Source organism: Globicephala melas, chromosome 4 (assembly GCF_963455315.2).
Source record: "Globicephala melas chromosome 4, mGloMel1.2, whole genome shotgun sequence".
NCBI classification, from domain to species: Eukaryota; Metazoa; Chordata; class Mammalia; order Artiodactyla; family Delphinidae; genus Globicephala; species Globicephala melas.
In genome coordinates, this window is record NC_083317.1 from 105579463 (window position 1) to 105692225 (window position 112763).

General features: G+C 41.5%; 3 protein-coding genes across 5 annotated transcripts; 2 read left to right on the forward strand and 1 right to left on the reverse strand.

The window, feature by feature from the left end:
* Nucleotides 1–23041: 23041 nt before the first annotated feature.
* RARRES1 (retinoic acid receptor responder 1) lies at nt 23042–64720 on the forward strand. Its single transcript, XM_030842352.3, has 6 exons — nt 23042–23403; nt 49951–50013; nt 52425–52608; nt 56152–56288; nt 63731–63793; nt 63873–64720. Exons 1-6 carry the CDS (start codon nt 23125–23127, stop codon nt 64020–64022), a joined length of 876 nt encoding a protein of 291 aa, XP_030698212.1. The 5' UTR covers nt 23042–23124; the 3' UTR covers nt 64023–64720.
* GFM1 (G elongation factor mitochondrial 1) lies at nt 35046–110819 on the reverse strand. Of its 3 annotated transcripts, XM_060298479.1 has the most exons (20): nt 110612–110819; nt 109155–109307; nt 108157–108289; nt 107504–107708; nt 105420–105536; nt 101684–101834; nt 98055–98209; nt 97401–97485; nt 94941–95078; nt 93055–93156; nt 91335–91391; nt 88221–88358; nt 87248–87330; nt 76767–76929; nt 75008–75152; nt 70236–70396; nt 69404–69457; nt 66493–69245; nt 63131–65043; nt 53280–54165 (listed from the first exon to the last, which is right to left on the reverse strand). In XM_060298479.1, the coding sequence occupies exons 1-18, from the start codon at nt 110708–110710 to the stop codon at nt 69114–69116; spliced, it is 2271 nt and encodes a 756-aa protein (XP_060154462.1). In that variant the 5' UTR covers nt 110711–110819; the 3' UTR covers nt 53280–54165; nt 63131–65043; nt 66493–69113. The 3 variants fall into 3 exon arrangements, with proteins under 3 accessions (XP_060154464.1, XP_060154462.1, XP_030698203.1); XM_060298481.2 differs by lacking the exon at nt 53280–54165 and adding an exon at nt 35046–35112 and having other exon boundaries at nt 63131–69245; XM_030842343.2 differs by having other exon boundaries at nt 63131–69245.
* LXN (latexin) lies at nt 81145–87216 on the forward strand. Its single transcript, XM_030842354.3, has 6 exons — nt 81145–81473; nt 82800–82862; nt 83976–84153; nt 84470–84606; nt 86549–86611; nt 86879–87216. The coding sequence occupies exons 1-6, from the start codon at nt 81345–81347 to the stop codon at nt 86975–86977; spliced, it is 669 nt and encodes a 222-aa protein (XP_030698214.1). The 5' UTR covers nt 81145–81344; the 3' UTR covers nt 86978–87216.
* Nucleotides 110820–112763: the final 1944 nt, after the last annotated feature.

Sequence of the window (112763 nt, forward strand, 5' to 3'; positions counted from 1 at the left end):
GTTATTGGTGGCTTGAAAGATTGGTGTCAGAAATTTGCATCAGCAGGTTAACATCCTTCACTGCTTTCAAGCTTCTTACATGGTTTATCTGGAGATGTGTGGTATTTGGGAGAGGTCTTCGAAAAGACTTTAAATACCCATATTGTGGGCTTTTAAAGTAAGCTTGAGATTTTGGAGTGCACTTAAGATGGTGAGATGTACTCTTATGGGTTTGCAACATTTTTTTCCACTGAGGTTTTGCAGTTGAAAACTTGAGCAAAGTGAAAATGCAATGATTTCTAAAGGAATTTTGTGTTACTTCCTGCCTTATAAGCACATCTCTTCTTTGTGATGAGTATTAGAAACAGCAAGAGTTTTTACTTTTCGTCGTCATTGTAACAAGGAGAACCTAATGACTTTTTGTGATCACTGTAAAATTACTGTAATATTTGGGAGCAAACAATCCACGTAGGCTTGCTAAGGTTCCAGTCAGTAATCCACTGTATCTTTAGTTTGAATGTTTGTGTTTTTTTAAGTGATAACCGTATTAGAGAGGAAGCTATCAGCCAAAATCAGTTTGGGAAATAAGCAAAACTGGGGATGGGGAGGTGCTTTATTACTAGATTACGGTGTGTTTGTGAAAATTCAGGGAAAGATCTGAATCCTTTGTGATAAAGTAATACCAGTGGCTTTTTTATCATGTCCCTCTTCCCATTGAACTTCATTTTGAAAATTTTAAATCCCCAATATTTATACACTTGGGATCTTTCTAGGTGCTCTTTTTAATGTTTAAAAATATGTTGACATGATAGTTCAGTTCTTAACCCATGATTTGGGCATGATGCAGTAACTGTCATTGGTATTTAAAGAATACTAGTCATGCATGTATGGGGAAATGGTAAGCTGTTGTGAAATTGAAACTGTAAAAATAGGAGGAAAAAGTACTTTTATGTTGCTCTGTATGGGAAGAATCAGTCTTGTTACACCATGTATGTGACTGCTAATCATTTTTCTTCCCCTTTCCAGCATGAATAAAAGTTTGAGTTCTAAACTCAAAAAAAAAGAAAAGAAAAAAAAGCAACAATCCTTGATAGTTTTCCAAATATTTGAAGAAAGATAACAAAAATCTTAAATAAGATTTTAGCAAACTAAATCCAGCAATGTATTAAAACCTAAAAAATAAAGTGAGGTTCATTGCCAGAATGAAACAGTGGTTTAGTTTCAGAAAATCTATCAATGTAGGGGCCAGTTAGCATGTTAAAAAAGGAAAAATACATAATTATTTCCATAGATCTAGAAAACTCATTTAACAACTTAAAACCCATTTATAATTAGAAAATAAACTCTTAGCAAAGTAGGAATAGAAGGGAAAGCTCATGACCTCATAAAAGATGTCCTCCAAGAAACCACAGCAAACATTATACCAAATGATGAAACATTGGAAGTGTTTCCTCACAATCAAGAAAAATTCAAGGATTTTCAATATCAGCTCTTCTATTTAACCCAAGGTTTCAGCACCCACAGTAAGACCAGAGGTGAATATAAAATGTTTAATGGTTGGAAAGGAAGAAAAAAATCTTACCATTAATTGCAGACAATATAATTGTTTATGTATGTATTTGTTTTCTGTTTCAGGGTAATAAATTATCACAAGTATAGCAGCTTCAAACAGTACACACTTATTACCTCATAGTTCAGTAGAATTTTGTTCTCTGCTCAAGGTCTCAGAAGGCAGAAATCAAAGTGGCTCCCTGTTTCTATTCTCAGTTGGAGCTCAGGGTCCTTGTCCAAGCTCATGCAGTTGTTGGCAGAATTAAACTCCTGTGGTTGTAGGACTGAGGTGTCCATCTCTTTGATCGTCTGGGAGCTGCCCTCAGCTCCCAGAAGCCGCCTGCAGTCCCTTGCCACATGCCCCGCCCTATGACAGTGTACTTACTCAAAGCCTCCAGGAGAGTCTTTCCTTTCCATGTGCTAAGACTGAGTCTTGTATGATATAACAGTAATGGGAGTGACTATCCCATCATCTTTACCATGTAAAATAACCTATTCAAGGGAGTGACTATTCCACCATATTCACAGATCTTGCCACACTCAGTGGAGGAGATTACATGGGGGTGTATATCAGAAGGTGAAAATCTTGAGGACTTTCTTAGACTTTTGCCTACCACAACACAGAAAATCTAAGAGATCCTTTAAAACTATTATACCTAATATGACATTTTAACAGGTTGCTAAATATAAAAGATCAACAGATGAAAAAACAAAAGTATTTAGACAAGAGTCAACTAATAAAAATTGTAATAAAAAAGAAGTTTCCAATCTTAATACAAAACAAAACAAAACCACCAGGTATTAAACTAGGAAAAAAATTCTAACAAAAATAGTACATGATCCAGGGGAAATTATCAAATTATAATGAAGGACATGAAAATGAAGTACACCTAAACAAGTAGACATATGTACCACAGTCACAAATGGCAAAACTTAATATTTTTGTTTGTTTGTTCTGTTGGGTTATTTTTGGCCGAGCCACACGGCTTGTGGGACCTTAGTTCCCCGACCAGGGATGGAAACCAGGCCCACAGCAGTGAAAGCGCCAAGTCTTAACCACTGGACCACCAGGGAATTCCCCAAAACTTCTTATTTTAAATAAGTCATTTCTCTCCAAATTAATCAATAAATGCCATGCAATTCCAGACAAAACCCCAACAAATTTTTTTCATGGAACTTGTCAAGTTCATTCTCAGATTAATAGCAAGTAACAAAAGGAAAAGTACAGCTAAGAAAAAAATTGAAGAAGGAGGAGGAAGAGAAGGAGATGGGGACTCACACTTCTGGATAATATAACTCACTAAGAAGGAGACACTAAAATAACGAGTGCCAGGTGTCTGTAAAATAACAAGCCCAGATAGACAAATCAGCCAAGGAACACATTTACATGCAGGTCCCCACACGTGTGAAAACCCCATTCATGGCAAGGGTGGCATTACAGTTTAGACCAGTGAATGATGCTGGGACAACTGGCTGTTTATTGGGGGGAAAAGTCACTTTTTCACCCGCACATACAAAATTATGGATACTAGGGACCAATGCGGAAAACAACATCTTAACACAGGTAGAAGAAAATAAGAGCCTATTCTTACGACATCTGAGTAGGAAAGGAATTTCTTCAATGGGATAAAAGCACGAACCATGAAAGAAAATCTAACTCTGATTACATTAAAGTGTAAAACATATGTAGAACAAAAGTCAGCATACATGAAGTGAAAAAAGCAATCCATAGACTGAAAGAAGTTTTCAATACCCATACTCGACTACGTCAACGGGGCTCCACCGCTTGCTTCCACTGGCTTTATCAACGGAGAGCCCAGTGGAGTGGAGGCAGGCAAGTGCTCTGAGGTCAGAGCATCTATCCTCCCCGTATCCGTGGATGTCCCCATGACTGACTGTGACTCTCAGCCAAAGACCGCAGCTCCTGAAAGAGCCCTCTCCACACAGCCTCACTGTCCCCAGCTTTCTCCTCTGCTCCACTGGCTTAGGGGTCCAAGGGCCCCACTGTTAATAGCCCTTATGGTTTCCTTAAACCCTGCCCACACCTTAGGTATACTCACTTCTGATCGCCTAATTTACGTCGGCCATCTGTTCTCCCCTGGGACACTGACTAGTAAACCTGGTACAAATGCTGCTGCTCATGTGGTGTAGCCCTGTTAGGCAAGTTACTTAACCTGTCTGACTCCAATTACTTCATCTATAAATGGTGCAGCCGTGGGAATTAGTTAATATGACTTACATAAGCTCCGCAGCACAGCATCCAGCACATGAGCAGACAGTAACGGTTGCTATTGCTGTCATAATGGTGGTGGTTATTACTGATGTTACTGCTAATAGTTCTTCATTGCTACCCAGTGGTGTAAGTAGGACCTAACCATAGCTGGGCAAAAACACCAAAGCTGAACCTGAGACAGGATTCCTAAAACATAATTTGCTATCCGACTTAAAGAACTTCCCAGAGTTTTCCTAACGTCACCATCATAATAAATGTTTCACGATTTACTATTTCCACACTCTTTACGAGGTAGTATTACAGAGAGTTATCTTCTGTCCACTTATGATGAATGGGCCAGTCCAGTTCCTCTCTGGCAACAAAAGAAGTCTTCACTATTTGCAAAGCCAGGCCCCACCAATCACTCACATTCACCAGACACCTGCAGGTGTGTCAGCCACAGCAGTCAGCGATGCACTTGCAAATGCAGGGCTCCTTAAATAGCAGCCAACACAAACCAGTGATGGAGGCCAGCCGGCACCCACTCCTGCACCTCTGCCGACTGCAGGCTTCATGGGTCAATTCTGCCAACCAATGACCATGACATTGGTCCTTACATACCTAATGACACTCGTGTCCAGACAGATTCAATTTTATATACATATTTGTTAAATACTACAAGTTACAGCACAGAATAAACACTTTAATTGTTATGACATGTTGAGGTATTTGAAAAAAATTATGCAATGGGAATTGTGGGGAAACAATGTAGTAAACACTTGGTTACCTTGCCCCGTGGAGAGGGAGGAACATTCTAAACTGGAGGGACAGTTGAATGTAGGAGGGACATTCAAATCATGTATATCTCTTAATTTTATTCTTAGAGCTTATTTACTCCACCCTAATTATATCTGCATGGTGTCTAAGATCTGTTGCCATGTTAGAGCCTTAGACCGTGTGAAGGGTAAAGGAGGGGACCTTCCTAGGGTGATGGACATGCTCTGTACCTTGATTGGGGTGCTCATTATATGGACGCATACTTTTGTCAAAACTCTTGGAACTGCACATGGAAGACCTTGGCGTTTCTCCGTAGGCCATAGTTCAGCTGTAATCGAGGTTATAGGAACAGGTAGAGGAATAGAAAAGTTAAAACACAAGTTCTAAGAGGATACATTTGAAAGTATAATATATCCCACGGTACCAATTTCTTTATGTGACAGAATAAAATCTTGGAATACTAAGCAAATCCATCTGAACTCCCCACGGGTTTACTAACTAATTTCTGGTGAGAGGAGGAGACTCAGAGACCTGTGAGTGACCAAAGGGAGTCAATTGACCATTAGGGCTTTGCAGGGAGTAAACCGCCCACGTAATTATAGGGTCAGTGCCTCAACTATCTGTGCTCATTCAGGTGGAGTTGACCTGGTGACACCCTCACCTCTTTGGGAAAGGCTTCAGCCCCTAAAGTATCTTTATTTTTCAGGAGCATATGCTCAAAGTCATTGTGGTTTACCCCCAAGGGCCAAAACACAGTGAGATGGATTCCTAGGTGGCTGAACAAGAAAACTACAGATTATTGACTGACAGCTTGTTGTTACTCTAAAAGGATGTCTCGGTGGTGTGCCCCAGGGCTCTTTGTCAAACATAATCAACAATTTGGATGAGGGCATAGAAGAAGTGTTTACCAAATATTCAGAAGTCACACGCAGGCGTGAGACCACCAGTAAGAGATGCTACATGCTCACCATTCACATCACCTGGACAAGAATGATGCCTGGGCCCAAGCCAAAATGTTAAACTAGAATAAATTAAAAAACAAACTGCCATTAGTTTGAAAAAGCCAATTGCCAAATCCAGGGTGAGAGCGGGGAAACCAGACTTGAGGGAAATAAGCCCTATGGTTTTAATTGACCACGTGTACACTGATGAGCCAATGGTTGTACAGTTGGTTACAGATTGACTGCATTGACAGGTCTGCTGAACTCAACACTATTGTCTCTGGTTCCAGGAGCTGCATTTTACGAGTGACGTTGACAAGCTGGAGTGTGCCAGAGAGGAGGGACAGGGTGGGAGGAGACACCTCATTCTACTACCAACATTTTAGGAAACATACTGCTTAGCCTGAAAAAGGGTAGACAGGTACGGGTTAGGCCCTTAACCATCCTCATTTGCCCAGGACTGAGAAGGTTTCCAGACACAGAGCTTTCAGGGTTTTGTTTTGTTCTGTTTAAAAGTTTTTTTTTGATGTGGACCATTTTTAAAGTCTTCATTGAATTTGTTACAGTATTGCTTCTGTTTTATGTTTTGGTTTTTGACCACAAGGCGTGTAGGATCTTGGCTCCCCGACCAGGGTTCGAACCCACATCCCCTGCATTGGAAGCTGAAGTCTTAACCACTGGCCCACCAGGGAAGTCCCAGAGCTTTCAGTTTTAAAGCTGGGATAATCCTAGGCAAACCAGGACAAGCTGTCACCCTAGGTCGAGGTGACAATGGGGTAAGAGGTACCAGGACATACGACTGCTGATTTCCAAATATTTGGAGGGGCTTATTCTCAACGGCCCTTATGTGGACCAGATCAGTGGTAGAACTTACCCAGAGGCAGAGCTGAACTCCAGGTAAGAAAGACTCTGAGATTCCCAGGGAACTTTCTCAGGAGAAGGAACAGCACAGGGCAGGTCTGCATGAGGAGGTGGTCATGACTCCTGGGGTATGAAAACCCTTTAAATACACACGCACCAGAAAATTCATCATGGTCACAACCTCTGCATTCAGTGATGCTTTTATTATATTAATATATATTATATTTCATTCTACATAGTAATATATATTATTCTATTATATATATTATTATATTACATTAATCACAACAGTGTCTTGATACATTTGGAAACTGGGAGACATGATTTAACCTTTCTATACAGAATGCTCTGCTCCCAGCTCCCATGCAAGTCCTCCAACCCCCTCGCCAGTTCCGAGTTTGCCATCCACAGGGGATAGGGTGAGGCTGGATGTTGCCTGAGATTCCTTTCAACTCCAGGGTTCTTTGTGTCCTGGGCTTGGCATCGTGCTTGAGCTACAGTAAGTGCTTATCATCAGCATCATCAGTGGCAGGGAGCATGCTCATGTCCTTTCGCAATCACTTCTTTTCCTTCCCAGACACCACGCTGCCTGAGGCAGAGCCCGCACGGGTAACTGAGTAACCAAAAACCTGACAGAGGCCTCGCTGAGTAAGGGGTTTGTTTTCTCACATAAGAGGAAGTTTGGAGATCAGCAGCTGCAGGGAGGTCATTCAAGAGACAGGCTCCTTCTTTCTTCCTGCTCCAACTTCCTCAGTGTGCAGCTCTTGTAGCAAAGTGGCTGCTGCAACTCCAAGCCTTGCACCTGAATTCCAGGAAGGAAAAAAAGGGAAAGGGGGGCTTCCCTGGTGGCGCAGTGGTTGAGAGTCCGTCTGCCGATGCAGGGGACACGGGTTCGTGCCCCGGTCCGGGAAGATCCCACATGCCGCGGAGGGGCTGGGCCCGTGAGCCATGGCTGCTGAGCCTGCACGTCTGGAGCCTGTGCTCTGCAACGGGAGAGGCCACAACAGTGAGAGGCCCACGTACCGCAAAAAAAAAAAAAAAAGGGAAAGGGAAGGCCATAAGAGCACCCCAGCTGAGCCAGACCCCTTTTAAAAGCCATTCCTGGCAGCCCCATGCAGAAATTCCTTGGATGTCATTGGTCAGTACTGGGTCACACAGCTACTGCTGGCTGCAAGGGCATTGCCACGGCATTTAGGGGACACATTGCCACCCTGAACGACACTGGGATCTGCTTAGTAAGGAAGAAAAGGAGAACGGATATTGGGTAGGCAGAGAACAATGTCTGCCTCAGTCACCTCTGGGCATATACACTTGTCACCTCCCTGGCTGTCCCTGCTCCTTGGGGAACTAAAAAACCACCAGTCCTAATGGCAGGGCTGGAGTCTGCAGCCCCAATAGGAGGGCGAGGATGTCAAGAAGAGAGTGAGTACAGGCTGCCATGCTGTGTCTCGGCAGGGAGCTCCGTGACACCCAAAGCAGAACTGGTCGAAGTTAACCCTGGGCCCAGGGAATTTTTGTTTGTGACAACAGCACGGTTGGAAATGGTAAAAGGATTTGGGTTAGTCTTTTTTTTTCTCAAGACTGGTGGAATTGGCATAACTGTTCAAAAGAATGTTCTACCAGGACCCTCCGTTCTAAAAACAAAACCAGAATGACTGAAAAGTGAGCCGAGAGGAGGCAGGCCTTGTGCAGAGTGAGGAAGGTTAGTTACATGGTTTGTGCAGTGATGAAAAACACAGAAGAGCTAGTCCTGGTTAGATGATTCTCCCTGGCTTGCTGTCTGCCAGTGCCTGGAAGGTGCCAGTGTGCATACCTACATTAACCTGGTAGCTCCCAGCACCCCCACACACAGGCACCCAGATGAGAAGGCACGTGAAGCTGGTTTTGCATCACCCCAGCCACAGCTTCCTAATCCAGCCCTGCTTGAAGCCTGGTCCCTGGACCCGAAGCAGCATCGCCAGCAGCACCTGGGAACTCAGTAGAAATGCAAAACCTCAGGCCCATCCCAGACCTACTGGGATTCTGATATATAGGCAAGTTTGAGAATCCCTAGCCTAGGTCAGTGTCTAATAGCAGGGAAGTATTCAATAAGAGTTAACTGGTCTGTGGTTTTCTACCATATAGCTATCACAAGAGAATTACTAAGCCAGTAAAAAGTGAAATCAGTACTATCTAATAAGTTCAGAAAGAGTTTAGGGTGTTCAATGAATTAGGGAAACTTTCTCTATAGGCCTGCCATTGAATTTACATTTCTTAAAAAAAATTTTTTTTTTAATTCTAATCACAGCATCTGTCTTAAAGGTCATAGCAAGAAATGATTTGTTTGCAGAAGTTTATTTCATTAGAGTTTTGGCACCAAGTATAGGGATAAGATGTATCCAAAAGTTCTGCATACTCCTAGCATTGTCATAGCCCCAATTAACGAGACAGGCCCCAATTTTAACATGATATCTGTTATGGGATAAATTGTGCTCCACCCACCCCTCACCCCAAATTCAGTCCTAACCCCCAGACTTTAAAGAGGTGACAAGGTACAATGAAGTCATTAAGGTGGGCCCTAGTCCAATATGACTGGCGTCCTTATAAGAGGAGGAGATTAGGACACAGACAGGCACAGAGGGAAGGCCATGTGAGGACACAGGGAGAAAACGGCCATCCACAAACCAAGAAGAGAGGCTTCAGCAGAAACCAGTACTGCCAAGCCTTGATCTCAGACTTCTAGCCTTCAGAATTGCGAGAAAAATTTTTCTATTTGATCTACCCAGTCTGTGGCATTTTGTTAGGGCAGGCCTAGCAGACGAATAACGTTATACAAAAGACTCATGATGAAGTTGGGCCTCTCCTGGCACTTATGTGGTGGTAGGCATTTGTGCTGTTCCAAATACTTTCAGCTCCCTACCTCCTGGGGAACGTCATGATACTGTACCTTCCCACCCTCTGAAGAAGTTAGGCATGGCCATGTGATGTGCTTTGGCCTATAAAAGGTGAGCAGAAGTGACATCACTTCCGGCAGGAACTTCACGAGCCTGCGGACGGTTGTGTCTGCTCTCTTTCCCCTCAGCCACAGCAGGGAACAGTCTCCTGAGGAAGCTATTCCATCACCTTGGCCCTGGTTGGCCCCCAGCCAACCCAGTAATGGACTCACAGTGAGAACGGCAAGTAAACTTTTGCTATTTTAAGCCCTTAGATTTTGGCATATTCATTATTGCAGGGAACCCAGACTCTCCTGACCGCTACATCAGTTTACTCACCATTTCAGATCTGAGTCATCTCATTTACCCAATCTCAAACATTCAATTGTTTTGTTGAATTCAGATGATAGGCCTATCCATTAAACCATTGATGGGGGGGCAATGGATTTTTTTAAATCTAAAATACGTGATACTTGCATGCTAGTAAGAGGGCACAGGGCTTCTTACAGAAGGTGGGAAGATGTCACTGAGGTTAGTCCCAAGAAAAGACAATTTCGCAAGTCTCCCTGCACTGGGTAGGCACAGCTAAAGGAGGGTACAACCAACGTGCTCCAAACTGGCAGTTCCCTCTGATTATCATCGCATTCATCCCACACCTGGCGTTTTACACAGAAGAGACTGAAGCCAGTTTGGGTGGTTGAGCTGGGACTAGACCTCATTCCTCCTGCCTCTCAAACAAGAGCCCTTTGCACTAGACTGTACTTGTTTGTCCTTTAAGAATCAAAAGACAGGGCCTCCCTGGTGGTGCAGTGGTTGAGAATCCGCCTGCCAATGCAGGGGACACGGGTTCGAGCCCTGGTCTGGGGAGATCCCACATGCCGCGGAGCAACTAGGCCCGTGAGCCACAATTACTGAGCCTGCGCATCTGGAGCCTGTGCTCCACGACAAGAGAGGCCACAACAGTGAGAGGCCGGCGCACCGCGATGAAGAGTGGCCCCCACTTGCCACTAGAGAAAGCCCTCGTACAGAAACGAAGACCCAACACAGCCAAAAATTTAAAAAAAAATAAATTAATTAAAAGAAGACTCAACATTAAAAAAAAAAAGAATAAAAAGACAAGAATCTCACTCTAGCCAGCAGTAGCAGCTCCTTATCCTAAAACCTGGTCATAATTCTATTACCAATGAAAACTGTTTTGCACGAACATTTGTTTCCAAAAATGAATATTCCTATGATCCAACTTGTATGCTTTTTTCAGCCTAGGTGTGTAGAACTTCTGAGGACCCTCTAAGAACAAATCCCATTTCTGGGCTACCAGGTCTTCCACCTTTTGGCTTTACCCCAGGTAGCCCCTGGCGCCACTCCAGCCAGCCTCACTGCAGCCCCATGTTTGCTTGCTCAGTAACCCCTTCTGCCTGAAACAGCCTGCCCCTTGATATTCTCCCAACTTGCTGTCTCTTCTAAACCCACCACAAATCCAGCCTGTCTTGAATAGTTTCCTGCCTTGAAGATCCACCCACTGCATCATTACATTCTAAGAAACACAACCAACCTCTGTATGTATATAAATTGTCTAGGCAATTGTGTTATCTATGTATTACTCAGATGATTTACTTATCAGCACTTTATTCTCACTATTAGATGCATGCCCTGTAATGTACCTGTGGAAAGAATGGTAAGGAGGGAAAGAAAAGCAGAATGGAATGTGGGTTTTCTGACATATTGTTGTGTTATCTAGGCTGCCATATGTGGGCAGATGCCTTCCTCTGTGGTGTGTGAAGTTGGTTTTGGTTTCCCTGATAACATACTCTATGCAAGTTTGATTGGTGAACAGTAGTGTCATTAACAGTTTCATAAGTCAGTTGCTCCAGGAAGTTTATGGTATACAAATATTAACAACTACTGGAGATTTTTCTTAGAAGACTGTAAAATTCTACGATTATTGCCAGGAAAAAAACACTTTAAATTCCTTTATTTCACTCTGTAATGCATATTCTCAAATAGGAAGGAGTAAACTTTATAATTTCAAGTTTAAATATTTTTTGCTTGGGAAATTAAAACGGTCCCAATTTATAATTTATTTCACATCACAGTTTACAGATCGCCGAATAGAATGTTAATTCATTCTCAGAATGGCAAACATCCTGTCTTAAGGGAGTGATGGAAAAACAAAAGGCCACGCCAAGTTAACCATAATATGTATAACTGGTCTACAGTGATGTTGTGTTCTTAACTAGCGTGACATGCCAAAAATGAGGGCTTACTTTGGAAAATTGCAAAATCCTATACATGCAATACTGACTGTGTTCATTTCATTACATTTTATAAAACTATCTGTTGGCAATTGTGTGTCAAAATGGGCTTGTCAAATCTTTGCAAGAGAAGGAGTTTTTTTTTTCTTCCTCAAAGCTACACAATCTAAATTACTTTGTTTCAAATGTGAAACATGGTGGATTTTTAAAGAATTGTTTCATGCCCACAGGTAAGTGGAGCAGAGAATTGCATAACAGTTCTATTCATCTGCTCAAGCTTGGCAATAACTCCGCATCAAGAGTGGCCCAGCAGAGAGGCTGTCCACACTGTGTGCTTTTGCTAACACCAGTGTTGAGATCTACGTGTAATCTGAGTACAGGCTTCTGCTTTTAGAAGCCACCAGTTTCTGGTTAGCCTAAATGCTACTCACAGTGTCCTAAGGCTGTCGAGTTCCTCCTGCACCAGAGTTGGCCCACGGGGACCTAAGTCCACTCAGGCTCATTGAGATGTGGAGAGAGTGCCCCCCACAATACAACTAAGACTTTATTACATTCTCCCATGGCCCCCATGTTAACCAGAATTAAGTGCCGCTTTCACTAGGTGCCAGAGGCAGCCTGCCACTCTCTTGCAAAAATTAAATCTTTCAATTTAGTACTAAAGATTGAGTGCTTCCTTCAGTATTCTTCTCTTGAAATAAGATAATCCCAACTTCCCTAACCACAAAGTCATATTTTCCGGCCTTAATTAGCTTTGTTGCTGTAACCTAAACCCCTCCAGTCCATCCTGAGTCTCTCTGGTTGTGGCACATACAAAATGGTGCTTGGAGAAAGAAGGGGCCAGACCTAAGCGTGAACCCCTTCCCTGACCCCTCTAGGGATGCAACCGTCGGCAAGTCACTTACCTCTCTCTGTTCCCCAGTTGACCCCTCTTAATTGTGGGGGTTAGATGAGATAATTCCGTTACGGAAAGTATCCAGCGTTGTGTCTGAAACGCAGCTCCCCAAAATACTACTTTCTTTCTTTCCCCAAATCATTATTGTAGTGAAAGTCAGTTGTCTATAACTGCGTGTCTAACGTGATCATCACCACCCACAAGTGGCTGTGTATATTTAAATCAATTAAGATTAAATATGGTTTAAGATTCAGTTCTTTGCACTAACCAGATCTCAAGCATTAAGTAGTCACTTGTAGCTAGTGGCTACCATGTTGGACTGTGTGGATGTAGAACATTTTCATCAGAAAGTTCTATTGGATTGTGCTGGTCACCGTATTCACTTGGATTTCAAGGCTTCAAAACACATCCATGTCAGTCTCTACCTAAACTGTGTCATGTGAAATCTGTAAGGTCGGATCTTAACAAACGGCACCGCGAAACAGAGGAAAGCGTCAAGTGAGCTTTATTAGGGAGCGCTCCCGGGCGAGGTTCACTTGTCCGAGAGAAAGGGGCCAGAGAAGTCACATTCGGGCGAGGGTTGGGCAGGATTTTATAGGGGAAGAAGGGAAAGGGGTGTGGTGAATCTGGGAGGGCGCAGAGTATTCCTTATTTGGTGGTCTCTTCGGGTATCCTGGGGGACCGTTAGTCCCGCCCCTCGAAAGGCGGGAAGGCTGGGCTGGGTTCAAAGTCCCCAGGTCAGTTCCTGGAACTGGGTGGTCCGGAATGTCTCCAGGGCAGTTTCTGGAACTGGGTTGTCCGGAATGTCTCCAGGGCAGTTTCTGGAACTGGGTGGTCCGGAGAATTTCGGTCTGATGCAACCTGTGAATCTGATTGTGTTCCCCTGCCTCGGGCCAGTTGGCCTTACAAAATCTTCCCTCGGTTAACAGGAATAAATGCAACCACTTTGTTTCCTATCACATCTCTTTTTTTTAAAATTTATTTTGATGTGGGAAATGTTTAAAGTCTTTATTGAATTTGTTACAATACTGCTTCTGTTTTTTTGTTTGTTTTTTTATTTATTTTGGCTGCGTTGGGTCTTTGTTGCTGTGCACGGGCTTTCTCTAGTTGCGGCGAGCGGGGGCTACTCTTCGTTGAGCTGCGCGGGCTTCTCATTGGGGTGGCTTCTCTTTGTTGCGGAGCACGGGCTCTAGGTGCGCGGGCGCAGTAGTTGTGGCATGCGGGCTTAGTTGCTCCGCGGCATGTGGGATCTTCCCGGACCAGGTCTCGAACCCATGTCCCCTCCATTGGCAGGCGGATCCTTAACCACTGCGCCACCAGGGAAGTCCCCTGCTTCTGTTTTGGTTTTTTGGCTGTGAGGCATGTGGAATCTTAACTCCCTGACCAGGAATCAAACCCACACCCCCTGCATTGGAAGTGAGGTCTTAACCACTGGACTGCTAAGGAAGTCCCTCAGATCTCTTTTAGAAAGAACCTTGTCTCCAGTTGTGTGAGTCTCACTAGATTCAGCTAGAAATGCTCTCTCCTTGGCCCTCACAGATTCAGAAAACAATTGTCAGCTGTCGCACCGCAACCTAGACCTACATCTAGTGCCCTTGGCACTGAAGCCTCTGCCTTGCCCTTGAGGATCTGGTGGGGTGTGGGCATGACACTGAAAGCTCCACTGGTGGTCTTCCCAAAGCAAAAGGCCATCTTTGGGGACTTGCTGCAGCCAGTGTGAGCCTCAGGGAGCTTATGGACCCTGCGTTGAGGACACGGGGAATTCCCCCACGAGTTCCAAGCACCCTCAAAGGAGAGATAAAGAAGCCAAATGTCTAGGACAGCAGATGGAGTGAGCAGGGCTTCTGTTCTTTCCATCACCAGTAAAGTGTCTCCCTCCAGGGGTTTCAGGAGAGACGTTGTGGGCCATGGATACAGCATGGAAAATGTGCAGGTTTGCAGGGTGAACCAAAACAGAAGACAAGAGGTCACTTCGAGCATGCTAGATGCAAACCCAAAGAACCAGGTGAACTGCACAACGCTTTTCTCCACAAGCGTTTCTAGTTCCGCGGCTTGGAGATAAAGATCATCTCCGTCACACCTGAGCTACAGTTAAGCAGCTTTCAATAGTCAAGGATTGATTATCCATATTCTCCCAATTCCACCGACCTTCACCTAGGTCGGTAAAGAATAAAAAAACAATAGTCACATTTTCTGACTTGCCAATAGCTCCCATAAAAGATGAGATTAAGAAGGCTAAAAGTAATAGCTAAGATTTTATATAATGACCCAGCAGTTTTTAGTCCCTACTATCTCTTCTCATCATTTGTGAAAAGAAGTCCACAGCTGATTGCATTCCTTTCAGGATAACACCCAGGGACTTCCCTGGCAGTCCAGTGGTTAAGACTCTGCGCTCCCAATTCAGGGGGCCCAGGTTCGATCCCTGGTCAGGGAACTAGGTCCGCATGCAGCAACCAAGAGCCCACATGCCGCAACTGAAAATCCCGCATACTGCAACTAAGACCCGGCACAGCCAAACAAATGAATTTAAAAAAAAAGATTACACCTAAATCTTTAAAGTTAATAACAGTAATCTCAGTCATAGCCATTACTGTGAAGTGCTTTACTTATGTGTAGATATTAGGGCACGTGAGCCTCACCAACGACTCTGTGAGGGAGGATGTACCCCCAAGGCACAGGGTGGGGGTGAAGCAACTGGCCTCAGCTCACACTGGTGCAGCTGCGCTTCAAACCAGGCAGCCTGGCTCCAAGTCTGAGCTCTGAGCCGCTGCGCCATCTGCAAAGGAAAACAGAAAGGAACCGAAGAGTTACAGTTTGAGTGAGCCCCTCCTGCCCCCAGCTCCCTTCCACTGTTAGCAGCTTCTGACTGTCCTTCTTAGAGGTGTTCTGTGCCAACATCAGTATCCAGAAAGGAGAAGTTGTGGCATTACATCACGTGTAATGGCACATAAACTCACTCGCGTACAAATAGGGGACGTCTTCATTTTTTTCTAGTTACTGACATAGACTTTGCTCTCCAAGCCTCCACGGCGGGAGAAAACGTTGTCAATAAGGGTACTCGGGCCTTTGCGAGAGATCCCATCCACCCTGGTGGTGCTGCCCTGGACCCTCCTCTGAGCCATGGCCCGGGTTCCAGTCTCTATCTTAGGGATTCCTTCTCCTCTAGCAGGGTGTTTTCTCCGTCACACTCCTCCTGAGTCTGCTCTTCTTAGAGTAGAGCCTGAGCGAGTGCAGCTGACAGCTCTCCAGCCTGGGCAGGTCACTTCGCATCTGGGCTCACGGCCTGGCTTGGCCCCTGTGGCTGGAGAAGGTCCACAGCCAGGCTGGGAGTTGTTGGGGGAAGGGTGTACCTTCACCACCTGGTTCAGCCTGACGCTGGTGGAAGCTGCCAATATGGTCTCCTCAGGTTAGAGGCAGCGGAGGTGTTCCCTGTCCCTGGCACAAGCAGACCCCCAAGGGCAGCCTTATAGCTCTTTGGTTCCTGCAGTAGTACCTGCCTCAGCAATCCGTTAGGAATTTCTCAACTGGGGCAGCAAAAGCATGCTTCAGTTGGCTTAAACAATAAAGTTGGCATATTGGCTCCTATGATGGAAAGGTCTGGATAGGGCAGGCTTCAGGTAGGCCGGGAGCCAGCAGGTCAGTAATATCCCCAAGGACCTGGCTTCCTTCTGTGCCTCACCTCGGCCTTCATCCTGAGGCCTGCTCCCCCGAGAACGGCAAGATGGCATCAGCAATTGCTGGGGACTTCCTCTCAAAGTCCCAGCAAGGGAGGGAGGAACATGCTGTCTCAGAAGGGCGAGGGAGCTTCTCTCCAAGACCCCACCAACAGCTCCTCGTGACTCACTCACTGTACGGTCAGGCCATTCAAGATGGCTGTTCTCGTGCTCTCTGTACATCCCCTGCTTGACCAGTCCCTGCTTCACTCACATCACCAACCAGTCCTCTTAATTATAGGGCTTAATCAGGAACTGCCTACATGCTTGCCTCCTGTCCCAGACACTGGTCTCCCTGGTAACTGATGAGTCAACTTGATGTTAATTCCTCCTATAAACGGTAGCCTCCTTCTCCCCAGAGCAGTGAAGATTGCAGCCGGTGTCTTGCCTACTGTACACAGTGGGGTTTCACTCCAGGACCTTTTGCTTCAGACTTGTAAGTTTCCCCTATCTGATAAACTGTTGATGTCTCTGTAGCTGTATCTGGGCTCTTTCTTCCGTCTCATGGCTGGGCAACTCCAAGACTTGCTGGCCTGTTGGGTGCAGCCCAACACTTGCCCAAATAGGTCCCGAGCCTATGCCTGAGCCCCCTACAACGACCAGGGGTGTAAGGGTGGAGGAGGAGGGCCCCTGGAGTGAGGTGTATTCAAGCAGCATTGGAGAGGGGCAGGCAGTGATGAAAATCAGAGCTGCATCACCCAGAGGAAGAGGGGACACTGCTGGGAGGCCCTAGCTTTTTTTTTTTTTTTTTTGCTCTTTTGCTAGAAAAGGTGTTTTCCTCCCATTTTATTTGATAACGCATTTTCACAGAAACATGATAGTGTTTACAAATATGTCGACAAGAAACTGCTGGTAAAAAACCTTAAGCTGAAACTTTCACCAAAAATTAATTTACAAGGGCTTCCCTGGTGGCGCAGTGGTTGGGAGTCCGCCTGCTGATGCAGGGGACGCGGGTTCGTGCCCCGGTCTGGGAGGATCCCACATGCCGCGGAGCGGCTGGGCCCATGGGCCATGGCCACTGAGCCTGCACGTCCGGAGCCTGTGCTCCGCGGCGGGAGAGGCCACAGTGGTGGGAGGCCCGCGTACCGCAAAAAAAAAAAAAAAATTAATTTACAAGACCCCCCTCCCCAGTTGTCCAAAGGGGTCCCAGGGTGGAGAATCTGGACAGTGCTCTGGGCTGGATCTGTGCAGAGATAAACTTTTCAGCTCTTCCAACTTCTGTAACCTCAGATGAGCCGAATGCCCACTCGACTCCACCTGTTCTCAGGTGTATTCTCAGGGCTTGGATAAGGAACATGGGGCTGCAGGTCAGGGAACTGGCCCCTGAGTCCTCATCCACACTCTCTAAAAGCCAGCAGAGCTGGGAATAGCCATGACAGTCGTGTCACCATGCCTTTCTTTCTGTGCACATCATGACCGAGTCCCGTCAGGCCGCTGGTGAGGGTACTTCAGCAAGCCTGTGTTTAGCCACGTCCAGGGAAGATGCATCCCAGCCCCTCCTTCCTGGAGGAGGGAAGCCAACAGTCAATGCCTCTCGAAACCCTCCCATTCAGCTCTCTGGCCTGTTATTACTCAAAGGCATAGGAAGGGGCAGGTGCAGATGCTCAGGGCTGCTAAATGCCTCTACTTCGCACACTGAAGAGCTGCCAGTGCCTGCAATCTGTTCAATCAGAGCTCAGGTCTCTTGGGCTCAAGACTTTGACCCTATTAAAATGACTGGGCCTGAGGCAAAAGGGGAAACATGACTGGGCCTGAGGCAAAAGAAGGGTGTTGGAAGGGTGAGGTGCAGAGGCAGGAAGACAAGCCTGAACTGTATGTATAAGGTGAGGTCAGGCTTGCTCAGACTATGCTGAGTGATAGAATTGTAACGTCCCTGTAGAAATGGTGATGAAGAAACTGATACAAAGTGCATTCATACACAGCATTTCATTTATGTAGTTATTTAGAATGGGTAATGCACGTTAGAAAAAAAAATACTGCGAAAGGGTATATAGTAAAGTTTCTCACACCCCTGTCTCCCATCTTATAATTGCTAATTTCTTATGAACCTTTTCAGACATCTTTGCACGTTTCCACATTTATGTACTCATATGTGTATGTCATTTGTTTCTTTTTAAACAGTAGCGCACAATTTGCCCTACTCTACACCTTGCTGTCCGTTAACATTATACCTTAGAGATAGTTCAATATCTACACGCCTGGATCTCACTCCTTAATAGTTGTACAGTATCCCGCTAGATGGAAGTACCGTAATTATTCAGCCGTGGGACTTGGATTTTTTTCCAGCCTCTTACTCTTCATTCTTTCCTAAAGTTTGTACTGATGCCCAAGATGTGCCAGGCACTGTTCTAGGGATGGAGAGCAGAAAATAAGATATTTGAGGAATTTACAATCCACATACAGAGAGGAACATTCTCATACATCTGTGTACATGTGTGAATGTATCCTTTCTATAAACTATAGAGGTAGAATTGCTGAGTGAAAAGGTACATGCATTGCTAATTTTGATAGATATTGCAAATAGCCCAAGAAAATGTTGTATCAATTTCCTCTCACTCTCTGTTCTGAATATTTTCATGTGATTAAAAGTCACTATAATTTTTTATATTTCTTAAACTAAATTCTCCATATAAAAATGCTCACAATCACTTGAGCAATGGCTAAGGAACTAGGAAACATGACCTATGGGACACTCTTGGTGGGGGGGGCCAGACCCTGCTGACTAAGACTTTCCTCCCTGCCTCCTGCAATGCCAAGAAGGAAACACGGGGGTGGGAGGTGGTACATGTGACCCAAGAGGACAGGCCCTTTGGAGAACATGGTGTGCAGTTAACAGAATCGCCCATGCACACGCTATCTCACAAGGAGGAATACACACACACACACACACACACACTGTGTAGGAACTGAGAAAAAAAATATTAGTGATACCTATGACCTAGGCCTGATTTCCTTAGTATTTAAAGAACTTCTACAAATCAATTAGAACTCCAACAACCCCACAGACAAATGGACAAAGGACAAACACAGTTCTCAACGAAGGAAGTGTTCTCCTGTGTTCCAGAAAACCTGTTAATAAAATGAATGCTGTTCATTAAAAACTTTTAAAATGTGTGTTTCTGATCAACATCAATCTGCCCCACGTGTAGTCATTACCACTATTAAAAACAGCTGGCCTCAGAGGAGTCCTCTGCACTCAGCCAGCCACACTTGTTCCCCTGGCCCTTTCTGTGTCTGTCTTTCTTCCTGTGTAAGACTTGCTGTGACTCACCATCTCATAAGCACTGATGCTGCCATCAGCCATTCCCACCCTCCCCTCCCGGCCTCGGTGACAGATTCCCACTTGCCTGCTTCTATCCACTCTCCCTGCAGGGACCCCGTTGGGGCTCTGCCCAGATCCCCAGGATCCCTTTCCCTGATTCTGCCCCTACCACTAAGTATGCTTTTGCTTCCAATCTGAGGTACCCGCGACACTTCTCAGGAGGGCTGTCCTGTACGACTGCCCCTTTGTACCCAGATAGACAGCCTGAGTGCCTGGATTATGTTAACCAGGGTGGCCCCTAGCCAATAACCCACAGGCATAGATATGGAAGCCCAGATCCCCTGCGGGGGGAGGAATTCATATTCCGGAGCTCCTCTGCTGACCAGGTGAAGTTACCCTTCTTGTAACTTTGTCTGAGATCCTTGCTTGCTACCCTTTTTCTAGGTCCTTACTGGTTTCTCCTGGGAGTGTTTCCTTCATAAACCACTCTCACATAATCCTTGGGTGTCCCAGCAGCAGGCTCTAAAGGCAATGTAAAACAAAGTCTTCTTCCTTAGTAACAAAATCCTGATTTCTTTTTTTTTATTCTGGCATGCAACTTCTCCAAAAAAAGGCTACCTTTCCCAGCCTCCTTTTCAACTAAGGCTATGACTAAGTTCTTAACAATGAGATATAAGCGGAAGTGCCCTATAGGACTTCTCAGAAGCCTGTAAAAGGGCACTCCTGCTGATGGCTAGAGCTTGTCCTGTACTCTGAGGATGGGGGCCACACCCTCAGATGTGGGAGCAAAGATCTGGAAAAACCCTGGGCCCCTAACAATGTCATGGACCTGCCAAAACTAACCACAGATTGCCTACAACTTCTTTTATGTGAGATAAGTTTCTCTCCTGTTTAAGCCAATGTCATTTGTTTTCTTCGTCCTATGTGGCCAAGCCTAAATCCTAACTTATAGACCAGACCACTGTGATAGAGGCTGAAAAAAGGCAGATGCGAGCTTCCCTGGTGGCACAGTGGTTGAGGGTCCACCTGCCGATGCAGGGGACATGGGTTCGTGCCCTGGTCTGGGAAGATCCCACACGCCGTGGAGTGGCTGGGCCCGTGAGCCATGGCCGCTGAGCCTGCGCGTCCAGAGCCTGTGCTCCGCAGCGGGAGAGGCTACAACAGTGAGAGCCCCGCGTACCGCAAAAAAAAAAAAAAAAAGGCAGACGCTTGCTTTTCCAGCCTCCCTTGCAGCTAGGGTTTGCTAGTGTGACCCAGTTCTGGCCAACGAGATGTATGGGAAGGTCGGGTGGGGAGAAGGGTGGGGGCAAGAGGTTCCAGAAAAAAAAATTTTCTTCTCTGATGAAAAAACAAAACAAAAACCAAAACAGGTGCATGATGTAGAGCTCTCTTGCTACCCCGGCAACCTACTCTGTGCTACCTGCCTTTGGTTGCAGCATGTGACGATGTGGTGTCTGGAGCTGTGACAGCCATTCTGAAATTATGGAACTACTGGTCAGTCTATGGACAAAAAGCCAAACAGCTGAGGAGAGCTGTGTAGAAGGATGGAGAGAGCCTGAACCCTTCAAGCCATCCCTGAGACCTCCCACTCCACACCACTGCAGAGTCCACAACGTTAATCAGTTTTCCTGTTGTTTGCAGCTGAAAGCAGCCCAACACCCACTGGGGCTGAAGCACTGAAGTAGAGTAAGGAATACTTAGTCTTTATAAGACCTAGAGGTGATAATTCTCAAGAAACCTACTACATTACTCCTTGGAGGGGAAGAAGACTGAGTTCTGGAAGATAATTATCTGCGTTAGACTGCCTCTGAAGGCAAGAAACAGAACCTCCAGCTTCAAGGAACATAATAAATAAGCTCCAGGGTCAGCTGATCTGGGTGCTCAACAGTGTCATCAGGAACCCAGTCTCCTCCCCTCTCTCTGCTCAGCCATTCTTCAGATGGGCTTCATCCCCAGGCTGTTAGCAAGATAGGGGCATACGGAGTCCGCCTGCCGGTGCAGGGGATGTGGGTTCGTGCCCCGGTCCGGGAAGATCCCACATGCCATGGAGCGGCTGGGCCCGTGAGCCATTGCCGCTGAGCCTGCGCGTCAAGAGCCTGTGCTCCGCAACAGGAGAGGCCACAAGAGTGAGAGCCCCGTGTACCGCAAAAAAAAAAAAAAAGATAGGGGCATACTTCCACGCGGCACACCCAGACACAACAAGGGTCTACCAAGTCCTGCATGCTCTGCCCCCTCTCCATTATCCCTCAGACTTCGCATCCTGATACTTTCCTCCTTGCCCTCTCCCTCCAGCTGCATTTGCTTGCTCTTCTTCAAACATGCCGGTGGACTCCTGCCTCAGGACCTCTGCACTCGCTGTTCCCTCCACCTACAGTGCTCTTCTCATACATGTCCATCTGGCTCCTTCAGGTCCTAAGTATCACCTTCCCAGTGAGGCCTGCCTTGACCACACTATTTAAAATTACAACCAACTCCCCATCCCCTTTCAGGCTTAATTTTTCTCCAGCATGTAACTGCATCCATCATTCCTTTGCCTCTCTGATTGTCTGGGCTCCCCTTGCCCAAAAGGTGTGCTCCAGGAGTACGGAGATGCTTATCTGATTACCCTCTCTTCACTTCCCCCAGGGCCTAGCAGAGTATGTGTTCCATAAATTTCTGTAGAAGAAAAGACAGACAAGAGATGGACAACATCCAGAGGGAGAAGTGGGGGAGGGAGGATGTTTTCAGAGATGGTGACCCCATCGCATCACCCCCTCCCCAGGCTTCCCCCGGCATATCTCATCCAGAATCGCACATGTGGGGCCTCAACCAGTCACTGGCAAGAAGGGACTTCCTTTAGCTCCACAGTGGGGCTGGGGTCAGCGGGTGTTGGGGAGAGGTGGACCCCTGAACAAAATAAAGAGAGGTAGGAAAAAGGATGAGGGGAGTGCATCTACTTCCTGGTTCTCCTGGGCTTTCTCTCTGTGGCCTAAAAACAATGGCCATCTCATCCCTTCACTGCCAAGCATCTAAAAAGAGTCGTCAACCCTCACTGCTTCCACTGCCCTACAGCCCAATCCATGCCTCACTTCCCTGGAATCTGGCTTCCACGCCCATCTGTGCCGCACCAGGGTTATCAATGTTTCTAAGTCCACTGGGGCCTCTGGGGCCTTATCTGGCTCTGCCCTGCTGGCCACGGCAGCCTCCTCTCCAGCCCCAGTTCTCTGGCGACCTGTCCCACTTCCAAGGTCATTGTGCTATAAGGACCCCCAACAACGCCGGCTGCGTCCCGCCCCCTTCTCCACCTGTTTCCAATTTCATCTTCTGGGAAATGAGCTCCAAGCCTCGGAGAACTGAAGCAGGTTTGCTCTAAAACCCTAAGGGCTTCGAAATCACAGCAGCCTCCGGGGAGAGAAACGAGGTCCCCAAGCTGGGTTGGGGGCGCGGGGTGGCGCCAACCCGGCCGCTCTCCCTTGGGGGAGGAGCGTCCACTGCTCCCCTCGTCCCCTTGCCCGCGCGGCCCCAGCCAGATACCCGGGCCCCGCGCCGCGGAGGCGCCGCCGCGTCCGCCGCGTAAGGAGACGGGGCATTGGGGGCCCAAGCGTAGTGGGGCGGGGCGGAGGGGCCCAGGGGCTGCGGGAAGCGCCGAGAGGGTGCGGCCGAGCGGGACCCGGACTCCTTCCAGCCACCGCCCCGGGGGCGGAGGGGAGGGGCCCGCGCGGCCTTATTGACTCGAGCGCCGGCGCAGCCCGCTCGAAGCCCGACCCGTCGAGCGTCGCGCCAGCTCGCGCCCATGCAGCTCCGCCGGCAACCGCTTCCCGCGCCACGGCCGGGGGACCCGTACCCCGCCGCCCCGCTGCTCGCGCTGCTCCTGCTGCTCGCCCTCCAGGGGTCGGCGGCGGCGCCCGCGGGGTCCGGGGAGCCCGAGGACTCCGGGTGGCGTCAGGACGCGGAGCCCCCGCGCGGGCTCCTGTCGCAGGCGGCGCGCGCGGCGCTCCACTTCTTCAACTTCCGCGCGAGCTCGCCCAGCGCCCTTCGAGTGCTGGCTGAGGTGCAGGAGGGCCGCGCGTGGGTGAGTACCAGAGCGACACAGTGGGCGCGCGCAGGGACAGGCCGCGAGCCGCGTGGGTGGTGACGCCTGGGTACGCGCGCCTGTGCGCCCGGCGGCGGATCCGCGAGGGAGACTGTGATGCGCCAGGCCCCTGCTGGGATCCCGGCTCGCGCCTCGGCGCTGGGAATTGTTTAGGCGTGGAAAGGCCAGTCAGTGCGCGGAGTCAGTAGAAAGCTGGCTCGTTCTTTCTGGCATTTACGAGGCCATAACGATTTTTTACAGGGCAGCTCCCATACCTGGGAACGAGGTGCATGGGGAAACTGAGGAGCAGGCCCAAAAGGCAAGGCTTTATCTTTTCTGCGACTACCCAGAGTTGGTTGCTATGGGGTGGTCACGGAGCATTAGTTCAGGGCGGAATTTCCAAAATCTAAGCCAGTTTCCAGGCCGAACCGCTGACGTTCCCTGGTTAATTGCAGGCCATCCTGCAAGGGCTTCAGGATAATATTGCAATTTACGCGTTGGCCTGGGCAAGAACCTTCGTAATCCTGGCGTCTGCTTTAATCTAATGGGAGTGAGTGAACCAGGGCTGTTTTCTTTGTGAACGGCGTGAATAAGAACGTGGCAGCTCGTTCGGTTGCTGATTTCGAGGCACTGGCTGTAGGTACCATTTTGTGCCTGTGGAGCTACGTTGTTTTCTTCATCAAGTAGAAGATTACGAAAGTTACAGAACTACACTTAGCCTGTCCCAAAAGTGACGATGCTTTTTCCAGTAATCCTCCAATATTCCACGAAGCCTGTAGACTCAGCCTTAAGGAATCTAGAGTTTAGTAAATAGTGTAAATAGAATTTTAAAGAGTGGCTGTAGGATTTTTCTTTAAGACTGTTCTAGACGTGGTGTTAAGGGTGTGAGAAAGCCATTTGGAAGTTCGGCCTTGGTTCTTCAGACTTAACCCTACACCCAGCTTGTCTAGATTTATTGAATGGTGAAATAAAATTTTTCCTAAAAAAAGGCAACCTGTGCTTGTCACCTGTTGTAACAGATCTTTGCTGTGTCAGGGAGGAAAAAGTTCAGTTTACCAGCCCAACAGAGAAGTGAGGGAACAGAGCTTGAGAACTTTCTATCAAAGTAAGTGAGTCGCCACCTCCCAGAGCCCAAAGAGGGGCCCCCCTGAATATTTCCTCCCTGGTTATCAGTGGCAAGGATTCCCTACAGAACACCAAGCTCCGATTTCTAAAGTGCACCAGGAATTTTTCAGGTCCTAGGAATTTTTTTTTCTTCCTTCTAAGACCATAAAAATAATTAAATAATAAAATAATTTGCATTTTCATGCATTTAGTTAACCCCTTATTGAAAAAATAAAATACTTGGCACTTTTCATAAAATGAACTAAATCCAAGTGAGTTAAGAAAAACTTCCTGTCTTATCCACAGAGAGCTCAGTTACTGTTTTCGCCTGTAATAATATAATCGTGAATTTCAAAGGGATCTCCTTTTTTGGCCTAAAAAAGCTGGGAGGGATAATCAGTAAATTAGAGACAGGTATGCAGGAGAGGGATGAGGAGTTAAGAAGTAGAAGAATCCAGGACATTGACCCTAAGAAAAGGTACCTTCCCCGATCATCTGGTTTACCTTTACATTTCCTCCCAAAGTGATTATAAATGTTTTAACATCAAGGAGCCAAGGAAGAGAACTTAGTGATTTTCAGGGCCAAGACTCTAGAGACTAAAGTGGTTTCAGTTTCTCCCTGGAATTCAGTGAAATTGCTTGATTGATTGAAACTGCTTGAATGAGGAGAACAGGCACCACCTGCAAGGAGCCTTCAATGCAAGGAATTTCTGCTTCAATTACAAGAGCAGTCGTAGCATTGACAAGAGGTGGAAAATGATAGACCCTCAAAACTCTTTATCCAATCAGTGCATTATTAGAGTGAGCACTGCGTTGCTGGACAATATCTGTCATTCCTCTAGGACTGACCGGGGGTTAGCAGGTGGCTGGGTGGGCGAGAGAAGTGTAGCTGATAGCATCCTTCTCTATCCTCGGGGTCAGTGCATCATCCCTTTGTATTACAGATGAGAGGCTTGGGACCAAGTCAGGGTTTCTCAAACTAATGGCACACTATTGGGTTATGAAATTTATTTATTGGTTGCAGTTTTGTTTTGTTTTGTTTTAAATGAAATAGTTTGGAATACAAACTGTTTAGAGTGCATTGCAGAAGACAGGGTAAGTAGTGCCTCAAAATGTTGCAAACATATATGTATGAACTGGGTCATTATGAAGCATGCAGTTCTTGCTATGTGTTTCAGCTGAAAAAATTTTGAAAGCCAGTGAACCAAATGATTCTTAAGACCTCTTAACAGCTCTGAAATTCCTTGATTCTAAGTGATGTTTCGGTTCTGCAACAAACCCTCATTTTAGGAACACTGTTGCCCTCTAGTGGTAAAATGCAGTAATAGCTGTGGTAGTAAATGCAAGGAAGTATTGAGAAGAAATCAGAGCTAGCTAGCGAGCTTGCGAGCATTCTGTTTTGTTTAGTTTACTAATTGTAAGGAGAGATCACAGACCATGACTTGTGTTCCCTCATTGCCCTTGTCTGATGACATCTCTTTCCTGACCATACACTACCTTTCCACGACCAGGAGGCTCCTATTTTTCTGATGCCTTAGGACCCAGAGCATGGAGGGGTGGTGTTGAGAGCTCCTATGCTACCCAGGGTATCCTAGATCAGCCCTGCTCCCGACGATGTGGGGCTGTCTCTTACGCTGAGGCAACTATCCTCTGGCCAATCGTAAGTCCTACGACAACTGCCCCTGCCCCAAGCAGCTGGTGAGAGGCCAGCCCTTCCCTGGCATTTAGAGAGACTGGCGAGATCTTTATGTGCACAAACTTCAGGAGAAAGGCAACCCATTTGAAATCAGCCCTTGCTTAGGGATTGCTCACAAGGACCAGGCCAGGACCAGTAGTTGGTAACATATCAATAATTGAAACAATTGACCAAAGGTGGGGCAGGAGGGACTTACGCCCAAACCTTAACTGCTTCAATTTAAATTAAAATCAGTAAATATAAAACTATCACCTGTCTTTCAATTTAAATTAAAATCAGTAAATATAAAACTATCATCTGTCTTTTTGTGTAGGGCGAAGGCCATTAATTGGCACTCCTTGCAGTCTTTCTAGCAAGAAGACACACCCATAATGGGCATCTGTGATTTCCATTTTTGTTAACTTACAGTGGAGGGAGCACTTGCAAAGAATACAGTTCACGATCCTCTCCTTTCACTTTTTTTTTTGACTTTTCTTGCCTAACTATGACTCACCAGCAAGAGTTTTAGAGACTTGATTTCATCAATTCTTTCTACTGCATTTAACTTGGATTTTGTGGACATGACATCTTTTTTTTGTGCCCCCTCTTCACCAGAACATTTAATTATACAGTTAGGTAATGAGTACACCTGGCATAGGTAAGTTTGGGAGCAAAACAGCTGACCTCTGGTGAGAATCGGGCCGCCCCAGCGCTGGTGGGCTGGGCTGCTGCCCCCCGCCCCTCCGCGCCCCGCGCGTGTCTGAAGGCGGAACAGAGCCGGTCTGATGAGCCACAAGGCAGCTGGGTGAGCGCCTAGTCTACTAAGAAAAAGCTTCTTCTTTTATCCCTTTTCAATCTATGAAGCACTTTAATGCAACACAATTCATCTAATTACTGCTCTCCTTGAAGGCTTCTCTCCATTAATGTCAATAATTTAGAGGTGATGGTTCACAAGAATAGGAAAGCGATACATCAAGCCGACCATAGAAATGAAAACTGGAGACTGAAGAAGGCCGCAATGAATACGGAGGGGAAAGATAAGTAATAAAACCCTTAAGTGAAAGAATCTCTGCTTTCACGCTAGCAAGGCTCCTAAGTGCTTTTACAGCCCTCATGAAAGAACAGTAGGGGGTGGCTGTCGGCAGGATGCAGGTGGCGCTCCTCAGCGCCCTCTGCCGTGAGGATGAAACATAACAATCCTGAAAGCACAGAACCGAGGCTCACGCCCGCCCTCCTTTCCGGGCACTGCCACTGATGAAATGGCACAGGTGCCCCCAATGGCTCCGCTCACCTCCCACCGCGGCGCCCACCTGATCTGCAGGCTCTGATTGCAGAGTCTGGGTCCAGCATGGGGTGGGAAAGGCCACTGGCCCTGAGGGTATACTTAGGCCTTGGCCTTCCTGGCGCACGTCCCTCAGTCGCTCAAGCCAGCTGCACGTGGATGAGCGAACGCTTTTAACCAGCTTGTAAGAAGTTGTTTTTGAACAGCAAACCTTTTTTTTTTTTTTTTTTACCAGCCCACAGCATTTCCACTTGTCTTGCCACACGGGGAGTCATGGCCAAGGGTGCGTGTGATCATGGAACGTTAGTAGTGATCCCAAATAAATTAGGCCACCGTTGGTGGGTTGTGAATTTAGCCATCAGGAGTGTGGCCTGGCTGCACACTCTTCCTTGAACGGCCTCAGTGGTTCTGCTGCAGACGGAATGTCAATAGCCCTAGAATGACTAATCTTAATGAGACAAGGAATGTTAACTCCACACACGTATACACACACACATGCACACACAGTCTCCCAGATCCAACCTGACCCTTGATCTCAATTCATCAGCATGAATCACCCTAGAGATTTAGTCACGCTTTTGCAGCCGTGGTATTTATTTGCCTTTGTGACGGCCCCTCAGTTGAAGAGGTTTGCCCAGAGCTGGTCCCACAGTAGCCGTAGCAGTTCCCCACTCTTGGTTACTGCTTAGGATGGCCCGAGACGCCTCTAGCCAGTAAAGTCGAGTTATGAAAGAGTCTTGTACTGTAGCTGTGTACGAGATGTACGTGAACCCACAACGGCCCCACGAGGAGGTGCCAACACAGAACACTATGTAAAGGATCCCAGGTAGTTTTGTATCTGTATTAGTTTCACTGCTGTAACAAATGACCACAGACTTTGTAGAAAATAACAAAACAGAACAACTCCCACAAATTTATTCCCTTACAATTCTGGAGGTCAGGAGTCTGAACTAGGTCTCACTGGGCTAAGATTAAGGTGTTGAAAGGGCTGCATTCTTTCAGAAGATTCTAGGGGAGAATCCATTTCCTTGCCTTTTCCAGCTTCTAAAGGCCGCCCGCATTCCTCCATCTTCACAGCCAGCAGGTAGCACCTCCTGAGTATAACATTACTCTCCCTTATAAGGACCCATGTAAGTACACTGGGCCCACCTGGATAATCCAGGATGCTCTGTCCAACTCAAGATCCTTAACCCGATCATATTGGCCAGATCCCCTTTGCCTTGTAAACATGTTCACAGATCCCAGAGATCAGGATGTGGACATCTCTGGGGGCCATTACTCAGCCTCCCACACCCAGCTTCCGGGTGGCTGCGAGCTCATGCAAGTATTTACCACGCTGCCAAACACGTGCCTCTACCCAAGAGGTGGCAGCACTGGCTGATCTCTGCAGCCTTGGTAACCTCCTTACCCCCAAACACGCCCACCCTCCACACCCCGTGTTGGTACCTGACTGTAGGCTGCTTTGTTCTCTTGCCCTGCATGTGTGTCTGCTTCCACAGGGTGGAAGGCCTCCCTTCTCTTTATCGCCACGTCCTAGCATAGGGACCTGCTAGAGACAAATATGAAATATTAGATGAAAACAAAGGTAGCTGGAAGGGTGCTGGGACCACTGGGCATCAGGAACAGGAGGCTGGGCCAGGCCCCGACCCATTCCCAGCCCTCCTACAGGAGGAGGGAGATCGAATACCTCAAATCTCTTACAACCAGCCTTTTCTAATTTTCTGAGCCCCACCTTGAGCTAGAGGGGAAGCGGAGGGGAACACTGCCTCTGGCCCCTTCTACCCTGGCTCCTTTGGAAGAAGGGTCAAGAACTCGTACTCAGAGTTGGCCACACAGATGAACACACAGTATTCTGTCTCTCTTTCTCCACTGCTCCTTAGCCTGATGAAGTGTCCCGTGCAAAGGTCTCCTTGGACCCCACAGGATAGGGCCTGATCTGGAGGTCATTGACTTTTCCGTAAACTGCAATCGCCTTATCTGGCATTGCCCATAAGGCATTGCCCGAGAGAAGGAAAATGCAATGAGATAATTCCAGGGTCTAATGTAATACGCTGATGTTCTCTCTGTCCAGAACATAAGAGCAGCATAGCAATTTTTGTCCACAGATGAGTTGTTTACTTATCTCCAACTAAGCCTGACTCATAAAACTAACCTTATAAAATGAAGAAGTTTGCTTTTCCCGGAATGGCATGACATTTATGTTTTCTTACCAAATGTGAAGGCTGGAGGGGACATTTAGAAGCCCAGTCTGTTAGGCCAGTGAGGCCCACTGTGTGCCCGAGGGGAGATTAGCATCACCATTCGAGCTCTTGACAACTGGTCTGTCCCCACTGCCCACCCCCTCAATGTGGAAACATGAAGGTTAAGGCTGTCACCACCGGCTCTAAGGTTACATGAAGGAACCATGCCTAGGAACCAGTGGCAGAGAGAAAAAACAAAAGACAGGCTTCTCCCAAAGCACAGGGTTTTCTGTTTCCTTTTTTTTTTTTTCGCTGCGGGGCATATGGGATCTTAGTTCCCCAACCAGGGGTCAAACCCACATCCCTTGCAGTGGAAGCGCAGAGTCCTAACCACTGGACTGCCAGGGAATTCCCAAGGGTTTTCTTTCTGTAGATGAGCTTTGGGCAGAATCTTATCTTTGGAGACTCCCAGAGTCTCGGTGTTTTCGTGACCCCTGCGGCATCCGACAGCAAGGTTTCTCTGGGTACCATCCCTGCTCTTACATTTGCCCTAGGTTTTTGTTGTGTTTTTTGAGTGAGTTTAAAGGGGGTGTTAGGTTTTTAAAATGTGCTCTTAGAATAATAAATACCTATTCTCCATCCCTTATCAAGTTCCTCAGTTTTATGTCTAGTACTCACACCCAGTATTTCAATGACTTAACTTTAAACAAGCAAGCAAATGTTGTATAGTGTCTAATATAGAGATAGTTGGACACGTGTTGGAGGAGACATCTCTGATCTACTGACATGAAAACAAAAGCTTTGTGTTTTACAGAAAATAGCTTTGTACTGAAAATGAGACATGGCTTAGTAGAGTTGCTATTAGAACATGTAATTTTTAACTTCCTGGATATAAATGGCATTACACGGCCAAGTCGTTATCCATGTAGCAGGAAGGAAGGAGTGAATTTTCTTCAAAAATGATTTAAATCCAGACTGCCTTCTCCACATGTTCCTGCTTGAAAAACAGCACATGCTGTGTTGCCACGGAGTTTTACCAGCTGCACCCCCTGAAGCAGAGGGTCGATCTGTCCCACGAACTTCCTAAATCATCATGACCTGATTTGCCAAAGACTCCAGGTGGACCAAACTTTGAGATGACATTCCTCCGTTTCGTTTAGTTTCATGATACCCTCAAACCTTTGGAGAGGATTAATTGTCATGTCCTTAATCTCCTGCTTATCTGTCTTCTAGTGACAGTCACTGGAGCTACTTGTTACTTCCTGTCCCTCCCTCTGGACTTCAGTGGTTCCACTCAGTGTCTAGAGAGAAGTTCTTAAAGTGTGGTCCCTAGCAGTAGCAGCATCAGCATCCCCTAGAACTTGTGAAAATGCAGGGTCTCAGGCCCCACTCCAGGTTTACTGAATCAAAACTTGGGGTGGGGCCATCACACTGTGTCTTACTTAGCAAAGCCCTCCAGGAGATTCTGTTCCAGCTCAAGTTTGCGACCCATGGCTCTGCAAGAAAGTCCCTTAAGGGACCTTCTCTAATCTGGCCCCATCCACCATGGTAACCTCCACTCCAAGTATCCCCGCTATTAAGTTGCTAATCTCCCCAGCCTGGCTGCTCACCTGTCTTCCTGAGTGTCCTCGCCCTCTCTCTCCCCAGTTGTCTCCAGCCTAGTCGTCCTGGAGATTTCCCCCTCCTGCGCTGCACTGGCTCAAGCTCCCACTTAAACCCTGCCTGAAAGAGTGCATCCAGGGACTCCTTCCAGAGTCTCAGATCATCGTCACTTCCATACTGTTGTGGATTGTTGTGTCCTCAGAAAAGATACATTGAAGTCCTAACCCCCTGGACCTGTGATTATGACCTTACTTGGAAATAGAGCCTTTGCAAATGTAATCAAGTTAAGATAAGGCTGTACTGGGTTAGCGTGGGCCCTAAGTCCAGTGACTGATGTCCTTATAAGAAGGTCATGTGAAGATACAGAGAGAATGCCATTTAAAGACAGAGGCAGAGACTGGGGTGATCCAGCTCGAAGGCAAGGATTGACGGCTGCCGCCAGAAGCTCGGAAGAGGAAAGGAGGGCTTCTATCCAGAGCCTCAGAGGGAGGACGGCCACGACAACACCTTAATTTTGGACTTTTGGCCTTCAGAACTGTGAAAGAATCGATTTCTGTTGTGTTAAGGTACCCAGTTTATGGTACTTTGTTATGGCCACCTAGGAAATGGATACACACTCCACTCCCTGCCTGGCTCTCTCCCTTCCAGAAGGTCTGCGTGGTCTTGTCTACAGGAACTGTGGTTTTAAGCACAGTCCAACTCTCTCAATGCCTCTCTCTCCCCCCCTCCCTCTCTCACACTTCACGCCCGCACACACACTCACACTTCCCACATACACACCAGGCAGCTTTCTTTCCGCCCTCTCTTAAAGGGATTGACTGGGTCTGTTTGTATGACCTCTGTCCTGTATAAGGGGAGAGCAGGGCTCTGGAGCCAGGCTTCGCTACTTACTGGCTCTGTGACTTTGGACAATTCCTTAACTTTGGGCAAGTGCCTCAGTTTCTTCATCTTTAAAATGGGGATAAGATCAGTATTTACCTCAAAGGACTCTTGTGCTGTGTTAAGTAGTTCCTGGGCACTGTGTTAAGCTACATGAAGCATGTAGTGAGAGCTCAATATATATATATAACATATATATTATAGTTTTTATCATGATTCTACCCAGTGGCCAGCAGAATGCTTTATACACAAGTGCTGAATAAATGCTTGACATTGATTAGATAGGGATTTGAGGAACATTTTTTTTTGACCCCCCCCCCCCAAAATCTAGTGAGATGAGTTTGTCCTATGAAGGCATTCTATGGTACACTTTCTTAAACAAGACTTTAAAAGTGGCCTGTTTCCCTCCGAACTGATTGCAAGGGAAGCCCCCAAACAGTGCTGGTCACTCTCCTGAAGAGCCTGTCCTGAGGCAGGGCAGCTGCCTGGGGCTACCCTTCCTCATGGCCTTTGGGGACAAAAACCAAGGAACCTACAAAATCAAGCAAACACACACAAAAAAAACAGGTTAGAACATAAACCACATCATTGGCGGTCCGTGACTGTAAAGCATTTAGTTCTAGGCCACAGTACATAAGTCCTCTTTTACACGTAATTAAAAAGAAATGTGTACTAATTCATTCCTTCAGGTTATACAGCCATATAGTAATTTGCTTTGTTTGCCAACTTTTTCTTTACATGAAAAGCTTTATTCCGGAAAAGATTAGAGCAAGACGCTGTGCCCCTGACTGTGCTTGGACAGGGATGTGAACTTCCTAATCTGTATGGCATGTGGGCAGTTTTGGCAGCGTGGGGATGGGAGAAGCAGAGCCCCATGATCCGCTCCGTGGGAACACTCCTCACGTCAGGAAAGCCAGACCTGCCTGTCACCTTCCCTGCGACAGCCTAGGCTCTTTAAAAAATGTCTGTGTAGCTTTTCAAAAAATGTCTTTAAGTGAATGGATTAGCTTTGCACCATCTGGCCGTCACAACATGTGTTGTCAGCACAGAGGGAGGAACGCCTGACCTTGAGAGTTTGGCTTTGGCTCCGTCCCAGGTACGGAGCTTCTAGATTCAAAACCACTCTAGCGGGCAGTTTACCTCACTCAGCAAATCTGATCACACCAACAACATGAGGGACAAAAACACAAGTTTAAGATACGGGGTGGGGACATCCATACCGAGTTACTTCGGACTTAACGTTTTTAAATGACTTTCTATCTTGTTAAAAGTCCATTCATGCACTTGTTGGTTCCAGGTACAAAGCTGAGGGAATAACACCCTCATTACCTTTGCTTCGTGGAGACCCCTCTCTGATGGCTGTTTATTCTCTTTTATCCCCTTTCCCATTGTCGACTGAAAAAAAAAAAAGCACAACCTATAAGTTGAGAATTATGTTTTATTCGATGAACTTAGAACTATAGCCCAGGATACAGCCTCTCAGATAGCTCTGAGGAACTACTCCAAAGAGGTAAGGGAGGTGCCAGGATAAGTAGGAGTTTTTGCTGGAAAAAAAAACAAAAACAGGGGCTTCCCTGGTGGCGCAGTGGTTGAGAATCTGCCTCCTAATGCAGGGGACACGGGTTCGAGCCCTGGTCTGGGAAGATCCCACATGCCGCAGAGCAACTAGGCCCATGAGCCGCAACTGCTGAGCCTGCCCGTCTGGAGCGTGTGCTCCGCAACAAGAGAGGCCGCGATAGAGGCCCGCGCACCGCGATGAAGAGTGCCCCCCCGCCCCCCCCCCCCCCCCCCCCCCGCTTGCCGCAACTAGAGAAAGCCCTCGCACAGAAACGAAGACCCAACACAGCCAAAAATAAATAATTAATTTTAAAAAACCCCACAAAAACAAAACAACATGTAGTTCAACGTCAAAAGATTACTGCTAATCACAAAAACGTCTCAAGTTAGTGATTTTAGTGCTTTTCTATGTATGGGAAGATGCAAGAGTCTGGGCTTATGTAAATCATTCCTTTGATAAGCATCTTAAATATTTAGGGCCAGTATCCTGTGTTTCTCCATCCTGAATTCCCCTCAGGGCGCACTTTCGGGAAGCCTGCAACATCCTTTGTTTACTGAAATGGCAGGCGACATTCTTTGTCCACAGTGCCTCTTCTTTGTCCACAGTGCCTCTTCTTGGTCATAAATTTGACCAACATTTGGGAGGCATTTCATGACCAATTTTGTCCCGTGGTTCTAGGAAAGCTCATTCCTAGATCAGGTGAGGATTCTGTGGATAGGCCACTCAATGTGCTAAGTTTTTTGGATTAGGCCCTGTCGATAATCTAAAATTCTCTGGATTGCCTGTTCTACTAGTCCGTTATGATCCAGGAAATGTTTTCTCTTGTTGCTTCTTCCCATGTCTACAGTTGCACTCTTACAATTATTCTACGTAGAGTTATATATGTGATTGATTGCCTCAAGACATTTAGCCATCATTATTTTTGTTGGAGGCCTGGTTACACGTTGGGTAATGCAAGAGACAATAATCTCATAAAATAGACAGGATGTAAATAATACACCTGTAATGTTAATGAAGTATGGCAGAGAAAGGCACGAGCCATAAATAACTTGAAAACAACAAGAGAACAAATTAAAACAATGATTAGTATAACTAGTTGTAATCTGGTCTCAATAAGCCATCAAACCCACAGGGGAGCCAGCTGGATAAGCCAGATTCTGGAAGGATCATGTAGAGAGAAAAAGGTAAATGTTTCATCTTTGTTTACAAAGGTCCACTTCATCAGTTTGTTGTAGATCAAAATTAGCGTAAAGAGAAAGATTTTCTGGAAAAAATTAAAAGCCAGTATATTTCAGAAAAAAGTCATAAAATTATAAACCATATTTATCAATTCATTCAGTCCCATGTAATTAATTCCAGTTGATCTGGATGAAGTCATCAGGTTTTCCGTTAGGGTTTTGTAACTTCTTACTGAGTCCAGTGGTATGATCTAAAAGTTATCAGAAACAAATTTGTCAAAAGTCTTTTTTACGAATCCTCTTGAGAATCGTCATTTTATAAAAGCATCAGAGTAAAACAGTGATTGTCTATAAATGACAAAAGACTTAAAATGGCATGGTTAAAGATCCGTTTACAGTGTAACTGACGAGAAACTTGGTTATTTCTGTGTCATATGACATTTTAAGATAACAACTAGGATTATAACTGATAACATTATATCAGGACTTATCAGATTTTTAGAAATTCCATATAAGTTTTGGAATATCTATATTAATGACATTTACCCATAAAATAAGAAGGTTTTATCACACTTATTTGACAATGTTTCCCATGTAATTTAACATGGCAAATAAACCTAATTAGTTTAATATCTCTCCTTGGGATGTTTCAGGGGTCCTTTGAAGCATCCCAAAGTTAGTTGGAAAGTCAAAAGAATCTTAATTAGAATTTGATATTTGGGAAGTTTGTTATAAAAAAAAAGTCAAGTTTTTAAAACACTTGGTCAAATAGGATCATAGGTCACTGTGAAGCAATAGTTATTCACTCAACCAAAGTGACAGTAAAAGATTTTTAAGGCAAATAACAGATGATTTAGAAGGCAAAGAAACTCACAATCTGTTACCAAAAGTATTTAGTTCAACATTCCAAGAAAACTCTTTTCTCTTAACACAGAAAACCAAACTCCAGTCCTGCACCAGCCCACCCTGAACAACAAAATTCACTTACCCAATTAAATTCAATCCAAACCCAGCCTGGCCATGCATGGAACAACTTTTTCAGAGCTGTCTTTCTACAAACCTTTCACACTTTCTATATCCATTTTAGTTTGTCACTTATTTTTCCGCCCTGAGACAACCAGCTCTAGGACAAAATCTCTCTCTTCCCTTAACAAAATGTACTTCCACTCCTCATACCTTCTTTGCCAAAAACACTCATCCTACTTTCCTTGCATACTAGATCATGTGAACCTGGAATTCATTCTGGCCAGTTTCCTTTATACTTGGAAATATTTAATTTGTAAGTGCTTACTAGTTAATTAAATAGAGCTCTTTTATAAGTTTAATTTTGATAATATTTTCCAGAGGTAGAAACACCTATATGTGTAATGTACACACTGACATAAACAAACAAAAATAGAGATCTCATAGCTTCACTTTAACACTTAGTTTTGAATCAGGTATTACGGTATAAACTTACTAGTTTATAAATAAGTTGGAATAAGTCAAATTTATTTTCTCAGATGACCAAGACTTTACTATTGATATTTGGGGAAAAGACTTCTAAAATTTGTATTCTTGATAATCCCCTAAGGAAGCTGTGAATTAGATTTTGAGCGTGGGAGCCTTTCCAACGGTTTGAGTTTTAAAAGGCCATTTTTTTCCTTTTTTTTCTTGTATCAGGTTTTACCTGATTAAGCAGATTAGGCTCAGTCTCAGGTCAGTGTAGCTTATCTACATTCCTGATTTGTAGAGATTTGAAAACCAGACAGTTGCTTTTCATTCCCCAGAGAACAGATCTGCTGCCTAAATTATACTAGAAGATTGATTTGTCCAAAAACATTTTCTTTAAGTTGCTTTTTTTATATCAGTGAGAAGATTTCCAACTAAACTGAAATTCAAGAGTTCTATGTCCTAGAATTTTAAGCTTTTATTTATCATGCTTTCAAAAGTTTGCATAAGGGATTCAACAAAGGCCCTCTTTCTGAGTGCACAGGTTAAACCTAGAGCAAGGATCTCCATTATTGTTTTTATTGGCCCCTGAATGTTAGCACTCAGTTTTTATTTCATATTGTGTGGTCTCAGGTAACCCTGTTGGTTTCTTTTAGTATGTTTAACTAATATTGTCTGGGGGCGGATTTATATGCCCTGTCTTATACCAGGAAGGGGGAGACATAGTGTCTGTCTTACAGTATAATTAGGGAAAAGAGATGTAACCACCTTATAAAGCCCATTTAAACATACCAATTTATGTAAGCTTTCATTTCAATTCTATCAAGTTTTATACCTTTAGCTTTAGTTTCCTTTAGGACCCTATCAATAAGTCTTGGTCTTACAAGGAGTCTTAGATGCTTTTCCTTTTTTTAATCTCCCAACCATTTAATCTATTTTTGTATAAAAGGCTCTGGGGTCCCCAGTGAAGGGCTGAGCTGAGGGATTCAGGCCCTTTTGTCAATCTTTTAACTTGATTAATTGGCCTAACTGTCGCCCCAAGCAATTGCTGGTCAGGTATCTCAATGTAATTCCGCCCCCGCCCCCCAGCCTTTATATATATAACTGGGGTAAATAAAGCAGACTTGTTTGGGGCCTTTTATGTTGGGGGCCAATGGGGTCCCTTTAACCTACCCAACCTTAGGTAGTGTTGTATCAAAACCTTTTGTTTTAATCCCATTAACATCTGTTTTATTTATCCCATTTCTTAATAACCATCTAAAGATTTTTATCCTTTTGGAAGGAGTCCCTTTAAAATTTCCACCTTGCTGGGAAGAAGTCTCTAGACTTTCCCCTCAGTTTTTTCTCCCTCCCTCCCCATTAATCAACCTAATTTACATTAGTTAACCTAATGTTTTTATTAGGATTTGTTAGACCCACTGAGGGGAAGCAAAGGCCACAAATAAGACTTCCCAAACTGTTTTTTTGTTTGTTTTAAACTAAGGGAGTGGGACTTCCCTAGTGGCATAGTGGTTAAGAATCTGCCTGCCAATGCAGGGGAAATGGGTTTGATCCCTGGTCCAGGAAGATCCCACGTGCCGCGGAGCAGCTAAGCCCGTGTGCCACAACTACTGAGCCGGCGCTCTAGAGCCTGCGCGCCACAGCTACAGAGCCTGCAAGCCAAACTACTGAGCCCACGTGCCACAACTACTGAAGCCTGAATGCTCTAGGGCCTGCGTGCCGCAACTACTGAGCCTACATGCTGCAACTACTGAAGCCCGCGTGCCTAGAGCCCGTGCTCTGCAACAACAGAAGGCACTGCAATGAGAAGCCTGAGCACCTCAATGAAGAGGAGCCCCCGCTCACCACTAGAGAAAGCCCACGTGCAGCAATGAAGACCCAATGCAGCCAAAAATTAAAAAAAAATAAATAAGAAATTAAACTAAAGGGATTCTTTTGATTAGCCATTTTATATATACATATACCTATACATCTCCACCTTCTGATTTTTTTTATAGGTGCCAATAAACTATATAATAAGAGCTCTCTAAAAATTTACCAATTTTGAAGTTTCTCCAATTTAAATGATCCATCATCTGGCCATTAACAAGATATATCTTAATAGTGACTCAGACTAGGAAGATGAAAGAGGCATCCCCACAAGAGAGTGCAAAGCCTACACAAGATACAGAAAGTTTACTCATGGGAATCCCCTGGCAGTCCAGTGGTTGGGACTTGGCTCTTTCACTGCAGCGGCCCGGGTTCAATTCCTGGTCAGGGAACTAAGATGACGCAAGCTGTGCCGTGCAGCCTAAAAAACAAGAAAACTTTACTCCCCAAAATAGTCAAAGAAGGTAAAGACCTTTGTTGCACAGGTTAAGATGACAAAGCCCCTGAGAGTTGGTACAGCCAGACAAAATGACTTCTCAGAATCCCAGCCTATTCCACCGACTGCCAAATGTGCACCATATGTGCACTTCCCGGTCATATGGTAGTTCTATTTTTAGTTTTCTAAGGAACCTCCATACTGTTCTCCATAGTGGCTGTATCAATTTACATTCCCACCAACAGTGCAAGAGGGTTCCCTGTTCTCCACACCCTCTCCAGCATTTGTTGTTTGTAGATTTTTTGATGATGGCCATTCTGACTGGTGTGAGGTGATACCTCATTGTAGTTTTGATTTGCATTTCTCTACTGATTAGTGATGTTGAGCTCTTTTCATGTGTTTGTTGGCCATCTGTATGTCTTATTTGGAGAGATGTCTATTTAGGTCTTCCCCCCAGTTTTTGATTGGGTTGTTTGTTTTTTTTGATATTGAGCTGCAGGAGCTGTTTGTATATTTTGGAAATTAATCCCTTGTCAGTGGCTTCATTTGCAAATATTTTCTCCCATTCTGAGGGTTTTCTTTTCGTTTTGTTTATGGTTTCCTTTGGTGTGCAAAAGCTTTTAGGTTTAGTTAGGTCCCATTTATTTATTTTTGTTTTTATTTTCATTACTCTAGGAGGTGGGTCCAAAAAGATCTTGCTGTAATTTATGTCAAAGATTGTTCTGCCTATGTTTTCCTCTAAGAGTTTTAGAGTGTCTGGCCTTACATTTAGGTCTTTAATCCATTTTGAGTTTATTTTTCTGTATGGTGTTAGGGAGTGCTCTAATTTCATTCTTTTACATGTAGCTGTCCAGTTTTCCCAGCACCACTTATTGAAGAGGCTGTCTTTTCTCCATTGTATATTTTTGCCTCCTTTGTCATAGATTAGGTGACCATAGGTGTGTGGGTGTATCTCTGGGTTTTCTATCCTGTTCCATTGATCTATATTTCTCTTTTTGTGCCAGTACCATACTGTCTTGATTACTGTAGCTTTGTAGTATACTCTGAAGTCAGGGAGCCTGATTCCTCCTGCTCCATTTTTCTTTCTCAAGATTGCTTTGGCTATTTGGGGTCCTTTGTGTTTCCATATAAATTGTAAAATTTTTTGTTCTAATTCTGTGAAAAATGGCCTTGGTAATTTGATAGGGATTGCATTGAATCTGTAGATTGCTTTCGGTAGCATAGTCATTTTCTCAATATTGATTCTTCCAATCCAAGAACATGGTATATATCTCCATCCATTTGTGTCATCTTTGATTTCTTTCATCAGTATCTTAGTTTTCTGCATACAGGTGTTTTGCCTCCTTAGGTAGGTTTATTCCTAGGTATTTTATTCTTTTTGTTACAGTGGTAAATCGGATTGTTTCCTTTATTTCTTGATGATCACAAGAGATTTCTGTGTATTAGTTTTGTATCCTGCAACTTTACCAAATTCATTGATTAGCTCTAGTAGTTTCCTGGTGGCATCTTTAGGATTTTCTATGTATAGTATCATGTCATCTTCAAACAATGACAGTTTTTTTTTTGTTTTTTGTTTTTGCGGTATGCGGGCCTCTCACTGCTGTGGCCTCTCTTGTTGCGGAGCACAGGCTCCGGACGCGCAGTCTCAGCGGCCATGGCTCACGGGCCCAGCTGCTCAATGGCATGTGGGATCTTCCTGGACCGGGGGCACGAACCCGTGTCCCCTGCGTCGGTAGGCAGACTCTCAACCACTGCGCCACCAGGGAAGCCCAACAGTGACAGTTTTAATTCTTCTTTTCCAATTTGTATTCCTTTTATTTCTTTTTCTTCTCTGATTGCCATGGCTAGGACTTCCAAAACTATGTTAAATTAAAGTGGTGAGAGTGGACATCCTTGTCTTGTTCCTGATCTTAGAGGAAATGCTTTCAGTTTTTCACCATTGAGAATGATGTTTGCTGTGGGTTTGTCATATATGACCTTTATTATGTTGAGGTAGGTTCCCTCTCTGCCCACTTTCTGGAGAGTTTTTATCATAAATGGGTGTTGAATTTTGTCAGAAGCTTTTTCCTGCATTTATTGAGATGATCATATGGTTTTTATTCTTCAATTTGTTAATATGGTGTATCCCATTGATTTGTGTATACTGAAGAATCCTTGCATCCCTGGGATAAATCCCACTTGATCATGCTGTATGATCCTTTTAATGTGTTGTTGGATTCTGTTTGCTAGTATTTTGTTGAGGATTTTTGCATCTATGTTCATCAGTGATATTGGTCTGTAATTTTCTTTTTTTGTGATATCTTTGGTTTTGGTATCAGGGTGATGGTGGCCTCGTAGAAAGAGCTTGGGAGTGTTCCTCCCTCTACAGTTTTCTGAAGAGTTTGAGAAGGATAGGTGTTAGCTGTTCTCTAAATGTTTGATAGAATTCGCCTGTGAAGCCACCATCTGGTCCTGGACTTTTGTTTGTTGGAAGATTTTTTTTTTTTTTTTTTTTTTTAGTATGCGGGCCTCTCACTGCTGTGGCCTCTCCCGTTGCAGAGCACAGGCTCTGGACGCACAGGCTCAGTGGCCATGGCCCACGGGCCCAGCTGCTGTGTGGCATGTGGGATCTTCCCAGACCGGGGCGTGAACCCGTGTCCCCTGCATTGGCAGGCAGACTCTCAACCACTGCACCACCAGGGAAGCCCTGTTAGAAGATTTTTAATCACACTTTCAATTTCATTACTTGTGATTGGTCTGTTCATATTTTCTATTTCTTCCTGGTTCAGTCTTGGAAGGTTGTACTGTTCTAAGAATTTGTCAATTTCTTCCAGGTTGTCCATCTTTTGGCATATAGCTGCTTGTAGTCTCTTATGATCCTTTGTGTTTCTGCGGTGTCAGTTATAACTTCTCCTTTCTCATTTCTAATTTTATTGATTTGAGTCCTCTCCCTTTTTTTCTTGGTGAGTCTGGCTAAAGGTTTATCAATATTGTTTATCTTCTCAAAGAACCAGCTTTTAGTTTCATTGATCTTTACTGTTGTTTTCTTCATTTCTATTTCACTTACTTGTGCTGTGATATTTATGATGTCTTTCCTTCTACTAATTTTGGGTTTTGTTTGTTCTTCTTTCTCTAGTTGCTTTAGGTGTAAGGTTAGGTTGTTTATTTGAGATTTTTCTTGTTTCTTCAGGTGAGATTTTATTGCTATAAACTTCCCTCTTAGAACTGCTTTTGCTGCAGCCCATAGGTTTTGGGTCATAGGTTTTCATTGTCATTTGTTTCTAGGTTTTTTTTTTTTTTTTTTTTTTGTGGTACGCGGGCCTCTCACTGTCGTGGCCTCTCCCGTTGCGGAGCACAGGCTCAGCGGCCATGGCTTGCGGGCCCAGCCGCTCCGCGGCATGTGGGATCTTCCCAGACCGGGGCACGAACCCGTGTCCCCTGCATCGGCAGGCGGACTCTCAACCACTGCGCCACCAGGGAAGCCCCTTTCTAGGTATTTTTTGATTTCCTCTTTTATTTCTTCAGTGATCCATTGGTTATTTAGTATCATACTGTTTAGCCTCCATGTGTTTGTGTTTTTTACAGTTTTTTTTCCTGTAGTTGACTTCTAATCTCATAGCATTGCGTTCAGAAAAGATGCTTGTTATGATTTCAATTTTCTTAAATTTACCAAGGCTTGATTTGTGCCCCAACATGTGATCTATCCTGGAGAACGTTCCATGTGCACTTGAGAAGAAAGTGTATTCTGTTGTTTTTGGATGGAATGTGGCATAAATATCAATTAAGTCTGGTCTAATGTGTCATTTAAGGCTTGTGTTTCCTTATTGATTTTCTGTCTGGATGATTTGTCCATTGGTGTAAGTGGAGTGTTAAAGTCTCCCACTATTTTTGTGTTACTATCAATTTCTCCTTTTATGGCTGTTAGCATTTGCCTTATGTATTGAGGTTCTCTTATGTTGGGTGCATAAATGTTTACAATTGCTATATCTTCTTCTTGGATTGATCCCTTGATCATTATGTCCTCCCTTATCTCTTGTAATAGTCTTTATTTTAAAGTCTATTTTATCTGATGAGTATTGTTACTCCAGCTTTTATTTATTTATTTTTAACATTTTTATTGGAGTATAATTGCTTTACAATGGTGTGTTAGTTTCTGCTTTATAACAAAGTGAATCAGTTATACGTATACATATGTTCCCTATCCCACCCCTCCAGGCGGTCACAAAGCACCGAGCTGATCTCCCTGTGCTATGCAGCTGCTTCCCACTAGCTATCTATTTTACGTTTGGTAGTGTATATATGTCCATGCCACTCTCTCACTTTGTCACAGCTTACCCTTCCCCCTCCCCATATCCTCAAGTCCATTCTCTAGTAGGTCTGTGTCTTTATTCCTGTCTTACCCCTAGGTTCTTCATGACATTTTTTTTTCTCTTAGATTCCATATATATGTGTTAGCCTACGGTATTTGTCTTTCTCTTTCTGACTGACTTCACTCTGTATGACAGACTCTAGGTCCATCCACCTCACTACAAATAACTCAATTTCGTTTCTTTTTATGGCTGAGTAATATTCCATTGTATATATGTGCCACATCTTCTTTATCCACCCAGCTTTCTTTTGATTTCCATTTGTATGGAATATTTTTTTTCCATCCCCTCACTTTCAGTCTGTATTCAAGTTAATGAGTTTCGTGCTTTTCTATGTACGGGAAGATGCAAGAGTCTGGGCTCACTGAAATTATTCCTTTGATATGCATCTTAACTATCGAGGGCCAGTATCCTGTTTTTCTCCATCCTGAATTCCCCTCAGGCTTGCACTGTAGGGGCTTTATGGCTGCAGTATCCTGTGTTTACTGACATGGCAGGTGACCTTCTTTGTCCACATCTTCATTCCATTGCCCTCCCATGGCAGCCACTTTGAAAAGGGCTGTTGTATATTCTTCTGTCTGTAAGTGCTCTTATAAAAGATATTGTTGGTGTGTGTGCAAATTTTTATTTAAAACATTTTTGTAAGTGCTGTTTTGCCATGCGTTTTGTTGCTTCTGTTTGCACGCCCAGCCTTGAGGAGCTCTGTTGGTTGCTGTACGTATGGCTAGTTGGCTACCTCTCCCTGCTGCACAGCAACCCCATTTTACCTGCCCGCCCCCAAGGGACGCACACCAGATTGCCTCCCACTTCCCACCACACAGATGATGCCTCGAGGAACATGCTCCCACGAGTCCCCTGTGACAGCATCACAGTTTCTCTGGGACACATACCCAGCAGTAGGTTGTTGGATCATAAGTTGTGTGCAGTCTTGATTTGACCAAGTCAGCCAGACTGCCTTCCAGCTAGACTGCACCAAGCTACCTCCCCCCAGCAGGAAGGGGACCCCTTCCAGGGCAGTCAGCTCTTGTTCAGCACTTGGAAACGAACTGTCGAGGAGACACGTGTGCTGACGAAGCAAGAGACGTTATTGGGAAGGAGCCTGGGCAGAGAGCAGCAGGGTAAGGGAGCCCAGGAGAACTGCTCTGCCACGTGGCTCGCAGCCTCAGGTTTTACGGTGATGGGGTTAGTTTCTGGGTTGCCTCTGCCCAATTGTTCTGACTCAGGGTCCTTCCTGGTGGCAGGCGCATTGCTCAGCCATGATGGATTCCAGCGAGAAGGATTCTGGGAGGTTGGTAGGACATGTGGACTGGCATCTCCTCGCTCCTTTTGACCTTCCCCGAATTCTTCCTGTTGGTGGTGACTTGTTAGTTCTGCGTTCCTTACCAGGACCTCCTGCGGCAAGATAACTCATGCAAATGGTTTCTGTGGTGCCTGGCCAGAGTGGGCAGTTTCAGTCATTGGTTCCCCTATCAGCCATGAACCCCCCAAACCCGGCCGATGGGTTGGCCCTGTGCATTTTCTCATTTGTTGCCAATCTAACAGTTGTACAGTGGTCCCTCACTGCTTCTTTAGCTGGCACCCCCCGATTATTCACTTGTGCGCAGGCCTTCAGAGCTCTGGTAGCCCAGGTAAAACATGTGATATGCTTAGAACCACACCCAGCACAGGCCCTAGAGGGTGTCTGTTGTTGTTGTTGTTGTATAAATACAAGCGTCCTTTAAGTGATGGTGGACATAATAATGTTGTCCTAATACAAAACATGTATTCTAGTGATTATTTCTGACCTTGAGTGATGTGACTGGTCAGTTGACCTGCTAGTTAGGACTTACATCCACTTCTGTCCACCGTAAACTTCCCTCCATTTCCGCTGTCCCCACCCTGGTTCATCCACCCCCTCAACAAGCCTCCTGGTCTCTGCATTCACTCCGGACCCCTCCTCACTCCAGCACCACCAGTTCTCCATATGTGGGCTAGAGGGATCTTTAAAGATCTCTCATTCCTGTTCGTGGCTTCCCGTTTCTCTTAGGAAGAAACTCTTACTGCAGTCTGCAGGGGACGGCCCCTGAGCACCTGGCCAGGGCCAGCCTCTTCCGGATCCTGGCTCCCGTCTTTCTGCCCTCTGCCCCCCAGCTGCTCCCCAGCACCTTCAGCCCCATCTTCCCTCCATGTGGAATGTTTGCCAGCCCCCCACCTTCACCCTGACACCCCAAAGTCAATTCCTTCTTAATGATCAGAGTTCAGCTCAAGTGTCACGTCGCTGATCCCCAGACTAGATCACGTCTCCAGTTATCCTTTCATAGCTCTTAAGTCATCCATGATCATATAATCAGTTCTACAGCCATCTATTTGAAGTTCTCTTCCTGTCACCTGACTGCCCTGAGGGCGGCTGTGACAGTCTGTTCCCTGTCGTCACCTAGCCCTGCGCTCACACTCCTGGGGTAGGTGTTGAACTACAAAGACCTCTTTATCACAGGATAGTTTAATCAAAGGCAGCTGCAGGGAACTCACAGCCCTAAAATGTCCCGAGGAGCGTGAGACACTTTGTCCCAGACAAGGAGGCCCTGGCTGGTGCTGCTTTGCCCAGGGCCTGAGGCTGCCACCTTATCTCAGGAGAACCAGCAAAGCTGCCTCAGGGGAACTTGTGGCTCAGAGGAAGGGAGCGGGAGAGGCCTTTGTGGGAGAAAAAAGGGCTGTGTCTTGATAAAGGATAAAGTACAACCAAAAATATAAAAGTCTTATTTTGGACAGAATGTAGATGCCTTTAAGAGTGCCTAATTAAAACAAAAGAAGGAGATCAAATCGGGAAGGAAAAATTACTCTTCAAAAGGACAGCTCGGGGAAATTCCCTGGTGGTCCAGTGGTTAGGACTCCGTGCTTCCACTGCAGGGGGCGTGGGTTCGATCCCTGGTCAGGGGAACTGAGATCCCACAAGCCGCTGTACAGTGGGGCCAAAAAAACCAGACAGCTCCATTCAGCTCACAGCCTTGGTTTGGTTAATCCACTTGTTCCTTTCCCTGCAAAGAATAGGTACTGGTACATCACTTTGCCTCCGTGTGTTTTCAAAAAAATGTTGAGTCAAATAATATCTTAAGTACTTTATTTAAAATATGCACAGTTATATCAAGAATGAGGCAGATTTTTGTGAATCCTTGTGGGTAGCAAGTAAGTGTGCCCAGTTTATTACCGATGGGAAGATTGGTGGTCCTCAGGATTCTTCTCAGTGTACACACCTTCCCTGGGGGGATTGCAGCCAATTCTGTGGCTTCAGCCACCACCTCTACTGAATGTATTTTTATGACATGCAGCTGCCTCCTGGCCGTATGTCCCTGAGCACAAAGAATGTAGCGCCAACCCTGCTGCCCCTCCTCTTCCCATGAGTGGCCTCACCATCCACCCCACTCACCCCCAGCTAGCAGCCTGAGGGTCATCCTGACTCCTGTGTAGGAGGCTGCGCTTAGACCCCTAAGTGGACAGGAAGGGCAGACTCCTAGGTCGTGCATGCAGCAGGCCAGAGGGCCCTAGGACTGGCGCAGCAAGCAGTTTAAGCTTTAGACCTGCCGGCTGGCGGAAGTGTTGCCTCCTTTGAGTCTCAGCTGTTGGTGCCCGAGTGGCTCGGGTGAGTTGTTCCATTGTCCCTCTAACTCGGGTGGGGCGACGAGGACACTGAACTTTAGGAGACTTGGAGACGGATGTATGGAGCGCCTTGTGCAGCCACTTTCGTGCAGGCCCTGTTTACACCCTTTAATGATTCACTGCGAGCTCTAGGCAAGAGAAAACCAATGTAAAAACAAGCTAGATGGAGTCTGTATCTCAGCCTTCCCTAGCCGCATCCTTGGGCCAGACCCTGCTTTCCAGCACAGTTCTCTCCCTCCCTGATGTGTATACGTTTTGTTTTCTTTGTTTTTGCATTTTACTTTTTTTAATTTAATTTTTATTTCATATTGGGGTATAGTTGATTTACAATGTTGTGTTAGTTGCAGGTGTACAGCAAAGTGTTAGTTATACATATATCCATTCTTTTTCAGATTCTTTTCCTGTATAGGTTATTACAGAATATGGTGTAGAGTTCCCTGTGCTACAGTAGGTCCTTGTTGATATCTATTTTATATATAGTAATGTGTATATGTTAATCCCAAACTCCTAACTTATCCCTCCTCCCCACCTTTCCCCTTTGGTAACCATAAGTTTGTTTCTGAAGTCTGTGAGTCTATTTCTGTTTTGTAAATAAGTTCACTTGTATCATCTTTTTAGAGTCCACATAGAAGTGATATATAATACTTTCTCTGTCTGACTTACTTCATTAGTATGATAATCTCTAGGTCCATCCATGTTGCTGTAGATGGCATTATTTCATTCTTTTTTATGGCTTAGTAATATTCCATTGTTTTTAGGTACCACATCTTTTTTATCCATTCCTCTGCTGATGGACTTTTAGGTTGCTTCCATGTCTTGGCTATTGTAAATAGTGCTGCAGTGAACATTGGGGTGCGTGCATCTTTTTGAATTATGGTTTTCTCAGGGTATATGCCCAGGAGTGGGATTGCTGGGTCATATGGGAGTTCTATTTTTAGTTTTTTTTTTTTTTTTTTGATACGTGGGCCTCTCACTGCTGTGGCCTCTTCCGTTGCGGAGCACAGGCTCCGGACGCGCAGGCTCAGCGGCCATGGCTCATGGGCCAGCCGCTCCGTGGCATGTGGGATCTTCCTGGACCGGGGCACGAACCCGTGTCCCCTGCAGCGGCAGGCGGACCCTCAAGCACTGCGCCACCAGGGATATTTTTAGTTTTTTAAGGAACCTCCATACTGTTCTCCATGGTGGTTGTACCAATTTACATTCCCGCCAGCAGTGTAGGAGGGTTCCCTTTTCTCCACACCTTCTCCAGCAGTTATTGTTTGTAGACTTTCTGATGACGGCCATTCTGACCAGTGTAAGGTGACACCTCGTTGTAGTTTTATGTTTTGGCTGCCGCTGTGCAGCTTGTGGGATCTTAGTTCCCCGGCCAGGGATTGAACCCAGGCCCTCTTCAGTGAAAGTGCTGAGTGCTAACCACCGGACCGCCAGACAATTCCCATGTATCCTGCAACTTTACTGAATTCATTGATGAGCTCTAGTAATTTTCTGGTGGCATCTGTAGGATTCTCTATGTATAGTGTCATGTCATCTGCACACAGTGACAGTTTTACTTCTTTTCCAATTTGGATTCCATTTCTTTTTCTTCTTTGATTGCATGGCTAGGACTTCTAAAACTATGTTGAATAAAAGTGGTGAGAGTGGACATCCTTGTCTTGTTCCTGATCTTAGAGGAAATGCTTCCACCTTTTCACCATTGAGAATGGTGTTTGCTGTGGGCTTGAATAGGTTTTAATAATGCTAAAAAGAGTGAGCATATGTTGGACTTTTACCCCGACCCAGGCACAGTCGAAGCTCTATTTGTGCCATGTCTTACTCTCCACAACAGCCTAAGTACTGCATTATGTTAACTGGGGCTCCCACAGACTTTGGGATCAAGTTCCAAGTTGATCCCAAACTTTTTTACAAAAAAGAGGCTTTTGTGACCTTGCACCAGCCTCCCCAGACAGCCTTTTTTCTAGCTTCACTGCCTTCCCTGGAACGCCAGGCCCTGCACCCCATTCCCACATCTTCGCCTGGGCCCCTTGCTCTAGATAAGCCCCCCCTAAACTGAGTGCCCGGCACACGTGCAGCTCTGGCCACATAGATGAGCTGCACTGTTGATATATCTGTTTCCACACAGGAAGTAGGTTTCTGGTCAAGCTGGACTGGATGTTCTGTTTCCTTGTGTATCTCTGGTGCCTGGCATAATAGGTGGCAAAAAGTGAATGCGAAGACAGACTTGTTTGTATGAATTCTATAATTTGTATGAATTTGTCATTGAAATCAATGTTTCAGCGTATACCAGGGCTTGTTTCAAGACTGAGCATGAGCCCTAAGCAAACTGCTCTCGTACATGTGCTCTGGGTGCCCCCCGCCCCGTCTCCCAGCAATATCCATATATCTACATGTTTAAATATTCTTTACATAAATAATTGCCACAGAATCTCGCCCTCCATCCTCTGGTTTCCCAGAATTTTTTAAAAATCTGTGATGGGAATAGATGATATCTGGTCTACTTCCAATAAGTCAACCCTGTTTGGTTGTTGTGTTCTTGATTCAAGGGAAATTGTTGTTTCCAGAATCTAACTTAATCAACACTATGAAATAACTTCAGCTCCAGGCAGCGGAAGTTTCCTTTCTTCTCTAGAAAACACTCCTTTTACTGAATGGTCACTGTGGTGTTTAAAAAAAAGTTGGCCAATAACATAAAGTTCTTCTAAACAGTCTAATATGCTTCAATGATATGGGTATATATACTCTAAAACTCTGCATTGGGTGCACGTGTGGGTGCCCCCCGCCTACCCTAGGTCCGGGTGTGGCTGCTTCCATACTGTCCCTTTGGCCTCAGCTGAGGTCTCCTCCTCCCAGATGCCTTCCTTGACCACCTTAAGAAAAGTAGCCACTCTGCCCCACCGCTCTCTCTTCACCATCTGAAAACCCATTATTTATTACGGGGTGCACCTTTGTCGCTGGATCCCGTGTTCAGCTGTGAGTGGCAGGAGGGGGGCCGCTGATGGGGCCCAGCGCCCCGCACAGGGCGTGGAGGGGCACTCCACGGCTGGGGAAGGAAGGAAGGCCCCTGCCTCTCAGCCCTGTGTGCTCATGTCTGTTTCTCATCTAGCTGCTTCCACAAAGCCAACTTGTAGCTTCAGGACCACTGTTTCCCCCTCTCAGCCTCCCTCCTTGTGAGTAGCTGTCAAATCAGCCAGCAGAGTGTCATGATAAGCCCAAAATTTGGGATCTTCTCTCTTTGTGAAAAATCAGCGATTTTATTCAGGTACGAATGCTAGAGCTGCAATTTACATGTCATGTTATTCTCAGAGAGCGAGCGGTTCTTGGATATGAAGGTGTTAACAGAGCTTCCACGAGGCTAAAGTTCTACTTCTGTGTTTCAGATTAATCAAAAGAAGGAATATAAAGTTGACCTGGTGTTTACCACGGAGCTCTACAACCCAGAGGTAAGCTGCCATGGTTTGTGAAGTGTGCTATTAACAACTTGTATGAATTTTTTTTTTAAGTGAGACTCTTAATATGTAGTGACCTGGAGGTTTGCCTTTTTTTTTTCTTTCCTGCTTTGTTTTCTATTTGTTCTCAAGAATTGAAGACAGCGCTAGGCAGGACCACTTCATGGTCTCACACAGGGTTCCTTTTACCGCGTCCACACAGCCGCCGTCCCCTCCTTCCTCTGCCGCTGGGAGGGCGTTTCACACCCCCTTTGGACCCGGTGCCCCTCCCTAGCACCTCCGAATCCCCAGAATGATTCACTCTCAAATGCCAACCTTCTCTCCTGTCAGCTGGTGGCATTTCTCGTTAGCGTGCCGGCATAGCACGAGGCCACCTCCAGGAGCTTCCGTGCACAGAGGCATTCCGCAACTCAGAGCAGCCCACGTGCGCCGCAGGCATCTTCAGCCTCTCCTTCTGACCCAGCGGGCCACGGTCACCAAGTTTCCTTTCCCCACCACCTCCCCCTTCGCAAGAAGAGAGGAAACAGAGGACTCATACAGAAATTAGAGCCAGATGGACTTCCCGGGGCTGGGCCAGGCTGGGAGGCAGCACCCGGAACCGGGGTGGAAGGACCAGCCCAAACCCCTTTGTGTGGCGCGGAGTCAGAGCAGGGGATGAGCAGGCAGCATGGGCATTACGGTGTCTCAGGAAGGCGGAGCTTCGGAGAAGGCATAACCCCTCCGGCTGATGCTTCTGGAAGAAAGCTTACCAGCATTCACAAACAAGTTCTGACAAGAAAACACTATGCCAACTTTGCTAATTAACCTAAGAATTAACGTTTTCTTAAAGCATAAGGAAGGTGCTTTTGGTTTCTGTGTTGCAAACGAAGTGTTAGATTAAAGCTAAAAGGAAAACAATTACTAGATTACTTTGACCAACTGTGCTTCTCTGAAGGGCTAGCTAATTGAAATGCTTCCTTTCGGGAGGTAGGGAGAGTTCTTTCATCTTCTGGCAACTGTTTTGATTCTGTGGAGCTGTTTGGGGGGAAAGGGAAAGAAAAACAAAAGGGGACAATACCTATTGCCTTTTCTCTTCCCTGGAAACGGTTTTGACACCAAAAGAGTCCACGTACCAGCCCTGTCTTCTGCCTTTCATAAGCCTCTTCCCCATCGCTCCCTTCACCGTTTTCCTGTATTGCACCGATCATTAGGATTTTAATGTACCACTTAAATTTGCTCTCCTGTAAACCAGCACTACGGGAGAAGACGCTGCCCACTGGAACGCCTATTTCAGTTTTTTTGCATTAGTTCAAGGAGGGGGCTTATTTAGCAGATCCAATTTTAAGTATGGTTTGTTTCATTGTGGGCTTTTTCTTTTTGTTGTCTTAACTGGGACTCCACCCAGTTTAAATGACTGTAAACGTGAAAAGAACTCAGTTGCTCAACCAACCATGTTGTAACAGGAGTTACAGCCCATGGATGGGTTTTGAGTGCCGCCATGAACCCTCTCAGATTCTAGGCCCAGTGGATGGTATGAGTGAATGTGCATTTTTCTGGGAAGCGGTTCCCTGGCTTTTATTGTCGGGTTAAGGAATCAGTGACCTAAAAGAGTGGAGAAGCACCGTCCCAGAAATGAGTTGTACTCTTGATGTCTACTTAAAGCATCCAGCTACCCAGCTCCAAGTGTCTCTGGATTGGAAAGTAAGTGAGGGAGATCCCAGAACACTCAGTGTGTCTACCTTTAAATATGAGTGCAAGCAGACTTCCTTCGGTCACTCAGGTAGTTGAATCAGTCCCATTTGGGTGATCTGTCCCTCCACTTCTTCTAGATTAGACCTCGGAGTAGAGAGATGGCGTTCTCACAGAGCTGGGGCCCTGGCATCACACAGACACAGCTCAGGTCCTGGCTTACCACTTACTAGCTGTGAGACATGGAGTAGGTTCCTCTTTAAACTTGTCTTAAACTGTAAAATTGGAATAAGAGGACTGAATTCATCAGGCAGCATGAAGACACTGTCATTTGTGTTGATGGGAATCAGCTTCCTTTTGGTTCAAGTCGGCCAGCTTGAGGGCCAAGTAAGCATTATGTTGGTTGGTCCACGGTAGAGAGGAAAGTACCTCCATCCTAGCTAGAGGTTTGAGCCGAGTAGCACCCACAGATGTCAGCGGTATTTCTTTGGAAGAGGCCCAGCATTCTTTCATAAGGGCACCATCAGAAAGCAGTTTTTTAAATGACAGCAAAGACTGAAGATTGTTGTGTTTGGCTGTGAGCACAAAAATCATTTTCTACAAAGCAAAGAATACTACATATGGATGCCAGTGCATACCTGCCATGTACAAGGAACTCCCCAATCTTGTGTGTGTTTTTCATTGGAGTGAGTGGGGAGTGATAAGGAACCATTCTAATTCCGAAATCTTTCTTTCAGGAAGGTAAGGAACATCTGGGGAAATGTTCTGCTCGAGTGTTTTTCAGGAACGAGAAACCCAGACCGGCCATTAATATAACGTGTACTCGGCTCATTGAGAAGAAGACAAGACAAGAAGAAGATTATCAGCTCTACAAGTACATGAAGCAACTTAAAAACCTCTTGGATGTTGTCAGCATACCTGGTATGAACCAATATCTGGAATTTCTATATTCAGGAATGCATGTCATTACTATATCTTAAAAAGAATGATCATGGAAGCAACCTAAATGTCCATCGACAGATGAATAGATAAAGAAGATGTGGCACATATATACAATGGGATATTACTCAGCCATAAAAAGAAACGAAATTGAGTTATTTGTAGTGAGGTGGGTGGACCTAGAGTCTGTCATACAGAGTGAAGTAAGTCAGAAAGAGAAAAACAAATACTGTATGCTAACACATATATATGGAATCTAAAAAAAAAAATGGTTATGAAGAACCTAAGGGCAGGACAGGAATAAAGATGCAGACCTACTAGAGAATGGACCTGAGGACACGGGGAGAGGGAAGGGTAAGCTGGGACAAAGTGAGAGAGTGGCATGGACATATATACACTACCAAATGTAAAATTGATAGCTAGGGGGAAGCAGCCACATAGCACAGGGAGATCAGCTCGGTGCTTTGTGACCACCTAGAGGGGTGGGATAGGGAGGGTGGGAGGGAGACTCAAGAGGGAGGGATATGGGGATATATGTATGCATATGGCTGATTCACTTTGTTGGACAACAGAAACTAACACAGTATATTGTGAAGCAGTTATACTCCTATAAAGATCTATGTTTAAAAAATGATTATCTAAAAATGTATGTCCCCCAAATGGCAATTTAATTCAACTACAGAATGTGGTACACCTGATTATCTGAACAAAATTCACAAGTATCCTTTTCCTGTTTTCCCCCTCGAGTACAATATAGTGACTCCACTGAAAACTATCTGTGCCCCTTTAATCTGCCCACTTCTCATCCCAGACGCAGGGCTGGGCAAGAGCCGGACTCCAGGGAGAAGAGGTGGAGGTCGTTGCAACAGGACCCACACGTAGGGGTGCAGTTCTCAGGGTTGAGTCCAGAAGCTGAGGAGAAAAATTCTAGAGGTTTCTGGTGGTGGCTTTGGAAACTTTAGGTGACGGGACCCCATCCAGGGCCTCTGTCGTGTGCATCATGGCCTTCTGCACCAGGGCCAGGCGAGCTGTCTCGGGGCCTTGCTGGGAGACTGCAGGGAAGTCAAGCTGATCTCATTTTAGGTCCAGAGCTAATGGGCGGTGGTGCCGTCTCTTATAAGAAATGAGCCCTGCCTCTGAAGTGACTCAGCTGAAGTGAAGCAGAGCCCATTTGCGCTGGCACTCAGCAGGGTCTGTGGACAGCAGCTGACACTTGGCACTTACCGGCAAATCCAATCTCCAAAACCACAGAAGTCATCTCTGGACTTGCACTGGGGTATTAAGCTTGACATCTGACCACCACAGCGCTTCCTGCCCCACTGTCTCTCTCTCAGTTCACTCATTTGCCCGGAGACTGTGACAGGCCCGCGTCAGCATGGAGGACCTGTGGTCTCCATTTCTGGCTGCATCTGTGTCCCATCCATTACTGAGACTAAGTGTTCTGAAAAACCCGGAGGTGGGATACTGCACCTTGGCGTTTCTCGAATTCAGAAGCTTGGCCCATTCGCATTCTAGTTCTCTGACAACTTGGATTAAATCCTGTTCCAAAGAATTATGAAGAAAGTTCAGAATCTTACATTGTAGTAGCATTTGTTTATATTTAACTGCCTGAAATAAATGGGCCATGACTAATACTTAAAATCTATGGTTATTTAGGGATTGGTCCCCTCATTAGCATTAGTTGGGGAAATAGGGTTTTATATATTCTTCTTAAAACACAAATTTTAGAAATCGTATTGGACCCTTTCTTTGAAAGGGTCTCAGTCCTTTTGCCACAGGGTCTCTAGATTTTGGACAATTTTTAATAATGCAGGTTAACTGGATCCTGTTCAGTTAAGTCCTATATGCCCACAAGGATTATTCTGTAACAGTCTAACTTAACGTGGCTGCTGTGAAGCTTTGAAAAAGATTTGCTTAATATAGGGCACGTTTTCATCAACAAAATCTACAAGTTCTCTTGTCACTTTAAATTCAGCAGAGATGTTTAATGGTGCTTATAGCCTGTATATCTAAAATTATCTATTTAAAACTGAAAAGGTTTGGTTTTAGGTAAGTTGAATCAAAACCTATGTTGGAGCAGCCAGTTCAGATCTCAGCAGATCCCATTCAGTATTTAATCAATCCAGGGTATTTGACTGTTGAGCAGTTTTCTCTACAACTGCTAAGTGAGAAGATCTAATCCATTTTAGGCTATCCTTGCTCTGCACTGTTTTTCCCCTAAAAAAAGCAGTTGTCTGGTTTTTATGAAGAGTAGAAATTTCTCCTCTTCTAATGAATTCATAAACTTCCTATAGATGAGCCCAACTACATGACATACAAAAGAAAAGACTGGGGACCTGGGAATAACCAAAGTCCTAAGTGACTCTGTAGCAGTGCTACTGGCATTTATAACTTTCAGTTGTCCTCATTATTCACAGTATTTTGTATAACTAATTTTTCTTCTATGGTAATTCGTTTTGATCTCACAAGTTAAACTCCTAGTGGCACTGTAAGACGAAGGAAGTCTGTCACTCTCTCGCTTCCACACACACGACAGGAATTCAAGGCTCAGCTCAAATCTCATCTCTGTGAAGCTGTCCCCAACCTCTTCAGCACAAAGAAACCCCCCCTTCCCTGTGTCCCCTCAGCTCTCTGATGCTCCCTTTTTCTTAAGGAAGGTGTCAGCTGCATTTCCACACTGTCAAGTGGAGGGTAGGGCCTCTCTTTGCATCTCTCACAGCACCCAAGCAATCAGTGAATGCCTTCTGAATTGACTACCACTATAAACCGGCCAAGTCTAGTTCTACCAATACAGAGCAGAATTTATGCGAAAGATTATTTTACTAAGAAGGATTCATTTCCTAATAAGCTGTTCGTATTCCTCACATATTATACTATTATTGGGCTTTAATATACACTATCTCTTTCAAACTGCATAAATGATGGTCCATGAATAGCTCATAAATTACTTGCTAAAATTTGAGTTCCTAAAAGTCACAAGAGGTAATTTATTAGTCATTGTATCCCTACCTATAGCAGTATCTGATACTAAGTAGATTTTTTATAAATGTTTGCTGAATTTAAAAGATTGCAGTTCCAAAAACAATGCCACAGGAAAAACCCACTTGATTTCTTTATGTGGTCAAAAGTGACAGATGCCGCCAATACACAGATTAGCTTTAACGCCAAGGATCAGAGGAGGACAAAGACGTTTGGTAGACTGTCAAAGACCAGCACATTGACTGTAGACCCAAACCAGAAGGTAATGTGGAGAAGATGACTGATAGATGTTTCCATCTAATTAAAAGATTTTAGATTAGAGGTTTTAGATTAACTTTGAGTATCATTATAGCTCTTAGTTTGCATTTATATTGTACAGCCAATAGCCCTTAAACTGTTTTATAGTAGCTTTACTCAGCAGGGCAAGTTGAAGCATGTAAGATTCCATACAATACAGAAACAGAGAGTCACACCTCACTACTGAAACTTGTAATATTTTGTCCTGAAAACGTCTTAATATGAATGTACTTTTTTTTGTGCCCTCAGATAGTCATGGACATATTGATCCCTCTCTGAGACCCATCTGGGATTTAGCTTTTCTGGGCAGCTCTTACGTGATGTGGGAAAAGACAACACAGTTTTTACACTACTACATGGCACAGCTCAGCAGTGTGAAGCAGTGGGTAAGAAAAACTGACAATTAACTTGTACCACAAGAGATACAACCAATGCAATGTTCTTAGACTAAATTAATGTGAACTTCTAGATCTGTGGCAAGAGTTTTAATTGCATTTCCTTAACTCAATAAATATGTGAATGCCAGGTATGGTTGTGGGGACTGAGGATATAGCACTAAACAAAAAACTCAGTGTAGCTCCCCTTATTGAGACTAATTCTAGCAAGAGAAGAAAGACAGTGAAGCGATAAACAAGTAAACATGTGGTAGGTGCTATGGAGAAAAATAAAGTAGGGAAAAGGGAATGCAGGGTATTGACAGAATTAAACTTTAGTCTAAAGCAAGGCCCCTCTAATTTAAGCAGAGGTGACACTGGAGCAGAGGCCTAAGGGAAGTGAGAGTGAGCCACGCCTCCAGAAGGGAAGGCATTTCAGACAGAGGGGACGGAGGCAGCATTGTGGCTGATGGGTTGGAGAAACAGCAGTGAGGCTGGTATGGCTGCAAGAGATTGAGCACGGGGAGCGTGCCGGGAGATGAGATCGGATAGAGGCGGTCAGTTCATGGAAGGCCATTAGAAGGACCCTGTCTTTTACTCACTACAGGGTTTTTAGCAGAGAAGTGACACGATCTGACTTACAACAGGATCATTCTGGCTGCTGTGTTGAGAACAGACTGTAGATAGACAAGGGTGGAAGCAAGGAGAGCAGTAATGTATTGCAGTAGCCTAGGCAAGGCCTGGTGGGAGCTCGGACCAGGGTGGCAGCAGTGGATGTGGTGAGAAGTGTTTGCATTTTGAAGGTAGACTGACAGTATTTGTTGATGGGTTAGATATGGATATATCCAAGAATGAGAAAAGTCAAGGATGATTCTTATGATTTTGGCCTGAGTAACTGGATGGAAGGATAGAGTTTTCACTTACTGATTGGGGAAGACTACAGAGGAACAGATTTGCGTGGAAATTAGCTTGAGTTGGAGCATTCTAAATTCCATAACCAAGCAGAGAATTTGTATTGTCATCTGGACATAAGAGTCTGAAGTTCAGGGGAGATGTCTAGGCTGGAGTCATCACCACATAGATGGTTTTTAAAGCCTCAAGAGTGGATGAGATGAGAGAATGAGTGTAAACAGAGGAAGGTTATGTAGGGATTGAGTCCTGGAACACTTCCAACTTTAGCGGGTTTAGAGATATGAGAAAGAAGTGTTTCAAGGATGAGAATTGACTATCTATCAAATGCTGCTGGAAAGTCAAGAAAGATGAGGACCGAGAATTGCCATTAGGTTTAGGCAAGCTGGAAGTAGATGGAGAGCTTATCAAGAGCTGTCTCACTGGCACAGTGTGGGCAAAGTCCTGATTAGAATAGGTTCAGGAAAGAATGGGAGAGGAAGTGGACACTCCATGTCTTTCAAGGAATTTAGCTATAAAGCGGAGTAAAAGGGAGGGAGGGGGCTAGAGCTGGAAGATGCGTAAGCACAGGGTTGAAGGAGGGTTTTCCGTTGTATTTTTAGATTGGGCAATTTAACGGCGTATTTATATGTTGATGAGAAAAATCCAGTAGAGAGGGGCAAAGTAGGACTTGTAGGGAAGAGAAGGAAGACTTGTTGGATTTAACATCTTTGAGGAGATAAAGAGGATATGACCGATCCAGGAGATGACTGGACAAGGGCACAGAGTTCACCTGGAGCAAGGCTTTCAATGTGGCACAGATGCTGGTAGGAGGGTGGGTATCACGTGGCGGCCTGTGGAAGTTCTTTCCTGACTGCTTCTGTCTTCTCAGTGAAAAATGAGGCAAAGTCACCAGCTAAGCGTGAGGATGGAACAGGAGGTGAGAGGGGGTGGGAGTGCGTGGATTCGAGCATCACGCAGCACTGCAGGCCTCTGAAGGTCTGTGGTCGCGAATTTAGAGAAGGGCCAGTCACTCAACTGGTGGGGTGCAGACAAGGAGGTGGCTGAGGCACCTGTCATGTGGAGCGGGAGGGGCACTTCCAGAGTAAACAGTATCAACTACTCAGAGGCAGGCGGAGCCAACCATAAATACACATTTCTAAAAATCGTTTTCTTCACGGGTGGCTGAAGCAGTACATTCGCCATGGATGGAGAGCAGTGAGTATCTTCTGAGTACAAGGAGTTGCCTGGCGTCCAGTCAGCATTATTCATGGTGGTAACAGCTCGGTGTACCTTTCAAAGGCCACTTGTGAAGCAGACAACTGTTTGAAATGTAGTTTCATTCCTTATCGAAATGAACGTTTCTTTCCCCTATGGAGTGGCTTTGATAGAAATGGCCGTGTAATTGACTGCTGTTACACCAGGAGTTAGGGCACAGCACCGATTCTTTGGCTGCAGGTAAAAAGTTTCTCTCGTCTACCAAGACAATCGTGTCCTCCACAGAAGGCTTTTCCTTTAACTGAGAAGTTAGGGGAAATTTTTTGTTTAGTGTAGAAAATGGCGTCAAGATAATAGAACTAATTTTAATGAATGTCAGAGGAAAACTCAATAAGAATAGAGCAACAGGGACACAAAAGAAGAAATTAGGATCTTTTAATGGCATTGTTTTCCATTCTTCTGCATTTATAAATGACACATCACCTAAGTAAACACCAGGACGTACTATGGTTTGAAAACAGCAGCCCCATTTCTCACTCATTCTAGCCAGTCTGTCTTTGATGTCCATCATCTGTCCATTAATATCCCTACAAGTGGGAAAGTGGGGACAAATGTAATTGTAGAGCTAAGAAAACAAAAATGCAGGGGGAACAGGACTTTTAGATTTTTTTACCCTGTGGTGTCTGTCTGTGTTTTAGATAAATAGTAATTGAAGATGCAGCTGACTTGGTTGGGTCACCTAAGGCAAATGACTTCTTCTCTTAGGGCTATGAAATGAGGGTCAACAAGCTTATTGAGTGAAGCCCTCGAAACTAACATAAAGCTAAAATACGGAAGCAATTGGGAAATTTGGATTAAGGTTGATATGCATTTCAGATTAGAGTTTTTTTTTTTTAAAAGCCTACAGCACCCAGTATTCCCAGGCGGCCTCCCATCCAAGTTACTAATCAGGACCAACCCTGCTTAGCTTCCAAGATTAGAGTTCTCTTAAATAAAAGCAAGCACATACCCAATAGATTTTCAAATTCTGCTATTTGGTGGCTACTAAAGATTCTTGTGATCTTTCAGAAAAATAAGCAACATAACAACAAGCAAAACAAGCAACAATTTCTAAAAAAGTCACCACGATCAGAAAGTCTAGGGACTGTCCCTGGAGACCAGAAGCAGGGCTGACAAAGCAAAGACAGAAGCAGGGAGTGACTGGAGGTGCCCGTGGCCCAAGGTAGCTCAGGAATCTATAGGGATTATAGTTTTTTCCAAAAGCTTACTGGGTGGGAATTACTCTCTCTCCACTCAGGGATAATCCAATTGTGTAAGGCAGTGCAGCCTTATAAACTTCACAGCCCCAAATGAACACAGCCTGAGAGAAGAGTGGGCTAAGAAATAGCTGAAATACAAATATAAGACCCATCTTACCGGCAGTTATTGCCTTAGGACTGAAGAACAGATGTCATTCCCAAACCATGAGGACTAAGCCAAGGGCAGGGGAGATACTGATGGCTAGAAAAAAAAAAAGGATAAGGACTTTCCTGACACCCTTTAGCCTTTCTTTAATGTGAACTGAGAAAAGTAAAACTGTTACTTTTCCAGCATTGTTCCAAATCTTATCAGTACCAGATACTGTCAGCATCCCAAACTATCTAACCGGCAGCACATCACTGGCAGCCAGCCCAAGTCTTCACCCTAACTAGAGGCCTCCATCGGCCGACAGTACATTACAGAAACCATTGTATCTACCTCATTCTGCTAAGAAATCTACTTTTGACTTGACACCTTAAAACTCCTTGAAAAGAACATAGGCAAAACGTCCTCTGACATAAATTGTAGCAATGTTTTCTTAGGTCAGTCTCCCAAGGCAGTAGAAATAAAAGCAAAACTAAACAACTGGGACCTAATCAAACTTATAAGCTTTTGCAGAACAAAGGAAACCATAAACAAAACGAAAAGACAACCTACGGAATGGGAGAAAATATTTGCAAACGATGCGACCAACAAGGGCTTAATTTCCAAAATGTATAAACAGCTCCTACAATTCAATATCAAAAAAAAAAATCCAATCAAAAAATGGGCAGAAGATCTAAACAGACATTTCTCCAAGGAAGACATACAGATGGCCAACAGGAAAAAGATGCTCAACATTGCTGATTATTAGAGAGATACAAATCAAAACTACCATGAGGTACCACCTCACACTGGTCAGAATGGGCATCATTAAAACATCTACAAGTAACAAATACTGGAGAGGGTGTGGAGCAAAAGGAACCCTCCTACAACTGCTGGTGGGAATGTAAATTGATACAGCCACTATGGAGAACAGTATGGAGGTTCCTTAAAAAAACTAAAAATAGTTACCATATGATCCAGCAATCCCACTCCTGGGCATACATCCAGAGAAAACTATAGCTTGAAAAGATACATGCACCCCAACGTTCACAGCAGCACTATTCACAATAGCCAAGACTTGGACGCAACCTAAGTGTCCATCGACAGATGAATGGATAAAGAAGATGTGGTACAGGCACACAACAGAATACTACTCAGTCATAAAAAAGAATGAAATTCTGCCATTTGCAGCTTCATGGATGGACCTAGAGATTCTCATACTAAGTGAAATAAGTCAGAAAGAGAAAGACAAATACCATACGCTATTACTTATATGTGGAATCTAAAATATGAAACAAATGAACTTATTTACGAAACAGAAGTAGACTCACAGACGTGGAAAACACACGGTTACTAAAGGGGAAAGGGGGTGGGGGAGGGATAAATTAGGACTTTGGGATTAACAGATACAAACTACTATATATAAAACAGATATGGACTTCCCTGGTGGTGCAGTGGTGAAGAATCTGCCTGCCAATGTAGGGGACATGGGTTGGAGCCCTGGTCTGGGAAGATGCCACATGCCGTGGAGCAACTAAGCCCGTGCACCACAACTACAGAGCCTGCGCTCTACAGCCTGCGTGCCACAACTACTGAAGCACACGTGCCTAAAACCCGTGCTTTGTGACGAGAAGCCACCACAATGAGAAGCCCGCACACTGCAACGGAGAGTAGCCCCCACTCACCGCAAGTGGAGAAAGCCTGAGCGCAGCAACGAAGACCCAACGCAGTCAAAAATAAATAAATTTATTTAAAAAATAAAATAACCAACAAGGACCTACTGTATATCACAGGGAACTAGATTCAATATCCTGTAATAAACCATAATGGAAAAAATATTAAAAATATGTATAACTGAATCACTTAGCTGTATACCAGAAACTAACAACATTGTAAATCAACTAAACTTCAATTAAAAAAATATCAACTTTTGATAGCATATATTAATAACCTAAGCCTACTTATTCTCTACTAAAACCACACTGGTTCTGCTAGGGATCATTCCTTTTTTTTTTTTTAGTGGGGAGGGGAGCAGTAGGGGTAGGGTAGGTCACGAGTAAGTATAAGGAAACCAAATACTTCATTCTGTCTCTAGGAAGATTAAAGTGCTAGGTTATCAGAAAAATGTGACAGTAAATCATCAATTTGGACTATAAGGATTTGACACATGTGATGATTTGAACAAAACCAAGGAGATTATTTCTGAGTATTAAAAATGATGGCTTCCTGGCAGAGCCTTGCTTGGTGTGGGCAGTGCCCCCTGGGTACTTTGCCAGGCTGGGCTGCGCCGTGTCTGGGCTGCAGCTCTTTAGTAAGGCCTGGTTTGGTTTGGTCTAAGGGCGCTTCCCCCTGAAGGAGGAAGAATCTATGAACAGAAACATGAGGTGTGTCTCAGGAGCCTTACTGAGGAAGGTCTTAATTAAATGAAGAGGGTGCCCAAGCATTATAATAATCCAAATTTTTGTTTGGATTATTAAAAAATGGGTAACACTTGGTATTGAGCAGAAGTTTGTCAGATGGACTTGGAACGCCATGATTTGTTTCAAGCCTTTCTTCCTTTTTGCCTAAAATCTGGGGATTGCCATGATTTCCTTAAACGCTATTTTCAGAAACAGAAAGAGGCACTGTCCTGAAAAAACACTTTATAAGACCAATTTTTTAACTGTAGAAATACATGGTAAACAGACCTTGAGAAAAAGTCTGAGACAAAAATTACACAGCACGGCAGCCAGCTGTGTCAATATAGTCCAAGGTCAACATCGTCACCAAATAAGAGTCAGACAAGGCTAAATGGACCCCCCAAACCCAGCAATGCCCAACTGATAACTGGAGCCTCCAGAAACCGCTCCTTTAGATAAAAGATGCTAAATTTTCTCTCATGAATTCTGACTTTGCAGCCTGTGTTTTGGATATTTGCTTTCACCATTCATGGGTACACTGCAAGGCAGAAGGGAAACCTACCCAATGACGCAAAGCACCACAGAAAAGCAGTCACTTTCTGATTGATCCAGGCCCTCTCTTGTATCATATCCCTCCAGTACCCCCTCCACCTGATGGAAATTTCACGGCTTGTAAAAGTCTTCATCAATGTAAGCAAAGGGAAGATAAAACTTAATATCAGGTCCTTTTTGTTTTTGCATATTCTTAGTCTCAATGAAAGCCTGGTAGATTAAAATCATAATCCAAATTAATTTTTTTACTCCTTCTCTTCCATTTTTACTAGTAAAGGGAGAAGCACTTTTGTGCCCCAACCTTTTCCCCTCAAAACAGTTACTGTCAAAAAGAAAGCAGGAAATCAGTTTAGTCACTCTTAAAATTTATAGAAATCAAGAGAATAAAAGAGCTGAGGGAGACTGCCTGCTTACCTATAAAATGTGCTGGTTTTAGAAGCAGTGTGGTACCGCATGAAGCATGTGCGTGGTGGAGTCAGTAGATCTGGGTTTGAATCCCCACTTGTCACCTACTAGTTGTAACCTCAAGTTGCCTTCCCTGTAAAAGACAGAATTCCATAAGAACATGTATAAAGTGCCTAGCAGAGAACCTGGCCCATGGTGTCCTTCTAGAAATCCTGATTGCCCTGCCCCTTGTCTTACTGCCTGGCATATCAGGGCTATAAATCAGCTTGAGGTGCATATACAGTATCTAGATTCCTTAGCTTGTCAAAAGATTCTCCCTATTCTCATAGACCTTAATCTCCATCAAAACCCATAAACATTAGAGAGAAAAAGTGACAGAAGGACCTTACTAGATTATCATGACAGTGGCAAAACAGTAAGAATCAACAACTTCCACATCTTAATGCAGGATACCACCAAAGGAGATGAGGCTAGAATCAAAGAGGCGGCAGGTGATTCAAGGCACCCATCCACCCATTCAAGGCAGGTGATACAAGATGAGCCTTCCAAATTCTAAGCTAATATAAACCCACACTATCTATCGCACTAACTCTTTCTTTCTTCTTCTAGAAAACAAATGAAGATGCAATTGATTTTGATTATACTGTTCTACTCCATGAATTCTCAACACAGGTAAAACAAAACGGTATATAGAACTGTTTAAACCACAAGTTTTTGCAGATCATAATATTTTAGAACTCTTATTTCCCAGGAAATGATTCCCTGTCATATTCACGTGGTCTGGTACCCTGGCAAACCACTGAAGGTGAAGTACCACTGTCAAGAGCTACAGACACCAGAAGAAGCCTCTGGAACTGAAGAGGCATCAGCTGTGGCACCGACAGAGCTTAGTAATTTCTGAAAAGCAAAAAAGATCTGTTTATACCAAATTCTGAACAAAATGATTATATTAAATAGCCTAAATCATTATTCTAGTAAAATAGCCAAGGTACAAGGCATTCTAATAATTTGGGAAAGCCTGTGATTACAAGTAAATACTCAAAAATTAAAAGATACTGGGATTTTTGGTTTTCGATTGGTTTGGTTTAGTTTTCAACTGTGGGAGCACATGCAAACTGAACTCTGCTCAGTGCTAAACAGTTACTCTGCAGGTTCCTCAGGGTTTCAGCCCTAAAATGTAAAACCAAGTCAGTTAGTGTGTGCTGCAGCTGGACCAGTGAGTATTTTAAAACATAACAATAAAATTGATGGTCACATCTATAAATCTGCATTTCTCAATATTCTGAACATACTGTAGCTAACTATTCTGTGTTGTTAAGTTGCTTCTACCTAGTATGTAAAAAAGATAATATATTTCAATGAAAGCAAATTGTAGGGAAAATATTACCTGTTTAAAAGGAACTTTACTATTTTTTATGATTTTGAGCAAGTATTCCTTTTAAATTTGATATCTACTTTTAAATGTGTTTCTAAATAAAATGTGTTACATGTGTTTGTAGAGATTTGTCTATATAGGCAAAATTTGTGCTAAGCTGGAATTAAAGGATATTTATATATTAATAAAAACTTTACAAATAAAAAGAGTGTCTCAGAGATAAAGCCGAGAGTGTCTCAGAGATAAAGCCGAGTGTCTGCAAACATGTATTAAATGGAACAGTGATGTAACTGAAAGTACATAAAGTATTTACAATTTTCATTTGTAAGGACAACTTGGACCCAGTGTTGGCCTAAGTAATTTACAAAAACAAACAATATGTACCATTATCAGATTCGTGGAGTACCTCCCCAAGGCAGGAAGAATTGATCCAGGAAATGTGGCCAGCATTTGCCTCTCAAAATTAGTATTTAATGGAATGCTTATATTCATGTCTCAAAACCCCTAGCCGGGTTCCTTGATCAGTAGCTGGTTAGGAAGCATCAGCCTTTTTAAAACATACCAAAATGTTACCTTTATGTCTGTAGTAGAAAACTGAAAAAGTTTATACTAAATAGAAAAAATTTTAAGACATGGACTCTTACAAAATAAAAGTAAGATGAATTATTCTGTTACTTTTTAGCAGAGGCAGATCATGTATTATTCTGTTTAAAACCCCAACCCCTCTGCATTCATCTTCCCAACATCCTCTGGATTTAAGGACTGTAAGTTTTCCAAAGCACTGGAAACAATCATTTAAAGAAAACATCAGATCTCCCACATATATGATAATGCAGAGAAAATACTTTCCCTAAGATATCAAACAATCTAGTGATAAACAATGCCAGAACCAAGTAATAAACTCTTCTAACTGAAGTTCCCTAAATATCTTGGAAAAAAAAGTGCCAAGAGCATTATAAGAGCATATTCAATGTCCTGTGATTTTTAATCTTTCAGTGTCACGTTAAGAGCTAGAAAGGGGTTTCAGCTTTCTTGTCTCAACTTTCTAAAAGTCCTCTCATCCTTGTAAAGGCATTTTAAATTAGTGAGATTAGGCTCACAAACGTGATCATAATTCAATCAGGTAAGGAAGCTAAGGTGGTAACCCTTTAACAGATTTCGGTATAATCGATTATGAAGGTGAATTTACACATATGACATACAAAAAAATTACCTAATTTATAAATTTACAAAACCTGTAAGTTAAACCAACTAAAAATTTCTCAATTTCACCACTAGAACATCTTTTCTAGCACAAACTCTAGAACTGCTGACTTGATTTTACTAATACTGATTTTGCTAGCTAACAGAGGAGAAAAATTGCTTCATCTGCCTTGATATAAAATGAAAACCTCTAAATTCCCTAAGCCCTCTTTTATTCATTAAGAGTCTAAAGAATTCTGAATCACTCTGACCCAATGACAGTAACAGAGAGCATCACATTTATTTTCCTAATCTCTTTAGAATTTTCAAAAATTTTAAGACATACAAAATAACACCAGGATTTTGCCTGCATTCCATTTGACTCTACTTATAGTTTTCTTTTCCCTACCTGAGTTATGAATAGTTAGAAGTTAAACAAGTTCTTCTGAAAGTCAATTGGAAGTTTCTATATTGGCCCTTGAATGAATGACAGTGCTTCATGACATATGAGTTTATCACACTGATTTCTCTCAGCTTAGAAAATTCTATGACCTGTTCTGTGACCTTTCCTAACTTTCAAAGTGCTACAATCACTAGCATGCTGCCTGGCACTTATTTGAAAGGATAAATGAATCCATGCTCCCAATAAATTGCCTGTGAAAACATGAACTGTTTCAACGATGCATTACAGTTTTATTTGAAGACGCTTTAAGCAGCAATTAAAGCTCTAATTCAAAAATTGACAGTTCTAGCAATGCACGTAGATGTTTTCTACAAAGGGATATATTCCTACATGTCACAATTTACTACTTACCTGGTGGCTGCCTCACTTCACTGGCATCAATTTTAAGTCTCATCCAGATTTCAAAAGTATTAAAATCTGAAAAATCCTAAAATTTCAGTATTAAATTTTAGTGACTTTACAACGTAAATCTAAGAGTGAGCAAGGAGGCAAGGAATAACAGAAAATTGACTGTACATCTTTAAAGATAAACTTACCAAGCTAAGAACCAATAGCCCAATCACTAACGTCACACAAAAGAATACTAATAATGTGACACATCTGAACAAATCCTGCATCTCATGTTTTGGAGGTACACGTTATACTGCAATGGTCTTTAACCTTGCCTGTATACTAGAATAAGCTGGAAACCTTTTGATCTTGATGCAAAGAATCAGAGTATCTAGGGGTTGGCCTGGGTATTTCTCTTTAAAGCTCCCCAAGTAATTTTTAAAGTGCTGCCAGGGTTGCGAATCAGGGCGATACTGCAGCAGGCCTAGTGCTGCTACCATTCTCCAACACAAATAATACTGTCTTTAAATTAGCCAACAATCATCCTTTACAACAGTAGTATAAAAGAAACCCTCATTTATGAATATTCTCATTAATTTTTTCCTTATACAGACTTTGGCTGGTATGTGGTCTTTACCAACTCTAACCAAACTAATGAGTTAACAAAAGATGTGGACTCTGGTCCTGGATGGGTTCCTATGTGATCCTATTCTAGTTACTCCCACCAGCTGGGCCTGTGTCGTTGCCTGTGAAACGCTGGTGTTGTGTTAGATATCTCGACTCTTTTCTGGCACCGTATCTTCATAACCAAAATGTTTTCACAAGTAAAAAGCACTTCCAAATTTATCCATCTTAGTTCTAATATTTTTGACTGTTAGCAACAGCAAGAGGAACTGTGCTAAATTCTATGAAGGTATTTCCTCATCAGGAACAATATTCAAAGTCAGTGTGAAGAGCATGAGATGTTGATGAAATGCCAAAGCAACACAATTTTTCAGGCTTGATGCTACTGTAGCAACAGACATATTCATGGGAAAATGCACTTGGTTTGATAAGTATCATAACTGCATTATCAATTTGAAAAGTTAATGAGCTGTGTGGTCTTTAAGTTATTTACCTTACTCTGTGCTTTTGCCTCCTCTATTACAAAATGGTCATAATAATAGTACCTAGTTTCATAGGGTTGTGAAAACTAAAATGAATAATGCATTTAAAGCATTTAACAAATGCCTTGAAAACATTTGCTCAATACTTTTTAAAGGTCTTTTTTTCTAGGAACCTGAAGTTATAGAGCCAAATCTACAAATCAAGAAAAACAAAGGAATTTAAAACAGTTATTTCATGTCTATTATCCACTAAGGGAAAGGACTAGGATATGTCTTTCACATCAGATGGTTTTTGGATGAAGCAATTCTGCACAATATGGTAGAACTCCCTGGCAATGTCCAACATTCTCTAGCTTAACATTTGTTCTTTCACAATCTCAATGAATACAATATATGATACATTCCAGCAGACTCTAATTCAACTAGCATTTAATAGGTGGATGAAATAGACTAGCCACCAACCCTATAGGTTATTATTTCCAGGCTGCAGAAACAGTAAAATGAACATAGACAAGAATAGCATATGCAAGGGCCTTTTTTTTTTACCTCACAGGTCTGCAAAAAAGTAACATTTATACTCCTAAAAACAAGCAGTTCAAAATCTGCAGAAGCCACAAATTGAAGCAATCAGCTCTATATAAAACAGCTAGAAATTGAGCTAGCATTAGAAAATCTGAAAAGTGTTCTCCATTTCTTTTTAAGAAAACACTTTATCCCCGTGCCTCATTTATTTCATAATGAAGTTTGCACCTTTTCATCTCCCTCACCTATTTCTCCCCTCCTGCCCCTCCCTCCCCTCTGACCACCATCTACTGGGTTGTTCTCTGTATCTGTGAGGCTGTTTCCATTTTGTTATGTTTGTTCACTTGTTTTGCTTTTTAGACTCCACATTTAAGTAAAATCATACACTATTTGTCTTTCTCTGACTTATTTCACTTAGCATGATACCCTCTAGGGCTAGCTATCCAGGTTGTCACAAAGGAATCCACTCTGAAACAAAAAAGGTGATGCTCCAAGAAGTGTTATGATATATGCAATTCACTTTCAAGTATACAGCAAAACAACTTGAAGGATGGAAGTATGCAACACAGATGGACAACAAACAGAAAAAGCAAATATGACAAAACAAATTATTATCCGATAAACACTTGACAAAACTGTTCATTGTTGAGTCTAGATGGAAGGTATATGGCTGTTCTTTGTACTATTTTTTCAGCTTTTCTGTATGTTGAAAATTCTTATGAAAGAATGTGGACGTTTATACATGTTCTAAGCTTATTTAGTATAACAGAAATAAGTATCTTCCTCCCTCAAATAAATATTAAATATATTTCAGTAATAATATTTTATTTGAGGTATAAAACCAATCAACCATTGAGACATACACAGAATTAACTATGATATAACAGAAGCTCCTGAATATAATAGGAAGGGCTTCTAAAATTACTTCTTTTCAGGCTGAATTTATTCCATGAATCCATTAACATATCTAAACCTTGCAGATACAGTTAAAGTTAGTCAACAAAGTGAGGAAAGTTAGTTCTTGGCGTTTCCTTTTTTTACAGGAAGTTGACCTGTAGCTTCCAAATACTTATTGATAAGGTCTTCTTGTGTAGCTGGTAAACATGGCTGATATCTGCAGTACTCCATTGTATATTCTCCCTTCCCCTGGGGGTTTAACACAAAAACAGAAACAAAAAGCAGATTTTTTTTTTTTTTAAACAACTATCAAGTAAAGTCATGAAAAGACAAGATTTCACAAAAATGATGATTTTGCAGGATGGTCTCCTGAAGAACACTGAAGTAAAATTTAAACACTTGCTTACCTCTGTGCATGACCTAAGTTCAGTAGAATAACCAAACATTTCATTTAGAGGGACCTGAAAACATACACAGTAGATATTTCAGCATTGCTTATTGAAAAATATTTGAGAAAAATACAGAGAAGACTTAGTCATTTAACTCCTTCCTTTAGACTCAGGTTTCTACTAACTACTCCTGGTTTAAAAGAATTAAAAGCCAAATAGAAACCTGTTTTTGTTTTACCACAGTAGAAACCCTATTTGAAAATAATTTCATTTGGCAGACACAACTAGAAACCCAATCTTTCAGTTTCACGGAGCAGACGGACACCACTAACAGCCGTCCCTCTCATCCCCACTCCACGCAGCTGCAGCTCAAGCACTCAGAAGTGTTTCTTCTGTGAAAATGTGAATACAACTTTCCCTTGGACTCCTCAGTGATAGGCCATATGCCAAGGGTAGTGTCTTCTAAGAGGCCTTAGGTAACGTGATAAACCCTTTCTCCCATGAGATTTAAGTAAGGGACAGGCAAGGGAATTAAATATTATCCCAATAAATTAGAACATCATAAAACGGCTATGCAAACAAAGCTATAATGAGAAAGGTAATTATGCATCTAAGAAAATGACATACTCACAAAAGGCCTACCTGAAATGAATCTTATTTTTAGATTTTGCACTTAAAGAGATACTCTAACAGCAAAGTACAGAAATTGCCACATACATATAAGCCACAAATTCAACACTCAGCCATGGAAATGTGCCAATCTGCTCTACAATTTCCAAAAACAAAAGCTAACTCTGATTTCCTCTTGTGGATAATAAAAGCAAGGTTGTCAGTGACTAACAGTACTTACATCTGCATATAGTGTAAAATAGTCCTCAATTCCATCTTGTCCCGTGATTATTCCATGGCGCCGGTTAATCCCTGCAATCACTGGTCCCTGAAATTCATTTGGAGCTACAACTTCCACAGACATAATAGGTTCAAGAATACATAATGTGGCATTTGCCAGGGCTAGGGTTTGAAAAAAAAATAAATTGGTTTATTAATCTTTAAACAAACTGGAACTCTTTCCTATCCACATATACAAAAGGGAAATAGAAAGTGCTCTCCCAAAGGTACACACATAAATGATAAGGTTAAAATATGTGATCTGGACTCATTTTTCTAGTAGCAGCAGCAGTCACTCTTCTAAATGGAACTTACAGTAAGACATACTTAATTCTAATATTAGTATGTCCATTACCATATTTTTATCCTAAAAATCATTAGGTTGCAGAAATAATATAAAAGGGTCTTAAAACAACATTCGATCAAGTCCCTTCCCATTTAAATTATGCAGTTGAGGGTTACTAATTCTTTCTGAAATCCTTCGGGAATAAAGACACTATCTGTTAAGCCTCTGACCAAGGTAAATCAATTCTTTCTTGCTGGTCCCTGGCAGACAGTTACTTATACTTGGAGACAATAATCAAGTCATGCCTGAGATATGTCTAGGCTAAACAATTTCAATACCCGATTGAGAATTAGAAAACCAAGTTTCTAGTTTCTGCTCTGCCTCTAATAAGTTATATGCCTTTTGGAAAAACACAATCTGTCCAGGTCATGTTTCTTCACCTACAAAATAAAGACATCGGCCTAGATGCTAAAGGCCATTTAAGCACTAAACCCCAATGTGTTTTTTATGTGTGTTTTTTTTTAATTAAAAAAACTTATTTTTTTAATCCCACTTACTACATAACAAGAACACTTCTTACTGTGACAAATGTTGACTGAGATTGAAAATGTAACAGTGTGGAGAGAATATAAAAAAACTTCAAACACTCATATTTAATTTGGACATTATGATAGTGTGGAATAATACTTCCGCCTCAGACTGGATGAATTATCTTTAAATAAAGACTTTAAGCGTAACATGAAAAGGTGACAAAGAAAACGTTTTGTTTTAAAATAATCATAATTTTCCAAGCATCAATTTGTTTATAATAATCTAGTCAGCAATTATTCTTGTATATTCATTAAAGCACTTGTTCTAAAGACACTATTAGTTTAAGTGCAATAATTATAAGAACAGCCATTTAATATACTTGCATTTCTTTGAAATGTTTTCTAATTCAAATCATATCTTAGCTCAGACCTAACTGACTCATTACTCTTAATTAGTGAATTTTGTTCTGAAAAGAGGAATAAATGAACTCTGCAGACTCCTAAGTTTCATTAGCTAAGCCTGCAGAATTCTATGTAGACAGCTAAAGCAGTAGACTAAAAATTCTAGACTGCAGAAGAAGCTCTATTTCTTGTTAACTTCTTGGGTTACCACAACAGCAGAGCTTCCTTGGCTCTAAATAAATGTAATTAATGCAGAAGAAGGTACCCGGAAAGAGAGATGTGAACAGACATATTAAAATTTAGTTACACATTATCTAGTGTTTTCAATAGGTCAGTGGTATAAAAGAGCTAGAGTGTGAGACAGTCACATTCTAAAGAGAAAGGGGCCAAGTATATAGTGTATAGTATATAATTGTTGAGGACGACCTGTCCAGTTCTCGGTTTCATATTCCCTCACCCTGCTCCTTTCAACTCCCTCTTTTTTCCTAAATCCACCTTCTGATTCACCTCGCCCTTATTCATGCTTTTCTCTGTCCCATTCCATATGACAAGATACCAGAGCTAAATTCATCCTGCCATTTTTTAATAGTCACATGGCAGCCAAGCCCTACAAGCAATTTTTCCGGAAGTAGAATAAAAAGCAAGTGAAAATACCCACACCATCACAGGACCTTTAAGCCAAAGTGGTGCGTAGAGATGGTAATGTTTCTATTTCAGCCCCCTAGGGATAAAGTTGATAACACCAGGCTGGGTGCTAACAAGGTTGTGTGAGAAGGTGGTCAAGGGCTAGGCTCTGGTCTGGGTTTAACTCTCGGCTCCACCACTAACAAACATGTAACCTTGGGCCATTTGATTGACTACTCGAGTCTCAATTTTCTCAACTATAAGGCCACTGTTGAAGATAAGATATGATAATTCATGTACTCAACATAATACACAGCACAAAAGTGATCAATAAGTGTTATTATGACCACTCTGAGACCAAAAGCTGGCAAATGGGTGGCACTGCACAGTGCTAGGTCAAAGGTAATGTGAAGGGAAGAGGGATTAGACTTCACTATGCCCAAATATGTGTGTGCAAGTGTTTTCAAGTACATTCTCATCTAATACTTTGGCATTACTATCTCCGAACAGCCTGGACTTGCCCATTTCCACAGAGTTAAGTATGAAGTAGAGCCAGCATTCAAACTCGAAGCCCAGGAGATCAGAAAAGGCACACTGCTGAGTAAAATGAGCTAACATGACTCTGGGTAGGCCTTTATTTCTCTTGTAGAGTAGCTACAAGTTCAATGTTTCTGCAGAGACCAAGCACAGCGGTCTAAAAATTGGCCATAGACAATGATGGCAACGGTTAACATCCATGGGGTGAAACAGTCCCTGAAAGAACATTCAATTTCACGTTTCAGTTTTAGTTACTGATTAATCTCAGGGGCAAAGTTTACATTGTGACTGAAAATAGTTCCAGTTTTCTTTTTTTTTTTTTTTTTAATGAAAACTACGTGAGAATTTGAACGATTTTTCTTCCAATTTTGATAATAGAGAATAGCTCAAAAGTATAAGCTAATCTGATACTAGGCTAATTTATCAACATTTTCCACCCTAAAACTCTCACATGATAATCAGTGGAGGTGTATGCATGCATGAAAAGCTGATTTTCTTAAGAGCCCAGCAAAAATTTCCTTTTACCCTTTTATCTTTCAGTCATGGAGAAATAAGAATCAGATGATGATACAGCAAAGTAATTCATTTTTCACACTTGCAACCTATTTGCACATATTTATCTGGCAAAAACCAATACTCCTCAATTCAATTATTATCTGGTGCTTTTCCTTTGCACCCCACCAGGCAATCATCACACATAACAGTATTTGTACACTTAAGTATTTACAAACTGAGTGTACATATTTACCTGTTTAGTTAATATGCATAGACATACAGTCTTTTTTCATGGCTATATATGTGTATGTTATGGGCATATAATCTATATTTATTTATATTTCATATAGGTACAATTAAAAAGGTTGAGGCTCTTTGTTAATTGATTTTACCAATTACCTTGCTTTATGTAACCTCTATCCAGGAAAGCTACCAATTTCCAGTCAAGAACCAGCATAGAACAGTTGATTTCTAATTTGTTTTAACTATACTTTAAAAAAGTATCACAATGTATACATTTATCAAATCATTACTTTAAATATTTTACAGTTTTGTCAACTGCTCAATAAAGCTGAAAAAAAGAATATGAAGTGATTACAACCAATTTGCCAGTTTAAGATTTATTAAAGTGGTGAACCCCTAGAAGGCAAGAGGCAGGTGTTATCAGTACAATCTGAATCATGCCTAATAAAGTCTTATTTTCTTTGTGACTTTATTTCCCTTTTTCCTATTAATACAACTGACAGACTGTGACAAGGTTTCTAGATCATAAATTTCAAATGCATTTTTAATAGCTAGCTGGGGTAAAGAAAATGGAGGATTCTCTCACCCTTTCACAACTGAGAAACAAAACCACAAATTACTAATGGCTCCCATTAGTTTAATTAAAATAAGGAATTAGCAACCTGGTCAAGGAATAAGCAACCTTCTCCAGCCACTGCCCCACACCTGGTCACAGATGCAAACAGACCAAAACCAACAAAGTCCAAAATTCATACAATAACATCCTGATTTTCCAAATGTCTGGAAATGATGTGTTAGGATTTTCTGCTGTCTATTTTGACCCTCTCTGACAAAAATATCTCTGAAATGTTTTGTGAATCATAATGTAATTCTCTGCAAAACCCCACTTATGGACATAACTAATGAATCACCATATAATGGATATGGAAGAGATGACAAAGAGAATGAATTTTCTGGCTCCCAGTTACAACGTAAAAGCCCCCAATGTCAAACTGCTGTGCCGTCATTTGCTTTTCTCTCTTAAAAGCAAGAATCAGATATAGCTGCAATTGCTTAGGGTTCTGTTTCATCAGGGTTTTAATAGACATATTATTCTATGTGGGAAAGGTTGACAATTTTAGCAGTTTAACAAGAAGTCTGCACTGAGAATAAGGTTTACTGAATTCTTTCAAATGCCTAAAAGCCTACAATGTCATATATGAAAAAGTTGTTTACAAATTTATAGATTTTTCTGACATCTGAATAAATCACTAAAAACAGGATGACTATAGTTAATGTTTCTTTAAAATAATTCTGAGCATTTCTGCCTTCTCTATTAAAAGTAGAACTTACAGATTATCTATGAATTTAAACTTACAAAAAATACCAGGTAATTTAGGAGAACAAAGTAGGATTTTAATTTTGTAAGAAAGAAAACACAGTAATCTATCCTCACTTTGATTCTATGAGTACTTGCCCAGAGTCTATCCATGTCCCCTGGTGTGCTGCTTACTGCTCTGGTGGGGTGGGGGGGATGGGAAGAAGACCTAACCAACACAGTGCTGCCTTCTGCGGCTCTGATGGTCCACCAGGGAAATAGATGCACTGATGTGGTGGCAACTGCTAGACACAGCGTACCTTGTTTAAGAGCACCTTCTCCTGCGCGGATGAAAGAGATTTCATTGGAATCCACCATGTGATACGCTCCATCTTGCAGGACAAACCGGAGCCCAGAGAGCTTGTGACCAGACAGAGGGCCCTTCTCGCAGGCATCCAAAAACCCCTGTTAATGAATGAACACAACTTCTGGAGTGAGTGGGTTTCACTCACAGAAGCATTAGGAAAAACCCCCAAACGTTTTAGTATTCAGAAGTGTAACATTTTTATGTATGCTATATTTCATTCTTTAAAAAAAAATTATTTTTTTAAGTTGAACAGCCTATTTAAGTATTATTATTGTGGAATCTAGATGAGCAATCCCTTGCAAAAGTCTATTACTTAAAGGTGAGAGCTGGTTTGAAAGTGATGCTGAGAGTGCTAGCAATCACTTTCTCAACCTTTTCTTCAAGAATTACTAAACTCTCATGATGCATTACAGAGACAGCATGATCTTAATTTTACAAGGAGGAAACAGAGGAAAGGCAAATCTAAGAAATTCTCTAAAATTAAACTTCAATCAAAACTGACATCTAATCAACAGCTGTGTCTTAAGCTCCTACTATATACCTATCCCTGCTCTGCCTCATTGGCAGATCACTACCTAACAGCTTTAGTGTTATACAATGTCAGTAAGAACTAAAATTAAAAGCTGATTTCATTTTTCCAAAGCAATTCTTTTTTTAAAAAGCAGCTTTATTGAGGTATAACTGATATACAATAAACTATACATATTTAAAGAGTACAATTTGATAAGTGTGCAATTTTTTTTTCCATTCAGTCACTTAAATACTCGTAGAGCTCCTACAATTCAAGATAGTTTTTCATGGCAAGACAATCACACAGCTGCACATGTAGTACAATATATTTCTGACATTCAAAACTGTAAACTCTAAATGCTGAAAAATATCTGAGCTTTCCTTCACTTACATTAATCCTGGAGAGTAAAAGATAATTTAAAAGTGTGTGAATGACAAACTATTGTCTTGAAATAAAGTATAATGAATGAAACACACTAATCACAAAAAATGCTACCAATATTAATGCTGAAGCCAAAATTATGATCTGTTAATAAGGATTTCTAAGTTAAAAGGTTAAAAAAAACCTAAAAATATCAATCTACAAGAATAGACAGTTGCTAAAGGTTTACAACAGTCTTAAAGCCAGTTGACCTAGAAAGCCAACAAATCACTAGTAACCCATTATATGTGCAAATCACTTCACAATTCCCGAAGAAATATCAGAGTCTTATCTGATCCTTGAGTTTGTGAGGGGTTCGGAATTAAGTACTATATGCTCAGTTTACAAAAGAAAGTGGCTCTGAACACCATGATTTACCCAAGGGCACGTTAATCACTAGCAGAGATGAGGACAGCACCCAGGTGTTGGGAATCTTAATGAATGTACATTCTACTACATCAGTACACCTAAAATTTTCATAAATCCCTAACGCCTACTGCAAATTTCAAGTGCTGATTATAATCAATGAAGTAGTTTCAATTTATCAAGAGAAATACAATAACTATGATTAAGAAACAGAATGACTTCCCCTCGTCATAGCATATATTTATAGCTCTTGAACTTAATGATTCTAATCAGATGGAAAGCTTAATGAGAAAAAGCAGAACTGTAATGAAAATGAACCACAGAAAACAATGTGATAGCAATGTGCTTTGATACCTAATAGACTGTTTTTGATTTTTTTTTAAATGCCATAAAGTTTTTGTTTGTTTGTTTTTACCTTTTCTACGGCAGGCACAAATTGCTTTGGAACATTTGACCCGAATGTTTCATCTGAAAACTCCAACTTAGTATAGTTCTCTGGGTCCAGAGGCTCCAGTACACCTATCACTTTTCCAAACTGGCCTGCACCACCTGATTGTTTTTTATGTGTAAACTCAAACCTGAAAGTAATTTAGGAAGAAGAAGAAAAAATCAACATAGCATTATATAATCACCAAAATGAAATAACTCCTACTAATTTAAATGAAAAACCACCTCTCATCATTTTTACTTTTTCCTTCAAATACGATGGCCTTGCTATAAAATTATTATAGAATTTATTTAAAAAGTAATCCTGTCCTTTCTGTTCTTACTTGGAGGTGAGGGTGAGGCACACCACCAAAGTAATCCATGGTTTTAATTCTGCTAATTCTGAATTTCACAAGTAGAAAGTAAAAGTCAACAAATTAAAATAAAAAGTTTGTGTAAGGTTCTTATTCTATTAATAGTAATCTACATTCCAAGAGCTTACCCATTTCTTTTGGAATGCCTCCCTTCCCTGGGACACAGTGTTCTCTCCTTAAATCTCTATGAGGACAATTACCTGAAAATAGGAGCTATGCAGTTAGTTCATTGAGATAGTTGCTATTTGATTTTACAACTTGTACACTATGGACTGAGAAAATATGAGAGAAGGGAGTTTCAGGCGGAATAACTAACACCTGAAAATGATTAATGGCAAAATGATCATGATTAACATAAGTCATTCAAATAGACACACAGGGCTTCCCTGGTGGCGCAGTGGTTGAGAGTTCGCCTGTCGATGCAGGGGACACGGGTTCGTGCCCCGGTCCGGGAAGATCCCACGTGCCGCGGAGCGGCTGGGCCCGTGAGCCATGGCCGCTGAGCCTGCGCGTCCAGAGCCTGTGCTCTGCAACGGGAGAGGCCACAACAGTGAGAGGCCCGCATGTCGCAAAAAAAAAAAAAAAAAAACCAAAAAACAAACAAATAGACACACAGGTCAGTGTTTACTTGAAACTACTAATGACAATATAAATAGGATGAAATAATCACCTTACACGCATACTAAATATACGTAAACACAGGTTACAATATCATTGAAAAAACATTTCATGAGTATCTACTGTTTGCAAGGCATTTTTCCTTTAAACTGAAACCTTCCTCAAGACCGTAAGATGTAAGAAGCTGGCTGCTTTCAAAGGTGTCTGCAGATAACTGCAGGTAAATGGGCATTAATGAGTGTGTGTTCCTGCGTACAGATCTGTGAATGGTTTGGAAGAAGTAAACAGCAAATTTCAGTAGATGTCAGCTTGGAATAAGCAGTTTCCATAGAGAGCCTAAGCGTGAATGTGTCTGATGAACTGCCTTTAAATAATCTTCCAGCAGCCAAGAGCTTCAGGATAGGCTGGGAAACAATGCTGAACGGTTGATTTTCCCGGGAGAGAAACAAACAGCTATCAGAACCGAGAGCAGGAAAAGGAGAAGAGAAACAACTGCCAAATCACCACAGAATTACTGAAGGGATTCCAAAACTGTGGTCCACTGACGTATTCTCTAGTATGCTCAAGTTCTCTGAGACATTTCAAATTGTTTTCAATTTGACAATAATATGACATACAACATACTCTAGATCTGTGCTGTCTATATGATAACCACTAATCATGGATATTTACATTGAAATTAAATAAAATTTAAAATTCAGTTCCTCAGCTGCACTAGTCACATTACAAGTGGTCAACAGGCAGGTGTGGAGAGTGGCTACTGTCCGGGACAGTAGAGCCAAACATTTCCATCACTGCACAAACTGCTACTGGACAGCAGTGCCCTGGAGGGCCAGATCACAGCCAAGCAATCCCTGCAGTTTCAGGGACCATGGCTGCGTTTATAATCACGTGGATGCCAAATAACAGGACACTTATGTGCCAGGCTTGTGCTAAGCACTTTTTATGAACTGTCTTACTTGTTCTTCACCACAGACCCCAGGAAGTAGGCACTATTTTTTATTATTATTTTACAGGTGAGAAACCTGAGGGTCAGAAAAGCTAAGTAACTTGCCAAACGTGATACAGCTCTCAAGTGGCAGAGCCAGGATTTGTACCAAGACCAACACTCTTAATCAAACATGTTTCTAAAAGGCTAATAAGAATATAAACTGATTTAAGCTGCACACGATGCATTCACTTCAAAAGCTGTTAGAAAACACTGCACAGAGAGATTTTACTGTAGCTTAAATAGAGAAGTGGAAGAACTAAGACATCACTTGATAGGCACTGAATAGATATGCTGAAGGCAAAAGAATCCATGCTCCTGTGGTCAGACCACTGGAATTTTGTAAAAGACAATTTCATTTTGACAAAACATCGTCATCTCTCACATTAAAATTACTGTTAATTAGAATTGTGTTGGTTTTATTGTATATCTCTGTTTTGTAGATTTATTTTGACTTCATAGTCTTATCAAAGTTGCAAGCCATAGGCGTTTTTACTTAAGTTTTATGTCCATACAATTATTTAAAATAATAATTTAATTTGCCCGATCCCAGAGACCCATAATAATTTTGCTACTTTCAAGGTAACTCATACATTATTCAAGTTTGCAGATAATGATCTCTTGACTTACCACTAATGAAATTTTAGTAAGTAAGATTTCAAGGACTCAAATATAGGAATAAGATTCTCTCAATGCAGTTTATTTACGTAACATCTAAATAGGCAGTTTAAAAACTTTAATATAATAATTATATTTTAAAAAGAACCTAAATTGGTATGTGTACTTTTAGTAAATAAATGCCTGATATGTCACAACCTCTGTTACTAGCCTTGATCGACAGAGATGGTAACTGTATCCGTAAAGCTTCAAAAGGGTGATTTCATCTAGGAAGCTCACATATTGTACTCCTCACAACTCTAACTGGTAATAAAACAGATGTTAACTAGCTACTTGTGAAAACTTCAAAATTTCATTATCAGCAAAAAAGCTCTTTCTGGGTAATTAGAATGTATTAGGCCACTCCTTCTTGGACACTATCAAAGGAGCACATAATTCATACAACTAACACACAAATACAATGACAACCTAAGAGGTTGGCTGATAGATGAATGACTCACACCCCCACCCCCCGCCCCCGCCCCAAAACAGAAAAACAAGCTTCAACTTTTTATAAAAAGCCTTGAGGAGAAACTAACCCTTTCATCCTCTAGTTACTTGATGGTTGTTGGCTAATATAATTAGAAAGAATGGGAATGCCTTACTACTTACTATTCTTTAAAAATCTACTTACTCCAAATACTTTATTTATAAATAAATAAAAAAGGGTATTTGAGGAAAACAACACATTACAAATACATTTTTGTTAACTTTTTTTTTAAAAAAGCAACACAATATATGTCTACCCAAGGAACCTTCAAAATTCGTTTTGGGAAAATAGCAAAGAGTCTTTATTTCTAAGCCAACAAGCTACAGTGTCAGTTTGGCTATACATTTGATGAAAAGAAATCTTAGCTGGTAGATCTACAGCAAATCCAAAGAACAGCCTAGACTATAGTTCCTTTAAAGCTCACAGGAGGTAATTAAGAGATCTGGAGAGTAAAAATGCACTGCCTACTAAAAGTCTGTGCTTGCTTAAGGAGCTTTAAAAACTGCTTTTGTTAGAAGTTACTTCAATGTAGTGCTTTGTATAAATTCAGTTTTTAAGTAAGTTTTAATCCTCAAAGTAAAATTTTCAAAGTGATTCAGAAAGTTGGAAGCATGGTGTGATATCAAAACCTCATCTTTCGAAGATCAGCAAAGGGAGAGGAGTGCAAGTACCTTTTAAAATTCTCCTGACCTAAATTACATAATCCTCCAAATTAACGCTATCGTTTGCAGTCTCTCGTACCCTGATTTGGGCTGAACTGATACACCACCACAGAAAGCTGGGTATGAGCAAGCCTGTTCCTGGCCAGGGAAGGGAAAAGAAGGAATCACAATGACTCACTACCTGGCGCTCCTTTGTACTTTGCCCCGTGCCGGACACTGTGGATGGTGTATAAGGAAGTTGCGCTCGTGCCGGACACTGTGGGTGGTGTATAAGGAAGTTGCGCTCCAGTCTGCAAGTAAAGTAACCAGCCTCCTTCCACGAAGAGTAAACTTGAAGCCCCAGAGACTCTCCACTAAGGCGAAGGCCCGAAAGCCCCTCCCCAAGCTTCTGTAAAGGTTAATAAAAGGAAGGATGTAGTCCCTGACAACCCAGCCCAACGACCCCCTCCTCACCCCCCCTTAAAGGAGGAGGGGGCTCTCTCTAAACAGGGACGAGAGAGTAACAGTAGGCGGTAGCAGGGCGGGGCTCCAAGAGCAGCCTCGGTAGGAGCCAGCTCCCAGGCAGCGGCTTGCAGAATCGGAAGGAGGGAGACAGGGAGGGAAGGAGGAAGACAGGGAGGGAAGGAGCTGGCGGCCCCGCCCCAGGCCCCGCCCAGCCCGAAGAAGGAGGGCTGACTTTTTCCGCCCGGGGGACTCGGCAGCAGGCAGGACGGGGGTGCCCTTCCCTTCCTGTGAAGCTCGAGCAGCCCCACGCAAGCCCAGCCGCCGCTCACCAAGAATGGCAATCCCTCCGACCCACTACCCGGCCTCCAGGGCGGCCTCGGTGGTAGAGAGCTGCATCAACTACCAGCAGGGCAGCCCCCACAAGGTGTTTCTGGTGCAGACAGTCAAACAAGCCAGCCTGCAGGTGAGTCGGGCAGAGGGTGGTGGCGGCACCTGCTACCGTTCCCCCCACCGTCGAGGGTCTCAGCTCCACCTGCTCCTGACTCCCCACACCCCTTGCCCGTTTTGGGCCTCAAGGCTAGCTGTCTCTCTAGAGGAGTTGGCTTTTCTGGGCTTGGGCTACACTCCAGTCTCTGGGGACAGCCCCAGGGCTGTTTGTTGTTTTTACGGGAAGGCAGAGACACTGATGGTTTTTATGGGCCCTGCTACAAGGAAATCGGTAAATGTTCTCAATTGGGGCGGCTTCTCCCCTTTCCCCAAGTGAAACTTATAGGAATCATTTTCAAAAGGATCTTAAAACTGGCGCTATGTTTAGCATCTACTACTCCAATCTGGGCCAAGAGAAGCTCCCGTCTTGCAAAAGATTCTTCACTGCCTGAATTTTAAGATCAATCCTTTATTAGACTCTTAGACCAAAATGAAGGGGTAAACAAAAAGCAACAGAAACTGACAAAGCAGAGTAAAAGTACTGTGGCCTGAAGCTTCACTTCAACCATCCAAACACTACTGCCAGTGACTGCTGTGAATGATGGGCCCCCTCTGGCTAAAGGGTTAAATTTAAACTGCTCAAGACCTCAGCAACCACTAAGCTTGTTTCCGTTTTACTAAAATCTAATAGATTTGAGACTGTCCCTTATTTATCTGACAGAAGTTTAACTGCTAACAGTCTTTAAGAGCTGACAGGGAGTAAATGTTATTTCAAAACCACACAACATAATTAGGTACAAATTCTCCATTACATCTTGATTCAAAAGTGAAATATCTAAACGTCTGTCTGTTATAAAATTTGTTAACGCATCATTTTGCAGGTCCACTAACATACAAGTAAAAGCAGTACTTAACACTCTCTAACCACTTCGCAGTATGCTGCCTCAAAATGGAATTCATCTTCATTGAACACTATTTGGAGGGTACATAAGGGTTTATGAAAAGGCTTTTCAATGGTGCATCCTATCTGTCACCTTTAGAATTAAAATTTTCAAAATTTCTTACGTGGAATTTAGGATCACAGATCCAGAGGTTAGAGTACTCTGATGACTGAAAGTGAATTATAACCGATTTTATTTATATATGCTTTTATCTCACCCTCTTATTCTCATCCAAAATAACCCTGCTAGAGGACCTGCTAAATTAGATGTCACAAACATGGTGACATTCCTTGGTCAAGGTGTAAGGCCTTAATCATTTACCCCCAACAGTCAGCACCATGCCCAACCAAATGAGAATGGGTTCTTCTAACAATGTAAAGAAATTGAGTTATTGTTATAATAACACATTTTCTTAATTTTAGGATATTCCGGGAAGAGGACGAAAGTATTGCCTTAAATTTTCTGTGGAAGAAATTATCCAAAAAGTAAGTGAAATGTCATGTTATTATGAAATAAAATTTGATTCCTAATATTCCATATCACCTCTGCTGATCAAATCATAGGGTTAATTTGGTTTTTAAAAGAGTTGTTGTAAAATCCCTGCCTCAAAAAAAAAATGATCACCATACAAAGGTCAGTTTTTACTTTTTGTGTATTCTGAGATACACTTAGTATTTCTATCACACTGTTTAGAAAAGAGACTCTATATACTTCAGTTCAAATAAACTTCCTTTAAAAATGTTACATACTCACAGGCCAGTATGAATTTATGCCTAATATGAACAAGTGTAATAATGAACTCTACAATCATCATCACTTTTTAAATGTCTGTTTCATTCTGTTTTTCATTTCTTTTATTTAAAGAAAGCAAGTGCTTTCTGAGATATTTATGAGCAATAGAATGGCCAACTGATACCACTGTGTTCAGATAAGAATCTTTCAGTAATGGGGCAGGGAAATTTAAAAAATACATACACCTGTCAAATTATTAATGAGACAAACTTAAAAGGAAGGAACTGCCACTTGTACCATAACCATCCTGAGATTTAAAAAAGCTTGCCCTTTTGTTAAGCATAATTAAGAAGAGATACAGGCTAACATAAGGAGATTCGTTAAAAGGCATTTGAGCTGCTTGATAGTCATCTTTACAAAGCAGAACCAACGCTACAATCTTCTCATTTTATATTTGGATATAGATTGCAGAATCTGAGTTTGAAATTTCTGTTATTTCAGGAGGAGAGAATAAGAGTAATGGACAGACTTAAAAAAAGTAACCAGAGTCTAGAGTTGGTATATAAAGACAGACTAAACTCTGCCTTACAAATGGACTTCCCATTAATACTGAAATACATAGTTTAAAATGAATTTACAAGATTATGAGACCTTATATGTTATAAAATAAGTTACCTATTTTAGATACCTCTAAGAAAATTATTGGGCCACCACCAGTTAGATACCTCTGGAATAGGTACACTCAGGTCAAGTCTGAAACAACATCATTAGGGGGGCGATGCTTTAAATGTTATAACTCAAAGAACAATAATCAGTAATGGATGTCCATCTACATGTAAAGATCTTTCACAAAATGTTTCAAACAGCAAGTTACAGTGAATTGCACAGCTGACGTACTGTACCCTCCAATGGGACAAGATACTGCACCAGAAGTCAACTTCACATTTGAAGGAGAAATTGGAAAGAACCCAGATGAGGAAGATAATACATTTTATCATAGACTCAAGTCTATGAAGGAACCACTAGAAGCACAAAATATTCCAGGTATATAACTATATGGCACGGAAAAATATTTTTTTCGACTTTAAGATCAATATCAATTACCTATGCTCAAAATTGTTAGATGTTAACATTATGCTGGCAATATACTGACTTTTGCAAAAATATTTATTACTAATCTAATTCAACAACAAAAAAGCCTTGAAACTTTATAGATCAATCTATGGCTTAATTAAATTAATTACTTTCTGTACACATTTGAAGAAAACTAAGACATGACTTAAAATTTAGATTTTTTTTAAAGGTTAATACTGTATATATAAAATAATTCCATTTATCATATAAATGTTTCCCTCACCAGACAGTTTTGGAAATGTACCTCAGGAAATGAAGCCAGTTCAACATTTAGCCTGGGTTGCCTGTGGTTATATAATATGGCAAAATTCCACTGAAAATACATGGTATAAAATGGCAAAAATTCAAACTGTCAAGCAAGTGGTAAGTAATTTCTATAAAATACACTATTAACAGATTTAATATTTACTGAAGGTGTTATAATTCATGATTGGATGAATAGTGCCCCTTTAGTCATTTTGTATTTAAGATAGTGAAGTCAGTATTTGAAGGAGAAGTCAGTTATCAAGGCTAGAGAAGGTGAAGCTGCAGTTTCAAGAGAGTGAAGTCTTGAATTATAAATAATTTGGCAATAGTTTTTGTGTGCAGCTTAATACAGATTATTTCCTTTTGCAACCTAAGTTTTGTGTTCAAATTACTATAATCATGTGATACTGAAACCACCTCTGCTTTTCTCCTCTAGTGAAATGGTAGTGTCAGAGCTAGAGATATGGCTGGATTTTTTTCCCCCAGGATCAGCTGGAACAAAAATATTAGCATCTCAGTCTTTGTGAAGCTTGCTGTATATAATTATCTTTTATAACCCATTTAGTCATAATTGACAACCTCATATCTTACTTGTTGCTAGCCTTGTATTTTAAGTTTGATATGACTATTCCAAACTGCCTCTTTCTAGACCTTAAAGAGATTAAATTCTTTGAGTTTAGCTTTATTAAGAGGTTTAAAAGAAAAACAAAATATGTCAACTAGTAGTATTCAATGGAATACAAGAAAAATACTCTGTAAGAGAAAAGCACTTTCCATTGGCTTGTTTCAGTTTGTTGATAACAAACTGCAAGGCAGTTGGAGCACCTTTACTCCACAAGCTTTTGCAGCCACTTATTAGATAACTTTGGACACTGGAGGACAGGATACCAATTACAGTACTCAGAGTGTAATGCCAAATACCTAGCATCACTATCTATAACACTTTAAGAGAGCCTTTTTCTAATGCATTTTTGTAGATAGCAACCTTGGTTACAACACTCCTATAGGGGCACTGAGGCTCAGATAATTGAGTAGCTGGGTCCACGTTACAGAGGATATACAATCACAATCATGATTTTCAAGCCATGTTTTTATAGCAAAATATGCAGTGTTACTGCTTTATGAAATAAATTTCCTGTAACCCTTCACTAAATTGAAGTTTTAAAGCATTAATGAAAATCCCAACAGAAGAGTTTAACCACTGCTTCAGCGTGTATATATTATATATCTTTACCTATTATGATCCAACACGTAAGAAACCTTCCTGATTTTTACCTTATCCTTAAAGGACATTCTTTGTTGATATAGTCAAAGAAGGGATTGCTTCAAGATACTATGAAGGAGAGAAGAGTACAGTTTTATTTGATCCTGGGGCCATATTTATAATTACTGTCAACCAAAGGAGCCACAGGAGTTTGTGCTGCCTCTTGGAGTCTAGGGCTTGTTTCAATACATCAGTTATAAGCCTTAAAGAGCCTTGGGTGAGTACAGCAAATTTCTGACGACCATGGTTTGAAACTCTGTAGATGCAATATTTCTGTGCAGCTGATAGTATAAATACTTTATATGTCCAAAGCAATAAGCAGCATAGATCAAAGCTTTAGTTACAAAATCAAACATTACATTTTATTATTTTCAGTTTTTTAAAAGAGAATTTCTATTATAAAATTGGTTTCCTTTAGTGTAAACTCTCATTTCAGTAGTTTATATCCCTTAAACGATGCTTTTCTGAATAATGGAAACATTAAGGAATTTAAATGACAAATTATAGACTCTAATGTTCTTAGCTACCACAACTCAGAAACTAAAAACAGAAAGGGTAAATGATTTTTAGAGTAACAAATTTTTTAAAAATCATGATTTTAAAATGTAGTTTGAAAAAAATCTTATTTATAAGAGAATAGTTTTTCTGCCAGGCTAAATAAATTATGACATTCAATTTTTAATTTTACTTAAGTGGAAGTATTACTGTCATCTACTAATGAAAGCTGATTCTTAAAATTATCATTTTTGCCAATGATATCAAGTTTTAAATGCAGGTTTTTATTTTTTATTATAGCAAAGAAATGATGACTTCATTGAGTTAGACTACACCATTCTACTTCATGACATTGCATCTCAGGTAGAGTATCATTTTCCTTTATTTGATGCTACTTTGAAAATTGAGACTCATTTTGTAGCCACAGTATGCCTTATTAATTTTGACTCTAAATCAGAATTCATATAAATTCAAATAGGCACCAGGTTGAAATATATTACACTTGCAGCAATTTAACTTGTTTTGTGCTTTCTTTATGAGGACTGTTTTGTTTCTAACAAAATATAAACCCAACTGTTTCCTTAATTGTTTTCTGAATTTTATCATAGCATCGGTTTCCTTTACTTGCAGGAGATTATTCCTTGGCAAATGCAAGTTCTCTGGCATCCACAATATGGTACTAAAGTAAAACATAATAGCCGTCTACCAAAGGAAGCACAATTGGAATAAATGAAGACTGTAACATTCGATGAAGTATAAACATGCTTATTAATGACGTGTATACCAGTCTTCATTGATATCTAGCTTAAAGGGTCAGACAAATCTCGTAAGTGTCCCTTTGTATAAACGGCCTGAACTACAGAACTATATAGCTTCCATAATAAAGAGCATCACAATGTAAAAGTGTCTTATCAACAGTAATAGTGCTATGTATATCCCCTAATAAAAAGCTTTAAATTCCAGCCTCATAGTTTATGTTTAATCGTTTTGCATACTTACGGGACAGGGGCCGTAATGGTTTCTCTGAAAGCAACTTTTGGCTTTCCTGTGATACAAGGACAGCCATATTCTCTTTCCATCCTCTAAAAAGAGCAGGAGAGATCTTTTTGATATATTTAAATTAAAAAAATAATAAACTAAAGGAAGAAAAATCCTAAGAATCTCAAATACCTTAGAAGCATTCATTTAAATATGATAAGCAAATGATAAATCTTAAATCACTTAAGTACCTTATGAGGATAAATACATGATATTAAGCAATACAAACTGCTTTTACAGATTTTATATAAATGAATTCTAATTTAGAATGATTAATTTATACTTACCTCCAATTAATCTATCCACTAAAACTTTATCTTTGCTCCATTTTATTACATATTTACTGGAATAGTATATGAATCTGCTGTCATAATTTTCTACTATCTCAACTTCAAAGATATAATCAGAACCAGAATTTTTAATCGTAAGTCACATATATTTTGTTTTCGTTCACATACACACAAGACCTTTCCTAGGTAAGCAGGAGCCCCATCTACCCACTTGTTTATCTCCATTATAATGATCTTCAAGTAGTGACTTGAGAAGAAAACAGGCAAGAAATGGCCTGAAGAGTGGGTACTGGTGGGCCGATTTCTCAGCAGGTTTCTCCCTGAGGTTGTCTTCCTAAGGCTGAGACCAGGATACACTCGACCCAAGGGACCATAACCTAGGGATGGATCAATGGTCTTACTGCAAATCCCCTGAGCCTTGATTCTAGAAGTCTGCAATGTTTTACGAATAAAAAGATTTAGAAACCAAAAGTAATTAATTAGTAACACACACTGGAAGAAGCAGTATACCACATCTAGATACAAAAACCAGAGTGAAGCTTGAAGAACCACTATTAGTTTACAACCATTAGATTGAGAATTATCGACTTTTAACAAAACATAGACATAAATAAAGTGAATTTAACTTCTTTGTTATTCATTACCTGAGCATAGATTTCCAGGTGTAATTCTCCCATTCCAGATACAATTGTCTCTTTGCTCTCAGTGTCAAAGTGGACTTTAAATGTGGGATCTTCTCTTGTAAACCTGCCAATGCCTTTTGAAAATTTTTCCAGATCATTCTTTAAAAAAAGAAAATCATTACACATTTTACTAAGCATGGTAAGCAATGAAATTGTTGAAAAAACTTTAATGAATGAAATCAAATACATGAACAGTTAAAAAATAAAAATGATCTACCATCTAGTTTCTAGGCTATATCCTTTTAATATGAGAGCTTGGATACCACACAGCCAAGACAGCAGGGAACAGCTAACTGAGAGAATTTTCTTTTCACACCAAGATACAGGAGTCCAAGACTTAACTCTATGCCCTTTCCTATTATATTGACAAAAACTGTCCATTTGTGGAAAACTGCCCATAAAGCGGAAAGCAGAATCTGTGTTACTGTGTTATATTTTAGAAATCCTATACATAATCAAAGGAATCAGCATGGTTACCAAGATTCTACTGTAGATTCAAGAGGGCAGTTAAGACCAACACTAGGCAAATGCACATGAGACCTCTCCCTTTCAAAACTATCTGCTTGGATGCGGTTTGATGCACCTTTATTCTCCTTAGATGTAACTTCCTCATGTGGTAAGCAGAATAATGGTCTTCTAAGGACATGCCCTAATCCCCCCCAAACCTGTGACTGTTACCTTACACGGCAAAGGGGACTCAGCAGATGTAAGTAAGGTTACAGACTTTGAGATGGGGAGATTATCATGAATAATCTGGACAGGCCCAATTAAACTGCATGGGCCTTTAAAAATGGAAGCTGAGGGACTTCCCTGGTGGCGGGCGCAGTGGTTAAGAATCCGCCTGCCAATGCAGGGGACACGGGTTCAATCCCTGGTCTGGGAAGATCCCACATGCCACAGAGCAACTAAGCCTGTGCACCACAACTACTGAGCTTGCGCTCTTAGAGCCCACGAGCCACAACTACTGAGCCCACACGCCGCAACTACAGAAGCCCATGTGCTCTAGGGCCCATGTGCTGCAACTACTGAGCCTGCATGATGCAACTACTGAAGGCTGCATGCCTAGAGCCTGTGCTCCGCCACAAGAGAAGCCACTGCAATGAGAAGCCTGTGCACTGCAATGAAGAGTAGCCCTGCTCGCCGCACATGCACAGCAACGAAGACCCAATGCAGCCAAAAAAAATTTTTTTTAATAAAATAAAATAAAAATGGAAGCTGAATGAAGAAAGGTAGTGGAGAGATGGGAAGAGAAAAAGAAGAGACAGGAGATATTTGAAACATGAGAGGGGCTCATTTTGCTGTTGCTGGCATTGAAGACAGGAGGAAGGGGGCTATGAGCAGCCTCTAGAAGCTACAAACAGCCCTCAGGTGACAGCAAGGAAATGAGGACCCCAGTCCTACAACAAGGAGCTGAATTCTACCAACAATTTGAGTAAGCAAGGAACTAAACTGTCCCCTAGAGCCTCCAAGAAAGAAACAACACAGCCTTGCCAATACTTGATTGTAGCCCATTAAGAACTGTGTCCGAATTGTGGCCTACACAACTGTAAAATAATACATCTGTGCTGTTTTAAGCCACTAAGTTTTTGCTAATTTCTTACAGCAGCAATAGAAAACTAACATGCCCCAATCACCAATATTAACAGCTATCACATGTGGCTGAAGATGTGTTATGTGTTTTGTATACGTTATCTCAAATTCTAACCACAAGGCTGCACGACAGAATTATCCATGTTTTACAGGTGAGGAAACTAGGTACAGACAAGTTACTCAAGTCCACAGAGCTAGCTGGGCTTGAATCCTGGGTTAGTCTATCTCCAAAGTCTTTTCCCTTTTTCCTGCACTAGCCAGGGACTCTCAACTTACTAGAAGATCACCCCTGCCCCACTACTGAGATTCAGGGTTTTATGCAGTGATTTTATTATTTGATATATATTAATTCTCCAGGAAGCAGACAACCCCAAGACACCAAAAAACCTTTTGAATATTGATGCATTTGATTTCCCTCCATGATTGTGAACTATCAACAGTTAAATGTCTTACATGAACTCTGGAGTTAGGAATAAAGAAGAAGAATATCTTTAACTTCTAGTCCTTCATCTTCTGAAGGGAAAAGCAACCAATCTGGCAAAGTACTTGGAGCAAACTGTGGCATCTCACTGTGGTAAGATGTAAAGCTCGCCTTTCAACTTTCTGAGACAGAGTGACTGAACGTTTCCTGCCACCTCAACATTCTCTTTTCTATAATGAGAAGGGCCTGGAAAATCTCAGTTCCTCAAAATAGATGAAGTAGTTGCTGTTAATATATCCACAAGACAATAAATCAGAATACGTTCTGTAAATGATAGTATCCAGATGATAAGAAATCATAAAATGTTTACTCAATGCATGAATGAGTTAATGTCAATATATCACGTTAAAATGACTGTTATGAATGTAACTAACTTAAGAACTAAACAATTATGTTTCAAGATCAGGACTAATTCCAATGACAAGCAATGCATATGCAGAACCTATTCAAGCAATTTTGGCTAAAAAGCTAAATGACATCAAATCCAATCATAAAACTTTGTATTTGAAAGTGAGTCAAAACAGTCTTGTTTGAAGGCCTTCCATGTTATAGTCAGACATTTACTTCATAACTACCACAGACGTAGAGATGTGTTATAATCCATAAGGCAATTAATCTACGCAATATTTTAATATACTTTACAGTGAGGTTTTTCTGCAACTTAGGACAAATGCCTCAGTTGCCTCTCTTCCATCTCTTATGATCTGAATCTAGGAAGTTACTCACACTTAACACTCCAGAGCCAATGATATACCTTTACTATAGTAAAGAGTTATAAAGCACAGTCTCATGAATACTTTAATACCATCAACTTCTTCAAATATACTGTGAAGTACTTACTACTAATAGACTGGTAAATTTTAAAAGGTGATCTGAATACCGAAAGAGGAAATAGAGACCAAAAGACTGCTGGTTATCACAAGACACCATGTGCATTGTGGAGACAGACAAAAAAGAGCTCAAGTTTTTACTGTGATATACTGAGCGTTAAATCAAACTCCTACCTTGTTAGAAGGCTTCATTGCTATTGAAATGACAGGATCAGGAACATGAATTGACTCCTAAAATATTTTTCAAAGAACAGAGAAGAATTCAAATACAGTACCGTATGTGTCAGGGATGGATTAATTTTAATGTTCTCCTTTACAACAGAACAAAAGACAAATACTAGTCAACATCTTAGGGTAGACAAATATATCTTGGTCTGTTTTTCCTTAAATAAATGAATATACTAACATATATAGGTGTCCACTTATATGATCTCCTCCCTCCCAAAATAACAAAAATAAAGCATCTATTTACTTAACTGTTTAAGACCCTTAAGTTTGTTGACACTTTCAGTTTAACATAATCGTTACGTATAATGAATTCAAATGCTGAGATGTGGAATACTTATTAGCTAGTGGCTACATCTGCTATAGCTATCTTCTGATAAGTTATTTAATCAAAATATACTGCCATCACTGATAAGAGAAGCAGAGAAAGGGACTAGATTCTTTATACATATGGTATCTCATTTAATCAGTCACAACTCTGAGAGGCAGATATTATTATCCCCATTTTACAAATAGAAGCATTAAAGGCCTGGCAAGAAGAATAACTAACTTGGCCAAGGGCCAGCAGGTAGCACAGGGCAGAGGTAAGACTGACCAGGGTCTATTTGCCTCAATGCCTGAGTACTTCCCACAACCTCCAGTCCCTTCATATTGGTAATGACAAGTTTAGAAAAAACCTTATCAATAATACTTGTCAAAAAGTCCCCTTATCTAGATCCCCCAAAAACCTTTACAGATTTATGATTTTTGTAGTGTCCTAACTTCACATGTAAAACCATAGACATTAGAGAGTATTTTACACAAAAAAGCTAAATTATAAACTTAAGAATTCATCATATGATACAGGAGCTATTATAGTGCTCATCTGTTATGTTGGACCAGTTCTTATATAAACAACCCACTGTAAATTCCTTCCCTGCAAATCACCTATACCCTGTGTACTCATATTCGTCCTTTACTGAATGAATTCAGGAGAGGGAGCACCCTCATGAACACATGGTCATACTGTGCAAGAGCCTGCTGTCCTGTGGGGGCAAAAAGGGGAGGAGTAAAGGGGACTGAAAGGCGGGGACTGAAAGGTGGGAATTGCCCGAGCATGCTCTTCCCTTCAGTCTCCCTCAGTGATGAAAAGGGACCTATGAGTTCCACAAGGCAGGCTGTGTACAGTAAGTGGGACTGTCTAGTTGCATCCTGCCTGCAGGGCAGGGTTCTGTTCTGTCATGCTGCCCCTGGAGTCTAGCCAAAATGTTACAGCCTGCTCTTACAGTTCTCTAGGGGATTGAGGGAAGGGTCCAAGCTCCAGCTGCCGAGTTAATAAGGAAGGAGCACTTGGCTGGGACTAGCCTGATGACGGTGACAGCAATTAGAGGTGTGCCCACAATGGGGAGGCACATCTCAGGGTAGGAGTCAGCGCTACACACGCCAGGTTACCTGGTGGAGATTCTCCCTCCATGCTAAACCCTGGAGAATGGTGGAATGATTTTACTATGAAAAACCAGGTAAGTTAGCTAACAGAGCACTTGTTTAGCTGACATTAAAAGAGCCATAACCAACCTACAGTTGATGCCCGTGGCACTCAATGAAAACTTCTGTGGTTGTTTTTCTGAAGTACTAAAACATAGACTTTTGAAACGCAAGTGATAAACAGCTTTGAAGTTAAATGACTTACCATAGAAAGGCCACTATTATCTTTGTTTGTGAATGTGTCTCCACTAGCACAGTCAATGCCAAACAATGCACAGATGTCTCCGGCAAACACTTCCTCAATATCCTAAATAAAGAATACAATATGACACTTGCAAGTAATACAAACCAGGACATCATAACTAAAAAGTAACTGCACAATGAACACATTGTACACAAACAAACGTGGCAGAATCTCACCATGAATTCCACGAAGAAGGAATTAGATAGAATCAATGCAACACCAACAATCAACCACGGCAAGATATACCTTCAACAGGGCCCTTATTTAAACCATACCTCAACTGACAAGATTTTACTTTAAATGGAAACTCCGAGCTATGGCATCTTTACTTGGAGGATCTGCAGTACTGACGGAACACAGAACCTCACGGTTCTAAAGTTATTTCTATAGAATTAAAAAGCACGTAGTATAGAATGAATAAACAACAAGGTCTTACTGTATAGCACAGGGAACTATATTCAATATCCTGTGATAAACCATAATGGAAAAGAATATGAAAAAGAATGTATATATATGTATAACTGAGTCACTTTGCTGTACAGCAGTAATTAACACAACATTGTAATTCAACTATACTTCAATTAAGAAATAAATTTTAAAAAGATAAATTCAAAAAAATAAAAAATACAATTCTATCAGAAAGAAAAAAAGAAAAACAAACAAAAAACATGTAGTACTATATGTGCTGCCACAGTCCAACAATGAGATGTGTATGACAAAGGCATACAAGGAAAACCTGCAAAGGAAGTTTTGGAAAACAAAGGCAGGAGAATGGAGTCTACTGTACTTAAAATAATCTTAATTTCTCACAGATGCAGGCAGTTAAAAAAACACAGGAAATCTAAAAAAACACAAGAATAAAGCACTGGTTCCTCTAAACTTCCTAGTCTTTTTTATATTGACAGTTCATTAATAACAGCCGTGGCTGTGAATGAGCAAGTGTGTGTGTCTTGCTTTACTGGTTACACAGCTGTACGGATCTCCTAGCTTCTGGCCCATGAAAGAGCTGTAACAATCACTAATCCCTCTAGCCTGCCCCCTGCTGCCTATCTCAAAAAAGAGCAATGACGTCTAATTTTGAAAGACTGCCTGTTCATTTTCCAGGAGATAAAAAAGTTATGGCCACTGAAAATTTCTGAATGTCGTAACATTTTGCTTAGACTAATAAATTTCTCTAGGAATATAGAGCTGAATTGAGAAAGGGTGCAAGAAGGAGACAACCTCACACACTTGGTATTCCTGCCAAACCTTAACCCTATGGACCACAGAAGGCTAGGACAGATTCAGAGCCAATTCAAGGATTCAAGCCATAAGCCAAAGTTTATCTCCCAGACTAGACCTTCAGAGGTTTTAAATGCTCAGATGAATTCTGGCATCAATATGGCCCTTCTGGGGGTTGGTTCTACTTCCATATTTCAGGAAGTAAATCTACTGAACAATGTGGGAAGTTATGTATGAATTTATTACTCTCATTTACCTTTGAGAACCACAGTTCCACTGTGCTAAAAACCTATTATACTCTTCGTAAGGATAGCTCTTGAGGAAAGTGTTGAATCTTGTGCTCCGAATCTTAGGGAACTAATGTCCCTTTTCCTTAACCTTGGCCACTGAGGAAATACAGCTAACTCACAAATGGTGGTTTTAAATGTGTTCCTGACATTTGCTAATTTAGCCTACACCAAAGTGCCACATGAGAATTGTAGCCCACCTAACTAAAAAGGAAGAAGCTAGGAAAACACATTCAACTAGAAGTGATTTTCTTGTGGGGCTCAGGATACCAAGAAGGTAGATATATTTCACTTGCATTAGAGAAATTTCTGATCTCACAACAATGCCCAGGTACTCGCCTCCATCATGTCGGCATGCATGTGAACCAGCCGTTGCACCCGTACTTTCTTTCTCGTCCTCGTATTATAGATGGTATCACCCTTCTTCAACTGTCCTTGATAATTTCGAACATAAGTTAACTGTCCAAATCGACCTGCCTAGAAGTCAAGATTGGATAAGGTCAGAAAGAATGAAAAAGAAACACAGGAATCAAAATTAAGAGGAAAACTTCACAACTACCTTCAAATATCTGCTATCAGTTTTAGTAGTACAACTTATACACATGCTTCAGTTTGTTGTCATAAACTACTTTAATACTAGTTTTGAATATAGATAAGTTAAATGGTTGTTCTTTGATATCAAAATCCAAGATACTACTTTTGCTTCCTCTAAGTTATTAGAAAAAGTTTTAAAATTTATATAATAAGGAAGTTATTCCATAAGTTCAGTTTAATACAAGAAGACATAAAAATAAGGTATAATTATTAGAAAGACAACAATGTTGGAGAAACTAACATTGTTAGTTAGACTACATGTTAGAGAAACTTTGAGAGTCACCTGGAAAGCTATACAAATAAGAGTTCTGTAAAGTGACTGAATATAAAATGAATAATCAAGGATCATTTCCTCCTGAATAGTAACACTAACTTATTAGGTAAGTATTTAAAAGTTGCCAATTCTTCCCATGTTAATTTCCAGGTTTAACACAATAGCAATAAAAATCAGAAGAGGAATTTTTAAACATTTTATTAGTGACTTTAATATTAGAAGAATGGATAAAAATAGAAAATAACTCTGATATAAGAATATATTAAATACTCCAAAACATAAATAGTATAAAACTAGCACAAATTAAACTGAACAGCCCATAGGGTATAGTATAAATATCTAAAATGTTTAATTAATTTGTCAATAGAAGATAAATGACACATGACAATCAATGAAAAAATATAACATTGTTCAAAAACTGGTAACTAGACAACTGGTCTTCTATTTGAAGGCAGAGGAAATACATTTAGATCCTACCTCACAGCATTCAGCAAAACAAATTCCAACTGGATTAACAATGAACAAAACAAGAAACCCCACCACAAAGAAGGAGAAAGAAAAGTAAATCTTTACAAAATATAATCAAAGAGGAAGATTTATAAGGTTAAAAATGAGATAATGACTAAAGACAAAGACTGATGTATTTGTCTATGTAAATTTTAAACTGCAAATTGTTTTTTAAAAAACTTTATTAGAGAAAGGCTCGTACAAATAAGTAAAACACTTTGACTCTAATTTTAAAAAAGGAAAGACAAAAGAAATAAAGAGGCAATTACAAAAGAGGAAATACAATTCCATAATGAATATATGGAAAAATGTTCTCTATTATTAGGAATTAAGGCAAGATAAAGTATTAAAATACTATTTTCATTTATGAAATCAGTAATGATTTTTAATAAACAATACTCAATGCTGATAAAGATTCACTGAAATAATCTAACATATACATTAATTCTGAGTATGAAAGCAATCTGGCAATATAAATCATTAAATATTAAAATATTTCATACCTGTTACTCAATAATTACAATTCTGAGGATCCTAAGAAAAATATTCCTAAATATATATTTTTAAAAGCTTTATGCATAAAAATTGTCACTGCAATGTTATTTCTACTTTTTAATTTAAAATTACTTTTTCTGGTTTTAGAAGTAATAAAAAACATACTGTAAAAATTTAAAAATAAAAACTAGGAAAAAGCCCTCCCCAATATAATTCCATCCCAGAAATAACCACTCTTTAACACTTTCAAATTACCCAACTTTTTTCCCACTTAAAATATTATACACAGAAGCAATAACACAACAAAAAGCACACCCAGTCCCCAAATGTTGGTTTCTAATACCATTCACAATTAAAAGAAATCAGGGCTCTTAGAGAAATGGCTGATTCTAGGGCTGGGGCAGGGAATATACAACGTAAGCCTGGAGAATCCTGTAGTGCCAGAAAGTAAGCAAGTATTCAAAAAAGCAAAATACGGTGGAATGTCTAAGGGGCACAGAAGCCAGGTGAAACAGCTCCAATGGCCAAAACTGGTCAATCTGGCAACAAAATAAGTAACATACCACTGGATTATAACTCAAAGTACAAACTAAATATCCACGAGTCCATACTGATAAAAATAAATGATTGAATAAATAAATATATGGGGAGAAAAGACAATTCTCTTATACAGAAGAATCTCAAATAACTTACATAGATACTGCTCCCTCAAGGAGGAAGAAAATAATTCCCAGCCCTTAAGTGTGGGTTGTGCCCAGGAACCTTCTTCTAAAGAGTCAATATGGAACGGGGTAGAGGGGAAAGTAACTTTACAGTGGAGAAACCTGTAACCAAATATTTCCTAAGAGTCATTTTATAATAGGAATAAAAGCCTAACAGAAAAGAAAATTTCTATATATAGCAGTTAAATACATTAGAAAGCAACTTACCTCCAGTTTAAAAGCCAGGCCTACAAATGGATGGGAATTGTCTCTTTTGGGGTTCATTAAGATTTTGGTTTTCTCTTGTGAGTCACTTAAAATAAAAGAAATACACATTTATGAGATGCAATATTTCATATTTCTTTTATATTAATTTGTTTCATCAGAATATTATCTGAGAAGAAGCACATGTGCAGTAAACACTTCTGGGCTGATTCATAAGTGAAATTTCACTGAAAGGGATCAATAAGAATAACTTTTCTGGTCTTAATTACTGCATTGTGACAGGACCAGAGCAGAATAAAAAACACAAAAATAGTCTGGCAGAAAAAGAAAAATTATCAATGAGAACTTCAAAATTTTTGTTTCTTAAAGCATTAAAAAAAAATACAATTGGTTCCAAATGAGTAAATTTTCTAATGATGTAAACTTTGATAATGAAATAAATCATATTTCTAACTTACAAATAGAATATATGGGAAGGTATAATAAATATTTTTCTCTATGCCAAAATCGTTACCCAAATAGAAATGGAGATTGATTTTTGTAAATTATGGGGAAAAACCCACAATCACAACTACAAGAACCATTCTTAAATACTTTCCCAGTGCACAAATGTTAAAGTCTTTGTGCATAAATTAAAAATCAATTTCCAAGACTTACTCCTGATTGAGAATAGCATAATTTTGGACTTCAGATGGATTTGGGAGGTATTCTAAAACAGCATCTAAAAGAGGCTGAACTCCTTTGTTCTTCAAGGCGCTTCCCAAAAAGACAGGAGTAAATGACCTATTTAGAGTGGCTCTTCGAATTGCGAGCTACAAACGAAAAAAATTAATGATTAGTTTATCTTAAAGTTATTTTGTGTTTCAGATCAATTACAAAGTGACAAATCAATGAAATGAATTGGTACTCTTTGGAGTACTGGCTCTGGTGAAGACTGGAATCAGGTTCTCTATAACTTAAGATCAAAATACAAAAAAAGAAAAAAAAAGAAAAAAGGCTATTTAACTTTCAACACTGCAATTGCTTTCAACACTCCTGGAATGTCACTAACTTTCAATTTGGCAAAAAAAAGAAAAAGATATATATATACACACATACATAGAAAATAAACACACACACAGAACAGTGTAAGCAGTATGTTAACAATTGTGTAAGATAGAGGGAACAGCAACACACACACACACACACACACACACACACAAAAGTCTCTGGAAAGATACACCAGAAACTATTAACTGGCAACCTGTTTTAGGGACAGGGCAGAGAACTGGGCAGATGGGAGCCAGGTGGGAGACTTTTTCCTGTGTACCTTTGTATAGTTGTTAAATGTTTAAATGATATGAAAGTTTAAACGATATGAAAGTATCACCTATTAAAAAAACATTTAACTGATTTGTTTTCTTTTTTAAAGGACATACATACAGGAAGCCAAACAGTATAAACTGCTCATAAATTAAGGGCTGTGATAGTAACAAGGCTCTAAAATAACGACCTCCTGGTCACGTCCCAACCCCTCGTGCAAGCACCGTCCATGTGTCCCAGCCTCATTCCTTACTGGCTACTGGCCTCAGAGGGAGCAGTGGACCTTTAGCTCTAGCAGCTGGAAGAGGCCAACAGCAGTGCTGTGCTGTGGCCACAACCCACCACTGCAGAAATATGCAGCTGCATACAATTATTTCTCAGTCCTCAGGAAAAACAGAAAACTAGTTATCCTAAAAAGCTTAAAGCAAAACATTTATAACCACAATTTCTAAACATCACAATGAAAAGTAGGATAACAGCTGAGCACAATAAAAGGAGTATAAAAAGGAGAAAATAGGCATGGTAAGAAAGCAATTACTATTTGGAGCTATCTTAAAACACTTGCCTTTGCTGTTGCTAGGGACCAGAAATGGCTTGGTCACTAATCACTTAGGCTACCCTAGGCCACAACGTCAGGTCTTTGACTTTCCAACCCTCCCTATATGCAACAGTAGGAACATATGAATCTTACCACGCTTAACTTTACATCCATTGAATAGAGAAACACATGAACATGGTTGATAAATAGAAAAAAGGAGAAATTAAAGCTAACCCTATACCAGCCTAACAAAAGCTTTATTTTCCGGAAAATTTCCCTAACTTTTATAAGAATCACATTCACACTTGAAAACCGTTGCCTTTCCACTGTCCCTAATAACAATATACCCAACAACAACATAGAAACTAAAGTACACCCACGTATCCTGGCAGAAAACAGTAAACATAGCAGGGCTAAAACTGTCCTCCTTATAAAGGCCTGCTTGCAAGGCTGGGCCCCTGGCTGAGGCCTGGGGATCTGGATTTCTGGGAGGTTCCCAGCATTCCCAGAACTGGTAAGACTGGTTCACTGTGCCTATACTGTTGTACAAACAATGTAATGTGTGCTAAACACCTACTTTCCTTCTGCGAGTCTGGGATTTGGTACATGCTAGGCAGCGGGTGTCTATGTGACCAGCCCCCAGTAAAACCTTGGCACTGAGTTTCTAATGAGTTTCCCTGGTAGACATCATTTCACAGGTGCACTCACAACTTTCCGCTGGAGGAAACAGGCAAGCACTGCAAGACTGCACTGGATGCCTGGGAGCTTACGCCTGGTTTCTTCTGGACTTCACCTCATGTGCCTTTGCCCTTTGCTGATTTTGCTTTGTATCCTTTCACTGTAATAAATCATAGCCATGAGTGTGATTATGTGCTGAGTCCTTACTCCTAGTGAATCACAGAATCTGACATATTCCCTTTCATAGATCGAAACCTAACTCTCTACTGTGGTTCCTGGGTTACGGTGCTTGACTTCAATTAAGGCCCAGACCTATACTTTCCTACGTGGTGCTCCTTACTCATCAGAGAGCTGAGGTGATAAGGCCTTTGTGAATGGTAAAGAACTCAAGCTATGAGATAAATTAGTAAGCATCTCAGCTTCAACAGGGTTCTTTCCTTGTGCATTTGATCTATAAACTCCCTGAGTGCAATGTCTTACACACAATAATTACTTGTCCGATCTCTGCTAAGGGCACCAAGTGGTTTGGCAAAATAAATATCAGTCTTTTTATGATTTTTATTTTTATGATAAAATATACATAACAAAATTGACTATCTTTACAATTTTTAAGTGTACAGTTCAGTGGCATCAAGTACATTCACATTGCTGTTACCACTATCCACCTCCAGAACTTTTCACCATCCCAAACTGAAACTCTGTACCCACTAAACTTCCCATTCTTCCCCCCACCAGCCCCTGGTAACCACTATTCTACTTTCTGTCTCTAGGAATTTGACTATTCTGGGTACCTCACAGAAGTGGAATCATACAATATTTGTCCTTTTATGTCCTTTTACGTCTGGCTTATTTCACTTAACGTCATGTCCTCAAGACGCACCCATACTGTAGCATGTATAAAATCTGATTCCTTTTTAAAGCCAAAAAATACCCTCCATTGTATGAATATACCAATTTTGTTTATTCATCCATTGATGGACATTGGGTTGTTTCCAACTTTTGGCTATTGTGAATCACGCTGCTATCAACACTGGTGTACAAATATCTGAGTCCCTCCTTTCAATTCTTTTGGGTACACAGAAGTGGAATCGCTGGATCATACGGCAGTTCTAGGTTTAATTTTTGAGAAATCACCATACTGTTTTCCACAGTACATGCATCATTTTACATTCCCCAGCAATGCACAAGGGTTCCAATTTCTCCATATCCTCACCAACACTTATTTTGTTTTTTAAATAATAGTCATCCTAATAAGTGGTATCTCACTGCGGTTTTGATTTGCTTTCCCTAATGATTAGTGATGCTGAGCATCTTTTCATGTGCTTATTGGCCATTTGTTATCTTCTATGGAGAACTGTCTATTTACAAACTGAATACCAGTTTTAGGCAGGGATCTTCTCTTTATTTTTTAAGAGCTGAACAATCAAGTAAAAAAATCTATACAGCCTTCCAAATAGTACAACAGGGTACGTTTCTAATTTATCTCCTTTCTTCTTAATAAGACTATGTCCAAGAGGTTGGCAGTGTAAGTATCTTTTTTCCTAAAACTATGACTCCTTTCCCATTTTACATAACTCACTACTTAAAAAAAGAGAATAATTTGCCATGTCAAATATTTTTTTAAGAAACCAATTATGTTAACAACTTTGCTCCGATTTCATTAATAAAACCCCTGCATAAAAGCACCATGTCCCTTCCCTGCAAAAAAAAAAACCCCAAAAGCCCTCTTTTTTCTTATTAATATAAGATTAATTTTGAGAGCACTTGCCTTTAAATCAGAAATTGAGGGAATTTTTTCTTCCAGAAACATCTCACCAAGTTGCTCATCTGAATTAGCAACACATTCAATCAGCTCCTGCCGGTGGTCAGCTGCTGCCGCCCTGAATTCTGCTGGAATTTCCCCATATCGAACAACCTGACTAAAAGTAGAAATGTTTTATTTTGGTACTTTAAGAATATTCAGTTAAATTGTAAATCAACTATACTCCAATAAAGATTAATTTAAAAAAAGAACATTCAATTAAACATATAAGCACCAATGAAAAAGATAAACTAATGGCCAAAATATTTTTTTAGATAAGAGCTCTGATATATTTGCGTTAAAATCACAAATAAGAAAAATGTGAATCTTTAAAATTCAGAATAGTGGGCAAAATACTTTAAACAAGCAAAGCAAACTGCTCAAGGTTGTACTACTAGTAAACAGATGAGCCATGATTCAAAGCTAAAATGACTCCAAAACCCATGAGTACAGGTGACCTTTGAACAACACAGGTTTGAACTGCACAGGTCCACTTATACACGGATTTTTTTCAATAAACATGAAAAAATATGTGTATAACATTGTATACAAAACTTGTATTGAAGTGGACAGCCTATCATTATATAGGAATAAGATAAGTGATATTTAATATGAAATTAATGTGTTAGTTTTCTTACTGTTTTATAACTTTGCTTTCAAAGAATTATATCACCATACAGTATGCCTTTCTCACATAATTAAAGACACTGTGTATCATCACAAGTAATTTTTTTAAGTCACAATGCTTCCAATACTGTATTATGAATATGATTATATGATATGCCATAAAAAATTCTATAACGACTCATTCATTAGCATACAGACTAGGCTACTGCATTACATCAATTACACTAGGCTACCATAAAGCAATATAGTGCTGCTTCTTCCTTATCAATGTATGAATTGTTATACCTGTATATAAATATGAATTTCTTTTCATATTTTATCTTTTCATTTTTGATATCTAGTGTTAGTAATACATATAACATCTACAGTGCTTTGACTCATATAAGATTTTACTGATGTATTACTTTCCATATTGATAAATACAGTACAATACTATAAATGTATTTTCTCCTCCTTATGATTTTCTTTAACATTTTCTTTTCTCTAGCTTACTTTATTTTAAGAATACAACATGTAACATACAAAATATGTGTCAATCAACTGTGTTATAGGTAAGGCTTCCAGTCAACAGTAGGCTATTAGTAGTTAAGTTTTGGGGGAGTCAAAAGTTATACTTGGATTTTCAACTGCACGGGGGGATCAGCACCTCTAACCCCCACATTGTTCAACTGTACTTGAAAATTCTATTAACCAAATTAATCAGAATATCACAGTCAGGACTTCCCTGGTGGTGCCGTGGTTAAGAATCTGCCTGCCAATACAGGGGACACGGGTTCGAGCCCTGGTCCGGGAAGATCCCACATGCCGCAGAGCAACTAAGCCCATGAGCCACAACTACTGAGCCTGCGCTCTAGAGCCCACAAGCCACAACTACCGAAGCCTGCACGCCTAGAGCCCGTGCTCCACAACAAGAGAAGCCACCACAATGAGAAGCCTGCGCACCGCAAGGAAGAGTAGCCCCCACTCGCCACAACTAGAGAAAGCCCACGTGCAGCAACAAAGAGCCAATGTAGCCAAAAATAAATAAATAAAATAAATTTATTAAAAACTCCATGTATCAGTTTTCATAATCTTTAAAAAAAAAACAAAAGAAGAATATCACAGTCTCTGACAAGCAGGATTAGAGACTTGACTATTCCTTTTCATTAATAGCAATTTTTAACACAGAACACTCCATTCTGTAGTTTTAAAAAAAAAAAGGTACTAACTATGACAGACTCTTCAACCTTGACCTCAGTTCTCCATCCCTCTAGGGGCCAGACAGGTAAGAGTCACAAATAAAATACAAAACAGAGAAATGGATATACTTGATATTTAGAAACATCAGTCTTAACATTTTAAAAGGATTTCTTTAAAAATGGAATCTAACGTCGAAAAATAACAAGCTTTTCAGAAACACATTCCTGGGGGGAAAAAAAAGGGAAAAGAAGCCAATTGCAAATAATTGCAAGTAGTCAGAAAATAATTCTTATTGTCCTAAAGAATGCTCTTCACAGCCTTCAGAACTTAATTTCTTCCATTCTGGCAAGCTCCCTCCTTCTTAGTCTTTCACGTCAGAATCTTCCTTTCAAAATGTACATACCCAGTGGTCTAGGGCTGGGAAAGGGGGCAGGTATGTTAAGAAGTTCCACCTGGGCTTCCCTGGTGGCGCAGTGGTTGAGAGTCTGCCTGCCGATGCAGGGGACATGGGTTCGTGACCCGGTCCGGGAAGATCCCACATGCTGCGGAGCGGCTAGGCCCTTGAGCCATGGCCGCTGAGACTGCGCGTCCGGAGCCTGTGCTCCGTAACGGGAGAGGCCACAACAGTGAGAGGCCCGTGGTTCTGATGTACAACAATGTTTAAAAGCCTCTGCTTCAGTAGGCAGAAACGTGTGCCCTGGGAATTCTGAGGAAGCAGATTTATTCATTTACTTAAAAATCTTTTTTGAGTCTCTATTTTGTACCAGACAGTTCTAGGGCTGGGTACAGCAGCAAATAAACCTGATAAAGATCCTTGTCCCTTACATTCTAAGGAGTGAGAGAGAAACTTTGTTGTCATTACTTAGTTGTCAAACAAAAAGTAAGAGTGAGAAATGCCTTGTCCACTGAATAGGCTTGGTCTTTTTCCCTACCTACAAGACGGTCGATAAGGATAAATTCTATATAGTTAACTGATCACAATGCCTTTCACCCACCTGCCAGACCAGCAATCTCAGTTCCATAGCAGAAAAAGGAAACCCCTAATAAAGGACCTGCGGAGAGAACTGCCAGGCTACTGGGTCCACGCTTCAGAACAAAGGTTCATTTATGACTCCCCAAATTGTCTAGAATAGTGCCATTCAAACTGTGGTCTGCAGACCTGAAACATCAGCACCACTTGGGAGCTTTCCAGAAATGCAAACTCCAGGCCCACCCTACAGCTCCTGAATTAGAATCTCTGAAGGTGAATCCAGAGACTTGTGTTTTAATAAGCTCTCTAGGTGACTTTTCTGAATGCCATGGTTTGATAACCACTGCGCAGTTACAATGCTTTGTGTGCAAAGGTCTCTTCAAAAGTTGGTTGACAGACCAAAACCATTTCAAAAGTTACCAATTTGCTTTTTGTATTGCCTAAACCACATGTATACAAGTTTAACTTCTTTTATATATTAATCTTTTTATTTTTGTAATCCCATGAAGTAGGTAGAGGAAATATTTATGATCCCTATTTTCTTCCCAGTTTTTATAATAATACCCAGAACATAGTAGCTGTTCCAGAAAAGTCTACAGAATGAAAGAATACATGGATGAATGCATGAACAAGTAGAAAAAGAGATATTACATCATTAGCCCAAGCTGAAGGTCTCCTTTCACCACACCGTGTATATCATAACGCGATATAAATATATCATCCAAAGAGTAACATACTCTCCCTTGGAATGAATACTAAGCAAAATGGGGAGTAACTAGGATTAAAAGCATTAAAACAAAATCATCTTAGAGGATATTCTTCCAGCCACATTTCAAAAAGAAGTTTATATTTAAAGCATTCATCCTTTTCCTTCTCTTTGATACTTTTTAAAATATAAGATTTTAATAGTACATTTTTAACACTTACCCAAAGTCTCCATCAAAATAGATGGCTCGTTCCTCAATAAGATCTATAATACCTTTAAAATCACCCTCCAAACCAATGGGTAATTGCACAAATGCTGCATTATGACTTAGTTTAGACCTGGAAAATAAAAATACATGTTTACCCCTTTTTTTCTCCCCAAATCCCTTTGAAATGACAAAACAAATATAAAAAGAAATCAATGACAGATCTGTGGAAGTGATCAGCAGGTCAGAGCGGAGGATACAAAAGCATTTGGGAACAGACTGACAGCCAAACTCACTGTGCTCAGGAAGCCTCAACCCTATTCGGGCAACAAAAAGAACTGTAAGATACGTATTTTCCCATCAGATCCCCAGAATACCCTGGATCAGAAACAGAAGAGGGAAAAACAGGTCATTGAGTGGTTGGCCAGGAAATTAAAGCATAGTGGGATAATTGTACCCACATCTCATTCTTGGATCAGCTGACTCTAGTGAAGCTGAGTATAGCTATCTGAAAAGGAAGTTCCTTAGGGGGAAAACCCTTAGAGTGGGTATTATAGCCAGACACTCATCATCGGCCTGTACCCTCAATCAGGCACAACCACCGAAGAGAAATCACACTCACTGGCAGGGATTTACACTCAAGTAGAAATATGCTCTAGCTAACTATGGTCTAGATTCTAGGTACCCATCTATAACTATGGATAGATAACTAAGAACCACCAAATATCTGAAGGAAATCAATAGCTTGCAAGAGAGGTGAAATTAAGAAATAGTACTAACCTCCAAGGAGAAAGTTACTAGAAGAAAACAAAATGTAAAGATCTAAAAAGGAATTACCTCTATTAATAAAGATGTCACAATAAAAGGGAAAGTTTATAGAAATTAACTACATAACTGCTGGGATTAAAAAGAACAAAAAACAGGCTAAATAACAGAAGGGATGCAGATGAATACCAGATTAGTGAGTTGGAAGACTGACCTCAAAAATTCTCTCATAACCCAGTGAAAAATTAGGAGACAGAAAGTATGAGAAAGTATGGTAGAAAAGTTAAGACACAGAGGCCAGATTCAGAAGTTTCAAGATCTGTTTAATGGGAGCTACAGAATGAGGTAACAGGTAAAAGGGAGTGGTGCAAAGAAAGAACCAAAGTAGTCAAATAAATGCTGAAAGAGAATCTGCCTGGAATTCAGGAAAAGACTTGGTGCAAAGAGACCATCTATTGCCAACCACAAGTAAAATATAACTAGAAAAAAAAAGTGAAAACGTTTCGTTATCCCAAGAAAGTATTACAAATGCCCAATAAAGAAATATTTCACTCTCATGTTCTCAAAAACATCACTTCCATCAGAGAGCACACAGCAATACTGTCAGTTAAAGTTCCTCAACACGGTATCTTTTGTCATCAGACACATCACTCTTAGTCTCTCCACTACCACAAACCTTACCGCCTACATCCATCAGCTCTGCCATGTGAAACTTGGGTAGGAACTCTACCGCTACATTTACAGATCTACAAAAGGTGAAAAGTGAAACTCCGACTCTTTTCAAAGGCTGTGTGAAACACGTAGTATTGTGCAAAATGTAAAATCATATCAATACCACTGGGTTATGTCTGATTCAGAAAGGAAGTATTGCTGTTGTCTTAACAAATATGTTAACAAAGAAAAGCAAGAGAATATAGCGTACTAATTTAAGTCATTAATTAAAATTCCTCAAATGAAGGTTAAAATTGAAGATAATCCTCTAGCTTTGTCTAAATAAATGCACAGTACTTTTAGAATCTACCCTAGATTATAACTTCTCTAATTAGAGCAAAACACTACAAATTGCCAGATGGTTTTCTGAATTCACCTTCAATCTCCCTAAAATTTAAGTCATATTTCTTCCATTTTACAGAGAAAGTAGTTGATGAAATCACATCACAAACCAAACTACGGACCTTAGTGTTCCATTTACTGTAAGTCATACACATAGATGAATTTTAAAAAGGGAAAAAAAATTTAAGGGGATAAAGCTTAATGACACTGAGTTAACTGTCCTTCTGGATGTGAGGCTTGTTATCCGGATCATCACCCCCGCTCTGTTCTAAGGTTCAGTACCTCATTTGCTGCAGGGCCCGGGCTGGGTTGGAGCCCATTCGGTCGAGTTTGTTAATGAAAGTTAGAAATGGAACACTGTAGCGCTTCATCTGACGATTAACAGTCATGGTCTGGCACTGCACCCCCCCAACGGCGCACAGAACAAGGATGGCGCCATCCAGCACCCTCAGGGCTCTTTCAACTTCTATTGTGAAGTCCACGTGCCCTAAATGAGACAGAGAACTGTGTCGGGGTCTTAAAAAGCAGTATGAATTTTTACAACATGTACAAGTAAAAGTTCTTCTATCTCTGATCATTACGTATGTCTTCTAAATAAAATATGAACTCCTTAAACCACCAATACTGTTCACTTACCATAAGGTTCAGGGGCTCAACAAAATCACTTCAAAAGATACTAGGGCATGGGCATCTTTGGAATCAGCTGCAACATGTAAAAGGCAAGAACATTCCTATTCACAATTTCTTTGCACTATTTTTCAAAGAAACCACTTAAAGATGAAGTATTCTAGGTCCCAAGTCAGATTTCTCTAATAGGGAATTCACAGTCACACTTTTGAGTATTATTTTGTACTCAAAAATGAGCTAGATCACGGTAAAGAACTAAATATGCCACTGCCAAAACAAGCTGCAATAAAACCAAGAACTTAGCTCACCAGGAGTATCTATAATGTTGATATTGACATCTTTCCACATGGTATAGGTGGCCGCTGACTGAATAGTGATTCCTCTTTGTCTTTCTAGTTCCATGGAATCCATGACAGCACCAACTCCATCTTTACCTTTTACCTAAACACAAGCACAGCAATTCAGATTTCTCTGTCCCTGCATTCCAAGAAGGAAAGAAACCTTCACAGATGGAACCAGAACACAGATAATTAACTGATGCAATTTTCAGAGAAACCTAATTGTCAAACCATATCATCTCATGGAGTAGAAAATTGATTACAGGTTTTGCCCTCTATTAACCCTAACCCTTTTTTCATTGCCATTTTTAGCAGCTGCTACCACTGAGCATTACCTGGTCTTAGAGCTATCCTTGCTCCCTCTGCACTGTTCCTGCCCACCAGCCCTGTGTTAGTCTGTGAGCAGATATGCAGAGAAGAGATTTTTCCCTGCTGTGTTTCTTGTGGACTTTGAGGTCTGGGTGGGAAGAATTCAGCTTTTAAAGTCTGTGATTTAATGAGATGATCTTCATCTGAAGTAACATTTTTAAGTGGAGAGTTGAATTACTCAATAATATGTAATGTAATGTCTTCAGGAGAGTTTCAAGATTTTCTAAAATAATTCTTTCCTGACATATGTATTTTTAAACTATTAAACTCATTTTAAACCCTTTTTCCACTTAACATTATAAACATCTCTCCATAACATTTAAAAGTATGTAAACATTATTTTAATGGCTGCTTAAGGGTACATCATACTGACTTATCATTCTTAAAAAAAAGCCTACTCAGTATACCCACAGTGATGGTCTCTAGAAAGATTCCTCAGAGCAACATTTCAAGCCAACCTGATCTATCCATTTTGTGACTCTGATTAAAGATCCACTGTTACCATTCTTTTAATCTTTCAGGTTTGTAAAGTTTCTTAAATCCTTATAAAACAATTAAAACCAGGGTCAAACTAATGGCATCAACCATGAACCACATACCTCATGCATTTTTGCAATTCTGCCAGTGTAGTAAAGCACTCGTTCTGTTAATGTAGTTTTCCCAGAATCAATGTGAGCTGAGATTCCAATATTTCGTATCTTCTCATTAGGTATCACCCCTGATGAACACCATCGGCAAATCTTCCAATTAGCCTGAAAAAATAAGAGAGCTCAATTCAATGCACTTTTCATGAGAAAACAGTGGACAATTAGAAAGGGTTTAGTGGACATCTTTCCTCCGAGAAATCTCAATGGACACAAAACGTCATATATGATTGTCTGAAAAGGCAAAAGAAGGAATGTCTCAACCTGAAACTCCTGTAACCAAAGAAGAGGTTGCAAGAGAGAACAGAAAAGACATACTCTTAAAAATAAATAAATAAGTCAGAAAAGATATATTCAAATTAATTAATTAAATAAATAAAAAGGAACAGATACTTTTACCGGATGGCACAAGTTTGAAAATATACACTGGGGCTGATAAAATCAGAAAAACTGCTCCCAACAACTACTTTAAAAGGAAATATAGTTTTTACTCTAAATTTTACTTTTTTTTCCCCTTCCTCCTTACTGTAGTTCACAGCTAGCAAGGACGTTTGCGGACTTATATGCTCTATGCAGTGGTGCCAATAGCTTCAAGGCAGCCCACAAAAGGTCTCCAATTCCTTTCCACCCCCAAACAATTAGTAACATTAAAACAACAACAACAACTTTATTTTACTCTGGTGGTGATGGGGAATCCTGCATTTATGGAAACAAGACACCATATAAATCTCTCTATATAGGACTGCTCATTCAAAATGCACTGCAGCCACTTCTGGGAAAAGGGAAGAACTTGGAAAACCTGGGTAAAATGGAATCTGGGTGATCGGCACTTGGTTGATTAAATCCCACCGATATCAGCGAGCAAAGCAAAGGAGGTTTGCATGACAGGAAAGGCTCAACTCCTACCTAATCCTAGTCCACTCTGCGCTCCCCGCGCCCCGCACAAAAGGCAGACACAGAACCAAAGAAAGGTACTGGGAGGGTCGGGCTCCAAATCAAACAACCCAGGGTCAGCTGAAAGAGGGATCAGTCAGGCCAACGACACTCTGTAATGAAAAGAGCACGGCATAACGAGTCAGAAGCCCTGGACACACTAATTTTTCTCGAGTGAAGGTTGTCTCGACCTTCACTCCAGTCACCTCTCCTCTCTAAGTTATACCAAAAATAAGACGCTTAACCGTAAATCGGAGGCCGCCGAACCTCCCAGCGCACCGAGACGCTGCTCATTAATAACCAGCAGCTGTGCAGATACCGAGGGGCTTTTTAGCGCTGAGGTCGACAGCTCACATTCGGAGCTGTCAGTAAGGAGGTGCCAGGGAGGGTAGGAGTGTCACTTCCTCCCTGGCTCCGGACACACCGCAAGGTCCCGGGGACAGTCCGTGGTGCGGTGTCGCCCTGCCGGACTCCACTACCTGCTTCCATTGCCAGCACAGGGCGGTGGGGACCCGCGGGAGCGGCCGGCTCTCCAGAGCCGCGGCGGCGGCGGCGGCGGCGGTTCCCAGCAGCCTCATGGCTAGCGCAGAACAGACGCGAACTTCCCGCAGCTCCGGCTCTGCCCGGCAACCAGCACCACTACTACAGGCGTTCACAGGCACGCCAGCAAACAGTGCCGGAAGAGGACTTCACGTGCGAAGGATGAGAGGGCGGGGAGAAAAAAAGAGAGAGGGAGAAGCTTCCGGTTCTCAGAGCCGAGCAGCACCCTCCGCTGCCAGGGTGCCCTCTGCCGACTAGGAAGAGGAAGTGCAGTCACTTTGCGGAGCTAATCAGGGTTTTGGCACGCTACCAGAAAGATGCAGCCTTTAAACGTGGTTGTTTTCCCCATACAGCAGAGTGCAGAGACGTTTATAATAGAATTTATGTTAAAAAAATGCAAAATTGTTATCTATGCTACTACAGAAATATGAAAAAATAATTGATCTATAGGATGACCTGTAAAGAACGTGGAAAAATAATGAACTATCTACAAGTGCTTTTTCTCCTTTCAAAATGTTTCACCTTTGTTCTATGTTAAACATTATATGTCCAGTCCTATAGAAGACAGCATCCTTGAGGATTCCACTTGGATCTCTTAGAGGCATCTCGAACTTAATATGTCCAAAAAGGAGCTAATGATCTTCCACCAAAACCTTCTTCTGCAGTCTTCATCCGATAAATGGAAACTCCGTTCTTTGAGTTGCCCAGACCAAAAATGTCACTTTGAACCACTCTTTGACTCTGCTGGTCTAGTCTGTCAGCATATGCTATGGGAACTACGTTCAAAAATAGATCCAGAATCGGCAGCTTCTCTCCACCTCTCAAAGCGCTGCTATCTCGAGGGAATTACTGTAATAGCCTAACTGACCTTACTGCTTCTGCCCTGCGACTGCTCAGTCTATTCCCAGCACAGTAACTAAAGGGATCCTTTTAAGCCTGGCCATGTCATTTTTCTACTGAAATCACTCAACTAGTGAATTCACTGTTGCTGTCATCTCTACTTTTGTGTAGGCTTGAAATTTTTCATAACTAATTTTTTTAATCTGAAATTTTTAATGACCTTAAAAATTTAAATAAATTAAAAAAAATTAACCTTCAGAATAAGCACCTACATTACAAGGTCTTGCTTGAGCAGCCACACCAGTGTAACTCTACGTCACTTGCTCATTTTCCTCCAGACACATTGGCCTCCTTGCTGATCCTCACATGACCAGAGCCTGTGCTCTCCTCTGGATACCAGCATGGCTCTTTCCCTTACCTTCTTCTCTCTGTTCAAATATCCTCTATCAGTGAGGTGTTCCCTGACCAACTCTTCTAAAACAGCAAGCTCTTCCCTATGTTCCTGCACTGCTTCATTTTCCTTCAGAGCTCTTCTTAGATACACCCAGACATTTTACATAGCTGTCTGTTGTCTGACTCTCCCAATGAGAATGTAAGTTCCACAAGGACAGTGATTTGGTTTTGTTAATTGCTGTACCCCCTGCTGTGCTAGGTGCTCAATAAATATTTGTTAAATGAACAAGATCAAATAAATGGAAATCAGAGTAAATTACAGAATACAAGGAAAGAAAAACCAGAGATTCAATGATGAATTTTGTACTTATTTTTTGTGTATCATCCATGTATTAATTTTTAGTAAAGGATTTACTTTGATGAATCAATCCATTAATGTTGAATACTTTTAAGTAAACTTTTTTATTTGTAGGCTTTCAAAAATTTAGTCTTTATAAGCCTGTGTATTTGTTTAAAATATGTAAATTAAATAATAATTATGTAAATAGTAATAACATTAAGGTTTTACTTTAATTTTAAGATATAATTATGTTAAATAAAAAAGTGTATCTGGGGCTTCCCTGGTGGCGCAGTGGTTGAGAGTCCGCCTGCCGATGCAGGGGACACGGGTTCGTGCCCCGGTCCGGGAAGATCCCACGTGCCGCGGAGCAGCTGGGCCCGTGAGCCATGGCCGCTGAGCCTGCGCGTCTGGAGCCTGTGCTCCGTAACGGAAGAGGCCACAACAGTGAGAGGCCCGCGTACCGAAAAAAAAAAAAAAAAAAAGTGTATCTGTTACTTTTGAAATTACTTTTTGAAATT

Bases quoted from the DNA above. Each gene is read 5' to 3' on its own strand.
- RARRES1 (XM_030842352.3), top strand. From the start codon at position 23,125: ATGCAGCTCCGCCGGCAACCGCTTCCCGCGCCACGGCCGGGGGACCCG. The intron at 23,404-49,950 runs GTGAGTACCAGA...TCTGTGTTTCAG, and splicing joins TGCAGGAGGGCCGCGCGTGG to ATTAATCAAAAGAAGGAATA. The intron at 56,289-63,730 runs GTAAGAAAAACT...TTCTTCTTCTAG, and splicing joins TCAGCAGTGTGAAGCAGTGG to AAAACAAATGAAGATGCAAT.
- LXN (XM_030842354.3), top strand. From the start codon at position 81,345: ATGGCAATCCCTCCGACCCACTACCCGGCCTCCAGGGCGGCCTCGGTG. The intron at 82,863-83,975 runs GTAAGTGAAATG...TGTTTCAAACAG, and splicing joins TGGAAGAAATTATCCAAAAA to CAAGTTACAGTGAATTGCAC. The intron at 84,154-84,469 runs GTATATAACTAT...TTCCCTCACCAG, and splicing joins AGAAGCACAAAATATTCCAG to ACAGTTTTGGAAATGTACCT.
- GFM1 (XM_060298481.2), bottom strand. From the start codon at position 110,710: ATGAGGCTGCTGGGAACCGCCGCCGCCGCCGCCGCCGCGGCTCTGGAG. The intron at 93,157-94,940 runs GCGAGTACCTGG...TTCTTTATTTAG, and splicing joins TGCATGCCGACATGATGGAG to GATATTGAGGAAGTGTTTGC. The intron at 70,397-75,007 runs GTACGCTGTGTC...TTCAAACCCTAG, and splicing joins AGAAGGTGCTCTTAAACAAG to CCCTGGCAAATGCCACATTA.